This window comes from Coloeus monedula, assembly GCF_965178545.1.
Source record: "Coloeus monedula genome assembly, chromosome: 4".
Taxonomy (NCBI): Eukaryota; Metazoa; Chordata; class Aves; order Passeriformes; family Corvidae; genus Coloeus; species Coloeus monedula.
This window is the reverse complement of record NC_138784.1, coordinates 9,249,783-9,393,961: the sequence shown is the minus strand read 5'-3', so window position 1 is coordinate 9,393,961 and position 144,179 is coordinate 9,249,783. Positions and strand designations below refer to the sequence as shown.

Here is a 144,179-nt window from a genome sequence, read left to right as displayed (position 1 = left end):
GAAAATTACTCCCAGATTATTTGCATCTACTCAGACAATTGCATTCAGTATGTAAAAATCTTGATTGGCATTAAGAAAAGCAGATCACTTTGGCGAAGACCTCCCTCTTGCCAGAAGTGACAGCTCAGTTTCTCTCAGCTCCAAGCCTCTCTCTCAGCTCCAAGCCTCGCTCTCAGCTCTGCAGCTCAGTGACAACTCTCTCGGTGTCTCTCAGCTCCAAGCCTCACTCTCAGCTCTCCAGCCCCTCGTAGTGCCATAGGTTTAGCTGTGACTGAGGTAAATTGTGTTGGCAACCACCAGCCCGTATAATCGTAATTCCTGTGCAGCTGCTCAGAACTCTAGGCCTCTCCACAGCACTGAGCCTTCAACCAAAACAAATTGTTTGTTTCTTTCTGACCACAAGAAGAAGTCTGGTTTCATCATTTTCTTTGGCTACGTTGCCTGACTAAAAACATGCTATAATGCTAGGAACTCCATGCAGCCCCCTCTGGAGCTAAAGCCATACAGTTGCAGTTTACAGTTCTGACTGACAAAGCAGAATAATTCGAAACTGCTTTTGTGGCCATGGCACTCACCAAGCAAGCCTTCTTTGTACCCCTCAGTTATACACTGAACTCCCCCGTGGGCGTGAAGGTGCTCAATGAAGGATTTTTAAAGATGGCATGAGAAAGGGTTTCCAGGGACCTGTAGTGCACAACATAGGAATATTGAGCCAGTATGGGAATGGAATGCCACCCAGCTGGCACAGCATGTGGCTCCTCAGGTGTCAGTTCAGCCTGTCCACAGCACCCAAGCCTCCTTGGCTCACCCTAGGCTGCACTGCAGTTTAGGCTTTCCCAGGGTGAAGTGATCTGCTTCACTCCTCTGACAGCAGCTTGGGAACAGAAAGAGAAATTATAACGTTTGGAAACATTATTTTCCAAGTTCATGCTCCTCCTGGTTGCTGGAAGAGCTACACTGAATCCTCCTTGTTCTTCATATTCTGCTCACTAATGCTGCTGCCTTTGCCTCCACAGTCCCCAGCTCCCTGGCACATCCCCTGCTGTAAAACACAGCCACCAGCAGAAACTTGTGATAAGCCTCAGTGTGGGTCCAATCCAGTGGTTAATAGAGACAGAAAAAACTATACTGAACTGGGACAAATCTGTAAATTTAACTCCCCATCTTTTGTATCATCTAACAGTATGTCAGAAGACCATAACACAGTCTAAAAGAGTGAAAGACAATGTGGTTTCCTGAGACTGGGAGGGACTGGAGCCAGTGGCCCAGGAGGTCCCATCCCTTCCCATGCTCTTCTTTTCTTTCCATGCTCCCTACTTGCTGCTACACATCTAAATTTAGGCTGTAAACTAATTTTAACTGTAAGGGGCATGGGGTTGCCTCTTTTGAGTGTCTGACACACTGTAAGAGCAGGGTAACTAAAACACAAATGCTTGTGTAAATCCATCTTTGATTTTGTAATCAATTTAGTTCACTAACTTGTTGCAGGGATTGGCTGAAGTAACATGCCAGAATTTTTACAGCCTCTCTGCCATAAAACTGACAAGCATAGGTTTTCTGGTTTTGTTTTTACTTCCTTTCAAGTGTAATAACTTCCCTTTTCATAAAATGCCAACATATTCTTTTAAAACTGTCAGGCTGCCATCAACCTGGTCATGATCCAGTGCCAGGGCATAGCCAGACAAGATGAGTTACAAGGTAATCTTTCCTCTGCCAAACAATACAAAGATACTGGCACCTTTTCTCACGGCTGCAAATCAGCTCAAAGGGCCACAGAAATCAAAAACCCAAGAATTACTTCTTCCTCTTTTTGGGGTTTGCCTTGCAAGGAAAGTGGTGTTCTGCAAGGAATTGAATGTTTTCACTAACAGCACGCTGGCTTCTTCCCTTTCTCCAAGCCTTTTCCTCCACAGAAGTCCTGGATATAATTTTAATGAAATTGAGGATGCCCTCCCCCTCTCCAAGTTGTACACTGGATTCCTGAAGACTGGTTTCAAGGAAACGCTACTCCCAAGATGAAATGCAAAGCAGCTGCACAACTTTGGCAGGGGAGACTGCACAGATGCCACCAAAAAGTGAATCACTGCCTCAGCCTAACTGGAAGTGTATCAATATTCCTAGTCAGGAAGGTCATGTGGTAGTGGAGACCATCCTTCACATCATGTAGAAAAAATAGTACAAAAGGCCACAGAACCAGAGGATGAACCTCATTTTTTCATTTGGCTGACATGGAAAATGAGGCTTTTCAAAGCTTCCCAGCTGGAAAATGAATACATCATCATGGTCAGAGTTTTAAGAGAGATCTTTAAAGCAGTGGTAGTTTCACGTGACTTCAAGACTGCACCTACATTCTTTCCTGCTATAATCCCACAAAACTTGCTTTTAAAGGATTTGAAATGTATGTGGATGGTACCAAACTTTCACCTCCTTCCTCCATCTCTCACTTGGGTATTCAAAGGAGGGCATGCCAGCCTCTTATTTAATAGCTCTGGAAGGACATCAAGAATTGTGATGAAAACAAGTGTCTCCATGCAGGACTTGCTGGGATAAATGCAGAACCACCAGGTTTGCACATGAAGAGAGCAGGTAGGGATTGTAAGAAGATCCAGTTAGTGCTTCTGGGAGAATATTCTTTTTTCTAAAAAACAGTTTTAATTTTATGACCACAAAGTATACTGTCAACCTAGAGATATTAGTGCATCAACCCTTCCTCATTCCAATTTGTTGCGCAACACAGTACTTATGTTTTGCCAAGCTGAGAAAAGTTCACCTGGACACTGACTGGAGTCTAGCTGGTTTTCATTTTGTCTACATGGCACCACTGGGAACAGAAATTCCATGAGCCAAACCCTGCCTTCAACTCAATGTGGACAACTCCCTGTTTCCAATAAGGCAGAACAATGCTAAGTTAAAGGCAGGATTTGCATCCACAGTAGCAACATAGTTAAAAATGCCAAGACATACTCGAAAACTGAAACAGCCAGACCCTCTGGCAATACTTGCAGCAATAAAAGTATAAATATTAATTTCTTTCACAACAGCAAGCATATAGGGTATTATCAGGTAGTTGCTGGTAATGGTGTGTTACGGAGTGATAATGGTATGGAGGAAAGGTGAAAGGACTTCTCGAAGTAGAAATGTCCTCTACAAAGCACTGAATTAACTAATATATTAATGATACTCATTGCTATAATTACTTGGTATTAGAACAAATATCCACATATGGTACTTGCAAAAAAGCCCATACAAGTATAGTATCCATCATACACATCCTTTTTGAAAACTGGGACTATCACTGGAATTTAGTCAGCTTTGGGCTCTACACAAACAATTTAGCAACACACAATAGCCATTTATCAGAGAATTCCAGCAAGGTATTATCTTTGGGAAATGTGAATAAGAATTTCCAGAAGTAGGTTACAGGTCCCCAGACTGGTAAGGGCACATAACTCCAGTATTCACAATTCCAGTGTTTGCACCTTTTAATCCAACATAATGTATCATTGGAAAGGTAACGTTTGCAGTCATGTTAGAAATCCCAACCCCCCAAGCACGCAATATTAGAGAGACGGCAGCTGAATATCAAACACACCGAATTTTAACATATGAAGTTTGAGACACGAATACAGAAAATGATAGGAAAACTTTCACAATATTCAGCTCAATTGTTCCAGAAACATGAAAAGAATGATTAAAGAAAATAAAAAAGAAAGGTGACACAGCTCACTGAAAGCATGAAGTGATTTAGGAGTTTGTCTAGTTCTGCTTAGGAAGCCAAATGAACCACTCACCAAAGGAAAATGATATCCAGTAAGGAAAGCAAATCAGATGAATACACAATTTACACACCGTCTAGATAAGAGATATTTACCTTCAGATAACTTTAAATTCAACTACTGAAATCAAGTATTTCCGGTCTCCAAAACTCTTGTGACTTATACCAACATCTTTATAGCTCTAATCCATGTAGTTGGAGATGAAAAAAAAAGAAAAAGAAAATTAAACAGAGCTTGAGGTACCTACACTCCAACTCAATCTGTTACTGCATACACAGCAAGATAAGGTACAGTCAATAAGGAAGTCCTCAGGCAATCTTCTGCCTATAGAACACCCCAAACAAAGTAGTCCTCTTTTTTCTTGCTCAGTATTTTCATTTGAAATGTTTAACTAGAAAATGGGGTTAGATTAAAAACAGATTTCCAGGGAGAGCTGCACTTCAGCTGCACGCCAAAGCTCAGTGCAAAATATTAGACATGCAAGCCATGATGATGGAGAAACCAAGTTTCCACTCTTAAATTTATATAGCATAATTAGAAAAAAATCTACTCAGAAAAATATTTTAAATATATTTTGGTGGTTAAGCAGCACTTTCCTGTCTGATGACATAATCATATTCTTTACATCAAATCCAACTTCACCCAAGAGCAGCTTTTTACTTAAGTCTAGTAGTATAAAAGTATATTAAAAACTGATGTGAAGTTGAATTTTACATGTGCTTCAAGACATCTTGAAAAAAGTGGTAAAGGTTGTGTTGGTGCTATTGGAACCCAGTTTCTTTGCTACTACATGAAAAGCCTTTCAAGGTTTCACTGAAGAGAACAATTTAGGTTGGAAAAAACCCTTATGACCCTTGAGTCCAACCACTTCTTCCAGTCCTCTTCTCCTTCCTCCTGTTTTCTGGAAAGCAACAACATACCAGAATAATACTTGTCAGTGGATCATGTAAATCAAATGAAAATGTACCTGCTGGATCTCAGTGGGTCAGGAATCAGCACCAGAATCATTCTCCTCTCAATCGCCACAACATGGCCTATCATAATACCACAGAACTCAGGAGAACAAGCCCCCAACAACCCCATTTTGCACATCGTGCAACAGTCTTGAGGTTTTTGGACAAAGGCATGTGGACAGCTGTAAGACAAAGGGGAGAGCCTGCAGGTGTGTCCCACCAATGAGCTCAATGCCCCTTCTAGGTGAAAACTCATGTAAAGGGAGCACTGGTTCGATGCCAAAGCTCTAATAACATACCAAATCAATAACTAAGCTAAAAGACTAACCTCATAAAAGACCAACCTAACTCCCCTCTTAAGGAAAGGGCTCACTCTTCGTAGGAAAAAACATGTGCTGTTGGATGTCTAGAGAGTGAGCATTATTACAGACAAGGATCTAGGTGCTGTATGAACCTAGAAAGTAAAATTGGCTCTTGCCTCAGAGAACTCCCAAATAAAGAGGTCAAGGGAGAAGATGCAGATTCAGGCAGACAGTCAAAAGACAAAAGGGACACACGGACACAGAACAGCCTTGTAAAAGTACCTGCAACAAGCTGTAGACAAAACTGTATCTGCAGGCATTCTTGAGGTGCAGGTTCAAGGAAGATTTTGAAATAAAAGAACATAACGTGATTTTGTATAACTATAGAAGAATCCTCTAATATATAAGCAGCAGTAGAAGGGAAGCTTGACATACTCAGCATATGGCAGTGCATCATTTTAAAATGAAAAATAATAAAATAGCTCATGAAATGTCACCAACATACCTTGAGCACAGGGTGATATTTTTAAATTATCTATATCTGTTTTGACATTTCAGTATTTACTATTTACCTGCTGTTTTACATTAACGTTGAACTGACTTTATTTTAGCAGGCAGCACTTTATTAACACTCTAAAACGTCAAGTTTCCTCAAAAATGACTTCAACAAGCAATTTGGATGACAGCCAGGTGTGAAAAGCCACCTCTAACCGTAAAGGACTAAGAAATGGAATGAACTTTGGCATGGAGAATATGTCAAGTTCAGTAAGTATAAAAATACAGCAAACATGAGAAATAGATGATGTGCCACAGGGAAAAGTCTTACACAGGTTGGTTGCCTAATCCACATTTCTTTCATGGACTCCTAATCATAACATACTGGTGAGTAAAGCAGTGCCAGTGCTGCAAGTTACATTCACACAAACTTTACATACAAACTTTAGCTGTATTTAACATGTTTGCCTCAAAGAAGAAACAGTCCCATGGTAATCTCATAGTCTACCTCAATCCCCCTACCCCAGCCATCCCACAGCTAGCAGGGGATCACTTTTTGCAACACAGACCGGAGTGGGAAAAGACTAAGTACACTTTGAAACATTTAGCTAGTAACTTTTAAAAAAATAGTTTACCCTGAATGTGCATCCCTTTTCCCCTCAATGCTGGACCAGCCTGGCTGAGCTCACATCCACTCCAAGGGTAGTTGCAAACCTTCACAACCATGTTTTGCCCTGGGTCATTTGCTTCAAAGAGAAATTAAAAAAAAAAAAAAGAAGAAAATAGAAAAACAGGGCATGGCATTAACACCGTCCTTTTCCCTCCTGTGGCTAAGCAGGACCAAGGATTAGCTTCTCTGCAGAAATCGTCTAGAGGAGAAATAATAAAATTTTGCTCTTCACAGGGGTTTAAAACATGGCCATATTTTAGGAATTGTACCAACAGGAGAGGAAAACTGTTCTCATAACTAAGTGCCTTCCTTGCAACCTTTCCCAGCATTCATGGGACAGAAAAAACCCAAAGAAAAATAACTATCCTGCCTCACCTGGTCATTATTAATTACAGGGTTAATCAAACTAGAAAGACCACACAACCTAATTTAATTAGAAATTTAGAGAGAAATCACTCTTTTTTTTTTTTTTTTCCTGTTGCTCTTCCATTGCTTTTTAGGCAGGGGGAGAGTAATCAGAAATTGTCATCTTCTGACTGCATGGACAGGCAAAAGCCAGAACTGACTTATATAACATGGGAGGAAGAAAGGTGAGATTTCTGGTGAATGACAGGAAAAAACTAAACACCTGTCATGTTAACTAGAAAGAAACCTGCTATCTACTGAAACTCTACTGAGCAGCGTATGACCCCACACAAAGCTTGAATTACAGGATATTTGTTGTAACAAACAGAAAAATCCCAGGGAACCCAAGCCAGGGGTCAGGCTGGGCAGTCAGGCAGGGCAGTATGTCACAGCTCTCTCCCCAAGACGACAACCTTTCCCTGGCAAAGACCAGCCCTGCCAAGGAAACATGTGCCATTTGCCGGGCCAGTCTCCTTTTTTTCCCTTGGCCATAAGGCTAATAGGAAGGCACTTGTCCTGCTGCTTGTTCCATAGAAAGCTTCAGACAGGGGAAAGGGCAGGCCTTTTGATGGGAAGAAACTCTGTAATACACATAAAGAGTGAGTGGATAGTGGCAGAGGGACATAAGGAATGTCCATGCTCCTTTGCTGTCCTTCACCTGCAAGACAAGGAAATTACAAAAATGTTGTTACCACTGTGCAAGGTGAAAAATCCTTTCTTACCATCCTGAGTCTCTAAATGATCATCTGGAGAAAGCTTCCCAATGATCAGACCTCAGGTCCTTAGAAGAAGCAGCTGGGGAACCTATTACCTCATGCACACACAGGACAGTTCAGGGCTCCTCAGGACAGGAAAGACCTGGAGCTCCTGGAGCAGGTCCAGTGGAAGGTAACAGAGGTGATGAGGGGACTGGAGCATCTCCCTTATGAGGAAAGGCTGAGGGAGCTGGGGCTGTCCAGCCTCGAGAAGAGCCCCAGCTGAGAGGGGTCCTCAGCCCTGTGTGTCCATGTGTGCAGGGAGGGCTCTGAGCAGGGCCCAGGCTCTGCTCCGGGGGGCCCAGCCATGGCACCAGAGGAACGGGCAGGGACCGATGCCCAGGAAATTCCACCTGGACAGGAGGCAGAACTTCTTCCCTGGGCAGTGCCCGAGCCCTGAACAGATTGTCCCGAGAGGGTGTGGAGTCTTCCTCACTGGAGATATTCCAGAACTGTCTGGACACAATCCTGTGCTGTGTGCTCTGGGATGGCCCCGCTGGAGCAGGGAGGTGGGATCAGATGAGCAACTGTGGTGCCTTCCAGCCTGACTCAGTCTGTGACTTGGTGACAGGTCTAATGTGGCAACAAGCAGGATTGTCCCAAGGAGTGAAGGGCATGCACCCACTCCTTGGAATCCAGCCTTTCGCCTGTCATATTTCATGGCTACTTGATGAGAAAGTAAGGCCACAAATCCCTTACAAACCAGAAACAAAGCTCACAGCACCAGGAGTATTACAGCAGGGCAATAGTGGTAGGAAAAGGGAACACGCTCGGTAATTCCTTAACATAACATCCCAGCTTAGGAAAGTACTTCCTAAGTGCCTGCAGGTCAAAACAAGTGGCTAACACAATATCCTGCCTCTAATGGTATCCAATAACAGATGCCTGAGTAGATGTGTATGAGAAACACAGAAAGAATAAAACAATTCTCCCTGAGATGTTCCTTCTCAGCTTCTAGCAATCCCAAGTATTATGGGGAGATAGAGAAAAAGAAGATCATATTCCTGGTGATGTCTCCATGGACCTATGCAAATCACCATCCTTGGGTGCCTCTTTTGCCTTACACTTTCTTCCACCTTTCTCCTGCTCTTTACACTGGAGCACACCTGAGCAAAGGGCTGCCTTGCAGTGCTTATGAATGACGTTCAGGGCCATCTCAACAAGGTTTGCAGAAGAAATTGTAGGAAAACCCCCATCCTCATGTTCTGCTTCTGCATGCAAAACCAAAGGGATGATAGATAAAAGCCCTCAATATGCAGCCCCTCCTCACTTTTTCTGCTGCCAGAAAAACAGAGGAACTGAAAACAAATTCTTTTTGTGACTTTGTTCCTTTCCATACAACATCAATAGCATAGAACAAATTCAGAAAGTAGGCAGGAATACAGCAGGTGCCACCTAAGAGCTACTGCTGCTGCCTTCACAAGGACTTGGGATGACCCACTGGAGACCTAAGATAGCACAGAAGATGGAAAGGCCAGGCACTGCTTTCCACAAAGAAACTGCATATGCTATAATTAAACTAATCTTCTTACAAATGAATTGAAAATTCTTTTGAAGGCCTAGTTAGTCTTAGGAAGCAATGGCGTATATAAGCTGTCCAGCCTCGAGAGGAGCCCCAGCTGAGAGGGGCCCTCAGCCCTGTGTGTCCCTGTGTGCAGGGAGGGCTCCGAGCAGGGCCCAGTGTAAACTACTTCCTTTCCAATGTATTTGCATACCATTATCAAAAGTGGATGCATACAGCTGAATGACAGAACAACTATAATTGAGGGGAAAATTTGGCCTGGTCTCAAAAATCAAGCTAGAATTATAGTTACATCCATATTAAGTAGAAAAAAACCCCCAACCATTAGTTTCCTAGCTTAAATCTCTTGCTGAAAACACACTTTAAAATCTGATACTAAACAGTCCAGTCATAGTCCTGATACAAAATACAGTACAATAGATGACACACTAGGAAAAATAAAACAAAATTAGCATACCAATGTTTGTGGCTGGACCACTGTACCATTACTGGCATTTTGCTTATGTAGTGATTCCATTGGTGTTTTGCATTACATGGCAAAACCATAGGTTCCCCTTCTAAGAAAAGAATTGCTTAATGTGCCAAATGGTACATCTGGAGAGAAGTACTGCCAGACTGCAACGATAACAACAAAAATACATTAATCCAATGCTTGCTGGCTAGGTTTCTAAATGATGATGCTCCTCACAACATTCCTATTAGGAATCATATTTTAGTAATGTATTACCTAAAGCTTTCAGGCTGGAAAGCATGTTCAATCCACTATTCTATGGCTTTTTATTTTTCTGGAAAATCTGACAGCTTCAGGGGAGATGACTGTGGGTTTGGTGAGATATCATGTATTATTAGTGCTTTGCTTTAGCTTTTAATCAAATTATTCTATCACCTTTCACTGTCAGAGACACTCTCAGGCACAAAAATTGTTTGATCTTCAAATGAGTAATTTAAAATGAAGCCTTCTGCCTGATAGTGTGGATTAAGTGTCATGTGGTATTTAAAGTTCAGCACAAGGGAAAACAGGCGGAAATGACCTACTAGATCACACATGATCCATTATAATACATATTTCCAAAGTCTATTACACTATTACCGTATAAAGTCTAGCAGGCCCTTACGAGCAGTGACTTTGCTGCTTCTTTGGGAGGCCTCCTGCACAAATCAAGCTTCTCCTGGCAATGGGATTCCTCCAGGAGAGGCCTCAGTGCCCCTTGTCTAACTTGTTGTGAGGCTCTGTGTGGCTGAAAGTCTACAGCTGTGCAACTCCATGTGAAAACCTGCAGCAGACCTCAGCTGAAGCCTTAAATTATGCCTCCTTTTTAACAGTGTTTTCTTCCTGACAATTTCACTGAAAGAAAGAAAAGATATCCCAAGCATTTTAGACTCCAAAGACTCAAGTTTACACAGAATAATACAAACCATAGCCAGATCTGCTGATTTAACCCCAGTAACACAAAATACAACCAGCAGAAGGAATACAGCAGATGTTGGAAGATGCTAGTGCAGTAAGGAACATGACTAATTCAGGGTAGGTTCATCACGAGCCCCATCTGTCCCAGCAGAGGATATGGAGATGCCTCAGAGAAAGGCTCTGCTTTGTGACAGCTGTGCCAAACCATCCACGAGCACAACCAGGTAGAGGTGCAGCTGTGTCAGAAGCCGGAGGAGCTCTCTGGTTTTGAGGTTTGTAACAGTCGCTGCACTACAAAAGGCCATCCAAAGAATATGGGGGATTTTTTTCCCACTAAAGGTGAAAGGTTTTCCAACTGAATAACTCCCTGATTCGGAGGCTCCAGGCACACTTTTGGGAACTTCTGGAAAGTGACCTACCTTATAGATCTTGGAGCAAAAGTTGTTCAAAACATCGTTCTGGAGTTGTTCACAACCAGTCTGAAACAGTCTGTGGATCATTTTAAATACTCAGTAGAAAAAAAAGGGGTGATTCCTTTTTCTAATGAATATTTCATCCCCAAAAAAATCTAGAGGGCAAATTGAGATAGCTGAGACAAGATACTTAACAGGGCAGCAGAAATGTTTCAGGGATGACACGCCAGTGTATGTGACAACATAGACACAACACAGGTGAAATATTTGAAATTCTGTAAAAACGCATGGGTCATTATTACACTCTGCTTAAGGCTGGAGGGGTGAGAAAAGATGTGGCTCTCAGGGTTATATCCTTTAGAAGCTGCCTTTATGCTGTAAAATTTCTTGTCAGCTAGAACAAAGACACTGCAGGGTGGGACTGGGGGAACTGCTGGTTTTGGAACAGCATGTGGATGGCCCCATGTTGCCATCCAAATCCCTGCCAGCTTGGGTGTATGGGACAGTGCTGTAGATGCCTACTGGGGAGGGAGGTACACTACTCCAGACTTCAACTGGGTAATTACCACCTCCCATAGTATCAACGAATACTGAAAAATACAATTAAGCCCAAACTGAACTTCTCAAAAGTCTCCATTCATCCTCGCCCCCACATGGACAAATTGCCAATTGCTTCCTTGTTCCATCATGTGAAGAATGTAAATAGTTTTGACATTTACCAGTGCTTCCTAAAACTGAAAGCAGCTCCTCATAAACTGACCACACACTTTCAAAGACAGACTTGAAGGTTGCAAAGGAATCAAGTTTAGCAAACAAACTCACCTGTCCTCCAAATATATTGACATTTTTCATCTCACACAGCAGTTCCTTTATTTTCCCGAAGATTAGAATTTTTCCACTCCAGTAGGTATTTTTCAGGATTGCTCTTTAGTTCCTTCCTGAAGAAACATGTTTGCAAATTGATCTTATCTAAGTTGTTTCCTTCTCTGACACAGAATATTAACGGAAGTTCGAACAATGAATTCAGAGCAGCATGCCTGTCACCAAGGGTATGAGGAGTGCTTATAGTTAGACAGAAGCTATGGAACTTTCCAAACAGCTTTGGAAGGCTGATCCCTATAAAGTCTTATATTATTTGTTTACTTTCAATGCCCAGACTTGTGCTTCATTATACTGAACAATCAGCCCTGAAGCCTTCCTAGTGGCATTCAACATGTGTCTCTTATTTTAGTGTCAGACATCAAATCTACAAGTCTAGCTCGTACAACACACATAATGAATTTCTGCCTAACTTTTATGCAGTGAAAACATTGTTTTTCCTGAAAAACAGTGTTATAGCAAAAGTACAAAGTTCACATTGAAAATGGTGTGGCATGGTTTTATCCTACGATAGCACAACAGTTCTTTAATATTTAACTTTTATAATAACAGCTGAATTAGATACATGCTTTCAGAGACACAAACTGTTCCAAGCCTGGCTGCTTCACAGTGACTGCCTGAAAGTAACACAGGAAGTCTGTGACAAAGTCAAAATCTGATCCAAGAACTCCCAATTCCTCTCCGTTGTGTGCACCACAGGGCTATTTTGCCTTCTGACTAGCGCTATTATTTTGTACCTGTATATAGTGTTTGCCCTCACCTGGCTTTGTTACAATTGCTCTCAATACCATTAGAAAACACCAGCTCTCTCCTCCAACAACCCCCATGTTCAGCCTCACAAGTCCTAACCCCCCTTAAAGCTGGGGGAAGGTCCAGGAACATCTCCCAGCACAGCTCCCAGACACACAGCACTGGCATCCCATCTCTCTCCCGTCCTACAAACACAACCCCACAGACCCCTCACCTCCTCACAGCCTCCTGAACAATCTGCCTCACAATCTATTTGCTGAAACTGCAAATCTGGCAGCATGGTGTGAAAAGTCTCAGCCGTCCATTACTTTCTAGAAGGAAGCTGTGGCTCAGGAACCCTTTTCCTATTCAGTCTGGGAGGTCCATGCTCACCTGGTGGCCAGCAGCTCCAGCTATAGGAATGAGCTGCTGCTCTTTGCAAGTATATTTTTGCAGAACTTCAGTTCCAGTGAAGATAACCCCAAAGCCTTCACCTTTTATTTGGGATAACTGAGAACAAGGAAACTGAAAGACTGTATGGGAGGGATTCAGAAAAATACAAGCGGCTGTTAACCACTCATGTTACTGTGTGTTAGTGGGAAATAAACACCAGACATGTGCCCTCAAAAATCTCCCAGATGTGATTTGTCCAGAACTGCAATACAATAAGAAATACAATCCAGGAATTGCACAGCAGTGTATCTTGGCACTGATCATCACAAAACAGCCACTGCACCTCATGGCCACACGGGACTGCCTCACTCAGGGTCTTTCCTAAGTGAAGAGAAATCATGGTGTGCCAGAAGCCATCAAATCCAGCTTCCATAAATCTGCTAAAAATGATAAAGGAAAAAATAAAACATGAAAAATATTTGCAAGGAGCAGTAAATTAATATGGAAGTCTACAGTACATCTAAAATCTAAAATTAATCACTACTTTAAAAACAGTGATTATTTCCCTTTTTAAAACTCCTTAGTTTTCACAAACACACATGCCTGTGTTTATTGTTGCATAAACCAGCTCATCCAGATGTGTTCCTATTAGCCAGATTCCATAATTTACAGTAGATGAAAAACAAAAATCTGGATCCTGTCAAAGGATGCCAGATAACTTGTGATTAAAAAAATTTCAGGGATGAAGTTTCCCGAGTAACCACGGAAAAGCCACATATTGATCACTTGAGCTCAGAGTTCTCCCTTTCCCAAGGGAAAGGACATGAAAACATACATCTGTTTATATCAGTTTGAGAGGAAGTGGTAGAAAGAATGACTGTAACAGTCCCCTGTCCAGCATTATTTTCTGTCTCTCTCAGCATCTGCTGATGTTTGAAGTGCATCTGCACGAAGTGTACCTTTGCTAAACTTCTCAAAATATATAAAATCTCAACTATTTCAGAACAACAAAATCAAAATTAGGTGATAATGGATATGTAAAACCAATGCCACCTTCTTCCTCTCTCTCAGTCTTCCTGCAGGAGCCAGCAAAGCCTGTGCAAATTTGTGTTTGAACCCCATCTGCACCAGTGCAAACATGTCATTCAGAAATCTCAGAATAACAGAATTTACTTCATTAATTTCTAATCCCTGTCTCCAGTTGGAATAGTTCCCATAGAAAACTCCAGAAGCTGTGGAATGGCAGTGACAGCAGAGAAGGGAAAGAGGATTACCATCAAAGAGACTTACCCTACAATGATCACTTGCCAATATTAGCATATGCATATTATTGTTAATATAGACATAGAAATGCCAAGGAAATATTCCTTTCAAACTATTAGGTTATCCCAAGGGTGATGGTTTTGAAAAAGTAGAATACCTTATACTATTCATGAATTTAATCACACAGCATGGAAAACAGCATTGTGCTTTTCCCAACAGGCATTAAGTGGAGACAAATAGGCCTCGCATGGAGACTCACGCTACTCATTTGATCAGTAATCCCTGGAAGACACTCTGTCATTGACATGCTATCCTCCTGTTCCACAGCACACTTCACTGACAATTTCTTTCTCTGAAAACCTGCTGTCACTTCAGGGTGTGCTGGGCAGCCTCCAGCACGTAACAGACTCCAGAAGATGGTCCCAAACTCCCAGTGCCTTGTAGGCTTTGGCAACAATCAAAACGAGAAGAGACAAAATACTGAGCATTTTCTGTGAGGGTTCTGCATTTTAGCAACTCAAAAACTGGATTTGTAATCCCATTCATTTACCTCACCAATAACACAGGATATCTTTTCTTTTAGGTTTATTTTCGTGGAGTGATAGGGGATAGCAGGATGTCAGTGAGTGAAATAGAAGGCATCTGCTTGGCATTCAGTGCCTGATGGTTTCTAATGCCATGGGTTGGAAAAGTTTAATCTAGAATTTGCCTTAAAATAAAGAGGGGGAAAAACAGTAAATAAATAAAAATAGATATGTGGCTGTGGTGCAGGGACCCATCAGATCCAGCATTTGGAGAACCGTCAGTGGATTTGGCACACAAGGAGAAACAGCAGCACTACTCTTGCCTCCATATCAGCTTTCACCAAATCCTTCCTCCCATATCCAGCACAACCTTCACAGTAACAAGTTGTCCTTGGTATGACCCATGTTTCCAGCTAGTAAAGTCCTCCTCTCTTCCCCCCATTCCCTCAGAAGGCATCAGTTTTCTATTTTAAAAATATCAAGTCACCCTATCTCAGCTGCATTATAAACAAAGACAAACAAAACAACCCAAAACAGTTTCGTGTGTGTGGAACAAGAAAAAAACACTTCAAACCCAAAGAAGTTTCCAATAAGTCACTCATTGAAATTCAGGAAGAAAAAACCCCAAAGGGTAAAAATACCCCCATGTATCCAAGTTCTCTGAGGCCATTTCTTTCCCTCATCTGTGTTCCATCATCTTCTTCCTTATCCAAAAAAGTTGTGGTGTCCGTGGGAGTATGAAAAAACATTGGTGTGACCACGGAAAGGAACTCTCTGTCTGGCGGCAGAAAGCCATGCGTTATCCCGTCTCCAGGAACTCAGCCTTCCTTCGATGGTCATAAATATTCTCTGATGACAAAGCAGAGGGTAGTCATTCAACCAGACTCAATAATACTGTACAACCCTGAAAAACACACTGGGATCTGTGCTCTGTCCCCAGCCACAACAAAGATCCACGGGAAACAACCTGATTGGCCTCATGTGTAGGACACCCTGCACTGCCATATCCACCTTCAGGGTGATTCAGACAGGGGTGTTGGACTTCTCTCTTTCAGAGGCCCCAACACACCGAGTGGCCATAAAATTTATCTGAGGACAGTGTCATCCAGAGCAGCCCTTGGCAAAGGACTTGGGGGTGCTGGTGGGTGAGAGTTGGACACGTCCCAGCTGTGTGTGCTGGGACCCCTAACTCCCCGTGTGCTGGGCTGAGAGTGATCAGCCTCAACCCCACATCACTGAACAATATACAAAGGCTGAAGAAAGCACCAATGCATAGGCTATCTCATTAATGATTATGCTGTTAAAGAGTACACAAAAAGCTATGTCACCTTTTTAGTTACACCCTGTCCTTGGGAGTTTTCAAAGCTTCACAAAACATTTAGACACAAGTTTTTAAAAGGGAGGGAAAAAGAAAAAGACTCATTACACCATTAACTTTACACTACACTGTGTAATCAAAGATCTCCTAATTTTCAGGAGAGCATTACTTAACATCTTGTTGCCTAAATATTCTGTTTGTGCAAGCAGATCTGGGAATGATCAGTACTGTATGTCATAGTCTTGCCAAAGCTATTGATGAGAAAATTATCTTCATGACCAACCTTTCCCTAGCCAGAAGAGAAAAAATAAGATCTAAATGTAAGTCACTCTCTTCTTCTGGCCTCTCTTTTCGCTCCCCAAACCCCAAATTAATATCTTTACAGCAAATATACAAACAATCACTTTATGCTTACCCATATGCCTTCTCCTTTTATGGTAGCATTATAAATTAAATTTAATCTTGCCCTTTAAGGTAGAAACAAGTAATAAAACTAACCTGTTTATTAGTCAGTGTAGTTTGAGAATTATACTCGCATTTCTGCCTTTGAGAGCGTGAGGGATTGTTGACACAATGGAGGCCAAGCATGCATTTATGGTGCATGATATCACCATGGGGCTCACAGAGGCAGTTTACTTATTCTACAGATGACTGCCACAAGAGAATGTAATTGCTCAATAATGTGTCAATGTACCCATGGGAAGCATTTAAGTCATCTGAGACCTGTATTGGGAACTTGCCAAGGACCCTAGCACTACCTATAATTTGCACGAAATGGAGGAATTTTGGCCATCTTCCGCAGTAAGGATAAACAGAACAAGGGAAAAAGTCAGGACAAGTCAAAAAGGCACCCCTTTCTCAGAAAACCAAACACAACTGGAAGGGGAAAAACTGTTCCCCAGATTCGGGAAATAAAAGCTGAAAGACTAACAAACTTCCAAGCAGGCAAGTCAACAGCAGTGTGGGACACTCCAGCACATGAGATGATCTGCATCAGGGAGAAATTACTTCACCAAGAATTAAAGCCTCAGAAATAGATGTAACACCTGACTGAAAAGCTATTTATGGACAATGAAATCCTCATACCATCTGCACCAGGGCTTTATTTTTTTAGTCATAAATCAAGTTAAAGTGAAACATCCAAGTGATTGAATACTAGTGTGCGGTAAATAACAATCAAAGCTTGCTGAACACTGCAAATCAAGTAGCACCATGTAGGATCAGCTTAATAAATCAGTCTTTTCCATACTTCTTAAGAATTAAAGTGTCATAGGATGAGATCCAACTTCATGGATGCCTACTTTTAAGCATGTAACTACTTCCATTGATTTTGAGAACATTACCCAAATGGTTTAGCTCAGGTACATGAAAATAATCTGAGTGAGTGAAAGCCTTGGTAAGGAAGTCATCACTGGAAGCTTTGGGAAGCTTTTCAAGCCAATGGAAATTGTAACTCCCTCCAGTAAGACCCACAATAATGTAAAGAGGCCCTGCAGCTAAAGTGAGAATGACCAGAGTCCCCAGTGGTTCAAGCAAAACAGGAATTTACAGCCTTTCCCAGCATCCTATTGGAGAATCTTTCATGAATTTTCCAAATGGTATACAGGATATTTTCTGTTCACCTTTCCTCAAGACACAGCTCAGAAGAATCTGTCCCCTTTTAGCACAAATGGGTTCAGTCCCCAACCCCACAATGAGTCAAAGGATCTGACTGAAGGACGTCCATCGTGCCATGCCATGATGCTCAGCTCAGGGCCCACATGTGACCTACTCCATGAAAAAAAAGTAAAAATCCTAGTTCTTCTAATTTCAGGTTAGTCTTTCAACCTAGTTTTTTCCCCCAGCCCTCCCTCTACTTCTCCCTCCCACCCTGATCTGACTTTTCACATTTCAAATGAGATTTAGAAGTCTGCCCAATGGCAGGTGGGTGGAGGCTCTCCAGATACTATGTTGGTAGCCCAGCAGTTATTTGTGGTTGACTTTTTTGGTTGCCCACAGGAATTTCGAGGGTGGTGTAAACAGACAGATGTGGGTTCTTTTCTGCTATATAGATCACACCATAGAGAGATATCAAAGGAAAAAACCAAGTCCATGAATAATGCACTAGTGGGAGCATTTGAAGCTCTGAACTTTAAAGACTGGCCTCTGAATTTATTGGTCTAATTGTTGGGTATGAACACTTAGGCCGCCAGATAGCTTTTGAAATCAAAACATCATTGAAAGGCTTCCCGAATATTTAGAAGTTTATACAAAGTGTAAGTGGGCTCAAGCACTGGCAGACTCCAGGCTGGTCCCGCCCTTACAGCACTGCCCTAATCTTACATGCTAAAATTGTTCTTTCCTTCTTTCCCTCAGTAGCACAGTGGTTTCATTTTTATGTCAGTGAGGCATCTCAGCAACTATTCCATGGCTCATTGCTGCTGTAACACTGGGAAGCTGAAGGGGAGGATTTCAAGGGTATGGATTAGTAAAGCTCCTCTGATTTCAGGCTAACTCATACTAGACAGGAAATTCTGCCCCTTGTTCTCTTTTTTTTTTTGTTTGTTTCTACTGTTACCATTATGCAATGCTCCTTTTGCAGTGTGATTTCTATGTGCCTTGTGCTCACACAAGAGACACATCATGGCATTTTTAGCCTTGAGATGAACAACTAGCCCATGATTAAAAACACATTAAGTCAACGGTGCAACTTGCTAATTGTTCTTATTCTGGAGTTGCCAGCTAAAGCTTTTCTCATCATTTATTTTTCCAGAAGGACTTATATATGTTTCTGTCAGTCTATTTGGGAGCATGGCAGGTTACAGAGGCACATTGATTCATGGCTGGACATGGATTATTTTAAGTAGAAAGAAAAAGGAATCTTGGTTTTAACAGCCTTGCACTGTCATCTTGCAGTTGGAGTACTCAGTTCCTCACCCTTATTTGGAAATGCCTTGAACAAGAATTCAATTTGAGCAGGAAGAAATGGTGATAGCCTCACTCCCAGGGCTTCAGTTTGTTTGGAGGCCTCCTTCCTGACATTCTTGAGACAACAAGACAGAGTGACTTTGCTAACTGTTTCCACTTCAGTTTTTTCCATGTCCTTCCTTCATGAGAGGAAAGCATCACCTCCTCCATAAAACCATCATTATTTAGAAGACTTCATCTCCTCCAGACTTACAGCACTCCCACTATGGACACGTGCTCCAAGACAAGTTTTCAGGGCGCTGTTATGCACAGTCCTCCTTCCTGCCTGAGCTTTAAAGAGGGAACACTCTGCCACCGTCAGCTCCTGGAGAGGGACACATCTGTTTCACAACTGGGGCAAATCACTTCCAACATCTTCTTGGCTTTACCCACTAATCTCAACTTCCAAACAGCAATCATTTTTGCCTCTTTTCTGGACTGCTCAAGATACCAAGCATGGGATTATCCTTGTAGACCCTTTCAAGAGTTAATTTCCTGAGCTTGTCCAAAAGACAAGAGAAAGTCCTGACCCAGGCTTCCCTTCATCTCCAGCAGTGCTGTTCCCAGCCAGAAAGCTGCTCTCCTGCCTTCTTCTTATATCCTCCTGCTGGATAAAAAGAAACCATATTCTGCAAAGATAGCCCAAATCCATCCCCTCCCAGTGAAGCCTGGCCAAATCATCACTAGGTGATCAGTAATGAGGAAATCAACCTAACTAGTTACTTGGATGTGCACAGTAGGATGTTACCTCACATTCCAAAAGTTGCATCCCTGTCCTCCTTAACAGGCAATACTTAGATCTCCTATTATACAAAATCCTCCTTATTGTTTCACCAATATCAGGAATCAAAAGCTTAAAAATCTACATTGTTTCTATTTGTGCTATTCACTTCAGTCATTTGTCTCAAATTAGAGGAAAAAAATCCTCATAATATCACTCTTGTTACATTCAGTTTCAGCATCTCTATTTTGGCTGCCAATACCTTGAGGAAATGTTTATTTTTACAGAAACCACAGTTAGCATTAAGAGTTAGGGGCCAAAAAAAAAAAAAAAAAGGATTACTAACGGACTTAGTTTAGTACTTGGGGAAAACCCACTGTATTTTGATGAGAATTGTGTACTGTTGTTCCCCTGAATGAAATTTAGAGTGCAAAAAGTGAATTCCCCATTTCGGAAAGAACTGTCTTACAGCTTAAAATGTTGTAAACCATATTTACTTCAACTTTTCTTCTCCATGTGAGAATTGTCATGATCTTGCAAATGGATTGCCACAGATAAGATTTGTGCATCAACCCAAAATCTCACTGCCAGCAGAGGGATCCTCTGTGGGTTTTGGAATCCATTAAAGCACCATTCAGAGTCTCTATGAGGGTTATACTCTAAAACTCCCAAAATACAAGGTATTTATGCAAGATGCTTTCAACTATAAGGGATTTTAAAAGGTTAGAATTATCTATTTTATTCTCACACTTTCAAAATGACTACAATTTAGTTTAGCTTCAGAAAAAAAAAAAAAAATTCAGCGATTAAATGTAAAACCGCTTCAGAAAGAGGATTACAAAATAATGGGGTGGTATGAAAACTTTGGGAGCTGAGAGTTACCACCAGTGTGACTACCGTTATCAAACAAATGGACTGAAATCACAGAATCACAGAACCATTCAGGTTGGAAAAGACCTCCAAGGTCATTGAGTCCAGCCTGTGACTGATCCCCACGTTGCCACCCAGACCAGAGCACTGAGTGCCATGTCCACTTGTTCCTTGGACACCTCCAGGGATGGGGACTCCACCACCTCCCTGGGCAGCCCCTGCCAATGCCTGACCACCCTTTTGGTGAAGAAATTCCTCCTGATGTCCAACCTGAACATCCCCTGGCACAATTTGGGGCCATTTCCTTTTGTCCTGTCCCTTGTTCCTGGGAGCAGAGACTGACCACCTCCTTCCCCCCCCCCCCCCCCCCCCCCCCCCGTCTGCCCCCTCCTGTCAGGGGAGCTGTGCAGAGCCGGAAGGTCCCTTTGAACCTCCTTTTCTCCAGGCTGAGCCCCCCCAGCTGTTTCTGGTCCTGCAGGCCCTTTCCCCAGTTCCGTTCCTTTCTCTGGACTCACAAATGTGAAGAATCTTATTTTTGGCATGCTTAGCAGAGATGCCAGGAGACAAATCCAACTGACAAAGGGTGTGTGGGAAAGTCCAGTCGCCATGCATAGAGATGCCCTTGAACCCAGGGACTGATAACCTGCAGGGGGCAAAGCAAAACCAAATCCACACGGGGACCCGGCTCAGCACCTGGGAGCAGGACAAGCTGCCATCTCCCCAGAGTGCAGGAACGCACATCCCACAGGGCCGACAGCACCAAACCCAGCTGCTGCTGCTGCAGGGCTCCGAGAGCAGCAGGGACCACCTCTGACAGCAGGAGCAGCACATGCTAATTCCGTTCTTCCTCTCGCTGCCGGCACTGCCAGCCCGGCTGATAATTGGCACTAACTGCGGCCGTGGTTGCTGTGATGTGGCAGCTGTTTGCCAAGAGCTGGACTGAGACCACCAACTCACTTCAGACAGGCCACTAAACACCCATCTGAGGGTAACCACGAGGTCGCTCTCAACTTCAGTTCGATTCAAACTGGGGACTTCGAGGTGAAAAGGCTCCGCATTCAATTACCAGTCCCCTGAGTCATCCCATCCACCCTCTATAGTTATTTCAAAGTGCTCTGGTAAGCAATATCTGAGAACATTACATGTGTTCAAAATGCTAAAAATACACGTCTAAGAAGGTAGGGAAAAGTACATTTTCCTTTCTCTTAAAAAAAAAAAAATTACTTTCAAGTTGCTTTTTCTTTTTTTTTCCAATTTTTTCCACACTCTGCTTTGCCATTCCAATTAATTTCTTGCAAATATCTTTAGAATACAAAAGAGAGACTGTTCTTGGGAAAAAAAATGTTCCTTTTACCTTTGTATTTTCTAAATAGATAAATCAGTACTAGAAAAAAGGTGAAAGTACTTGGGGGGGGAGGAAGTGTGAGAAGGGTAGCAGTAACAAAACAAAATGCTAAAAGATGGATTAAAAAGGCCCCACACTGAAAACAACAAGTCCCAGGGATTCCACCCAGGGTTTCTCAAACGTGCGGATTTGTTTTCAGAGCAACGCTGCCCTCTGGTACCCCAGGATATGGTATTTTCAATGCAGCTCCAGAGGGTCACCAATCTATTTGTGTCACCTATCCTGGGATCTGACAACTCTCCCCAGGGGCTCAGTTAAACAAGCCTTCAGTTTTGAAACAAAGTGGATTTTAATTGAGAAGCACCTGTGGCGAGAGTCTACTGGCATTATGAAAAAGCAAATTTATCACAGTGAATCATAGAAGCAGGAGGTGGGGGAGCCAGCAGGGAGGGGGAGTCCACACGTACGTCATACCTGCAACACAGAACCAGTCCTTTCATAAAAAACCCTTGGAAAAACGTGTAGGATCTGACTGCACCCCACAAAGAGTGTTTTTCTCAACAAGCTGTTCCCAGGGTGCTGAAAAGCTATCATTCATAAAAAATTATTGAGGGGGAAGGAGGTAGCAAAAGGAAGTTCAGGAGGCCAGGGATACCAGTGGGAGCTGCAGAATGAGACCCTCTGTAAAGCATGCACCTGTTTGTTACCACCATAAAAGCTTAAATAGAAAGCCTAAAGTTCCAAAATGGGGGGGGGGGGGGGGGTGGGAGAAAGAGGGAAAGAGGAAAAACATAATGAAAGCTTGTCCTAATATCAAAATACACTTTAACCCATGGAGTGCAGACTCACAACAGATGGCTGCAATTTAGAATAAAGCCCTGGTAATGAGAAAAACACAGAACTGAGGAGGAAACTCTTCCAGACACATCTTGGTATCATCAAACAGACACGGGCTTGTGGCAACAACTGCTATTGCACCAGTTTATAAAATACGTGGCTAAAAAACCTGCTTCTTAAACAAAATTTAATGTTGGCCTAGAGAGCAGTTGGAGGTGCCAACGTCTGTCTAAACGTAGTAATAAAAAACTCCACTAAGGATGAGTTTACAAGGCAAGGAGAAGAGAGTGAAGCCAACACTTGAATGACACAAACGTTTACAGTGACAAGGGATGTGCTATAGTTTTAATGACACTATTAGCAAGATCCCCTGGTGATTTGTTGCAGTGTTATGTACTCACTTTACCCTTGGTGAAGGGGAGAAATGGTGTGCTCAAGTCTGTCAGCCCAGTTAAAAGACTTGACATTAAGGAGGAGGCTCCTTGTAGGTATCAGTCACTAAGGATGCTTTTTACTCTCAGGAAATAGCTGGGCATTTTCATCCATTATTTCCTTATCAATGTTTTCCCATTTATTGCACATGTAACATTCCTTTCCCCCCCGCCCTTCTTTATCTAAATCAGCCTCACTTCTAATCAAAAGTAGGCACAGCCTGTGATGTGCATAAGAAAAGAAATGCATGGTGAAGAATAAAGAGGGTAAGGAACAGAAATACCACCCACTCTACATCTCATGTCTGGGAAAATGTGGTTTTGTAAGTGGTTCATCAGCAATTTCAGAATTTGCTTTTTTCTCTTTTGAAATCACGGCTGAAGTAATAATCTACTTCTCCCCTGCCACAGTGCCTTGATTAGCAAGGCTTGCTTCAACTTTTTTTGTTAAGACACTGACACCTTGGATTTGGATGGAGAGAGACTATTTACAAAAACATGGTGCGACATGACAAGGGGGAATGGCATAAACCTGAAAGAGAATAGGCCTAGATTAGATATTAGGAGGAAATTCATCCCTGTGGAGGCCCTGGCACAGGCTGCCCAGAGAAACTGTGGCTGCCCCATCCCTGGAAGTGTCCAAGGCCAAGCTGGACAGAGCTTGGAGCAATCCGGTCTAGTGGAAGGTGTCCCTGCCCATGGCATGGGGGTGGAATGAGATGAGCTTTAATGTCCCTTCCAAACCAAACCATTCTGTGATTCTGTAACTGTTTAGATCTCTTTTTCTAGGGATTATCTTTTTTACTCAGCTATTTTACATATTCTTCCAGCATGCTTTTCCCTTCCTGCACTTTAATTCTCACATTTAACATTAACAGCTGAATAGTTCTGTAGAAAATGTAGATAACCTCCTCCACAGTTAATACAGAAGTAATCTGAAGCAGCAAACTGATTCTTCTTCCCCAACTCCCCCCCTCAAAAAAGCTCAAGTACACTATTTCCATGATCTGCTCTGTGAGAAAAGTGTCAACGCAGAACATGCAAATGCTCAGTGTTAAACTGATTCCTAGTCAAAATTGTTTAAATACAATTTACATAGGATTTATCATGAAAGCCAAATGCTTTTATAAGCAGTCATTAAACAGCTCACTGTGCTGGCACTGCTGAGGCACTGTGAATCTGGGAGTCTGTTCCGGGCCCCTCACTGCAAGAAAGACATTGAGGGGCTGGAGCATGTCCAGAGAAGGGAAGGGAGCTGGGGAAGGGGCTGGAGCATCAGGAGCAGCTGAGGGAGCTGGGGAGGCTCAGCCTGGAGAAAAGGAGGTGCAGGGGGAACCTTCTCACTCTCTACAACTCGCTGACGGGAGGGTGCAGCCAGATTGGGATTGGTCTGTTCTCCCAAATAACAAGAGACAGGACATGGGGAAATGGCCTCAAGCTGTGCCAGGGGAGGTTTAAGGCAGCTATTTAGGAAAATTCCTCCAGGAAAGGGCCATCCAGCCCTGGCACAGGCTGCGCAGGGCAGTGGTGGAATCCCCATCTGTTCTGATCCGCTTAAGGTGAGGAGAGGTGAGTTTTGCCCCATCTAAAATTGCAGAAAGGAATTAGGTTCTCAGCATACTGGAAAACAAGATTAAAACCCAAATGAGCTTAAATGTTGGAATCCAAAGCGATCATTCAGCTTAATTTTTTTCATAAAGAAGGAAAGAAAGAGATAAAATAGCAAAGCAGGAAAACACCAAGAACAATTATGAGAAGCATAGGAAAGGATTTATCACCTCTATAGGTCCAGCACTGGCTCACAGAGTGCAGTGGGGAAGATCATTCCCAGTGATGTCCCTCCAAGAGCTGCCAGAGCCAACAGCAGAGCAGAGCCACAGCAGCAGGACCAGCAGGGTGGGACACAAGAAGCCTCATAGGAGCATCCAGGACAGTGAAGAACAGCACAGACAGCAAAGACTCTGACACTTTGCAGATTTTGCAGCCCCTGAGGCAGGTTGGGCACTTGCTTATAGAATGGCAATGCCACGTCTACTTCAGAGCATCAGCATGTCTGTGGAGAACTCTGTCTTTGCTCCCTTAAAGTTAATTGGCTGCTCATTGGTATCCACACAAAGTTCCCTTTTTTGATACAAAGATGTATCAAAAAGCTTATTGCTTGCTTTTCTCATCTATCAAACTTTCATTGCTGTTCCCTGCTCTTTTAACAGCCTTACAACAGGGTGCCTTATTTTCTAAAATAAAGCAGTTTCTAAAATTTTTGTTAGAGGCTTCAAAACTAACTTTCAAACTTTAATATTCAGAGAGGCAATGGAGAAACATTCCTTACTTTTTTCTTGTTCACTACACCACCCCGGCAGGGATTTAACAACTATGTGGATACGGCACTTGCAGACGGGTTACTGGTGGCCTTGGCAGTGCTGGGTGAATGGTTGGACTCAGTGGTTTTAAGAGATCTTTTCCATAAGAGATCTTTTCCAATCCAAACCATTCTATGATTATAATAACTTCCAGTAAATACAATTTCAAAACCAAAACTGGCCAGCACAATAGCTGAAAATCTCCTCTCCACCCAGATTGAGGACTTGGTATGGATTATCTAATTTATCTTAAATATTTTTTCCTTATTACTGTGCTATGAATACTACATAAACATGTATTTCTGAAAACGAGTTCTGCAGAAGAGTGATCATTTGTTCTGCTTATGTCTTAGAGTTAACACTACTATGGAGAGGTACCTCTCAATAACTAATGCACTACCATTTCAGAGCTTTATTGAGACTATTTCCCTTAGGCAACACAGCTTTTCTGCTTACTTTGATCACATTTTCAAAATGCCAGGAGAAGAAAATGTTTTAAGAACAACCCCACAAAAAAACCACATTACAGACTGGACTGTTTGTCTTATAACAAATATTGACTATGATCCTATGTTAAAGCATGAACATTTTCAGAACTCTCAAATTATTACAGAACTAAAGGCACTGCGTAACAATTCTGCAAGTGGACAAACAGGTTGAAATACTTCCTGAATGACAAAATGAAAAAATCAAACACAAATCCCTTTTGCACAATTATATTTCTGCATTAATACTTACTGGTACTCAAAAATGAAAGGAAAATTTATAGTTTAGCACAAATGTGTTATGGAAGCCATCTTAAATTTAAACAAGACCAAGTGCAGCTTATAGTGTGCCTTGCTCAAGAACTTCTGTGACATCTCCACGTCATCCCTGGAGCAGCATCAGCTGCACTTTTGAACTGAGATGAGATGCCATGCAGCAAAAACCAGGAGGTTAATTTTAAATGCTCTGGCTTGCCTTGGTCTTTACCTCCAGCTGTGTTTTCCTTTCCCATGAAAATGCATGTAAAACTAGAATTCTCTGATTTGTTTGAATATTTTCTCTTTACTATTTAAATATTTAAGCTATTTAGGTATTCTCTGAAGTCTATAGTACTTTTGGAGTAAACTGTAAGGTTGCAGAAAATGCTGAGCAAAATTGCAGAGTATCCTTGATTCCAGCATAGACTTGATAATCTTGCAGCTCTTTTCCAACCTTAATGATTTCATGATTCTGTAAGGTAATTAAAAGCAATACAGTGCCAAGCCTGTCCCAATGAAATTTGGGGTGAAAGTAAACAACTTTTTAATCTTAGTCTGGAGAGGGGAGGCTCTTCCTAAAAAGATACTTTTTGTACAGCAAACTTCTGCGAATGTCCAGACAGCAGGAGGGAAGATGCAAACTAACGATACTCTCTCATTTGACTGACAACATGTTTTCTATCTCCCAGGAGTTTTCTCTGGGACCTGAACTGCTCCCTCTTTCACCCCATGATCCACTTTTCTTTGTTTCTGCCTTCTCCAGTCTAGGCAGTTCCTAATTCCATGTTAGATGGACACCACCAGGCAGGTCTGACAGAAGCGCAGAAAGTCTCTCAGTTCTTGCCTTCTTTTGCCAGCACCACCCTGGTGAGAGGTAACAGCTGTGGGAAACGTCCAGTACAGACACTGCATCCATTACTGGAACAACAATTCAGTAAATTTAGTAGCTCAGCTCCCATGTTCCAGTGTATAAATTAAAGTTTTTCAGAGCTTACAACGTGGCCAAGTTCAGGCTGGATTATGCTGGAGGAAATTCACCACACTCATTTATATCGGGAATAGCTAAAGCCTCAAAAGTTATTTTAGGGATACTAAAGACCTATACAAAAACCTATCAGTTTCTCATCCTCATAAATTTCTGGATGTTATCAGAAACTACTGGAAGAGAAAGTTCCCTTAGAGAAAGCAATTAAGCCTAAAGCAGCACGAAATCCCCTCCCCCCTCCTCCCCCCTCGCTGGAATGGTTATGCCTTGGCCAAGCTGCAAGAGACTGGAACTGGCTCTCGACATGGAAAGGCTTGTTGGCAGAGCGGGGGCAGCTCGTCAGGACCCTGGACAGCACCGCAGGGAGCCGGCGGTGCACACTGCCAGGAGTAGAAAGTCCAGGGAATCATAGAATCACATAATGGTTTGCGTTGGAAAGGACCTTAAAGATCACCCAGTTCCAAGCCCCCTCTGCCACAGGCAGGGACACCTTCCACTATCCCAGGTTGCTCTGAGCCCTGTCCAACCTGGCCTTGGACACTTCCAGGGATGGGGCAGCCACAGCTTCTCTGGGCAACCTGTGCCAGGGCCTCATCACCCTCACAGGGAAAATTTCTTCCTAAAATGCATTCTTCTGCATTGCTTCATAAATTCCCCCCATTTAATACAAAGAAGTCTACGCTATGAAGACAGGGATTTCTAAGTCAATACAACCCAACAGCACTGCTCAGGCTTGGTACAAAAACTGAGGGTAATTTTGGGTAGAGCCTCACATTTTTAGTACTTTCTCATTTGCAAATAAAGTGGACTTTTCTTTGAGTCTCGCTACACAAACACCCGCACCAACCTCAAAATATAAAATTGACTGTTAAATAAAGGTTGTGACAATGGCATAAACTGCCTGGGGTTTTTTTGGTTGGTTTGGGGGTTTTTTGGTTGTATTTAAAAACATATTTTACAAGCACTTTTGGGCAAAAATAACTTAAATTATTAGAAGCATATTCAGAGCTTTGCAAACATTTCAGGTTATTTCTCACAATTTGCCATAAAGCTCTCCCAGAATCTCTCCAGTTACGATGAAAAACCAGCTCCCTAATCTCTTTTAATAACAAATGGACCTTAAAAAAAAAGAAAAAAAAAGATCTGATCACTATTGTTTGAAAGCACTCGAAAGCAATAAGATGGTCACAAGACTTGATCTGCCTGTTCTACCCCTTTACAAACTCACTAAAGCTTGCTTTTTATGACTGATTGCTGTGCTGTATTAATCCCCAAGCATATAAAACGAGTCTATTGGAGACTGGGACTCCACTGGGGGAGGACAGGGAAGCTGTTGTCTTCTGAGAATTAATCCATCCTGGAAAATCAAAAGCCAGCCACTCACAATACAGTAATCAGCATGTTCTCCACTATGAAAGCCCTACGTTTCCCTTTTAGAAAACACAGCTATTACTCCGTTATGTACTGAAACACACAAAACTATTTTAATTTTTTTGTGTTTGTTATTATTTGGCTTGTATTTATGGGTACGTGCATATTCCATTGGTGGGTATACAACCATCAAGTTAAAAAAACCCCACCCTGTCTATTCCCCATTGCTTAAAAAGAAAAAGGGACTCCCACTGCTTTTTCCACAACCAAAGTTCTCTCTGGATTTGCTTTGTGAACAGGATTTTAACTCTTTATTACCCTAAATAAAAGGAAATTCTTTGCATTTTTTTGCCTTACACAGAAAGCACAGAAAGTTCATTTTTTGTTCAGAATAATTTTTTTCTCACTTTGTTAATTATCTGACATGAGTGTCCTAAGTAGTGGCACTAAAATAAAAATGTTTGAATTTTTCTAATTACCAAATTAAGAACAACTTCACTTTATTTCAGATGGTGTTATACTTGATGATCCTTTGTTAGCAAAAGTTTAATTCTTTCCTTTTAAAGTTGAATGGTGCAGCCTTCCAAATAACCCTTTTTATTTTTCTTTTTTGTAAGAGTAGAATTCTTTCTTTTTTTCCATTTAGGTGCTAGAAGTATGAATCTTCCATTGTGTTATAGAGATAAAGATCAAAACCCCCTACAAACCCAGCTGTAAATCTCATGTGACAGTAATGAAAACACTAAATGAATTCTGGCCTAAACACTATAATTAAGGCTTAAGGAAATCATTGAGAAACCATGTGCTCAAGAACCACAATCACATTTCCATTCAGCCAGCAAAAGGCACCTACCTGTATATGACAGCATTTCAACACCATTTTTAATACCCAACAAAATCTTCCTGTCATGTTATTTTTTAAAAAGCAAACAAAACAATTTGCTTATATTCACAATTACTCTTTGCTAAAGCAAAGAACACTTTTCTCCCCTATCTATTTTTCAAGTAAAAAGTTACTAAAAGCAACAAGAGTTAGAGTCTTTGTTCCTATTATCCCTTTTAGACATCATTTACATAATAAACAGCTGAAGACAGCAGTTTTTTGTCCTTGCCTTTAAAACCGACAGGTGTCTAAAATCCCACCAGGTCAATTCCATAGTCCCACCAGGCTGGCATGGCAGACATCAAGATCTTTCTGTTAACTTGAAATTAACTTAGCAGTCCAGCTCTACTCACCAGCAGTTTTAAGCAGTACTATGTGTTTCTCAGAGTTCAAAGCAATGTGTACTTTTTCCCATTTTTAAATCAAAAGCTCAATTGAAGGAGCAAAACCTTATGCACATGGATGAAGGTCTGTTACACGTAATGTGGAGTTTAAGGACATAAACTTGCCTTTCTATTTAAGAACAGGATTAAATGTCAACAAGAACATGAACACGGTAATTTTTCTGAGACCTCTGAGTTAGACATGACTGAAGATAATCTGACAACAGTAACCATACACAAGTGCCACCAATATTAAGCTGTAATTCCTGTTTTGCTTGTGCAGGGAGGATTACATTTTTTGGCTTCCAGGGCAAAGCTATGGCACACACAGAGTTAACTGTGCCCTCCTCCCCCTGCTCCCCAGCTTCACCCCCCTTCTCCCCCATCTCATTCATGCCACATTCCACAGTGGCAGGGTCCAACAACAATATAGGAGGGTACCCAAAATGAAGAGGCAGGGCCTTCCATTATTCTGCCTCTCTTGAATTAATTAACTGGAAATGAGTTTTGTCAATGTTTTGGAAAGGCAGAGGGGTGAAAAGAAACTGCTAGAATTAATCACAGTGAGAAACTACCTCTTCAGCAGTCTGCCAAAGTTCAGAAAACCCCTGAGAAGTGCAAAATAAAAGGAAAGTGGGCTGACTTACCCTCCAAAGGAACAAATAAAATTCAAACAAACACCCAAGTCTCCAAAACAGAGACATGCCCCAGTGCAAAGGAATGCAGCATCTGTTGCCACAACAGCTTCAGCTTTGGTTTTAATATACTTGTCATGAAGACTGAAAGGTATCAAGGTAGAAAAGACAGTTTACTAATAATTTAAATAGACAAAAGACACGTTGTGTTTAATTCACTAAATATTTAAGTACATCCAACATTCCCTTGATCCTTATATAAATAGAGGTATTTAGGTCCCATGATTGAAAATGAGTAACTTTGCTTGTTTAGCCCTGACTCTGCACAGATCTTTTATATGGAGAAGGCAGCCTGCAAAGGAGCTCTTTCTTTGTACAGTTTTTTAACGATAGTTATCTCCAGGTTCAGCAAAGGAAATTATAACAAGTCGATACTGCATGTATGATATTCTTCTACTGATGAAAAAAGAAGTAATGAAATTCCAACCAACTGACAAGAAGGACCTTTTTTCACAAGCTGATTTACCCAGGTATACAGAAAACACACAGGTGTCCTTCTGTTTACAGCAAAGGAAGGCAGAAGCATCATCCGGCAGTTTTTCTGAAACGAACACAACATTTCCAACAGACTGGCACTAAAACTGAAAGAATTGATTGCTGAGCAAGGGAAAACATTTTATGAGAGAAATACCCTTTTATTGATTTGACTATTGTTAATATTTTTGCTCAGGAGGGCTTTTTCCTGACTGACCGCAGGATTAACTTGTCATCTCGTTGCTGTATCTCCAAGCCCATCCTCTCGAGGGCAGAGCTGTCTGCCAGCCCCTTCTGCTCCATATGCGCAATCAGCGCCTGGTTCTGTTCGTTCTGTTCAGTGAGATTCCGGATTGCATAAACTGCCCACTGGCTCACAACTGTTGGGCAGAGTTAAGGATCATTTATTTATTTAAAGATGAAGCATTGTTTATTTTGATGTATTACTGCATTCACCTCCCCCAGCCCTCCCCCAATCCCTTAAACCCAGAAAACTAGCAGAAATCAAGGGTTTGAAAAATTTACAAGTGCTGACACTGAACCTACAAATACTTGCATATGAAGCAATTTAATTTTAAAAGAGGTATGTCCTTAAACTTCAGGCTAATTTACTAGGGTTTATATTGAGTTAAAAAAAACCCAAGCAAATAAAAAACTCCAACCAAATGAACTGCAGGAATTAAAAAGACATACTGTTTTAAACCAAAATTACAGTCAATTGAAATGTTCCAGTGATCTTCCCAGTAAGTTTAAATAAAAAAATAAGTCAGTTGTTTATGATCTGAACACTTCAACACTACACTTCCAAGCACTGGCAAACAAAATAAGTTGTACATCATGTACAGGAAAGATGACTATTATTTTCACTGCAAAAGTTGAAGAGATGTAGAAAAAGACAACTTATCCAGGTTAACATCTGAAAATAGCACAAATAATGTCAGAGACAGTTAAAATTCTTTGACTTCTAATATAACCTAAACTCAGTCCTTCATGCCTGGGTGCTTCTACACACTTGCCAGGAGACCAGACACTACCATCACTGGCAGGGAGCTCCCGCTGATGTTTAAACGGGCACAAGCTGCAACTCATTCACCTTCCAAGGTGGTCCCTTGAGGCCAGGATTGAGGCACATGTCAGGGCTGTAGACAAAGGATTTAAATTCCCAGGATTATCAGCCAGGCATCTTCCAAGCGAACTACAGTGTTCATTTTATGAAGTGTCAGAGATGTTGGTCCCAATTCTGCAGCTGAAAAGTTGTTATGATATAATCTTTCCCAAGTTACCCATATGGGAGCCAAGCCTTTCTGAATCAGGAGTGGTTTGCCTGCAGGGCACCAATTATTTACTACATGTAGCTTCACATCCAGTAGAAGAAGATGCATAATTTACTCATCTCCTTGACGTCTTTTGGGTTGGGGAGCATCTAAGCACAGAGATAAATGTTCTTATGGGCATTTGCCAGGGGGTGACAGGAGGGGAAAACTCAGCTGGGGAAAATGGGAACTTCAGACAAAACAACAGAAGAGAGGTACTGGACTTGAACAATCTTACACACCCTTAACAGACAGGGAAGGGTTTAGATGAAGAGCAGCTTGGACACAAATGGAAGGGAACAGCCCCGCATTGGCATGTGTCAGTGAAACAGCCTTTTAGTAGCAGTTTATAATTATTTTCACATTTGAGAAGTCCAGAATTGAAAATAAAAAATAATAAAGCATTAACTACTATGGAGCTATTTTTTTCCTGATAGACCTCTTTAGACTTTGTCAGGAAGCATGCTGCACATCTTCTTCATTCAAAAAACTTCCAGTGTAAGGTAATGATAAAGGAGAGATGTTAAGACCAAAATGAATTATGCATCACATCAAAGCCTTAACAGGTGAACACAACAAAGAATATCAATATATTCTCTTCTATCAGTGCATCACTACTAGAATTAAGTGAAAAGACAAGTACCAAGCTATATTTAAATTACATAAACTTGGTATTTGCACTGAAGATTACATTTGAGTATATAAAACAACAGTAAGATGCCAAAGAAATAAAATCATGTATGTGCAGACTCTCAGTCATTAGCACCAATGGTGAGAATAGATTTCAGAGCAGCAAGCATGCAAGTTGATGAATGCAGATAAACCAAGGCTAACATGCAGCAGGTCTTTTCCAGGTCTGATTTAGGGCATGTAACGAGTGCCAAAAAGTAACACGAAGTTCTCCCAGTGGAGAGAAACATGCTACCACCCTCCCTGGCTTGGCTCCCAGGATGAGGAGCAGATTTTTCTTGTGTTCCTAAAATACGGCTTCTGCATAAAATACAGCACTTACGTCAACACATATTTACTATAATGGTAACAGCAATTTTCAGAGAGTGACACTTCTCAATCTCACAAAGTGCCACACAGACAAAAAAAGTACTCGCAAAACTTTTGTGTGTATTAGCCTTGGGAATGATCCTGCTACTATCGTCTTTATGTCCTTCAACACAAACCCACTGCTAAGCTCTATGGAAAATGCTCTTTTCCTATTGCCAGATCCATTCATGCTTACATAATATCTAAGACATCTCCATTATCTTATGAACTCTATCACCATTATGGCATTTATCATTACTGACTACTGTAGCTGAAGCTGCAAAATGGTTTCAATAACATTTTCACTCCTTCAGAAACCCCTTTCTGTGTGTAGGTTTTCCATTGTGACCACAACCATGAATATTCATGACCCCCTTGTTTGCATGCTGGGGGAGGATGAGGCCTTTGGACAGCTTGGAGCAGACCCTGGCAGACTTGAGTGTCTATGGAGATTAAAGCCAGTCCCCAGCTAATACTCACATTACCCTCTTGCACCTCTCCAAAGACAGAGACACAGAGAGAAAATTAAACATATTCGAGAATCTCTAATCCTACCTACACTTTAAGCACTTTATTGTATGCACAGCTTTAGAAAGAGAGCTTCTGAGGTTGCCATAGTTACTACAAATACGAGCGTGAGCCTGTTTGTTGTGAAGCTGCACCAAAGAGAAGCAACACAGCAACCACAGTAGAGTTGACTGCACAGACTTGTCAAGATTTTCTCAAATGGGTGTATTACACTCTCAGGTAAGTTAATATTATAGCCAAGTGAAGATTATGATATTCTGTCACAGGGAAGAGGGCATACAAAAGGAAGAAAACAATTCATTTTATTTTGCAGAAGCCTCATCACTAGACTATCTGTGTTTAGGGACTGAAAACAAACATTTCTGTGCATTTATAGCAACGCTTTTCCAAAATCCTTCAGTACTGTGTATTAGCATTTCTATGCTATTTTGACATATACAAATAACAAAACTGAATCAACTTGCCCTGTCTTCCATGCTTAAGTAACATATTCATTCCAGAATTTAAAATTTACAATCATCCTTTGGGTCATAACTTCAATGCTCAGTGAGAGGGGAACACAAAGAGAAAGGAAGAAAGGTGGAGAAAACTGTCCCTTCAGGATGAAATATGTTACAATCTGGAAGCCATGAAAATCAGTGCCACTAAATCCTGCATAAGTTTTGCCACTGACTGCAAAGGGAACTTTTCACAATTCTCCCGGTTCTTTTCACTTGGATTCTGCTACAAGAGGTTGCTGGAGTCAATGCAAGAACACAGTGACTGGTTTGTAAGTTTAATGGGGTGTGAAAATACAACAGTGTCCTGCCAGGAACCGCTAACCAATACTGCTGGAGAGGACCAATACAGACCATTTCTCAGGGAGAGCATTCCACCTTCTCATTCTTAGTTCAATTGGAACTAAACATTATTGACAAGCCCACTGCGGCCACGAGGACCCCTATGAATTGTTCTATAAAGCAATTTGGATTCTATGGATGATGGAAACAGAAAAAATTATTAACGAGGTTGGTACCTGATGAGGTAGATAAAAGGCAATGCACAAGTAATCTTGGAAGTCTATTGTATGTTGCTTGAGAAAGGCAAGTTTTAGAAGTTAATTATTATTACTAACTAATACACAATACTGAAGGGATGACAAGGAGAATGAAATACGTACATCTGTTTTCCTAAGTCCCCTTCATAGTTATTAATACTGAAGGATCTCTAAATATAACATTCTTGGTGGAGAGTTTGATTTATTACATAGTGTAGGGACTTTTTTTTTTTAAATTAATATGTTTCCTGCACTACAGTCAGTTTTACATAGCTAAATTATTACTTAGGAACTTTCTTCCTTATGAGTAATTAGGTCTCATGCGAAAAAGAGGGTCTTCTTTGCCCAATCCAATTACCTCATTTAAATCAAATTTTTTATTATTTAAACAGCAACTACATTTTAATCAAATACAAGAAGAGATACAAAACCTTACTAAGAAAGCCAGCACTCACAGGTTGGAACCCTCGTCAAATGGGCTGTCTATGTAATCTATTGCTTAAAGCCACCCGACTTTTCTAAGAGCTATTCTGGAACAGGTCTGTAGGACTAAAAAGCAGAGGTAATGAAAATACAATTTTTGTATTGTACAATAATTATATTTCTTTCTGGCCTTCAAGAAGTAATCCAATTATCATTAAAACTTCTGCAGACTGGAATGAAATACTGAAGCATCACTTAGAGTCACTTCCACTTGCAGACCTGACAGGACCACACAGAAAAGATATAAACCAGTCTTTCAGTCCTTTCAAGCACTTTTGTTTCACAGCACCTTGAAGATAATTCCTCTCACCACTAAAAGAGGTCTCTAGACCACTACCACAGCTGTTCATCACAGTTCAGAGCTGTGATGGAGCACACATAGCAAGACAGTAAGGATTTTGGCCCCTCACCATCAGCCAAATTGCTTACAAAGCTCTACAAGTTTCTTTCTGTCTGGAGTTTTAGTAGTTTAATTAAGTTCTAGAAGCTGTATAAGATCAAAGCAATTCCTTACAACTCCTCTACATCTTTATGTGACTTCTACTTGTGATTAAGACATTACCAAAAAAGTAATTAACAGAAAATGTAAGGCATTAAAGGTTTTATGTTAATTTATTTACTTATTTTCAAGAAGCTAATTTATATTTTTAGAATTAATCCTTTGGACTATATTTATACTTGGCATTGAATTACCAGCATCAGAAAACATCAGGAATTCATCCTACACAAATTAAAATATTTTGCCTAGAAGGTAGGAAAAAGTCTAGAATACTCCAGTTGCGTGTATTTTCATTTATTGCACAGCTGTTCTTGTCACCTGTGATTGCAGTCACCACATTCTGGGTTTAAAAGCTAGAAATGGGAAGTACTCTATAAACTGGGAATGTCCCTTCTTCCCTCCCTGCTTGACTTTGCTCTTGCAGAGCTGACATAGCACAACCCATCTAGTCTAGAAGCCTCCAAAATACAGAGACACCACTGGATTGTGGCAGAGGCATTTATCCCTGATGACACTTTTTAGGGATAAGATTTGTAACACTGGGGAAGTGAAAGCAGATGTTCCTGCTACAGGCAACTCTCACCTGGTCCAAGGGATCGGTCAGAGCGATGGACCAGCCAGTACAAAACAAGGTTCCATCTCCACCACAGCGTGGCAGCAAAGCTTCACTGGACAGCACGCCTGGCATGAGGAGCTTGCAGCCAGCCCTTCCCACTCCTCACCTGCAGCCCTCCCCAAAGGAAGCTGCTTCAACAAAATATTCCAGTGAAGACAGAAAGCCTATCCCCAAAAACCTGACCTGCTGTTTGCAGCTCAAATCCCACCCTGCAGAACGTGGCTTTGACAGAGATTTTAAATTACACCATCTCAGAACAGACAAATGGACAAAACCATTTGGTTTAAAGTCACCAAAACAGTTTCAATACTAGGGCAACATTCTCTGTTAATTCACAGCCTACAGAAAACAGGAAACATCCACAGCACAAAATAACTCTACATTAAATACCTTTTCCAGTTCTGAAGCCCTCACTAACCTCCCACGCCAGTAGTGTTCCTCTTGCAGACAAACACCGCCTTTCTGGCTACTTTCACTTATCTCACTCTCTGAGCCGTCTACCCATGATCTGCAATGATTAATCCATTTCTTAAAGTGTGCCTTGTGTGACACAGGCTTCCTTAAAATGGGACTTAAACCTTCTGTATAACCAGCACACAGGCATGGTAAACCTCATATATGACTTTCAGTGACAATTCATCCATTTAAGTATCTATGGACAACAAATACACTTTGAAGACCAGAATGGGACTATTAAACCTCTTTTGCCCAACACTTCTGCACAAACACAGATGACCAAAGGTCAGCTCCTCCTGAAATTAAGCCTGTCAATTCTGTTTCATGCACAAGATGCTTTAATGCCTTTTCTCTGAAAGACTTTCAGTGCTGAACTGGAAGATTTCACTGTGTCCCCAGATAAACTGTCCTAGTGGTAAATATCTTGCTCATTACAGCCTGTGATTTATTTCTGGCTTAGATTTGTTTAGAATTGTTTCCAAACACAGCTTTTCAGCATAGATTAAAAAAAGAAAATAATTCCCAGATCATAACCAGCATATGGTAAAGCATTTTTTGCATGAACTAAAGAAAGAAATCAAGGGAGATATTCCAAGGTTTGCATAATTTTTGTGTCCCTTCCCCCAATTTCTGTTTTTCAGCATCCTTTTTGAAGGACAGGCACCAGAACTAGGTAACAAAATCAGCCAAAATTTGCTATCTGGCCGATTACAGGTACAGCACAGTTTCCTGGCCCTTTGGTTGTGAGTAGTTCAGAAAGAGTGAAAAACAACAGCTCACAATATCCAGTTGCTGTATATCTAATACATAATTATGAATATGTATGTATATGTAATATCTACTATGCTCCCACAAGCAGAGTCCAAGCTTTCCAGCCTTTCACATTGTCACACCTTTTCAGTACAGTCCAATGCTGACAGCCAGGGCAGATCATGAGGCTCATTCGAGTTCCAAGGCTTGACTGTTTTTAACTACATCCTCACATCAGTGATGTGCAGCTAAATGGCATCCTATGTTCATTAAATGGGGTTTACTACTTCAGAAATTAGTCATTTACTGGGACATTTCTTACCTAGAGTCATATGGGAATTTTTCTCCCTAGATCACTGGTATTTCTGGGTTAACAGTTCTGAGCACTATTATGCACCCAGATTGCTATTAGCCTTTAATGCCTGCCAACTAAACATTTAATCTATATTCTGTGTGCTGCCTTTCATGTTCTGAGGGACTTAAAGCCCAGTGCCAGAACATCTTAGCATACTATGAATTTAAACACAAAATTTGGGTCTAGCACTCCAGAGCTACAAAAGCCATAGGACATGTTTAGCTCTGTCAGGCTATCTTTATTATAATGTCTCCTATGCCAAAGCTTACAGAACTTTCAAAAAAAATTAAGCCATAACCTCCAGCTTGTTTTCCTTTTCCCTATGCTCAGACTTGTAATACCAGCTTACAACCAAGTATATGACACATTCGTTTTTTGCTGTTAGGCTGCCAATTTTTTGTAAATTATGACTTACATTTTTAATAGAAACCCATAATTTATGAGCAACTACGGTCATCTGATTTTAAAACAGAAAGAATCACACTCTTGATCGATCTTAAGCTAGTACTTCAGTTAGAATATTCAGTTCTTTCAGTCCCTTCTTTTACAATAATTTCATATTAAAAGTTCATAACAACTAAATCTGTTAGCTATCTGTAAGAGGTACCAGAGTCAGCAGGCTGGTATGTTAAAATTAAAAAGCTTCAACTGCTGTTACCTTACTGTTAAAAAATTCTCTTCCCAAGTACAAAAAAAAATTGCAAAATTCCATTAAGTTTAAACTCATGTATCAAATTACTATTCAAACCTACCACAAACATTGAGATATGAAGCAATGAAGCACAGGAGGATGGTAACTGTGTTTACAAACTGATTATACATCAGGGAGGCTGTAGTCCTTTTAAATTTCCTGGGACACAGAAATAAAAAGGCTCCACCTTTGCACAGACATTTACTAATGTGCATTTATATGCATACATATAGAAATAAACAGCTTTTCTAAAAAGCTTTAAAATGGCAATTACAGGAGTCAAAACTTTCAGAAATTTGGCACTACACTTCAAAACCCAATCTAATTCATGCCTGAGATGTGGTCAAGCTAGTTAAAATTCACCACTCTAAGGCAGATGATGAGTTGAGCTGACACAATTTGGACTGAAGCTCTTTCTCTGTTTAGAAATGTGAACGATTCATCCATTTTTACAGATCCAACAAGGATTTGCATGTCACCTTATCTTTCAGCACAGTACATGTGTATTTTATTGATTCAGGGTCTCTGAGTAACTTATATGGCATAACTTCCCCCCTGCTGCTTATGGTAATTTCTAATGTCACTTTATGACAAATAATCAAAACAATGAAGGTAAATGAAACTCCAGTTCCATGGTCACAGACACCAAATGATGCCCAGTGTGCATCCAAAAATAACAGCCATTAAATAAAAGGGTGTTTTGAAAGATGCAACTAAATTATAACCAACTATTTGTTTAGCAAAACAGCCATTAGCCACAATTCTGTCTACAATTTCAGGGAATGGCTGCATCTCCTTGAGGAAATCTCCACACTCCAGAAGAAAGGAACAAATCCACAAGGCCAGTGGAAAGGACTGCAAATATATTCCGATTGAGGAAGGAAAGGTTAGGTTTTGAAAAACATTTTCAAATTGAAAGAAAAAAGATCTGAAAAAGTGAGGGCAAACAATTTAAGGCTCAGGAAGGAGCTACACAGGAGAACACGTTTGCCAGCTGAAGATAAAACTGTTTTAATTACAGTGATCAAAAATGGGACAACAGAAAAATGTCAGAATAAAGATATTATTCAAAGCATTGGTCAGATGACATCCAAATATTCTTTGGAGGCATGCACGAATAAAAATGTCAAGAAGACAGACTGAAATATGATAAGGTGGTTATAGTAGGCATTCCATTCTCAACAATATTTCTGAACCACTCCTAGCTTTACTTAAAAAACCCAAAAATCTTTGGCTCTCACATTTCTAGTGCTCTGTCTCAGCCCAGAGGGGAATTTTTCAAAAGTAAGTCTACAGAGAAATCAAGGAAGCTGTTTAAGCTTGTCTTGGGGTGACTTTATGATGTGCATCCCATATCACAGCCCCATGCCCAGAAATTAATTCTGTGTCTTTCTGTGCCTTTAAACTGAGCCTGAGAGGGGGGAGAGAAAAAAACTGAGCAAACTCTTCAAAGCAGTTTACAGTTTGTTTTCAAGGACACAGATAAAACTCTCTCTGCATTCTGCTGCGGCGAGCAGAGCAAGAGCAGAGGGAAGCACCCTGCTTGCTTGCTTTCCAGCCAGCTTTCAGCTTTATTTTTCTCTGGAGGGAGATGGAGAGTTGAACTTTTGTTTTCCTGGGACTTCGTTTTTTTTCCCTTCTTCTTTTTTGGTCTGTTTCAACATCACAACACATCGGGACTTTTTCCACCGAGGTGGAGGCCCTGGAGAAGGGAGCCCCGCCCCGTCCCAGCTCCGAGGAGGAGGAGGGAGGTTTCCTATGGAAGGACTCTGAAATTTTCCCAGGTTTCTCTCAGCAGAGCGAGATGTTTTATCATTTAACATCATTATCCTTTTCCTGTGTATTTGTTAAATAAATAGTTTTTATGTCTTTCACCTTCCTTCGAGGAAAATTTTTTTTCCCGAACCTGGTGGGGGAGGGGTGGTTGTAACCTGCCTTCTCTCAGAGGATATATTTCCAAATTTGCCCAAACCAGCACAGAGCTATAAAAGCAGTGAATTTTTTTTTTTTTTTTTTTTTTAAGAGGGTGCTCCTGATAACTAAAGATCAGCCTTCTTTCAAGAATTCAAGCCTGTCATGGATTTAAATCCACCAAGAGGATTAGAGAAGGGGACAAATACGACAATATTTGGTTTAGGAATAGAGTTATTAACTTTAATTCCTCATTTTTACGTGCATGAGTTGGTGCCTACAGAGATTACTTCTCAAAAAGGATTAGAAATATTAGAATGTAACATTTGAAAGAACCTTCTCGCATTCTGTATAGCTCTGTTACATTTCCTCCAGCTTTAAGAGGGACCCTGTACATCACATATTTCTTAATGGTGATAGATGGGTAGAAATGAGATACTGAAGAATAGATTCATATTCACGTTTCTGCAAATCTGCGTTAGTATTTTATAAACTCTCAAGGAAATTACTAACACCACCACCACTCCCTCCCAAACTCTAAATTTCAATATTTTTAAACTATTTTAAGTATTTTAATCATCCTGCAGGTGCTCTAAACAAAAGAATTCTAGGAACGATACAATCTACAACCTGAAATATATCATTAGAAATTTTAACTTTGTTAAATGATAAAACACAAAGTGTGATCTGTGGTCATTTCTGGAAGACAAAAATGGTTAAGCGCTTTAATTTCTCAGAGTATCTATTTCTGTACTGCACACTGCATTCTTTCTGTGGTCTCAAGTATTTTTCATATAAGGAGAATGTTGCATTTGACAGGAGAAAAGTTTTCCTGGGGAACAGTGTGGAAGACAGAATTAGTAGATGTAGAACATCTCACAAGAAAACTTCGTATTTTTTTTTCATTCTGTTTTTCATTCAAACATTTTCTGGCAATAAATACTTAAGAAGTGCAGTCTTTGTGTCAGAATTTAGACCTACCAAATATGCTTAATGTGGAATGTTTTTTCCTTGGTTCTCCACCTTTAACTGAGTTTTGCCCTGAAGAGTTTGCAGCATCCAGAAAAGATAAACAATGAGTTAACACATGAAAGTTGTGTTATCTGAACTCTTCGGATATGCAATGTTAAGTGAGATTTAAAGCAAGATTAGGTTACATGAGCACCTCCTGTGACCTTCCCAACAGGGAGAAGCATTTGGCTCCTCCCCCTTTGGAGCTTTATAATAATCCCATTCAGAACACTTTAGGCAAAACACTGAAAAATCTACTTGGAGTGGAATCGGGATCTCTTTGGTCCATTAACACTGATGTAAGAAACGACTGGATAACTTGGCAATGCTTCTTTCAAGAGTGTAAAAAACACCCTTGATAGATAGTGACAGCAGTAGGCACTGGTAGGCAGGTGACCTTCCCAACTACAACCAAAAGTGGTGTTTGGAAATAGCTGTTTGGCTGAAGCCTCTAGTGAATCACTTCAGAAACTAGCCTACTAAAGCCCCACCCTGATACAACATTGAGGGATTCCCTTCTAAAGCCATACAGGCCCCTGGTATCCCTTAGTCGCTAACAAAGTACAGGTAAAAACAATTCACAGCAACTTGCAGAACAGGGCAGGATTTTGTCTGCTGAATCAGGTGAAAGAAATAAGCCCCTCTCAGACTGTTCTTGCTCAATGAATAACCACAACTGTACCTGTTCCAGCTTCTCGTCTGACCAGTTCTTCTCTGTACCTTACAATTACACTCAGAGTTCAGGTTTGTGCATATGTCACAAAGCAGGAATCCTCCACTCTCTCCACTCTCTTTAAAGGCAATTCTCAGCATGTAGGAATTGAACTGGAGCATGGCAATACAGCGACTTCTCGCTTTCCTAGTTTCATCTATGGTGGAATCATAGAATAGAATCACAGACTGGTTTGGGTTGGAAGGGACCTTAAAGCTCATCTAATTCCAAACTAGTTCCAACTCTAGTTCCAAACTCATCTAGTTCCATGGGCAGGGATACCGTCCACTAGACCAGGCTGCTCCAAGCCTCGTACAACCTGGCCTTGAACACTTCCAGGGATGGGGCAGCCACGGTTTCTCTGGGCAACCTGTGCCAGTGAGAACAGGTAGAGCTGGCTTCCACTTAGCTGTGATTTTATTTTGCCTTTGGCTCTATGAATGAGGGGTTCAGACCAAGCGATTTATGTTCTTAACCTGTGCTGACAAGTCCCATTCTTCCACTGCTGACCTCAACCACTGCTTGTTAAAGTCACAGTGACACATTCAGTACTGGTTGATAGAAAGTAACATGACATCCAGGAATGACACAGAGCGACCAACAATAATACAAAATTGAGACCCTCTACCAAAGAATACACTCCCCCTTAACCCAGGGGAGTGCATTCACCCAGCCTTCAAACTTACTTGTGCAGCAAAGCAAGTGTCAGTGTGAGGAGGAAAAGGGTAATTCCACAGAATCACAGCATGGCCTGGGTTGGGAGGGCCAAGTTCTGTCCAAGTGAGTAGAACTTGACTGGGCATGAGGAGATCATTACAGTTCTCAGCAGTAGTGTAGGTCTTTCCCAGTGACCATATAATAATGTGATTTTGTGTATGCTTATGAAAACACAGAATCAAATAGGTCACATCAAACTACTTAATGCACTGTCAGTGCCTGAAATGAGTTTTCCAAAAAAAAAGGCAACCATTGCTGAACTGACATTGTGCTGTATTTTCTTGGCAACACACATGGGATAGCCACGTGTATATGAAAATGCTCAGCTCTGTGATGGCTCACTCTAAAAAGTAAACTCACTCTGATTTTGCTTTCTACTGGCTCCCATTCAGTGGTGAAGCTATTTTACAGCATGTGGCCTGTTTTAGGTTGCACTCTGTAACTTAGATAAAAATGTCTGTCAGCTCCCCCAAAAGTCCTTACTGGCATCTTGCAAAAACAAACTGCCATTGTTGTAGACCATAGCAACTTGATTTCCTCCAGCTTTAGCCAGTTTCATGAACCACAATTATACTTGCTGCTGCCATGAAGTCAAAAGTATTTTCAGTCTACCTCTCAGATGACTGAACATAACAGAAGCAGCTTTGGATAGAGTATCTGAAAATTAACTTACTCTTTCTACATTTTCATCCATTATTCAAACTAAAGGATCTGTGTATGGATATTCATATCAACCACAGTTTTCCTTTCACAAATGCTGAAAATTCTTACTCCTAAAACATAGCTTGCTAGGTGTTTACTCACATATGCATGTATATTTCATCATGTATATATGCACATGTATATATAAACATATATCCTCACAGCAGGGTATCTTTTCTTCAAGTTGGACTGGTTTCTTGGCTAACACAAAAGTGTGTTAATTAACAGTTTAATATAAAATAGATAATTAGATAAGGTCATTCTGATTAAATCCAGACATTGACAAAATCAATTTATTGAGACACCTTCTGTAAGAATCTCAAAAGGGTAAGATTGGCAAGCAGCCTGAAAAAACAGGAATATTCCATCTTCGAAACTGCAGTTCACTTCTGACTTTCAAGTTTTACCACTAACAGCTATTACACTGCAGTACTCTAGATAATATCTTTTTTTCCCCAAAATAGTAATAAATATTTCTATGGACAGCCACTGGAAAGCAAAAAAAGACACATCTGTGTGCGCTACTCATGAGCACAAATATCAGGAAGCAGTGAAAAACCAAAGAGTTTAGTTAACGTAAACTGAAAAGTCTTCAATAATAAACAGGTCCGTTTATTTAAAGCCTCTCATAAGCACCTTTTTTGAGTGATTGGGGTCAAAAGTATTTTGATCGGAATGGGCTGACCTCCCTCCTCATGTTTACCTTAAGGAAATGGAATCTGTGAAAGGGCAGAAATGAAGCTGGAAGGAGCAGGAAGAGCTTAGGATGAGGTAAAAGGCAAGAACAAAAGGAAGGGCTCTTGTCTGATGACAGAGCCAGTCAGAGATGACGAAGATGATGACTCAAGAGAGCAAAATATAAGATATTTGAATTTAGAACACCTTTTCAACACGAGTAAGCTGAAAAGCAGGATTTGGAGTAAATTTTTTACTGGTATTACCCAGATAGGCATCTCCAACCCACTCTGCTATCCTTTAGTGGATTGAATACATTTGTTTTTAAGCACAGGTTACAAAGGTAAAGCACAATGTTCCCACTTTTCAGAAGCAGAACAAGAAACTGAATTTTCAAAACTAAAAGATTAGCTCATACAGGAATCTCTCCTTAATCTAAAGGCAAGTAACTCTGCTTGCATTTTGAAACATCCTGTTTTCCTTTGAAAGAAGAAGGACAGTTATGGACAGCCAATCCATGGAAGATTTAATGGGTATAGAAAAAGTGGTATTAAACCTTCTCTGGTAAAGGGCACTGCTGGATGTGGTGGGATGGCCAGGGAAAGTTACCTTTCCCTAAATGGAAAAGCAGCCCTGAGCAAACCTAGTAAGGAGTTTTGGTCCCAAGTGACTCACCTTTGCTGAAAAGCACAGCTGTGCAACCACTTCTCTGAATTAACTCTTAATGAATCTGCATCTCCCCAGACTCACTCTGTTTACCTTTTGTCCTGTACTGAAAGCCTAATAGCCACAAGTGGAAAATCTGGCATCCTACAGCATCTCTCTGTTGAATTTACATGCAAAGTTGTAGTAACTGGAAAATTAAAATACCGATTCAAATAATGAGAGATGTACAGTAAATTGGTTTTTAACTGTCCATAATCATTTTCATGCCTGTAACTAACGAGAGTGGTGGTTTGTTTGCTTTTACTCATGAAATATCCTGAGGGAAAAAAACCTCTTTGCTAGTATAAATGTAGAAGTTACAAGTCTGAGATGCAATTTGACAAGACAACAGTTCTCCCAAACTGGGGACTGAAGGATGAATTTAAACAATTAATTAAAGCAATGCAAACATGTCAGTTGAATTTCGTAAGCCACAAACTCGCAGGTAGTTCTATGCATATTACAGAACTGTTCAGGATCTCAAAGGATGCAATTTTAAGGTAATGACAGGTTTATAAAGGAATTTATTTTAGGATAAGAGAAGACCCATTTCCTCTTTCAGTATGCTTCCATATGCTACAAATAAAAAGATTTATCAAAGAATTTTTTCCTCTCAAAGGTAATAAAGAGCTCCTTTAACATCTAACATGGCAGTCTAGATTCTCCTGATAAATTGCACACTTCAGGGAAATTATTTTTTTTTCCATCCAGAAAAAAATCCTATCGCTTTTACCACAAAAGTTACACTTTTTTGTGAGAAATTTTGTATGTGTAATTTGGAGGCAGAACTTTTCTAGTAAAATGGAGAAAACACAATGACATCTTAACTGTAGAGCTGAGGTGACTCCAAAACAAAATGTGCATCTACCAAGACTTACTAAGAAATCTAAGAAGGATTTGAAAGGATTCTGGGTGAAACTTTTTCTGGTCAGTTTTGTCCAAGGAGAAATCCAAGTAACACAGCCTGAAACCACAAAAACAGGCACTAGGAATAAAAATGTAAAGTGAACTTTCTGGACATGACTTCTGAAGGAGCCGTGTCTGAAGAGCTATGCTGAGCTTTTTCTTGCAGCTTTCCACCCCACCTTGGCAAACTGCAGATGAGCCACTGTGGTCCCTTCCAGCCTTACCCATTCAGTGATTCTGGGATTTGTGCAAGGAAGGACTGGGGTGCACAGAGAGAGCAAAGAAACAGTCAAATCTCTTCAAAGAAATATTATGCAATGGATTCAGGCCCCTACATACTACTAAGGACCTGCTTTGTGGTGTCCAGAAGTAGCAAAACATGCTGCAAAGCAGATGAAAGTAGAGGCGGATCCACTTCCCTGTGTACAACCTGCTGGGAAGGCAGCAGATGAGGAATGTTAGAGGCAGGAAAGAAGCAGGGGAGTATTAACTTCATGTAGCACAAGAGCACGTGGAATAGCAAGGGGTCAAAACAATAAACAGCAATAGCCAGGAGCTGCACTCCAGAAGCTGATGCAGCAAACTTTGCCACAGCAGGCAAATCCTCCTTGTGCCCATGTGCTACTCACTTTTCCATATCCCCCAATAGTGTATGCTATGGATCACTGGTGAAAACTTCCATTAAAAGGTGTTATTATGGCTTTAAAAACCAAGTAAACAAAGTTTTATCCTCTAGTAAGAAGGTTATGGTACAGTCATAAAATGTCAGCCTGTATCAAAAGGTGCAAGAGGTTCTACTTTGCTCAAAGCACAGTAAAGAGTCTCATGGTATTTTATTTTCCTTTCATTCAGGATCATAAACTACAATTCTACCCTTTGAGCATCTCAAACGTTATCCTCTTTTACTACAGCTAAAATGAAGGATTAATCCTAGAAGTGGTTGCACAGCTGTGCTTTTCAGCAAAGGTGAGTCACTTGGGACCAAACTCCTTACTAGGTTTTCTCAGGGCTGCTTTTCCATTTAGGGAAAGGTAACTTTCCCTGGCCATCCCACCACATCCAGCAGTGCCCTTTACCAGATGTGGACCATGGAAATACAATTCTGCCACTCAGTGCACTGTCAAGAGGCACTGCCAGGTCTCAAACTACAGGAATACTGAGGATGTAAAACTCATGGATATAAACCATCAAACTGAATAACTCAGAGGATACTTACACCTCTTGTTCCTCCACCCAGCTTGTTAACATTGTGCTATCATCTACATTATTTCATCATTTTAAGATATATTTATATGTAGATTATGTTCTGCAGGACACAACTGAGAGAATATGAAACATTTTCACTACTCTTTTGTTTGTTTGTTGATACTTGTTTAAAAAAGTATGCTTTTTCTTACATAATAATTTGAAAACCTGTTTCATGTGTTCAGTATAAAAAACCTGACATGACTCTCTATAGGAAAGATATTTGAATTCCAGATGCACTTACCAGAAACTTACAAAGAGCTAATGATTACATTACAGAAAATCACAGCTCACTGAACACACTTGTATTACTTGTAGAGTTGGATAACTCTGCTTAAGAACTGCTTATCTTCAATATCAGATTATTTCCCTCTAATAGCAATTTATTTTTGGAAGTTTCTGCTCTTAAATTCCAGAAAAAGAAATTAGATGAAGCACAATGCTTCATTTAACATATATTTAATAATATTAAAATCTCCCCAACATTTCAGTAATCTCCATCACTGATTCTCTCAGTTATACATATTTTCATAACAGCTTGCTAGCCTTGTCTCTGCTTAGAACAAGCTCCCCAATCTGATTTAATAAGCGTAGAGAATCTATGGCGTACCTGTTTCAGTTTCCTGAACAGATTTCAGTGGAAGCAAAAGCTCTACAATCTGATACAATGACCAGAGTCTGAATTCAGATTTCAGTCACAGCTCTTTGAATAGGCACTTGCAAACCAGAAATAGTTATTATTTTAGGAAACAGAATATAACCACAGTTAACTTACTTAGAATCCAGTTCATGGAAGCCTATTTCTGCCCTCACTCACTTCTGAACTATTTAAATATAACCAGGAAGCTCATGAGGCCAGTTACATTTAGATACCCAGTGAATGCAATGCTGGCATAAATCTGTGAAACCCCCACACCTTTTCTCATGAGTCATATTCAATAAACAGAATTCTTTTGTAAAGGATACAAGGATTGTTGTCATCAATGCTGCAACTGTCCAGAATCAAGGAGATGCCATCCAAGTCATACACCTAAATAAAAACAAAAGTTTAATTTAACAGATGTCTCAACAATACTAACAATGTTTCATGCAAGAAATACGTAAAAATGTAACAAGGATGTTTGTTTCATCAAAAATATTAAACATGCTAACATGAACTGCAGAGTAAACCTGGTACTCATGTTTTCAGCATGAGTATCAGAAAACAGTAACACAAGCAGGCACTAATTTCACATCCTCCCTTCGTTTAGCAAGTGTTTGACTGAGGTATTTTCTGCTTCTGACACCGAGCCAGATAAGCTATGCTCACTGACAACTCATGCTTGCTTCCAGAAGGAAGAACCATGAAAAACTGGAGCAAAAAACAGAGAAAAAGAAGTTGAAAAATACACCTACACACACACACAAGTTTGCATGAGGCCACATCTCCTGTACCTTCAGTAGCAATGTGTTACTTGTATGTGCCCAGCACAAATTCTTTATATCAAGTAAGAGCCATTGATGTTTTTCCTTTGAGAAAATGTTCCTTGTGTTACTAGCAAATGAGCAGTGGTGAGATCTGGCGACTTTAGTTCCTTGTGCATACATATACATGGAAGTTCACAAATTGCACTACTACATTTGTGTGTGTGTATGAGATAACAACACATAATCCTAACAGACTCATACACATACACTTTACCAAGTACTTGGGACAAACTGATCTTAACAATAAAGACGGAGCATGATTATCTTATGGAAAGTATGTTCCATAAGAAATTTATGTAGACTCCTAAGGTACACTGTAACTTCACACATGTATATTTATAGCTTTACATGTCTCTTCCAACCTCAACCATTCAGTGATAGCCAAGCTATACTTTTCCACATCTTAAGTTCTTTAATTTCTTAGAATTTAATTTCAAACCAAGAAGTGCCAGTCAAAGGAATTTAACCTAGTGCCAATTTAGGCTGTGGCTTGATGATGGCGTTCTCTCTTCCATCTTTTTTGCCCCAAACAAGATGCATTTTTAATTTATTGAGGAAAACAATAAATCCCAAAGTTTACACTGCAGGATCATCAGCTTTCTGAAACACAAGTTTTGTTATAAGAGAGGCATGTCGAGTAGGAGATTTAGATGTGAAATCCCAAACAAACTATGGATCAATAAAACTGAATTCAAGAGACAAAGATGAGCACGTGCCTCTTACAAGCTCCTTTTCAGATAATCTTATTGCAGAGTCTCAAGATAGAACATGAGAAAGCAGCGGTGACAGACACACAGACAGGCAATGCTTACATGTAGGAGAAGCAAAGAGCACTGCTAGGTCTTAAAACCCACTTTCTGCATCTGTGCTAACACACCTAACTTTACCTACATGAAGTACCAGTTAGTAATACAAGTTTAAAAATACCCATTCTTTCCACGAAATGTTCGTATTTTCTCCAAGGCCATGCACCATGTATAGTATCATACTTCAAAGCTTGAACAAGCAGTGACCTTCAGGTAACACAGCACTTGCACATGCTTGGGAAATGCTGGTCCTTTGATGTTCAGGCTGTAGCCAAACTCTGATGTGCCTACAATGCTACCTCTTATTTCCCACCAGTGAAATGCTGAACAGTAGAAATTAATCGGGATTAATTTCTGCTGTCAACAGAAACAAACATGCAATAATCTGCTCCAGTTCAATTCAAGCAAGATGCCTGGTTAACAAAATAAGCATTCTGGGAAAGTTCAAGTTTAGTTAAGATCCACTGATGCTTCAAAGAGTTACTGTGAGAATATGATGAGATTCTTTCAAAGTTATGTGGGAACAGCAGCAGCAAACACAGCCTTAGCGATACCTTCATGAAAAATCAAGTTGCTAACTACCATTGCCTTGCACCTCCCCCCTTGGAGGTTCTCGAACATTGTACAATTGAACTGCACATACAATTTGCATGAGTTGGGCACAGCTTTTGTCACCACAATGCCAGCTTTAGAATGTCACCTGTGACCTACTACACAGGGAAATGGAGCAAGAAGAAGAACCTTACAATGTACCTACCCAAGACAAATCTATATACTCCAAATGACTTGTGAGATGAAGAGGTCGAATCTGAGCAACCACTATTAGAAAAGCTCCAGTCCATGCCAGCTGTTCCTGAACCACCACTGGTCCACTGAAAAAGCATTTTATGGCAACCTACTATTTGTGCTCTGTAATGTGAGCAAGTTCAGCAACTGCTCTGCACATAGCAGAGCCACCTCTGCAACAAGAGTGCCACAGGCAGTCAGAGGGAAGAATCACTGTCCCACCCAGTGTCCTGCTTGCATTGCTGAGAGTCTCTCAAATCCTGTTGCTCTCGTCTCCGTCTCCCTGTAACCTCCCAAACCAGCACATTTTGCAAACATTGAGAAATCATCCTACATCTCAACCTCTTACACAGATCCATTGGAACTACACTGCCCAACAGAAAGTACTTTGGGAACTTTTCCAACTAATTATTGGTCTCAAGAGTTTTTGCTTTGAAGAAAACAGTCTGTGAAATGCCCAGTGTAGAGCAAGGGAATAGAGCTTTTGCAGCAATCTTCTGCAGGGCTTGGGGAAGGAGTCAGTATTGCACAAAACCCAAATCTTACTTTAAATATGGTGTGAAAGTACCTTGTGAAGAGAACATCTGTGGCTGGTATGAAACTGGCTGTAATCCGTCTAGATTTTGGAAGAAATTATAGACAGAAACTAAAGAATAGGAAGTTGTGGTGTCTGTCTGGTGAACAGAACTGCTCACATTGGCCTGTTACAAAAGATCACTAAATCTATTCTCCATTTACATTACTGACAACATAGTTGGCCAAAACCAGGGAACTGCACCGGACTGTAACAAAGCCACAAGGTTATTTCATTATCAAGAACAGTGCTGTTCAGAATAATACTGTATTCTGAACTACACTGGAACAGAAAATGAAGCTGCCCGGTTACTTAAGACAATTTTAGAATGTAACAGTCCAGCTCTGTGCTAATGATCTCCAGTGCTTCAGTCATATCAGTAATGAGTATCTTGCCCTAATGTTATGATGTCAGTTTCTGAAATAGCTTTCTAAAAAAGCAGAAACATAGAATACCCAGCATTCCAAGGCAGGTATCCATCCCTGCCAGTTAAAAAGCTTACTTTCACAACACAGCTTTATATTGCTGTCCTATTTGTTTACTGCACTTGCTTTTGAAACATAATGAAGATGTGAATCATGCCAGTGAGAGAAATTTAAATGTATTACACTGAAGAGAAAATACCTTTCCCAGTGACAGTGACTGCTAGTATTTTCTCTTTCTCTGTACCTGAAATTTAAAAATCTATCTTAATTATTTAAATCAGGCTCTAAAAAGAAGCTCATGTGCTTCTTTTGGTGCTATACAAATATAAAACAAAGTTTATGGGAAGAACTAGCCCAGACTGTATATGCCTAGTGCTTCCATGGCCAAGTCTTTAATTCAGATGATTTGGGACATGTCAGCCCTGAGGAAAAAGCTGTATTTTTTCTCTTCATAACCAATGAAAAAATATGAACAGAAGTTGACATCTTTCTGTTATCTTACAGAAATCACATTTATTGACCAGGATATAAACAAGGTCAGTAGCATAGTGAAGGATACGTGCCTGAACAGAACTGCTCCCGACAATCTCCCAGTACTTTCTTATGAAGTACACAGAAGTAATTACCATTAACATAATCACTCACAGCAGAGCCCAGGAAAAGTATAAATTAATTGAGACTACTTATTGAATCTTTCCTTCTAGCAGCAATGGAGCCAAGCTCAGGGGTAAGAAAGCAAATTCTCTGAGCATGACAGTGCTTGTTGTTGAATCTGCTTGCATCTAGAAAAATGCAACTACAATCTCCAGGTCCAGCAACCGTACAGACAAAAATAGAAAAAATAAAAAATACTCCAGGAAAAATAATCTCTTCAAAGAATCATAAACATTTTGGGCATTAGAAACATCATCTAATCAAGTAAGAGTACCATTATGCAGAAAAGAACATTCATACCTTTAGATAACAACAAGTGAACATAAACTACTCTTCCACCAGAATGTGACCAATTTTCAGCCTTCAATCAATGCAAAATGAGAAAGGTGTTTGTTTCTGTCACAGAAAAACTTGTATTTCTTAGATGTTGTGTTTGGCCAAACTACAGGTGAGCAAAAAGAATATTTTCTCTCAAGCAGAAGTGGACTAGTAACAGTACGAGTAATCCATGCTGACACTTACTCTTCTTTTTACATGTTATTGAGAAGCACACTGAAAAACAGAAAGACGAATTTCTAGGTTAAAAAGTGGTTGGGAGTGGGAAACATATTCTAGAAATGAGTCAAAAAACAGGAACAAGCAGGAACCACTTATAGGGAAAACCTCTAGAGACAACATTCATTACAGATCACCAGTTTCCTACCAGACAAAAAGTCTGTCTCCATTCATGTTTAGCTCCAGAGTATTAAATTTTAACTCCCCTTATGGAACTTAAAAGGTTTCTGGGAGCATCAAACTGGCAAACTTCACATTTTTATGAACTTGGCTCCTTCCCTTGACTCTTTGTAATGCTTCCAGTTCTGTCACACAGCTCTAAGCACCCAAACCCACTCAAATAGCAGTGCCTGGTGCCTAGGTAAGGATGTGCTGGTTGGCTGCCAAACACCAGCCCTGGTCTGCACCGCCATCAGGGCTTCAGCTGCCACTACCCAACTTCCCCTCTCTAGAGCACTTCTTTGGGTTTCTCATCCACCCTATCTGCTGATTCCCACATGGTTAAAAGTAGGAGCATAACAGTAAATGTGATTCCCCTATTTCTCTGACAAATTAGACTGGCTAATGGAATTAAAACCTGGAGGAGGTGAAGTCAGAGAGAAAAGGAAGATTAACACAGCTGAGCTGGCATCACCACAGGAAACCTAACGAATGTATTAAGGTAGCAGAACACACTTGTTGACTGTATTTTATGACTTCTCTTAGTGCCCTGGATTGCTGAAATGACTAAATTGCAACATTCTTCTCAAGTGCTGAATCATCAAGATATTAACATCCATCTCACATGCATCAACAGCATCCTAAGACACATCTGTGGGACTGAAGCCAATAGATCCAGGGAAGCAATTCCACTCCCTGACACTCGTGAGACAGCCTACTTGAGAGGCTGAAGCTATGCCTTGCAGAGAGGCTGAGGGAACTGGGGGTTTGAGCCTGGAGAGGAGGAGGCTTCAGGAGAACCTGCTGGCAGCCTTCCCTTACCCCTATAAACCTGTCTGCAAGACAGAGCTGCTCTCCTGACTCAGGTTCAAAACAGTTTAAATAGAGAAAATATGGACATAAAAGTGCAACTGAGAAGGTTCTGGCTGGATACAAGGAAAAATTTTTTTCTATGAGGATATGGAGCAGCCACTGTGGACTCTCCATCTTGGAGGACTTCAAGACTTGTCTAGAAAATCCCTGAGTAACCTACTTTGAATTCAACTTTAAGCAGGAGATCCCTTTCTGAATGGCTGTGTGAGTGTAAGACATTTTCATCTCACTCCAGCAAAACCATGGAAAGAAGCACAAGTCAATTATTTTCCTCACATTTAGTTGAAGATCAGATTCCTTCTACTCTAATATGACCTTTTCTTGGTTATAAAGTTGGAAATAGTTGACAGAAATTTACCTATGTAAAATTCAGAAGCAGTTCTAGAAAAAACATGATACTTAACCATTAGTGGAATAATCCTGCATATTCACTGACTTCACATGACAGAGAAATCTTAAAATAATTTGCATTTTGGATGCAAGACCATTCATATGAATTTATTCTTATAAACTCATATAACTTTGAATAAATGCCTTAGAGCAAATAAAAAGGATTCCCCAACTGTACAAATGGAAACAACTTCATGTTTTCTAGAGTAGAAAGTAAGAATTTTGTACAATTCAATATACTAAAGAAATATCTGAACTGGCTGTGAACAAAATAAAAAAGGAATACAAGTAAGACCTAAACCCCACAACTGATGAAAATTTCAAAAAAGAGCATAAGCAACATGGTTAAGCTACAGCAGAAGCTTGTTGGTGAACACAGCAACGTTTCATTAGGAAAACAGTACATTCTATTATCCACATCTAGGAGGACAAGAAGGAGTGAGCCTAAAACACAGATCATTCACATTACACACCCATGAAATATTTTTAATAGTAATAGTTAATGAAGCACTGCAATACACTGACACACAAGCTTCAGACTCCTGGAGCAGACTCCAGTATTGCAAGTCTCTGCAAATGACCTAAACAACTTTAGCCATGAACACCCTACCCAGTCCTGTTCTGGACAGGTGAATGGTTCCAACCATCTCAATCCCTTCTAAGTCTGCATGACTTCCTTTGATAGAAAATCACACTAGAATACTAAATTATGCCAAAGAAAATGAATCCAACAATACATACATTGGGGATTTGTTGCCAGTCTTTGGTCACCATCAAAGATATTTTTAAGCTTTAGTCCTTCTGAATGTACCACATGAGGACTACATAATGACTGAGAAATGACTACATAATGTAGTGAGAAATATGTCCTTCAGACCCTGATACCAACCAGGCTGACTAACAGAGTCAATTTTCCTCCAAGACGTCTTCAACAAGTAGCTTATTAGTGATTAGGCATCTGGGCAGAATCCAGCATACAATGTGGGCAACAGAAGAGCTTAAAAAGAGTAGGAACATAGCAAATGTTAGGTTCCCAAACAGGCTCCTCTGCACCAACGATGATACTGAAAAATGTTACTTAATTTTTTTTCATTTCTGGTTTTGGGCTTTTCCATTTGTTTTTCCAAGCAGCAGAAGTGACAGGAGGTGAACAGGAGATTCTACTTCAAAAGACAAAAGAATACTTTAGGCTTTCAGTGCTACTGGATTCCAAGGCCTACTGCAGACTACAGGCACTTTGGCTTAGCATACAGGCAGCTGTGGCTTGTGGCCATCAAGTCTACTACAGGAGTTCACCACATTCTGCAGATCTACTGAAATACTTGTGGACAGAGGCTCCCTTCTCCAGGACATCACAGCAGCCTTCCTTAGCTGGTCTGAGAGCCCCGAGCACCAGCCTGAATGACTTGCTTATGTCCACTTCAACCAAGGCAATGTCCCCAGAACACTCTTCCACCTCTACACCACCTTACTAAGTAAGCATGTATTTAACATTTCAATGTCTGAAATTCATAAATCTTGGCAACAAAACCTGTTGCTCCTGCTATGTTAATTTCAAAGATATTCTCCCTCTTTCAGCATTATTTCCCAGCGAGACATGAGGTTTATTTCAATTCTCCCAAAAGCGGAGATCTTTTCCTCTTTCTTGGAGGTTAAAAAGATTATAATAAAAAAAAATCTTAGAATCTAAATCTGAGGTAACTTTGTGATGTCCTAAACCTCTCCTCAAAGAACTAGTTTAGAAAATGAGGGTTTTGGCCTTATGGAAGAGGAAGGGAAGATGAAGGTACCAAACACACCACCAGGCCTGAGCCAAAATAAGCAGATGCAGAGTGTCCAGCTATGAGGAGAGGGTAACAAGCTAACTCAGCTGCTGAATCTTTTTTTCAACTAGTCTTTCCAAGAGCAAAACACAGGAGTTTCTATCCACTGAGATAATAACACAAACGTTTGATAATTCAGAACAGGTTCCCACAAGAACACCAACTGGAACATTTGCTTTTTAAACAATGCAACTTTCCTCATTCTCTTACATAGAGTTCCTGGACCACAAATCACAACAAACAGATGCTGCCATGAGAAGCAGACTGTTTGCTCTGGTTAGGTTTAGGTCTGTGACTTGACATGGATAAAGTGAGGTCCAACACAAGACTCATTTTGCTTGAAACACGCAATACTTGCTAGTATAGCCTTTGCCTATCCTGGCAGCAGCAGTAAGAGAGAACAGTGGTGCTAAACATCATCCAGTATTCAACACTGCCCTTCAAATCAGTTGAATTTGTACAAATTTGCATCAACACCACAGTATACATTTATGTACTTCTAGTCACACACTCCTATTCTCAGTCCATGAAACCCAGTAATCAGATGATCCTAGTTTGCTGATTTCCAATCACTGCTATAAAAGAGGTTCTCTTAATTGTCTTCTTTCATCAGAACAAAAGGAAACTTATAGGAAATTAAGTGTAAGAATGTGTGACTAGAGACAACTCGTACAAGTTGTCAACAAGATGGTCAAAACTTCAAAATTTTATTTAGTTCTAAAGCAAAGTGAAAACTGAAGACTTCACACTTTGAAGTTCTGAAAAAATACAGGGATAGAGGTTGAACAAGCTACATGATTCCTTTCAGCCTTTTTGATCACCATTGTAATAGGAAGTTTCAAGTCATTCTGGCAAGCTGCCACTGTTTTGGTGGCTACAGTATGTTTTGTCTTCCATGTCAAGCTTTAGACAGCATTTTATGAATATCTCAATTAAAATGAGGGATGTTGCTTTGTGGGTTGTGTGTACTGACTTGTTATTTTTGGGGAGTATTTTTGTTGGGTTTTTGTTTGTTTGAGGTTTTGTTCTCTCCAGTCTCACATTTTATATTACATCAGAATAACTTTTCTTCTGGAACAGAATTCCAGGCCATCCATAAAATATCCTGATTTTGAAAATCATTGAAATTGACAGAAAAATAGATTACCACTGAACGCTCCTCATTGAAGATTTCCTCATTGGTGTTCTACACTAGTGATGACACTCTTCCAGACAAAAATGGGCACCACAGCCTTGTGACTCTGTTACTTTGCTCTACTACTCACGGCAGCCTTGGTACTTACTTAATTTCTCCCCAACAGCTGGCACACCTGCCTTGCTGCTTGTTTCCTTCTCTCAACATTTCAGCTGCTCCCTGACACACAGTCCAGCTGAAATCCTTGAAAACTGCTGGCTGCTTTCAACTTAAGAAGTAAGTGGGAATGGGAAAGGAGGAAAAACAATCCAAAATCAAAACCTGTTTTGATGAATGCAACACCCTCACAGAGACCACATATGTCATTGCTCTCACACATCACAACTATATTCTGAAATTGCTTCCATTCCCAACATTCAGAATTACAACTCTTACTTGGAAATTTCTGAATTCAGCAAGCAAAAATAAATGCCAATCGGATGTTCCATGCTCTAATGATGACTTTTGCTGTGTCCAGCATTACTTTACATTCTCAGTTCATTTCACTTTGAAAAAAGGATTTTTTAAAAAATTTAAAAATAAATGTCAGACATGTAATTCCATCTGCAGCAAATGCTCAAATGATGAAAATAATGTGTGTGAAAAATGTAGGATGATTTAAAAACACTCAGTGATTGAAGCCAGTGATTTCTATGTTTCATGGTTAAATTTGCAGCTAAATTCAGCACACTGAATCACAGCACCGAGTGTGTGAGTGCACTGAGCTTCCAAGATTTTACTGACAGGTCAAAGAAGAAACCATTAATTTTCTAGTACATGTGTTAAGGATGTGTACTCTGTTACATATTAAGTACAAAACTATCCTTGATGATAATTAAATTTTTCACGAGGCTAAAGCATAGTAAAACAAAGTGTTTCTGGAAAGGACTGTAAAATGCCTTTCTAGAACTCTACAGAAATAGTAAATGGGAGACTGCAGGACCCAGCTGGCTACTACAGCGAGCAGACAGTTTAATGGTGTTTGCTGCTTGTGTTTTAAATCAGACCAGTCAAGGAAGCCCTCAGAAGCCTGAGCCAGCCATAGAACCCCATTGCTGAATACTGCAGTAAATAATATGTCACACTGAGCAACGGCAACCTCACGCTCTATTTTATATGAAATGTGATGTTTTCCAAGAAACAGGTAAATAATGGAAGTATGGTCCTTTGGAAAGGAAAAAAAAACCCAACAAAAAACTTATGCCCCCAAATCTCACAATTTCAATAATTGTTTTCTTTCAGGACGAAAAGATGTTGTCTCACTTTACTGGAGACACTACTGGGGATGGTTTCAAAGGAGGCCAATGCAAGTGCAAATCGATTCTCGAGCTGGAAGAAGCTTTACATGTACACTATTCTGCTGAGACCAATTCATGTCTTTTTCCCAGTATTTTATGATACCTTCAAGTCACAAAGTATTCTTCATCCAAAACAGAACTGATGGCATGGCCTCTCAAATACAAAAGCAAAGCAACTACACTTTCTTTCATTTTTCAAAAGTAACTCATTGGCTATCTTTTTTATATTATAAACCCATACAAAACATCAATCCTGGTGTAAATACTTCCTGTAAAGCCCTTTCACTTCTTCCTCCACATCACTGTATAAGCAAATTAAATACAATTTTTATTTGTTCAATGCATTAATAAATCCCAACAGCTTCACTGGGACACTTAGGAATGGTAAGAGAAGGTTGAAGTATTCAGCTTAACTCCCTAATGAGGAACAGGTCCTCTTTTAAATATGATTCAACAGCAAGCTCCTTTCATTCCTCCCTCCCAAGCTCTGCACACTCAGCTACCAGTTCCTGCCCATATTTCCTGAAGAGTGACTCCAACCTACCACGTTAACTTCAGAGGCAGCAATAACAGACCTACTGAGGGTGCTGGGATTTCTTACACTTCCTTTTGGTATTGTGCTTTTGTGGAAAGCATCTACTGCAAAGTAAAACAAATTGTAAACACTGTCAAAAATAAGAAATTACTGTGAATTAAGTGACTATAAAATGAACAGAGTAAATTTTTGGTTCAGTTTTGCGTTGTTTACAAGTCAGATCCAGAAGCTGAACTTGATGATCCTTGTGGCTCCCTTCTAACTCAGTATTCTTCTACAATTCAGATGGAATTATTTCTGCATAATTGAAATAATGTCACAAACTATTTCAGCAACAATTTTACTGTGACAACAGTTACACATTTTATGAATAAAATGCCCTCATGATTAAGAACTTTGACTGACAAAGATACACTCTTGAAATCAGAGTATCCCAGACAGACTAAATTATTTCTCATATGCTGAAAGCAAACAAAGAAAACAGAAGACTTTCAGTGATGTATTTAAAAGTCTGGTAGTATTAAACAAGGGAAGCTGTGGCATGAGAGAAATACTTTTCAATAGAAAAAGTGTTTTAAATACACTGAGAATCCTTATTCAAGTTAAAATTCATTAATATGATGAATCTGTTCTCACTTGATGGCGGCCTGGGAAAAAATGGTGACTATTTCCACAAGTGATTTTCCACATTTGATTTCTTTAAAATTTTTACTTGATTTCTCATCAGCTGTGTGTTCTATAAACTCTTTCTTTAATGAGAAGTAGAGATACACTAACAAAGGTGCTCTGGATTGTCAGCCTGTTACGGAGTGGCTAGCAGCACTGTATGCAAATATAAAACCTGAAAAATATCACTGTATATGGGTATTACAAAGAAGTTTTCTCTGTTTTTTAAAGAGAAAAATATTAACCTAAGGTTTGTAAACTGGTAAGCTGAATTCAAGTGTTACTCTTTAACAAGGCCAGGTTGGACAGCGCTTGGAGAAACCTGGTCTAGTGGAAGGTGTCCCTGCCCATGACAGAGGGGATGAGAGAAGCTTTAAGGTCCCTTCCAACCCAAACCATTTTGGGATTCTATGACTCTGATCAGCTTAACTAAAGAAGTGGGGGAAATCCCTGTACACACATATTATTCAAACATTTCATGTTTCTCACACTGCAGAGCAGAAAGGGGTTTACTTTGGTTTGGGGTCTTTTTCACACCTTTTATACATTCAGGATTAATTCCTCAATGATTCCAGGATTTTTGTCAGTAACAGCGTTTCATTTTTAACTGCAAAAGAAATCTGAATGATGATCTTTTTATGATGGCTCATCATTTTTGATATTTGCAACCCCTTTTGCTGATGTAACTGCAGTTAAAAGTAACTGATAGAGAGTTTTCCCACTGACAATTTTTATGAAGTGTGATTCTGGCAGCATAAAGTTTTCCTAACTTTTCCATTATAGTTTTGTAAAGTCCCAAGCTGCCAAACCACAAAAGAATTCAGAAAACAAATGATACTCTAGATTACAGTGGTGTAACAGTTTAGTATTTGCCCCCTTCCAGCAGTTATATACAACCATAGCAATATATAAGAGCAGAATAAATCCTTGTACCTTACACTGCACCCCCATGACCACTGAAGACATCAGTTATCAAATGACATGGTCCACTTGCATCATAACCCGGCTCAAATCCACAGAATCACTAACGTTGAAAAAGACCTCCAAGATCACCAAGTCCAATCTGTGACTGATCTCCACTTTGTCACCCAGACCAGAGCACTGCCATGTCACTGAACACCTCCAGCGGTGATGACTCCACCATCTCCCTGGGCAGCCCCTTCCAATGCCTGCCCAGCCTTTCCATGAAGAAATTACTCCCGATGTCCGACCTGAACCTCCCCTTGAGGCCATTTCCTCTCATCCTGTCCCTTGTTCCCTGGGAGCAGAGCCCAACCCCTACCTGGCTGCACCCTCCTGTTGTGCAGAGCCAGAAGGTCCCCCCGAGCCTCCTTTTCTCCAGGCTGAGCCCCCCCCATATCCCTCAGCTACTCCTCATAGGACTTACAGAATGTCCAACTGCATTCTAAAACACCACTGCTGATTCGAAATGCCTGGCACCCCAGACAAGCAGATAAATGCAGTACTTAACAAACCTCTTGTGTGGGTTGGGAGCTGTTTGTATTTCAAAAACTATTTTCAAGGAAAACAAACTACTGAAAATGTTAGGAACCAGAGAATGTTATGATGTTAATACAGTAGCAGGGCACATTGCAGCTTCAAAACCATGTGTGGTGATCCAAGAGGTGAGCAAATGAACTAGCAGTGAGCTGCCAAAGGTTTACCCACATAGAACGTTTTGAGGTGCAGGCCTCTGTGGCCCAAGCCAACGGGACCCAAGGTCTAATCCCTCTCAGTGTGATCAAAATAAATACAAGAACCATTACAGAAGATGTAGAACGTAGGGTGGAAGGAAGGACAAGATTAATCAATCTCATCTGAAGTGAACAATACACTAGTGAATTCTGAAGGCTGCAATAAACTTGGGTTGATACAGCTCATTTCAGCAGAGGCTGAGGGCATGAGCAGACACAGAGCTGGGATGCTGGGATTTGGCACGGCCTTGTGGGCGCTGCTCCTTGCTGCATTTTTGAGATGGTCCCTGGGGCTGCTGGCTCCTGACAACCTCCACTCCTCTGGGCAACATTCAGGGACTGCTGAGTACACAGTGCAGGCCATAGACTCTTCCCAAGGAAAGGTAAGGCAGTTCTGTGATTTGACTTTGGTGGGGGAAGATTAGGGAAGGAAGAGAAGGAGAATGATGGGATGTGTATGTGAGCCATGCCAAACTCTGCAATTTGCCCTCAAGGCTAGAAATGGTCCCTCACACATTTGCTTGCTGTACCCACCAGGGACTGGCCCAGCCCTTATGTGACATTGACAGTGTTTCTTTGCTGACAGTCCAGACTTGCAGAAAGTTGAGCAATTATTCTCTGCATTTACCTGAAATTCTAAGAATACCCATTTCCTTTTAATGATTCACCAAGTCTAACCTTTGCACAGGATCAGATTCTCTTATTAAGATGAATTTAGTCACCTTGTTGAGATTAAGATCAGATTTACATTTAGAAAACAAGACTCCTGATGTTGTGATTTATATGCCTATAAAAGCCATATATATGGTACGCATGATATACAATAACTCAGGAATGCATACTCTAGCACTAAATTTCATGCTGAAAGCTTGCTAATGCCTCAGGCTACTGAGCGAGATGATACATGAGCTGTACACAAGGAGATTGCATAGTAGTTTCTTAATTTACCTCTAAATTACAACTACCAGAGGATTTTCTGAGTATTTGTGTGTCTAAATGTCTTGTAGTCTGGTAAAAACCACTGCAGGTACTATGAAAGTAAGATTCCCAATTTCTAGCTCAACTCTTATACCCATGACAAACAAAATTCTAAGTTTTTAAATTTGCAAAGGTGTTCAAATTGTTTAAAAACTCCATAATAAATGTATCCTTTCATAGGGTTAATTTACATGAAAATATTATTGTGCAAAACAAGGCATTTGTATATATATACTCAAGCACTAAGCCAACTGTTTATACAATTTTGAATGTTCTGTTTTGCTTTATTTATATTATTATTTCTTTTCTTGCAACAGATCATTAATTTGATTACAGCCTATAAAGTCAAGAGTGCAGGTTCTAACTGAAAAATAGAAAGAGTTCTTGTTTCAAGACCGTTTCATTACTCTACACTAAGTATATATATACAGCATGTTATTAAAAATTATTTAAAGGAAACCTACCCAAGCACAGCCAACTCTTCCTAGCAAGTCCATTAACAAGAAACAAAATTTGATATGAACAGAGCTGGAGGGTAATTTCCATAGATGAAATTTGTACCATAATTAATGCAACCATAAAAATTAGAAACATTTAAGAAAAATTTTGAATTCTGTAAGTCACTATTTTTTACTATTTTTTAAAAAGAAAACTTCTATAGGAGTTTAATAATAAACACTTACATTTGAAGTTGATTTTCAAAGGAGCAGGTCAACACTTTTATAGAAATGCCTGCAGGAACAGGATGACAGTAATGGTGGGTCAGAAAGTGAGAGGAGAAAAAGCCTTGAATCAGAACCTCAATCAGCTGCCACCAGGTTGATCTACTGTAGGGGAACTACAAGCATTTTTTTTCCTCACCAGCTACAAATTCTAAAAGCACTTTAAAAAAGTGCATTGGATGGTGAGGTGCTCATGAATATGTACAATTCAAGAGCTGGAACTAAGAGGTGACAGTCCCAACCACCAAATACTCCATTTGGAGTGTAGGCTCCAGAGGAACTGGCAGTCGTAAGTGTCCTCTCAAATTGCCTCTGTTTCTTATGCCTGGAGCTGTGGGGAACAGGCAGAGCAGAGACAACTGAACAGACCTGGCTGGAAAATACTGAGAGAGTGACATTCAAGTAGCAGGGAACAAAACTTAGATGCAAATTAAAGGGAACTTACCAATTTATTACTAATTACACTGAATTGTTTGCATTTTTGTTTGCAGGCAAAACACTGCTTTATTATTTTTTTATTAATTTTAGCTACAATACTGAAAAATTGCCTGAAATAAAGGCCTTCAATATTTCTAAATAAAGCCCTTCAATATTTCCAAAGCCAAATGCACAATCACACATTTGCTGGACTCAAGGACGAAGAGATTTTTAGGGAAGTTGGAAACTCTCCTATGAGAAATTTCAAGCCCTGAATAGCTCCATGAGTAGCACCCCTCATTTTCTAAAAAGACAGGAAAAAATTGATTTGAAGGTAAATGTTATCATTTCCCCTTATTAAAATTCAGCATTTGTTGCCAGCTTCAATATGAATTCTCTGAGCTCCGTAATTGTGCTTTAGAACAGTAATTGCTAGACCAAAACCTAAATCCTTCTTATTTTGTCGTAGGTAAGATTAATGTCAAACCAAAGCTGACTGTAATGCTAAAACATGCAGAAAAACAGAGAGAAGAAACACTTAAATTCAATACTTACTCTCATTTATGAAGAACACAAAAAATTTTATCTTTACAAAATGAAGCTAATCCTCATCACTGAATCATGGAATGGTTTGGGTTGGAAGGGACTTGAACGCTCATCTCATGCCACTCCCTGCCATGAACGTTGCTCCAAGTCCTGTCCAACCTGGCCAGTTTCAATATTTCACTTCAAATATCAGTCAGATTGTAATAATGTAAAAATATTAAAGCAACCTGAAATATTGCACATATAACCTCAAAAATTACTTGACTGAAATGAAGCACACTGGCTATTTTTACTTTAGAGGCAGTAAACAATATAAATTTTTTGTTATACTTAAAAGCAACAAAATTATATTTTTTAAGTTAGACAAGCAGAATGCATAATGAAACTGAAACCAGAATACTGCACCAGCCTTGGTTATACCCATTCATACTGCACACAGATCGCCTGGGCTGCAGGTGCTGTTCCACAGGAAACCGTCATCAGGGGATTGTCATTCCCAGGGTTTGTATTGTTACCTAAATCACATCCTGGGGTACACACACCATTTGAGACTTGTACATTCTTTTACTTGTACTCTTCAAAGTACTGCTGGCTTGAAAAGGAAGAGTTTTCAACCTCTAAATTCATACAATGTATGTTCATACAATTTTGTCCTATTTTCGAGTATCAGTGTTTTTTCCTTTCCTCCTGTTCACATCAGTAAGACTGTGCCAGAACTCATTTTTAAACAAAGCTCATTAAGAGATGCCAAAAGACATCATCTAGCCAGTAGTGAAAAAATGACCCAACAAGGTACATAGAAAATATTTATGGGGGTTTTTTTTTAATCCAGTAGTGCAACTTTTCTCCCAGGAATGGAACAAGAGTTATGATTCTTAATCAAAATAGTAATTAGGCTCATATTTGAGAATCTCTTTCACAGTATATTTGCGTAATACAATTTGAACACTGCTTCTGGGAAGATCATAAATCAAAGATGTATAATACAATTAGTTCTCAATTTTATCCAGAGAAACCCTCCTGGAGGGTACATTGAGGCACCTGATAAGTTCGTGTGTGTCTATGCACTTATATATGTATGTATGTACATTGAATCACAGATTGGTATGGTGTGGAAGGGACCTTTAAAGATCATCTTGTCCACACCCCCTGACACCTTCCACTACACCAGGTTGCTCCAAGCCCCATCCAACCTTGCCTTGGACACTTCCAGGGAAGGGGCAGCCACAGCTTCTCTGGGCAGCCTGTGCCGGGGTCTCACCACCCTCACAGTGAAAAGCTTCTTCCCAATATCCCATCTAATCCTGCCCTCTGTCAGTGTGAAGCCATTCCCCCTTGTCCTGTCACTCCAGGCCCTGGTAAATAGTCTCCCTCCATTCTTCTTGTCAGCTCCCTTCAGGTACTGGAAGGCCATGCTATAGCTGGGGGTCTCACCAGAGCAGAGTAGAGGGGAAGAACAAACTCTTTTAACCTGCTGGCTACACTTCTCTTTCAAGTATATATTATATATTTGTATTCATGTATATATTTTTATATTACATATCTACACAGATGCACGTATCTACACATATAAATTATACACACATGCCTATGTATACATATATATGAAATCATACAGCAAGTAGATCCCAAAATATCTAACTTCTATTAATTATCAATTTACCTATTCTTCAGTTACGGGAAATACTCCATTTCATAAATGAGAACAGTAAGACAAGAACACAATTTTGACAGAAAAGCAAGTGCAAATAAAATCAGACAGAGCTTTCTTCTGTCCCTCCTCAGATCACTATTTTCCTCCTCAGAGGACATTTGTGATAACCAACCAGAATGACTCCGCATTAATTATTATATTGAAATTTAATCCTGCTTTACCTTGTGAAGAATGACTTTGGTCAAAACCATTCCTTATCAATATATCACAACTGCCAAGAGTTCTACACCCATTTGGAACTAGCACACTGTAGTGGGTTGACCTTGGCTCAGTGTCAGGTGCCCACTAAGTCACTCTATCAGTGTCACTTTCCCAATGGGACAAGGGAGAGAATAAGATGGAGAACAACCAGCAGGGTGAGATAAGGCAGTGTTATTACAGTGAAAGAAAGAAAGAAGCACAATTCTGTGCACACATAAGCTAAAGAAAAAAAAAAGTCAGTCTCTACTTCCCATTAGCAGCGATGTCTGGACACTTCCCAGCAAGCAAACGCTGAGGAATCATGAATGCCCCCCCCCCCCCCCCCCCCTCCTCTCTCCCTTAGCTTTATATATCTGAGCTGAATTCATATGGTATTGGATATCCCTTTGGCTAATTTGGGTCAGCTGGCCTGGTTGTGTCCCCTCCCAGGATCTTGCCCACTCCCATCCCTTTGATGGGGGAAGGAGTGTCAGAGGGACAGCGCTGCTCTGCAGTAGCCAAAACACTGCTCTGTTATCAACACCCATCCAGCTACTAATGCAAAGCACAGCACTGTGAGGGCTGTGAAATTTTCCTCAGTCAGACCCAATACACACACAGACATTTGTTTTCACTCGATCCTCAATCAGTAATGACAAAGGGCATTTTGGAATTCCAGACTGTGAGGATGTATCTGAACATTTAGGGAATCAGTCTTGTAGACAGGGATTGTTTGGGCATACAATGTATTATCACTTTCTTTTTCCAAGCGAAGTCCATGGGAGCCTCTATCAGTCCTGAAAGGTGGATAAACACGTGCCAAACCGTTGTCTGCTCCCTTAGTCTCCCTCAGGCTAAGCCTGTGGGAACCTGAATATACAGTGGTTATCACTAAGTGTGTCCCCTTGCCCCACTGAGTGACACCCTTATGAGCAAGAAGGAAAATCACACTGGTGGCACAGGTTTCTCTTTCCTTAGAGAAGAGTTTAGTGTCAGCATATGTGATGGAAGCAATCAGTCTTGTGGTGTTATCCACTGGAAATGCTTCAGGGCAAGATGGAAGGAATCTTGCTAGCAGGCTTTAATTAACTAAATCTTAATACATACAATCAAGCCATCATCTTGGCTTTTGCTGATCTAGCTCATTCTGCATTTCACAAACAGCAGAGGATTAATTCTGTATCTTCTTGGTGCTCTGATTTTCAGCATAGAGATGACTTGACATACTTCGATCTTGCTCCCACTGCTACAATATCAAAATATAGGCCATACTCCATTCAAGGAACTAAAACATTGTTTTTCCAATGTCTTTATGAGATCTTTGGTCAATGTCCCTTTGAAATCCTTCCAGCGAACCACTTCTGCCATAACAATCTGAACAAGTCTGACTGACTGCAATTATGAGGCAAACTTGGAGACTCACAGCTTTAAACATTTAAATGCTCATGAATGAGGCACTTCTTTGTCACTTCTTGATGGAAATACTGAGCTTTTTTGGTTAAAGAATAGAAAGTTTTCAAAGAGCACAGTTAATGTGAGTTAGCACACTAAAGATATCAATAGACTGTAAAAGGAATATTAAGTCTGTCTCTCTCACAACACAGGCAGAAGATCTTGAATATTTATGAAGTCCTTAAACAATGCAAGAACTGAAGATATTTTTCTAAAATCTCCTTAAAGACTACAAGTTCTTCTCTTGTCATCTGTTCTACCACTGCTTACATAAAAAGCTAAGTAGGTTTCTTCCAATCACTGGCTGAGGATAGCAGGCAGATTAAATAAGTTTATAAAAGCATGCAAAAGTGATCACCACTTATTTTTATATTATTGCAATCCTCTTATAACATCGGGGCTCTTTGCAGAGCCCACATTTCAAGCAGAAAAGATAACTGAATGGAGTTCTGCAAATAAGAGCTGAATGGGCAGGTGCAACCTCATCCCCTGCCTCTTTAAAAATGAGACCAGTCCTTTGGTTCCTTTGGGCACAGGCATGACCAAGCTTGGCTCAAGCATTGCCATGCTGAAGAGCAAGAAGCAGAATCCTGCCGGGCTACAATTTAGAACAAACAGCATCACCCAACGGCAGAAATTCAAATCTGCAGATGACTGTCACTATACTTTCTGGCTCCTCACAAAGACATGAAAGAAAACAGGAGAAATGGAAAAAAAATCCTAATAAAATCAAATGCTTGGTCTTTCTCCAAAGACTAGGTGCTCTGATATGGCCTCACCTCCTTCAACAGGAGTTTTAGAAAACAATTAATGGCTGGAGCTGTGTCAGAGGAGGTTTAGGTTGGATATTAGTAAAATATTTTTCCCCCAGAGGGTGGTGGGGCACTGAACAGGCTCCCCAGGGCAGCATTCACAGCCCCAAGGCTGCCAGAGCTCCAGGAGTTTTTGGACAACGCTCTCAGGCACAGGGTGGGGTTGCTGGGGTGTCTGCGCAGGGCCAGGAGTTGGTCTGGATGATACTTGTGGGTCCCTTCTACCTCAGGAGATTCTATTCTATGATTCTAATTTTCAGGGGTGGTAAGAGAATTCAGACTGGTTCAGGGGCACACAGGCAGAGAGAACTGAAGGTTGACAGCTGGTTTTTGATAAGGCAAAGCTGGGCTGAAGCCTGCACAACATCACACCTCTACTGAACCTGATAATGGCTGTCATAGGGGAGGGAGTCAATAACTGAACCCCACTGTGGTGAAACTGAAACTGGTAGCATATTGTGAGGTTCTGTCTCGCTCAGTGCTTCTCTGATTTTGGTGGGAAAGTTAGTATCAGGATTCAGTGGCATGTGCTCAGCATCCAGCTTGCTGATCACTGGGAAGGGCTCTTCCACCACCCCCTTGCACAAGCCTTCACTCAAAGTCTCCTTGGTGTCCTCCTCGACCTGAATGCAGCACAGTGTGCCACTAAAACCAAGTTACTGCAGTAAATTCACCGCAAAATGTAGTCTTTCACACGTCCTGCTTCATTATTTCCTCCATGAAACTATTTTATTCCAAACTGTGAACTGAGCAACATTAGAAGCAGTGATGGCCAAATCTCAACACTTCAAAGAAAATCATCTTTTTTTTTGTTTGTTTCTGCTGGTTCCTATAAACTCCAGGATTGTCATAAAAATACAAGCTGAGAAACTTTAGTATCTCACAGTAACCAAAACTGAGTCACTTCTCAGGAAACAGAAGAAACGATGAATGATTCCTGTGCCTCTCAAGATAATTAACAGCAAACACAACCTCTTTTAAGTGGAAGAGGAGAAAGTTGTAAATCAAAAGAGTTGCATTCAACACTCACAGCATTATAACATCAGCCCATTGTGAAGTCTGGTGCAGCTTTAAAAAACCCCCAAAACCCAATAAACAAAACACCCTGAAGAGATTGTATGCAGGATGGCAATTCAGAGAAGATGGGGAAACTCAGTTCATGTTGAAGTTAGAACAATGAAAAACAACATAGAAAACTGATGACACTTCTTGTTGTAGTACTGGAAAATATGTCACTTGCAACTGACACCAGCAAAAGTGGGAAGAATTTGGATTAACAGCTCAGATCTGAGCCAGAGAAAGAATATTCAGAAAGGGAGATATTCTTCCACACATGGGGATCCTGCTTCCAGCAATCTATACCACTGGCAAACCCCAGGAACCTCAGATAACTCCCTTCCTGCAATACAGGGTACATTAGATCTTCTGAACCTCTTTCAAAAAAATATTACCTTAACCACATCAGAAGGTGTTATTTTAGTAAGTTTTTCTAACATTGTGTACTCCAAACAAATTCAGTTCTTCACCACCTAGTAAACTAGCAAGAAATGTTTTTAGTTGATACGGAGCTGTTCACTTATCTGAGTTATGATACAGGGAACAGCAAAAAAATCTGCGAATATCTCAGAATATTTCTCAAGCTACTAGAATTTTAATAACCCACGCCCTACAGACTCATTTGAAACCAAGCTGAGGAAAGGAAAGAGCAACAGTATAAAACCCTTTCATAAATACCAAGCTTAATTCATGTTTGAAGTAGTTACCACAAGTAAGGTAACTACTACTCAGCCCACTGGACCAGGAAAGGAGTTGCAGAAACCTCTTGAGAACTCTTCCATATAAAGGTCAATTACCTTATTTTTAGATTTTTGTCTAGGAAAATGAATATTTTACATCTTCAACAGTCACATTAAATAGCAATGCTACAGATGCAGTTTCAACACTTAGGTAAGTGCTGAAAAGGGTCTGGAAATGGCTTTTTGACACTGGTGTGCCAAATTTTCCTTTATAAAGAGCCAGAGTCCTGTACTGTACCACTATGACGATAAGATTCAACACCAAAGAGGGTTCAAAAAAACCCACCAACACTCAGAGTCAAAAGGAAGCCAAGAAGCCTACAAGTTGGTACTGACTGGAAATGCATACAGAGCCAGCTTGTTTTAATTTGGAACGTGCTAGTCATCTTACTCTTTTCTATCTTCCCCTCCACTATAAATCAAAGCAATTAATTTCATTTCTAGAGCAATCCAATATCTTAATGTAAAATACTATCAACTTCACAACAATAACCTTTCCCCCAGAATCTCTAACACCAAAATACCCAAGTTCTGTTCTTCCTATTGGCAAATGTATGTTGCAATGAAATCATTCTTTACAGACATATTCACATTGTCAGAAGCCAACAGAGTTTACATTTATGTTTATTCAAGGTTTGGTCAAAGTTTCAGCCTGTGATTCATGAGAACACATTAACATACAGATTGATCCTTATGCCCCTTTACCTGTTTGATGGTAATTTTGGCAACCCTCTGCATGAAGCAGGCCAATAATAGACTAAAGAGAAGTATGTCAGACTTCTCCTAATCACTGAGGACATCCAGACAGCTGATATGTGAAGGTGTGTCTATGTAGTGTGACATATAAATAGCAAATGGAAGCTGTTTAGACAAAACAAAAAAATAGTTTACGCACTATTAAAATTACGAGGAAACTTTGTCCATACCTAAGTGCATCTCAGTTCCTTGCAAGAGAAAACTTTCCATACTTTGTACAATCAAGGTTTCAAGTGAAATTGGCCAAACCGAGCAAGTTACAATGGATCAGCTGTATCAGCTGTCAACAGCTGGAGGAGCAGAAGAGGGAATAGGAGCAGGGCAAGAGGGAACATTAACTTGTTGCTGCTAAAGGGGCAGCAAAACAGAATAAAGTTTTGTATTATTCCCTAAGGACAAATGAGTCACATTGTTACAAAAATAATCCATCGCTTTACAAACAATACTGCACTATGCATTCATCTCTGACCTCAAGGCAAAAACCTCACACCAACCCTTTATTACTCATATTGTCCTGCCCCTTAGAGAGTGCCTGATTCTCTTTTGTTTACCAGTCTCTATGCTTTGATGGAAATCTTAGCACTTCATTAAGGATTCATGATTTCAACAGAGCGGAAGGCTAACATAAAAACAACATGGGACCAGGACTTGAGACAGTTCCCTTATATGTCCCAACAGATACTCTGAAACACTCCTGAGCCACAGACACTCTGCTACTTGGTGTATTTCTGTATTAGTTAGGTAGAGCCCCCATCTCCACAGCAAAACCCCAGCTTTTAAAAGGACTTCTGTCAGAAGGTCCACTTTCAGCTTTCCTGCTGACTTTCACAAGTGCTATACCCAGACAAAACTTACCAGTTACAGAGCTCAGTCCTGCAACACCCTGAATGTTTTGTCCTTATCTAGCAAAGCATTAAAACATACAGAGAGCTACATGAGAAGAGCCCCACCCAACCAGCAGAACCATGCAGAATTTTGCATAGGTGTGCAGGAGCTCCACTTCAGAGCATCCAGGTCCAAAAGGCTCCCTCTTTTGTTCAACTGTAAACCAAGAATCCTTCTTCAATTTCAGGCTTCTTTTTAACATTAGGAAAATATAATAATCACAATGACGTAGGTTTCTAATTAAGAAATCCAAGAGCTTTACTTCTGCCCCCACCGCCTCTCAACAGCATATGCAGTTAAATGTGGGATGATCTTCATTGCAAGTAATTTCAAATCCTCCTATGCCAGGAAGAATGTAATTATTTTCAAAAAGTTACACTAATCCCGAAGAAGAATAACAGATAAGCTCCTGGAGTTTTTCTAAAAACCTTAGGAGAGGAAGAGCCATTTGCTAAATAATTTAGTGTAGTGAAAGGTTAAGGGGAATGGCTTCAAACCAGAAGAGGGTAAGTTTAGATTAGGTATTGTGAAGGCATTCTTCCCTGTGAGGGTGGTGAGGCCCTGGCACAGGTTGCCCAGAGAAGCTGTGGCTGCCCCATCCCTGGAAGTGTTCCAAGCCAGGTTGGACAGGGCTTGGAGCAACCTGGGATAGTGGAAGGTGTCCCTGCCCATGGCAGGGGTGAAACAAGATGGTCTTTGAGGTGCCTTCCACCCCAAACCAATCCGTGATTCTGCAAAAACAAAGCATGTGTCTTTAATTTGAGTTTTTCTATTTTAAAATCACCACAGCAAGATGATTAAGTTGAGGAGCTGGGTGGTCACAGTTTGATCTATGGATGTTAGCACCTTTTGCTAAGTGGATTCATTGCACACCTTGCCCCGTGAAAAAAAGGAATGGAAAACTGAATTCCAAACAATCTTGTTCGTATTTTCAGGCAGAACAGTCTTCAAATTAGGAAGCCAGTCTCATATAAAATAATTTGGCTTAGATATAAATATATATAGATATATATAAAATCTAAGTTAAACACAATAAACAGTATCCAAATGTTTTACTTGCTGCTTTTATTAAGATCAATTTTAACAGTAGAAGCTTTTTTCTTTACCCTTTTCTCCCAGAAGACTTCCTTTTCTCACCTCTGCATTCATAAAACCCAGTATTACAGCATTAGAGAAAGCACTACTGCCACCTCAAATAAATACAGGCACATGAAAAAAATTATCCCTCATAAATTGTTCATCTCTTTAGAGTGACTCTACCTAGGTAAGAAGGTGCCAGTACCAAAGGCAACTACATATTTAATTTTTTCCCCCTATATGAACAACAGAACAGCTTTACCAAAGAAACACAGATTCCAAGATTAGGACGTTGGGTTCATTGGCATCTATAGTACCTAAAATATCCTTGGCAGCTTTAGGGACAGGAAATAGGGTTGTGCAGAGCAGCGCTAGGTGTCACAATAAGGCAGAGATCAGTCATCTCCCCTTCCATGTATATGATTCTTGTAAAGGAATACAGAAATAAGAGTGCAAATTAACTGCTGTGACCTATTTTGTATTCATTTCATTTCTACAAGAATTTTATCCTCTATAATTCATTCATTAGGTTTCTTTTGTAAGTTTTACTCTTTATTAAACAGTTCTACTATACTAAAGCAGCAGAATGAGCTAAATGAATTCATCATTTCATAGCTCTGAAAGTGAGACTGGAAAAGAAGTATCTAAAGCCTCCTCCCAAGAAACCAGTATCAATACTATCTGGATGATAAAAGTGAGGTGTTTAGAAGGCAAGTCTAACAAGATGACATGAATATGGAGGAATTTTCACTTTTTCCTTCTGCTGGCTTCATTCATCACCTACCGGCCAAAACCTCCACTCCTTGCTCAGCCTGAGAACCCGCCTCATTCCTTCCAGTGTATTTAATAAAAACATACAATACATCTTTGTGAAGGAGACATAACACAACACAAGACAGAGGACTGCCCCACATGTATGACAGTAACTCTTGACAGCTCTTCCTCCTACACAGAAGGAAAAAAGAAAGGAACTGCACATCTGTCACCTTGGCAGGTCTAACACAGAGCGAGCTCACCCCTTGGCATCCCAAGTACAGCACTTTTACTTGTTCTCTCCTCTTCAAGAGCGAATGCAACTCAGGATATGAAGGGACCCAATGCTGGTCAGTCCAAAGGGAATGTTTTATCTTAAAAATACCAACCCATCCAGCCCTGCAAAACACACAAAGGGGGAGCAAGCCCGGCAAGACCCATGCTAGTAACTGCTTACAGGTCTGCCCACTCCCTTGAATCTTAAGAACCTATCACAACAGCGGAAGAAAAGATGTAAAGAATGCATTCCTAATGCTAACAGAGTACAAGCTAAAGAGTGCATTCTAAAAGCAAAAACTGATTTTAAAGTGAAGAAGCAATAAAGTGCTAGTAGGATATCTCTCTGTTCCAAAGCATTACAAGATTTTTCCCCACTGCCAACAAACCAGTGCACTAATCCCCTGCAATTATTGTTCCTCTAGCAGGTGGAGACCATGAACAGAGATGGAAAAGCAGCCTTTGCAGAGCAATTATCATCCTTCTCCAGATAGTCTGTGGCTTTAGCTCTGTTACCAAGACCCTGTGCAGTTGACCTGCCCCACTGAACTTGGAGACACACACTGCAGGAGACACAGGCTGGCTCAGGACCCACACCCAAGAGGACAAGTAGCCTGGGTGTCACTTGACTCAGGAAAGAGCTCCTGGAGGCTGTCATCCAACTCTGTTCCATGCTGAGCTTGGCCCAAGTCACCATTCAAGCCCCAGGTCTTTGGGGACTGCTTTTGTTTCCAGAACAAGTCAGGCAAACCAACATCAAGCACTAAGGTTATATTACAGATTCGTAGAATAAAATCACAGAATTACCTGGGTTGGAATAGACCTTAGAGATGATGATGATGTTCCAAGGCCCCTGCCATGGGCAGGGACATCTTCCACTATACCAGGTTGCTCCAAGCCCTGTCCAGTCTGGCCTTGGCCACTTCCAGGGATGGAGCATTCACAACTTCTCTGGGCAACCTGTGCCAGGGCCTCACTATCCTCACAGCCAAGAATTTCTTCCTAATTTCTCACCTAAACCTACTCGCTGTCAGTTTGAAGCCATTCCCCCTTGACCTGTCCCTGTCACCATGGTTCCTGATAAAGAGTTCCTCCCTGACTTCCCTGTAGGCCTCCTTGAGATGATGGAAGGCTGCTATGAAGTCTCCACACAACCTTCTCATCCAATTATATATTCTTCCCTATGTATATAGTCCCTATTACAAAAATAGGGGCTATATTTTTCTATTATTTATTATCAGCAGTGTGCTATTACTCCATTTACCAATGCATTAGCATTGTTACTGGGGAAAGAGCTCTACTGGGACTGGAAATTATGGAAAAATATTAGAGAAAAGAAGTATGAAAACCTCTGTTCATTCAAGAGCCTGAATTCTAGGAGTGCTGTTGGAGAGCCCTTGGTAAGGCTGTTTCCAGGCTTTTCCTGCTGAGCTTCCTTCTCCTGCAAGGCATCCAGGAGCTGTCCATCCAGGACATCAGCCCATTCTGGCTGTCCCAAGAGAAAGCCGCTCCTCCAGCCCATGCCTACAGTTCCCACTGTAAGCCACACGAGAGCAGCAGCCACTGGCAAAGCCCAAGGTCTCTCACACACACTGGTCACCTGGCTTGTTACATAAACCCCACAGTCTACCCTTTTTACATTGCTTTTGATTGAATACAGACAGCAAACTCTGTGCAAACCCAATAACGGATGTAAAATCAGACCTATACTGTGAGATACAAGTCTGAAGAGAGGTGGGAACCCAGTCCTAAATCTGAGCCATGCACCACTTTGAACAACTAACTCTTATCTCAAAACTCTTCTATCTGTGCAATCATAGCAGCTGCTAGTCCCATCCTCACAAGAATGTTTTTATGTATGAAAACTGCCTTACAAATGGCAAGTGCATGTATTTGAACCAATTTAAATACATGAAATAAACTAGAGATGCAAACAGGATATGACACAATTGGCATTTCTGAAGTTTCAATGGCACTTAAATAATGTTCCATGACATCACACACAAGAATCTAAATAATTTTCAAGACTGCATAAGGCAATAATATTTTTGGGCAGTTTATAGCAAATTAATACCCAACTTCCATTTAAAACATTAAGCCTGCATGCTTAATTGCTCCAGGGGTCTTCGAAAATCCCAGCAAGAAAGACAATAAGCTCTAAATCAACCCTTTCAAAATGATAGCAACCCCCTCCCCTCCACTATCATTAGGTATTCCACAAAAATGTATTTCACTTCCACAAACATATATTACATCATAATGGGTCAGAGACACAGCTAAGCAAGAGTGATTAATAGTATTCATAATACTTTTCAGACATACTAAAAACTTTGATTACAAACTCTTAATATGAATGGGGAAGTGGAAGATCATTCCCATACTACTAAAATTTGTCAAAGAAACTTTTGGAAGTGTTTTTCTTGCTGAAACTAAGTTAGTCTAACAAATCCTGCAGGAAAGCCACATCTTTTATCACGCAAAGAAAAAAATTTTAATAGTTAAAGCTTGCTGTTATTTCCTCTTTTTTCCCACTGTGGAACCAAAACTTATTCTCTATATAAGAATTATAAGACAAGAGGTTTCAAGTGATTTGATAAAGGCAGACCTGCATTTTTAAAGTTATATGAAAAAGGGAGAAAAAGCATTAGAGACTAATTCAAAGATTTAAAATTAAGTTCATGCAACAATTCACATCCATTTCCCTTCAAAGTGAAATTGAAATTTAGTTTGAGAATTTTCTTTTACAAAGAAAGTGCAAAAGTGAAAACCACAAAGGAATTAGGCACTGGCTTGCATTCTACAGGGCTGAAACAAAAGGTAGGCAAACATTACATTGTTATTAGAAAGTCAGCATAATTCTGATAGTAATTCAAAGACACCAAAAAAAATTGCTTCCTTTACACAATCAATTTTACAATTTACAAATCAATTTCTAGACCAACAATATATTCCATCAGTTACCTTACAGTCAGGCATCTGTTTACACATCAGAGTTCTGACAGAAAAATGTATAAGCTCACCTTGTCTTGGTTTTCCTTATTCTTGTAACACAGATTTCCAATCAAACGAATGAGATGAGATTTGAAACCCACGGCTGGATGTGAAATTTCTTCCTGCCCTGCCACAGCATGTGTGGCAGTGAAAATATTTACAGCCTGTTTCCCAGCAAGGTGAGTTAATCTCAGGGTATCTAGAGAAAACATTTCAATGTATTACTGTGAGAAAATTAGTCTCACTTGGCACAGAACTTTACTATTAATTTTTGAGTTCAAAGCTAAGCAGTATGATTTCAGATATTCAGCATCATGTCAAAGAACTTTGAAAGTTTACTCCATTGTGTGATTTGTGCTAATATAACCAACCACAAAAGACCAGCCCAATGTCAGAAGGCATTTTTGTGTACTTTTTACACCCTTACATAGTTCAGACATGAAAGCTGAAGGCTGCTGCTATCGATCTCCACCTAAAGAGTCAAAATTTGTAGGCTGTTGAGAATTCTGGCACCATAAATATATTACTAAAACCAAGATTTTTAGAAAACTTCCTGTAGTTTGAATTTGTCACAGCAATGCGTACTAACCACAGAATCACTTTTTCCTGTCTTCTTCGGCCTGTTCCTGGCACTGTAGCATGACAAGAAATTTCAAGTACATAGAATTACAGAATAGTTTGGGTTAGAAAGGACTTTAAAGATCATCTGGTCTTGACCCCTCTGCCACAGGCAGGGATACCTTCCACTATCTCAGGTTGCTCCAAGCCCTGTCCAACCTGATCTTGAACACTTCCAGGGATGGGGCAGCCACAGCTTTTCTAGGCAACCTGCGCCAGGGCCTCACCACCCTCACAATCTAACCCTACTCTCTAGCAGTTTGAAGCCATTCCTCTTGTCCTGTCACAGCAGGCCCTTGTCAATAGCCTCCCTCCATCTTTCCCATAGGCTCCCTTCAGTACTGGAAGGCCACAATTTGTTCTCCCTGAAGCTTTTCTTCTCCTGGCTCAACAATCCCAATTGTCTCAGCCTTTCCTCACAGCAGAGCTGCTCCATCCCTCTGATCAACTTTAAGTTTCCTTAACACACACACATGCACAAAATAAATCCTGTTGTTAGTCATCTTACTGTAAGTCATAAATCTAAGAACCCATCACCAAAAATAGAGGGTTTGTTGCCTTTTAAGTTATTCTTTTGTTGTTGCTGGAGGTATTTTCTTTATTTGGTTATTTGCTTGTTTGGGCTTTTTTACAGGAAAGACGCTCCAAACATCTCAAAAGAGTCACCACAAACAGCTGTTTCAGCCTTTTTATTTTTTAATTTTTACCTATTTTTCTTAAAAATACACAAACTTTTATAGTTTTTTCACAATATGGTGGCATACCTCAGTTTCAAATTTCTAAGATTTAAAAAAGCACAGGTCATGGTATGTACCCCCCTCCTTCCTCCCTGAGCACCTCTGGAACATCTTGGCATAATTTTCTTTGTGTACAGTCCCTTCCCTTGCTGTTTCTTAGCTTCTTTAAAGCTGACCTTTAAAAGTCACTGAATTTGGTTAATAACATTCAAACTGCATTTACATTTCAGAAATTTGGGAAACAGAAGGGAATAGGCATGGAGGAAAAGTCCTTTTTCTACTTCTTGAAAAAATTCTTCCACGCATTCAGCCAATGGAAGAACATAGGAAGCAGCTGACCCTTGCACCACTCTTTCCGGAAGAAAAGAGCATTGCTGGTACTTGAACCGAGGCTCTGTTGGGCAACACAGGCCAACAGAAAAAGTGGAGAAGCAGAAAATTTCCAGGAACAAATCAAATATTTGAAAATGCAGATTAACTCCATCTCCTATTTATTTATCTTATTCAAAGGTCAGAATTATAATTACCACCAGTTTTGAAAAACATGTTTTCATTCACAGAGTTAAGCCTTGTGGTTGATCACTCACCTATAGCTGTTTCAAGCAAACCAGGGAATGCCTGCAGATGTTCCAGCTGGCCATTGTTTGAGGTCATTTCACAAAGAACATCGAGAAGACGAATTGTCACCAGTGCTTCCTGGAATGAAAACTGTATTTCTGAAAATGGCTTATGAAGGATATCAAAAAAATATAAACCCTGAAGTGTAAACAGGGAACAGGAACTCTCAGCTCCTCAGGTTTTGTGCAGGTCTTCCAAACTGCCAAGAATAAATTTATATAAAATTAGGGCAACTTTCTAAAATAACAATGATGTATTAGATTGCAATAATTTCTTTTCTACAGTTAGTGTTATAGCTGCCCGAAAAATCATGGGGAAACCAAAACAGAGCCATAAGGGATAAAATTTTAACAAAAACACAGTAGCTTCCAAAAGCAGAAATACAGAAAATTACTAGCTGAGAAAATTATTTCTGTATAAATGTTTTCTTTGAGTTTATTCAGTCGGAGTGTTCCACTTTAAAGACACAAACACCGCCTGCAAGACACCAATTTGTTATCCGCAGGAATTCTGTAAAGTTCTGTGGTCAAACGAACTCTGGCTGTGAGAATTTACATTATTCTTGGGTAAATAGGACAGCGATCAGAGATGCAGCATTTTGGTTAGGTAAAAGGCACACAATTCATTTGCATACTATTTATTCAGCCAAAGAACTATTTTTTTCTCACAGAATGTGTTGGTCCTGCTTATAATGACAATCAGGCACCTACAGAAAATACCTTAAGAGCACATGACAAAATCTGGAACACCACATATTGCTCAAGAGCCAGGCTGTGACTGCAAGATGATCCCACTCACGGTGTGGTACATAAACTGCAAGTAGCCATGAAAAGGCTCAGACTTTGGTCACAGTAACTATTCCTGCCCTGTCTGGTTCAGGAAAAAAAAAGGTTTACTTACCAACAGTGTAATATTTTGGATCCATATAATCAACACAATGTAATTCAAATAATCAAATATAGTGTTCAGTAATTAAGTAGTACAATTATATACATTTGTTGCTCCTTGAAAACATCAAATTGCTACAGGGTCCAGGTACTAAAGCTGTATTTTCATTTTTTGACCCGTACAGGTGTAGGAAAGAGCAAGTCTTGCCCTGAATTATTCAATAAGCTGCTTTCATCAGCACACAGGCAGACTCTAAATACATCGGCCATTATCCTGTTATAAAGTAAGAATACCCCAACTGTATTTCAGAGACAGTAAACAGCTTTTTACAATTTTTAAGAGGAACAGATTATTTAAAAACCATAAAAGAACTCCCAAATTCTCATGTATTTTGAACTTCCTAAGTTCAAAAAATTCCTCCTTCCCTGCTGCTAACTTTCCAACTTGGGTTTTTTTTTTCCCTCTACCTGTACAAAAGAAAGGCAGTAAATGAAAATGCTTCCTTTTGAAGTTCAAAACCCAAAACAGTTTGAACTCTGACAGACAACTTGATATGGATATAAGAAAAGTAAATAAGGAAATAACTGAAGACTTTTTAAATAAACATATTTTGAGTGAGATGCAGAAAAGATGTTCCTTATAAAGAGATGCACTAAGTCCAGGGAATGGTTTTATTTTTCAAGTATGGTTGAAAGTTAGTGCAAACAAAGTGATGCTCAAGTCAGGCTTCGAATGGAAATGCTATTTTAAACATTGGTTTAAGCACTGCAAAAGCATATGATTAGCTTCTCATGGGTTTAAGATGCAAGCTACAAGACCTGATGTTCCTTACAGAAACAAAGCAGTGTCTACGAATAACAAATTAAACAGTGGATGGGACACCCATACAACATCCTGGAAGTCAGGCCAGTCCAAGGACTGTTCTCAAAAGTTTTCAAATGTGGCCTCAGAGTTCTGGAGTCTAAGGCAGCTTACTACTACTGACATGACCTGAGCAAGGCACTTGGCTCGTGGGCCACAGAAAAGGCCAGGCAAAACCTAGCTGAGTATCACAGATCTTGCCTAAAGCATTTTTAATGACAGACTCCACATGCACAACTGCATTTTTTGCAGCTAAGTAAAACTGCTACACAAAACCTAAAATATTTATATAATTGCAGAGAAATTGGTGCAATTCTTTATAATTACTTGTAAGAAAATAAATAGTTTTATGAATTTAGGCTGGCATTTCTCTTTTCCCGTGGCAAGCATATGTTGTGAACAAACGTATACAGAGACGTGCATGTACACATATTGCCCTCCATTTATTCACCTATTACGACTTAAATTTTTTGTTCATTCAATGAGCCCCATTTTCCCACCAGTGATACTCAACTTATCATACATCTTATTTATGTCAGAGAAGAATAAGAAGTCAGTGTCAAGCAGGGCAAGTTATGCAGTAATACTCAGAATACTGCTGTCCCAGCACCTTCTGGTTGGACAGAGATCTCCTTCTGGTGGGTGCAAACAAAAGGGTTTTTTTTCCATGAACTGAAACCACAGAAAGTGGTTTGGAAAGTAACCACAAAGCATAAAAAAACAAAAAAGGAGGTCAGGGGAAAAAAAGTAAAGATGGAATTGTTTCAATGTATGTCCTCTCACTTCCAAGTTAGTACCTTTTCCAGAAGGAGTCAATTAAGTTATCTGACATAACTTAGACTGAACAGTTGGGGCAGTGGGGGGAGGCTGTGTTTCTTGGACAGGTAAGAAGAGATTGTGTGCTTGTTGATTTGTGTTTTGGTTTTATTAACACATCCAACTACCACCACCCCTTAAAGTGATTTACAGTAATTTTTCATAACACCTCTCAACATACTTTTAAAATTCTCATGTCTATTTAAACAGAAAAAAAAACAAAACAGCAAGTACAACACTTTTTAAGACTATCAAATAAAAGCATTTAAGATACATGGTTTTTTACTTTGATAATAAATTATTTATGACACTTCTTCTCTAGAGTTTCTAGAAATTAAACTATTGCACATTAATTTTGTATTAATAATAAAATTATTCTGACTACATGCATATTACTGCTTCCCATCTATGAACAGAATAAATGTTTTTATTTTGATTTATATTTGAATCATAGGATCATCATAGAATCACAAAATATCCTGAGCTGAAAGGTAGCCGCAACGATGTGGCTTTCACCACATCCAGCTCACCAAGTCCAACTCTTAAGTGAACGGCCCATATGGGGGGGTCAAACCCACAACCTTGGTGTTATCAGCACCATGCTCTGCCCAACTGAGCTCATCTCAGGGTCATGGTCTGAGTTGGAAGGGACCTTAAAGCCCATCCAGGGCCTTGGGCAGGGACACCTCCCACTATCACAGGTTGCTCCATGCCCTGTCCAGTCTGGCCTTGGACACTTTCAGGGATGGAGCATCCACAGCTTCTCTGGACAACCTGTGCCAGAGCCTCACCACCTCACAGGGAAGAATTTCTTCCTAACATATAATCTATCTTTACTCTCTGTCAGTGTGAAGCCACCTTGTCCTGTCACTACATGTCCTTCTAAATTTGAATAAATTACAGTTCACAATTCAAATAAATTATAGAAGTGATCCTCAGTAAGATAATAAAATATCCAAATATGTGACGAGTTTAACATTTTTAAAATTTTGAAATATTTAACAATGCAGCAGACTTATTTCAAAGTACCATATCCTTTGCCATCCTCAAATTAAAAGCAAAAGTTGGCTGCTGTCCTACAGACTCTACAGTGTGCTCTGCCACTGATTTCCTGACATAAACTGGAAAGATACTGTTATGTATGCCCCCTTGGGCAACAGTGGCAGTGAGGATTCATCACTTCAAATTCTAGTACTTAAATGGTTATCAGTCATACCTCATCTTCTGCATCTGCTGCAGCAGTTAACTTGAGCACAGCTCCACAGTTCTCTTGAAAACAGACCGCAAGGAATTCAGCATGTCTAACAAACACATTCATTTCTTCACTGATAACTGAATTCTTGTCACTTACTTTCACCATCATCAGCTCCAACAAAGTAACTCTGGAGACAGAAAACAACTTGTTAGTCAGATTCCCTGAGCCACATAGAATTATCACTAGAATAAGCAGTAGTTTAAAATTATACAAAAAATTATCATGCTAGTAACAGAGGATTTTTAAAAATTAACAAGTCTCATGAATACTGGCAATCAGTTTCTGTCTGCTGGTTTTTTTCTGTACAGAATTAATTTAATTCGTCATTCAGTTAATACAATCTGGCCAGACAGTCATTTTTCTCAATATTTTTCTCAAGTCTACTTCAATTTATAATTTCTTATGTCATGACAAAACATTACTGAGATTGCATATTCCCTATGTCTAAAATTTCCAGTAAACCAGCTCTTAAAAGCTGTTGTTAAGCATAGCAAAATAAGCACAGACTATTTGACAGCTTCTGTTTGAAAAACACAGGTTTTCACAGCCCTGGACTTGCTCACAGCCCTTACACTAACTCTCCCCCACAACCCCAAAGCAATTCTGAGCACAAAGAAGGAAAATAAACATTGATGTGCATACTCTGTTCTTTACAGTCATTTTATAATTGTTACTAGACAGACTAAGCAAATCCAAGTTAATCACTCATGTACCCAGTCAGAGATATTGGATGTATTAAGCTGGCAAGTAAGTAGATACATAATGAAGCTGCTGTATGAAATCTACTTGGGTTCGGGTTTTTAACAGCTTTAATTTAATTTTATTTCCAATGTCCTTTTATGTTGTCAGGGCAAACTGGAAGTATTTTGTGGAAGTAGGACTTGGATATGGCAGAGGCCCTCCTACAGCTCCCTGCTCCAGTCCAGCGCACAGGAACTGGTGAAGTCTCACCGTCATTCTCTCAACTTGAAAGGACACTGTTTATTGAATGAATTCAAAAGCTGGCTCAGGCTTTTCTTTCACTGAAATATTTGAAATTCAAATGGAAGGACGGACATTTAAACACGTGGAATTGTTCAAATGCTTTTTCTTTTACATTTACCAAGCAGCTTGTCAGAAGAGGAAGAGAAATATCCTTTTCTATGGAAAAAGCTCGGTCACTGCTTTTTTAACCTCCAAGAACCCACCTCTATTAATCACAAAACAGCTACTTAGTCCTTGCTAAACGCAATTCTCAATGTCATTAATACAGCTGCATTAAACTATTATCTGAAGGAGGACAAAAAGCTTTTTCAACATGGCAGCACATGCTGCCGGCACATTCGGCTAAGGGCAGACTCTGGACAGGAGGCTGGAGCAGCCTCTCTCAGGCTCTGCTCGCATTCTTTTTGTTCTGCAGGTTACAGCTGGGTGCACCCTGCCCATCTCCAAATGAGCAGAGTCCAGCTCCCCAACACCCTGCACTGACCAAAGGCTTTCCCATTTGGCATCCCACATAAAACCTAAGCCCACAGATCTGTCATTCACCCCCAACACAGAGCTAGACTTGACATGTCAGTTTTCACCAAGTTTAGAGTCTTTCAAGCATCTGCTCAGCTAAGAATACAGGCTGGTCACAGACTTGATGAACACAGAATTATTCCAATACTGCAATGGGATGACCCTGGCCAGATGCTAGGCACCCACCAAAGCCACTCTCTCACATCACTCCCCTGCCCCATTAGCTGGACAGGGGAGAGAAAACTTCACAAAGGGTTCATGGGTTTAGATAAAGGCCATGAGAGATCACTCATCAAATACTCTCATGGGCAAAACAGGCTCGAAATTAGATATATAACTTAAATTTATTACTAACAAAATCAGAGCAGAATAATGAGAAGTAAAATAAAACCTTAAAAACACCTTCCTCCCACTCCTCCATCCGTCCCAGCTTTACCTCCTACTCCAGCAGCACAAGGAGACAGGGAATGGGAGTTAAGGTCAGTTCATCACCCACTGTTTCTCCTGCTACTCAGGGAAAGGAGTCATCCCCTGCTGCACCGTGGGGTCCCTCCCACAGGAGACAGTTCTCCATGAACTTCTCCAGCGTGAGTCCATCTCACAAGAAACAGATCCCTGCAAGCTGCTGCAATGCGAGTTCATCCTGTGGATGAAAGTCCCCTTCAAACTGCTGCAGTGTGGCTCACCCTACAGACTGCTCCAGAAGGGGCCCCTCTCTCCTCAGGCCTCCCACGGGGTCACAGCCCCCTCTCAGGCATCCCCCTGCTCTGGCATGGGTCTCCTCCACAGGCTGCATCCCTATGGATCTCCATGGGCTGCAGGGGCACAGCTGCCTCACCATGGGCTGCACTATAGGCTGCAGAGGAATCCCAGTTTTGGTGCCTGGAACACCTCCTCCTTCTTCACTGACCTTGGTGCCTGCAGAGTTGTTTCCCTCACATTCTCACCCCACTCTTCTCTGGCCACAATTACAACTGCACAATGACCTTTAGTTTTCCTTTCTTGTTAAATATGCTATCACAGAGTCGTTACCACCAATTCTAATTGGCCCAGCCTTGACCAGTGGCACGTCCATCTTTGGAGCTGCCAGGGATTGGCTCTGCCGGACATGGAGGAAGCTTCCAGCAGCTTCTCACAGAAGCCATCCCTGTAACCCCCCCGCTACCAAAGCCTGGCCATGCAAACCCAAAACAAATACTATCTTCTGCTTGACAGGATTCTAGTCAGCGCTTCTTGCACCAAAAATCCAAACAATAAATGTTCAAAACTGACAAGCAATCCTTTTGTAAACAAACTGGAGAGTCACCACACTTCCATAAATCCTATTAAATAGATTAAATGGCTGCCAATGGGGAAATCTTCTGGAACTACTCTTCCCCTTGCAATATGAATGAATGTCTTTTTCAACAACTGTATTCCTTCCAGAGAAACAGGAGTGACATTAAAACACCACCTGAATGTAATTTCTTTTGAAGTTTTCTGGTCTCTTTAGGCATTCAAGTCAAATTGTCTTCCTGAGTTTTCTTCCAGGAACAGTCATTCAGGACATGCCTATCTTCCCCTGAATTTCAAGCAAGTCTTGCCATTCAGCTAATAGTTTCCTGAGAGCAATGTGCTTTGTTCTGGTGCAAGTTCCCTTACATTCCTTTCTTCTATTGTTTCTCTCAGTTTTCTTCCAAAACTCACCCTAATTTTTCCAAGTTAGTTCTCCCAGACAATGCAATTTGCCCATTTCTTTTAAATGATCTCACAATTGTTCAGCCATTCAAATGACAGCGTTTCTTCCTACTTGTTTGCCCTGCAGCTAAATACAACAAATATGACAACTGCTAGTACCAGTTGAATTTTTGTAACACTCAGTTCAATATCTCAAATCTGGGTATTATATTTACAATTACACTTCTGTTTGGAAATAATCATGCCATGTCATCTTTCTTTTCTTTAGGCACCACTGAGGAAGACCTTTTGTGAATCTCTTCCAGTTTTTTTATCCCCAGCCAAATTTAAACCAGCTCTTCCTGAAGCTGACTAAATTGGCATAAACTTTGAACAACCACTATAAGGTATTTGCAGTCATCAGTAAAACAAACTTCTGTCTCCTACAGCCTGCAAATAAACCACAGAACTCAAGTGCAATTTAAATCTGAAAGCTCATTATTACACAATAAAATGCTGCCTCACTAAGCCTAAAACTAGTAGTGTAAAATTCTATTGATTTTCTTAGCATCGAACAAGTGTTTTCATCAGGTGTGCTTTGTTTATAACCTCTTAGCAAGTGCCAGACACTTGGGACATTCTTCCTCTGTGACTTAGGTTTCTGCTTCCTGAAACACTACCCTGATAGCAATGGTTCCATGAGACAAATTAGGCCCTTCCTCAAAACTTTGACTTCTTTCATCTTCAAACAATACTTGCAAGAATCATATTAAATGAAAACTGGCAAATTTGTGAGCAACTGTAGTTCAGTGCTACCTTCAGTTACTCTGTGTCTGTGAGCACTGCCAGGAACAAAACTGTCCCAAGTGCTGACACTGGCAGCCCTGTAGTTGAGCATTAGTGAGAAGTGGTGCTGCTTACAGGACTTGAGTGCCCATTTCCTGGCAGGCAATTCCATCAATGGCTGCATCCTTCACCAAGGACACTCCACCTGACAACACTAAAATCAAACCTAGAGATGCAAGTACTTGAGCATCTTAAAAATACGTGAAGCTCTTCAGCTGCACTTTTTCATGCTGTGAATTAAAGCAAAACCCCTTCTTAGAAGGGACAACCACAGATGTACTCACTTTTGAAGATTTTTGAAGATTATAATGTAATAAATACAATCAAGGCATGAACTTTCAGTGTCCATGTTCAAGGCGAACTTGGATGAACGCAAACCAGGCTTTTTCTAATTACTTCTGCCAAATACCTGCACACATGTGCAGGGACATCTCAGATCTGGCAAAGAATTCAAGAACCTACACTCTTTTAGCTCAATGGTCATATCCTTCTGCAATAATCCCTTCAAGAGAACCAGCAGGCAAGCAGGCATTGTCACAACACCATGCACTTCTCCAGGCCAGAATACCACTAAAAATCTGATCACATTAACACAGGATTTATTTCAGGCCATTTGCACACTCAGACACACAACACATTATATTTGTTTGGAAATGAAAGAGAAAGTTGTCCAGAAGTCAGGAATTTCATTTTAATTGAAAATTCAAATTCCTGGTCAATTTGTACAAGAACTGCTTCAAGGCAGGCACCATGGCCACTGTAACACAAATGCACTGGATTTCAACTACAGGAAATACTTTGAATAGTGCAAATAGTGTGAATAACTGTGGTTACAGAGCCACGTACACTCTGGGCATCCCAGGCAACTGCCAGCTTTGGGAGTCACCACTAACGGGTATATTTGCAAACCTCCTCAGCACAGCTCATTTCATTTCAGCAAATACATTTAAACTACCTGTATTTAATGTGCATGATAGAGAATACTGTAACTGAGGGCTACGAAATATTCATGAGCTCCAGTTGCCTTCCCCAGAAGCCTCAATACCACATCTATCCATTCTTCATTTATAGGACTTGGTCAGCCTCACTGGACACCCAACACAGCAATGTTTGCAGTGAAGACTCCTCATCTCATTTTGAAACAATGAATTCCCTGTGCTTTGGGGTTTATGGTTACCTTTTTCTCCAGCTCATGACAGTCAAAATGTTTTTATCTGAATTGGATTTGTCTCTTCATGTATCTCATAAGAATGCATTCTTAAATACACTAACACTGCCTAGGAAGATGCCAAGGCAGGGTTTTCTTCCATAGCTCAGATGGAAAAAGATTATTTCTACAGCACTTCCATATGTTTGTCAGTAAATTAAGCAGTGTCAAATTCATAACACACTGTACTGTGATTATGTCTCTGAAAAACTTAATGGAGCTTACTTGACTGGCAGAACTCGTGGGATTGATAATAAATTCAGCAGATATGCTCTAACTAGTGATCCCACCTGTAATCATCTGTATCATGCCTACACCAAAAGCCTTCGAGGTGAGGAATCCGATCACCATCTATAGTATGCTGCGACCTTTCTAAAACTGATTACACCTACTGCTTTAAGTACAACTGAACATCCTAACCCAGCCCTGGCTATCCTCAAAGGCATTATGAAAACATGCAAACTGCCATTATGATATTCCCCAAAATAATTCAGTCTAGCTCATTCACTTAAAACAGTTATGCAGCACCTACCTCCTGGTACATTAAGCACATAGCTCAGATTTGCTCCCATTTGGTCATCCTGAATTATGGAGGAAAACAGTATTTCCCTCCTTACCATTCCATTCCCATCCCATCTCATTCCTATATAATAATGATATTTTATTTACAGTGCAAACCCAATGCATATTCTTTCATTGTCTGACATCCCTTTAGTTTTTTTATAATCTCTGATCAGTGTCTGATCCCTCGCCTGTGGTAACACTGGAAACAACACAAAACACAGAAAAAAACACATTAAGGCATTGTTTTGTTTAGTGCTTTGCCTTTCACCTGCAAAAACTACAGAAGAACTTGCACCTGCCCTGGGGGGATGCGGAACAAAGTAGGCATGTTAAACACATAAATGAGACCATAAAATCTTCAAGCAGTTGGAGGAGCTGTAGAATTCTAACAGTGTTTCCCCAAATTTGATTGTCTTAACAAAATATCTTTTTTATTCTTCTTCAATTCTCTATTCAAGCAATGAGCATTTTTCCATTAAAGCAGTGGCCATTTGCCATCAATTCAGTACACATTTACTCAAACACTTGAAGGAAAACTATCAATACTTCTTCAAGGTGAAGGTTTGTTGAAGCTTTTCAACAGTGGAAATATTAAATATTAAGTAGTCATGGGCATCTGCTCATCTATGGTTTGTAGGTTCTGCTAACCAGTACGAGACACACTTCGGTCTTTCATAAAGGCTTCCCCTTAATTTCTTGAAATAACAGAAGTATGAAGAGCTGAGGATATTTCTAATTGAGCTGTAAAACTCTGCAGGGTGTGGTGCTCTTATGAAATCAAGACCCAGGCATGAAATCCTGTCCTTTTTTTGTGTGAAGTATTTCTTTACTGAGTAATGGCGCCAACCTGGATTCTGCAACCCTACATAAATCACTGCCAGTTGTGGCTAAGCTGTAATGTTAACCAACCAATTTAAAACCATTACTGACATAGAAACATGTATTTAGAGATTTTGTGCCAACTATGAAACCACGCGGTTTTTCAATCATGTGAACAGGATACTCTATATGGAATGCTAAATACTAAAAGCCACATTGGTTTTGGGGTTACCTTTCTTGATTGCTCAGTTTGGCATAGAGGGCTTTTACCAGCTCTGGACATTTCAGCAAATGCTCTGTAAAAATCAGGAACCTGAAGGAAAAGAAAAAGAAAGTCTTACTGGTGCTGTAAAAGCAGTATCCACAACTAACTCCAAAGTTAGTTCTACTTGTAGATGAACATGTGTTGCGGTTTTGGTCCTACTTGCTAATAGATACAAATCGTCACAAAGTAATTGCACACTGTCCTGCAGTTTTTTTCCTAACATAGCGATGACCATTACTCATCAATTCAGCACACTTTTACTCACATGTCTGAAGGAAAGCTGGCTGGAGTATTAGGCCAGTTAGATACACCACAATTCAAACAATAAAATGCTCATCCAATGTTTACACATCTAAGCAAAAAGTCAAAATTTAAGATTGAAAATTATTATTCTATTCATCACAACACCATTAGTTAGCCCAAACAGTCAAAAAAGTACCCAAATAATATATTGATTTTTCTTTAAAAAAGGCAACCTAACAAAGCATCAAAGCAAATGGGAAGTTCTTTGTCAGATGCAAGGCAGCAAAGTACTTTTCTCAGCTTCAAAAACATACCCTCCTTGTGTAATAAGAGACCTAAGCTGAGAACCAGTTCTAAGTCCTTGTTTTACAAGGCAGGTAGATATGGAATCATAGTGTCTCATGGGCTGGAAGGGACCCACAAAGATCATCCAGTTCAACTCCCAGCCCTGCACAAGATACCCCCAACTTTAACACAAGGATCTTGCCAGTTGAAATACAGTGAAGTATATTTTGTAATAAATTATCAAGCTTTCTTCTTCCTTTCACCACCTTCCCTTTCTCACACCATATTCGGAGTTTCTGTCTGGAATACAAAAAGACCAACAAATGACCAGAAGTCGACAAACCGGCCACTGGTTCCCTCTTTCTCTTCACTAAAGTGTTGTGAGGTATCTATGATACCAACCTTCCTCAAAAAAGAGTCTCTTTCAAAAACAATCTATCCAAAACTGGCAACGGCTTGTTCTTTCTTCTTAATACTTCTCTGGAAAATATGGTTAGCCTGGTCTTGTGCTAATGCTAGTATTTACACCGTTTGCTTTCCCAAGCACCATCCACAGCAGTCCACAGCAGGTGACAGTCATTTAATTTCAACCCAAAGTCATACTCCCAGCATTATGGGAAAAAAACAAAGTAGGTAAAAGTATTTAGCTCTTGAAATCACATCCCTAGGAGCACTAGCAGTGATATTTATGCTGCACAGGTACACACAAATGAAACAATGCATTTTGAAAGTAGCTTATCTAGGCTACAATAATTACAAGTCAAGTCTCAGAGTATCCTCTGAGCTGATGAAGCTACAGAGGAAGAGCAGCTAAAATAATATTAAAACCAAGCAATTTCAATATTTCCTCCACCTCCTCCCTAGTTTTCCCTTTGCTGACAGTCTTTATTTTGCATAGCTGTAATCCATTATCTAGCTAATAAGAAGATCACAATGAAGCCTTCCAGCTGTAACAAAGTGTTTTTTGGACAACTACTCAATGCCGATTGGGCAAACAGGAGAATAAGAGGTCCAAAAGATTAATAGCCATTATATTTCTAATGGTAACTGTGTACTTAGCCAGCATCTGGCTCAGTTACTGAAAACTCAACATTTTTAAGAGGGGGAGGAAGAAAAACTATTTTCTGTTGCACTTCTTTTTACTGATATTTGTACACTCATTCACAAAAAAAGTCTGCAGAGGTATAAGGAACCATCAACTTAAAACTGGCATGCTAAGGAGTGTAGAATTGATCCAAGAGTTTTTCAACAAATTTCAAAAAACACAAAGACTTGCCCAAAGTCAGCTACACAAATGTATCCAACTGAGCTGCCCAGACTCAGACGTAACACCCAAGTCGAGCCGTCAGCAGGGCAGGCAAGCGCAAATCTTCCACAGTTCCTGAACTAACAACTCACAGCCATCCACAGTTAAACCTTCAGAATCGTCACAATCAACTTCATTTTTCACGGACTTAAGTAGAACCACAGACTTTTGTGTGGAGCTGCAGAAGAAAACAGCACAGATCAGTGCTGCCCAAAACACAGAACTTGGCCTAAGAATGTACAAATTTCAGCTGACAATGCAGTGGAGTAAAAAAGTGCATTTGAGGAGACAGCCTGAAGCCTGATTTTTCCATTTTGCAATTTGGGCTATGAATTTAAAGCTTAATTTTTATGTTTAAGACTACATTGAAGAAACCTTCTTGACTATTTGCCTTGTAATTTAAAAGTGATCAATAATTATCACAGAAGAAGATCTGCAGCTACTAGGTTCACGTTCCCGATCACTACTGCAAAGCAGAAGGCCTGTAGTTCAGCTGTTACTTGGGTCTGTGCTCCTGTACTTCCTCACACACATGGACCTCTACTAGACCTCTACTGCTCGAGGAGCTTGGAGTATTTTAGACTAAAATTTCTGATTCTTACCTTCTGGTTTCATGATGTGATGCAACACCTCAGAAAAAAAAACAAAAAAAAAGCTGTGGCTTCCCCATCCCTGGAAGTGTCCAAGATCAGGCTGGACGGGGCTAGGAGCAACCTGGTCTAGTGGAAAGTGTCCCTGCCCATGGCAGGGGGTGGAAGGAGATGGGCTTTAAGGTCCTTTCCAACCCAAACCAGTCTGTGATTCTATGAAGTATCTGCTTCTGTATTTAAGTGTATCTTTTACCTTATCCACTGTCTGCACCGTGTCATGCAGAACAGAGCACAAGCATCATCACCAAGAGACAACAGAAGAATCGGTAGTGGAGTAAAGCACTTCCAGCTCCTTCATTATGCCCAGAAATTTTGGAGGTAGCTAAGCAAGGATGCAGCAAATTCAATTTACTATCTTTAGTCCTCTCAGCTCTCCTGTTTTTCATTTGTGGCATGGAAAAAGAAGAGGAAAAGTAAGACAATCCACAATTCTGAAATCAAAAAAGATACTCAGTTTTGGGTTACTGACTGAACATGGCATTTCAAATGCACACAAAAGGCTTTGGGAGGAGACTTAAGCTCTCTCTGGGGGCCAACAGCAGAACCACTGGAATAAACTGAAGCCCACTGTAATTTAGTGAAGGAAATGGCGAAAATTAAAGCTGTTATGCAAGCGTAACACAGTAACAAATGAACAGTGTTAAATATGCCAATTTTCTCGACTCTTGAAAAATTCTTTGGCTAAAATCCTAAAAAAACAAGCGCTTCCATAGTAGATAAATACAGCAGGAGATGTTCAAAGACTTTATGACAGCACAAGGCCTGCATTGTACCAAAGTGATGCTCAGAAGCAGCCAAGACAAAGTGGTATGAGATACATTTGCACTCAGTATATTACAAACGGCCACTAAGCTTGTTCCAATCAAAGCTGGGTGTAAGCAATCAACTTTATCATCAAATGTCATGCTACATGCTACAGTTGATTTTATCCCATTAGCAAATTTAGGGAACAGTTTCCTCAGTCTCAGAAAAAGAGGGAGACAACCCCACATATGCTTTCCAAGTACGAAGAACAAGACATGGCAATTCTCTACTTGATCAGCAACCTTCTTTTTCAATCTCAAAACCAAAAGCATTTTTCATCACCCTAATGCCGCTCTATCCAAAATATTTAGTAAGAACTAAATAGCTATATTTTTACTGTAATTTAACAAACAAATGTAATAAATCATCCACGTTTTGAAGAAAAGTAAAGAAGAAAATTCAGCTACTTTGAGCCAACTTTTGAACTCTTATCACCAGCCTTTTTAGATGCTAAAAAAGCAATATGCCTAATGAGGAATTATTTGGAATCAGAATATATTTTAGAAGTAGAAGTAAATTTCATCCTTGCACAAGAATAGAAGAACCCTACCAAAACAGTTTAAATAAACAATTACAAGTATAAAGCTATTTAATAACAAATGGAACATGTGCTGTCATAAAACCTCTAGAAATGAGATAATTCACCCCACTCCCACACCAGCACTTCTCGCTCAGAAGGAGAATAAAGAAACACATTTTCATATTTAAGGCTTGGTCCTAAGTATCAAACATCACAATACTCCTCTCCTGTGCTGAACCAAGCACAACAGTGAACGTCCTTCCATCTTCCAAAGGCATTCCCATAATGAAAGCATCCTCCCTACTGGCCCCCACCAGGTAAACTCTGAGGTCTAGAAGACTAAATTCAGATTATGTGCAGTATTTCTCTGATTCAGAAGATACTCCCACTCAATTTGACAGCTACATCTGAAAGGCACTAAAGAGAGATTAAATCTAACTTATATGTAAAATTGAAATAATTTTTTTCTGAAGAGCTACCAAGAAAAAAATGGAAGATGATTAGCAATGGATAACAGCACTTCCTGCTCCCCCCTCTCCACAATATACACAAGAAGAAAGAGGTGACAAGATAATTAAACGTATGAGGCTGGGCTTTGAAAGATTGAGGAAATCTGTACCAATTCACTGCTACTGCAAATAGAAAGCAGAAGCTACTCAGATCTCTAAAATTAAGGAAACTTTTCCAAGTGTCGGTACTATTTAAAACCACAGCTGAACTTGGAACCTGCAATGCAACTGCAACTTTCCTGGAATTAAAAAAATAATTACTTTCTGGAGAGAAGAAGAAGGGGGTGGAGGACATCCTAAACTGTCCAACAGAAAAACACAGTTGCCAGCCCAATGAAAAAAAAAGTTTCTCTACCACACACACACACCAACTAAGCAAAAAAGAGCAGTACTGAAGAGTTCTATCCTTGCCTTTAAATCTGTGCCCACAGGCGAGACTCCTTGCTACAGAAGTACCAGTTTCTCTGTACACATCTTTCCACAAGCCAGGACAAAATAACCAAAGGCAAAAAAATGGGGAGGGGTAGCTCCACATCCTAATCTTTATAGTCATCATTGAGCTGTGGTTTCAAAAAGAAAGTGGATGTTCAGCAAAACTGACTTCAATGCCAAACAGCTGACCACACTCCTAATATCATTTTTCTGAAAGCCAAAAGGCATATTATGTCTCTTATTTTAAAATGGAGGATTTTTGTTCTTTGCTCTTCAGGAATCAGAAATACAACCTGTTTTTCCTGTTCGTATGAGCTGAACTGCCCCATGCACACACTTGGAAAAACTGAAGATACAAGCTATATTCTCATCTCTAACGGAGCCACCAAAGTATTTCTAAAATAAACAGCTTTTAGAACACAGGTTACAATAAATTATAATGTAATTTTTTTGTACTACTTTTTCCTAATTATTTTACAAAACAAATATTTTTCCAGGTTCAATATTCTAAAATAGATCTCATGTAGGATTGTCTGTTGGTTTCTCTTCTAAATACTGTACCTTCTACACTGTGTGACATACTTTGCTACTGATTAATACAAAACCAGGAGGGAGTGGATGTGGATGTACGTGGAAACACAGAGATACAACTTTTGAAAGGCTCCACAATTTTCCAGAGCCAAAGGCTCTCTGCTTGTGTTAAGGAAAAACTATTACTGAAAAAATAAAACAGAGTGTTTCTTTGGAATGGCGTGGTAGTTTGTAACAGAGGGCTCTTCAGACCTTGGTAGCAATCACACAGAAAAAAAGTAGAAAATACATTTCAGTTATTGAACAGTTATACTCAGTTATATTTCAGCTTTGTTTCCTAAAGGATGGATATGTCCAATTTTCTGACAGCATCCTTTGGTAGGAAGTGGCTGTTGAAACCAAGCAGCACCAGAACAAGAATCAGCTTATGGAACAAGTTTGCTGATGTGTTTAAGATATTTAAACATTAACATATTTAAAGTATTGGAGCAAGTCCAGAGGAGGCCACAAAGTTGGTAATGGGACTGGAGCACTTCCCTTATTGAGACAGAATGACAGAGCTGGGGCTGTTCAGCCTGGAGAAGGTTGTGTGGAAACCTCACAGCACTTTCCAGTATCTGAAAGGGTTACAGGGAAGCTGGAAAGGGACTTTTCATCAGGAACTGTAGTGATAAGACAAGGGGGAATGGATACAAACTGACAGAGAGTAGGATTAGATTAGATACAGGGAAGAAATTCCTCCTGGTGAGGGTGGTAAGGCCCTGGCACAGGTTGCCCAGAGAAGCTGTGGCTTCCCCATCCCTGGAAGTGTCCAAGGCCAGGCTGGACAGAGCTTGGAGTAACCCGGGATAGTGGAAGGTGTTCCTGCTCATGGCAGTAATATTGAAATTGGCCAGATGGAAACTTTCTAACACAGTTTGAGTATTAGAAAGCAGGCTTTCTTTATGGCAGCATCGAGCACCCAAGGGGATCCTTCCTCCAACTGAGTGCCCCGAGCATCAGGTGAACAGAATTTTTATCACACACACTGATTACATATTCACGAGCAACTTCCTTGACTTTATTTTACACAGTTGCACCCCTTATTGGAAGTCCTTATATGGTTCTTTGGGGTCTGTCTTCAACATCCAGTGTCCTTTTCAGGTGGCTACTGCTCAACCCCCACTTCTGAGTAAGCACAATATCATTGTTTTGTATAACTTCTGTTTGTCAGCCTTGCAGAGCTGAGATGGCATCCTGCCTGCGTTTTGTATGACTTCTGTTTTGTCTGCTTCTCCAAGGCTACAATGCTCCCTTTATTTGATAAGAGTACAATGTTATTCTGTTCTGCTATCCTTATCAAGTGAGTAAAATGCTGTTCTGTTCTACTGTTCTTATCACCAGGGAGCTGGAACTGGATGAGCTTTAAGGCCCCTTCCAACCCAAACCATCCTATGATTCATGTTCAACTCAATACATCAACAGTTCAGAATTAAATTTGTGTATCATTAGAGATACTTTGGAAAGATGGAAGATACACAGAAAATAAATTACTGTCACACAAGGCCTTGAAAACCATGATCACCTCTTTGAATAGAAACATAAGACGGAAGAGAGGGATGGAGGAAGCAGACCCAAAAGATGCAGAAAAACCAGTAACAGTTTAGGAGACAGACCTGCTGCTGTTTAGGAACAGATCAAAAAGAACTAAGTAACACTAAAAGAAAAGGGAAATAAAAGATCACAAGAAGGTGGAAACAACTGAACTGAACTGAGAGGTTTAAAGACTTTCTATGTGCAAAGAAGCATTTTAGAGGCAATGCTAACCCACAACCATGATCATGAGCAGAGCAAATTAGAAGAAACCTGTTCCTGAAAGGGGAAGCCCACATTAAAGAGCAAAATTTCAGGACTAAAGCTAGGACAGGAATGGTCCCTGATGAACCAGGCCAGAGTAGCACATTTTCCACCACAGTTAGGCGGTGTTAATTCCTGAGCTAAAAGATCAGGCAGTAGCTCACTCTGCAAAGAACAGCATGTTTTCTAGAAGACAACTGCACAGCAAAGAACTGTTGAGGAGATAGGATCAGTTAATTAGGGTATGCCAGAAATCAGATAGATCCAAGAAAGGAAGGAAGCTTGTTTCTGCAGAGTTAGTGTCTTTACAAAGACTTACTCTTTGAAGTACATTTTGTAACATCATACACCTTGCAACTTTGCAAAGCAGCAAGCTCGGGGCACTCTCCACAAGCCCAGCTACAAAGGGCTACCAGCCAGTCAGACAAATATTTTTAAGAACCTCAGTTGGAGATATATACCATCTGCCTCCTCATATCATTGCTCTTGAGAGTCAGACCAGCAGCAGCAACCTCAGATTCGCTCCCTGTATTCAAGATTACAGGACTGCTAGCCTGAAACAAGTTCAGGAGCTTGAATATAAGTACTGAATATAAGTTTAGAGGCAATGTAAAAATACATTGTCTAATATATGTTAATTAATATTATTTCAATATGCCATTCAGCATCTAACATTAAAAATGGCAAAGATAACAATATGTAAATAATCTTGGAGCTGTTGAGAAGATCAGCCTTCTAAAAGAGAAAGAGAAGGATGCATCAGTTCTTAAATCATTAGAATATTTATTGAATGTGTATATTACTTTCTCCAGCTTCACAGATTTCAGAGATAGAAGCATTTCTGAGGCTGACAAGTAACCACAAGCTTAATGAAATGAGCCTTCAGACCATCTGATCCAGAGAAACACGATCACAGAAAAACTGAACACAAAATTTGACCAGGGCATTCCTTATATAATTGACTTCCTCCTTTATTAACTATTTCTTAGCTCAAAGCATGCCACAAAAATACTTAATAGAATGTGTATCACCCATGAAACACACTTAAATGTGCATCACAGCACTCTCTTTCTTTCAAGTTCTAAGGCAACTTTTTGTTACGTTGTCAATCTACAAACACACTTTAAAACTGCATCAGTGCTTAGTCTCAAAATTCCACTATGCTGATCTGCAAAACAGATCTTCTCTGTTTCAATAACTGCTTAGGAAGTGAATGACTTGGCTTTCCATCACTGATTAGAATCAGAAGTTGCTGAACTTATTTCCCATGACCCACCCTGTTGCAGTGGGGATACTGCAACATGCATATACCAAACCAGGAGTCCCATGGAAAGGAAATATATGTGGACAGACAGATTCTTGATAGCTGTTTCAGAGAGATGTTTATTTCCCCAGCCGCATGGCCGGGGCTCTGCCCAGGAACTGTTCCAGTCACCGGACCGAGGGTCCTTCTGCCCGCGCAGGGAACACAAACCAACCAATGGGAACGAGGCTGAGCAGGGGCAGGGAAACCCCGTGTCTCCCCTCAGGGCCCCTCCCCCAGGGCTACACAGCAGGGGGAAGGGACCCCAACACCACCCCTTTCAGGAATCAGAGCCAACACCTCAGATATTCCCTCTTTCCTGACCCAAAATCTTAGTCTTCTACCCAACGTCTTGTGACTTGAGAAGTAGGCAAAAATGACAGGAAAATTCCAGAAAGCTACATCCTGCCTTTGAAGACCCTTCCACTGCTCTAACTGGGAGAGGAGTTTATGGCAGACAGAAGAAGAACTGCGAAAGTTCTGCTACCAACTGCTGCCTCTAAAAAAGAAGCTCTGAGGAACTGCTCAGAACAATCTCAGATTTCCTTGGATAGAAACTGTCTAACAGAACTGCTGTGAAGAGGCAAAAGACTTGTCCCTTCACACTTGGAAGAGGCACCTGGAAAGAGGTTCCTCCTGAAATTTTCCTAAGGACTTTTCCAACTTGAAGATGGAAAACTGGACTCTAAACATGAATATAGGATTATTAACAGAGAAAGAGCTGTCAACTCACCAAAATAAAGACTTCAAAGGTGTGCTTGCATTCCAGTGATGGGTGAGGAATAGAGAACCCAACATGTGCTAGCTAAATGGAGTAGTGAGGACTCCATGGGAGCGGCTACACTTCAGCCAATGGCCTTAAATCCAAATATTTATTCTGGATGTCCTCTCTCTGTCCTAACAATTCATGGCAGCAACTGCAAAAATAGTTTGAGCACCATAGTTGTTTACTTGCAGAATGCATTGGATACTGTCTTAGAGGAACATTAATTTCATAAATTTCAGTGCACAACAGAAGGGAATAAAATAATGAATAGAAGTCTGCCTATGAGCTGAGCTTACGTAGTTATTCAAAGAAAAGAGTTCCAATACCTAAAAGCAGCAACTGACAGCAAGAAAGACCTGCCAAGGGGAAGAAAAAACACACACGTGGCAGCCACCTCGTACTTGTAACATGAAAGCAGATGCTCCAGCTCAGAGACAAGAAGGTAGACAGGAATTAAGTGGTACTTTTAACTTTAAGGTAAAAACATCTTAATTCCAGTCACTTGTGAGTCAGCAGTGAGCATAACCTCCAAGAATAGTCTGTATTTCAGTCCAGCCATATAATACCATAAAATGGTTGCTGAGGACTTTTGCCAACTGTGGCACAAGAGACCCAAACCTTTCCAACAGGACATTAGCTCTCTACAAATGCCACAGCTGTGTAAATTCCTTTCAGCAATCCTACTGGGATGTACTTCAGTGAGACCTGAAGTACAGCTGCAAATTTTCAGTGTTAGAGTTTGACCCTTTGTCATAGGTTAGCAAGCATAGTCCCGGAAGGGATGTCCTTGCTAAGGGGTGCTTACAGTTTCCTCTGGGAACTGATAGAGCCTATCAGCTGGCCAGTTTGAATATGGACAATTCTCTAAGCCACTTAAAGTTGTGAACACCTCTGTGATCCACATTTAAGAATAGGCAAACTCCCCCTCCAAGCTCTCTCTCGTTTCCGGCGCTGGGACAGGCGTCTGCGGGCCCCGTGTCGGGGCCAGCGGGCCTGGCCAGGCCCTGCTCGGGCCAGGCCGGGCCGGGCCACGGCCATCCTGAAGCCATGGACCTGTTCCAGCCATGGAACCCCCCCCCCACTGCCTTGCCGTGGGCAGCCGGAGCGCTCGGCTCTCCCCCCTCTCCACTGCCATAAGAAGAATTCAACATTCCAGCTGCAAAGCTGCAAGGCCGAGGTGAGATTAACCCTTTTTATTGCTGTGAAGAGCTGAAACCCTAGGGAAGAGAGAGAGGAGATGCTTAAAGCTGAAATTCTGTTGTGAAGCTATGATATATCAGAGTATCCTGTTGTAATTTCATGAAGATATGGGGGGTGGAGTGTTCAACTCGTAAGCAAAAGCACCTGCACTGAGATAGGCAGATGCTGACGCAGCTGTAATTTCATGAGAAGTTTGGACAGGGAGAGATGAACCAGATGAGGACTTTTGCTCCAAACGGGAAAGGAGAAAACCTCAGTCCCTAGAGATGCTCCCAGAGATAGTCCTAAAGATGAAGATGATGAAGACCCTTTGCTCCCAGGGAAGGAGAAGGGCCTCTGTTTTTGTTTCTGAACGGCTCAACCTTAAAATTATACCCCAAAAAACTTCAAGAGTGGACCCTCGAAAGCAGGGAAAAGCTGCAAGTTGGGGGAAGGGACTCACACGCAGGCAGAGGGACTCCTCTTCCTAAATGGACTGAACAATATTTGGAAGTGGGTGGCTGTCTCATTGTGATACTGTTTTCATTCATAGCATGAGCAAGAAGAGACTTCTCTTTCTAAATGGACTGAACAAGGTTATTATGGAAGTGGTAAACAGACTGAACATCTTAAGGGTTGTCTTTTTACATTGTCATTGGGAGAAGGGAGGAAGGTGGGGGGAGGAGGAGAGTTCTGAAGGTGGTATAATTTTTTTTTCCTCTTTTAGGTCTGTTAATAAACTTTATATTCTTTCAAGTTTGGTGCCTGCTTTGCATTTCTCCTAATTCTTATCTCACAGCAGATAAACAGTAATGAGTATTTTGGACCAAACCACTACACTAAATTGGTGTTTCCGCCTGGTTACAAACCGAACCCGCGACACCCTTTTTCATTTCAAGACTACCCTGGAAAGAGACCATTTCCCACCCACATCAAACATCCATGGCGGAGGTAAGACATTTTCATCATAACATCAACAGAATCCACTTCACACTAGAGAGATCAGGGAAATGGATCCCTCAGCATGTATTTTGATGCTACATTTATTATGCATTTATCTTCAAAACATAAATTTACCATGACGACTTTGGTATCTCAGTCAAAACAAATTTCAACATATCTTCAATACATTAAGAAAATTAAGGATGATCAGGATAATGATCTGAAAAGCAACATTTTACACATGTTATTGACAGATATCAAAACTAAAGACTCAGTTTGTAATTTCTGAAACAGAAGTCTCTTTGCATGGCCCTAAACTTACAGTTTGCTTTTTGAAAACTACTTACGTCCTAAGCAAATTGCCCTTGTCATTAAAAAAGCCCAGCCACAAATAAATTTCAGATCTTTTTTTTCACTACAAAAGCAAACTATAAAGTGACACTTACTTTTCATTCAATCATCCTAAGTCTGTGTGTTAAGACTTTCCAAATAGCTTCTAAAACCCCAACAATTCTTCCTAATTAAATTTTGAATTTAAACATGATCTTAAAAAGAATACTACAAAAACATACAAACAATTTTTTTCCCCTTGGAATAGAGAATAACCATTAGCTGAATGTGCATCCTTGATATGCAGGGCAGCACATTCATCAAAGGCATAACTGACAACAATACTTAGAAGAATAGCCATTAGTAAAAAATATAAAAGCTCAGAGGGATAAAGCCACTGATTAGGTGCTCTTAAAGTATTAAATGAAGATTCACAAACAAAGTCTTCCCTGTTTCGGTATAAAAATAACTGCATGTTGCAGTAGAAAATGGATGCGTTAAAAAAACAAAAAAGGAAAAACCCCAGATTTTATGTCGCACTCACAAACATTAGACATAGAAGACTTCCTAGCATGACCTGTCTGTAAGACTATTCTGTGCTAATTTTAATAAATCTCCACAAACCAGCACACAAGTATAAATTAGTCTGCATTCTAGAACCCTGTTTCATTAAAAAAAGAAAAAGAGACCATGATTTGAAAATTCTTATGTCTTCAACAAAAAAAGCAGTCTTATTTCATCAACAATCAAAAGAGTCATTGAAACTATCATGAAAATTATCTCTATACTAAATTACTAATTTCTAATTAGATCTTCATTTACTACTTTGCAGTGTCATAAGTTTAGACATTTTAATACAGTGATTTACACCAGAAAAACACCTAATTAAGAGATGAGGAAAAAGAAAATTTAAAGATACATACGACCACTCAGACTCCAACTGCTCTTTGTAGACTCTCAGGACATGAAGAGTCACAGCCAAGTTCCCAGGATCCAGCAGTTCTCTCACTCGCTCTGAATTCAGGCAGGTGAACAGGACCATGCAGCAATAGGTGACAATTTTTTCATCGCTGTATGTCAGGCATGTCCTTCAAGAGAAAATAAGGAGTTAAGGGCAAGTTAAAACTGGCCGTGGAAAAACACGCTAGTGGCACTGAGCTTGCTGAGTTGTCCTTTGCTGTCTTTCAGAGAACCACGAGTTTCTCACTGCCTAAGATGGATAAAAGTCACCTGCATGGAAAAATATCCAACTCATAAATGAAGGTCAAACTTCACAAGAAGTTTACAAAATTAATGCTAAATTGGAACTGCTTTTCTTATCGTAAGGTCTTCCTACATCGGGTGCTAACAAGTGGGCTCCAAAAACCCACTGAGAATGATTATCAAATTGAATGAAAGTGCCTTTGTCACCAGCTCACTATGAAGAATCTGGCTGAACACATCAACAATATTGTCACGTGTCTGCACAAAATAGTCTATGTAATACTTCCTTACACGTATGTCATCAAATCCCCAGGAAGATATTCTGGTGAGGCTAGGAGGGGGACAGAAGGATTAAAAGAGATGAAGATTAAGAAACTTTTGTAGGTTACATTTGATCCACCAGTACTGACAGATCTGCACAGCAGCAACATGAGAAAAGAAAATGCTGTGTTCTCGGAAATGAGTGTAACTACTTGAAAACATGTCTGAAATAAAGCTTATGTTTGAAGCTCGTCATTCAAAATAGTTTTCTTCCAGTTTCTGTTAAATTAAATCAATTTACTGTTAGTTTAGAACAAGCAGGTTTTTAAAGGTTCTGACTCCTGCGGTTGACTAACAAAAAACATGTACAGGATATGGTCTCAACCAGCCCATTCTCACCAAAGTTATTTTTCAGAGCTTCATGGTGCTAGCAAAGGCACAACCAGTATGTACAAAAGATTTGAATACAACCACGGAAATGACACTAGAAAAAAAACCCGCATCCATGCTTACAAGAAGAGATCTGGGAAAGCACACTTCCAAATGCTATTCTGGGAATCTCCATTTCCTGCTGCAATGTTTCCAAGAAACTGGAGACTACAACGAAGAGCTGAAAGAAATCCAGAAAATATATTAACAAGAATTCAAAGCAACACTAATGAATTTCACAAAAACTACATACTTCAATATTCCAGATACACACTGCAGAATCCATCTCCAGGAAGCTTTAGGTTATGTAACTTCACTGCTACTGTACACAAATATTTGCATTTTCTCTTCTAATGCAAATAATTTTACTAAGTCTTTTAGAATTACACCCAAGACTTGTCTGAGTATTACACACTGGCTACTAGTGATTACAAGAACTAATTGACAGGTCCTTGCTCCTCACATTATATTCTAGTTAGCTAGACAAATCATTATAGAATTTTATGATGTGCTCAATATCTTCTACTTTCTATCCCAGAAAAATGAAAGCCAGCTCTCCAAATAGCTCTGCCTCCATTTTTGACAATTTAATATAGCTGATTTCTGCTCTTACTCCAAAGGATTTATTTCAGCCTCCTCTCAACACAGATTTAAAATACAAGAAGATGATATTTCACCACACAAGTTAATATCCTAGAGCAGCCAAAAGGTGTAAATTAATAAAAAACAATAGCATGAACCCGAAGACTTCACAAAATTAAAACACTTTTTTGTCCTTATCAACAGCTCTGAATAGCCTGGCCCTTATTAATAAGTTGGCAAAGAAACCTGAAATTGAATGTTAAAATTCAGTGCAACAGATAGTACAAACAACAGCCTAATACACATGGAGGCAGCCGGTACTGCCAGGTTCTGCAAATCTAAAATTAGGTCTCTTGCAAAGGTGCTGTGCTGCTGTGCCAGCTGGCAGCCAGATTTCCTACAGAGAAAATGTATAGGGAACAACAAGAAAGCAAGTCTAAAAGGTGGTCACCTGGGCTTAGGGAAAAGTAACTTTTTTTTTGCCATATATATCCCTATATCTATATCTATATATCTATATATATCTATTTAAGCCCAAAATATGTATGTATTTTCCATAATGCATCTTGAATCATATTCTCCTCTAGTTCTTAAGATCTCTGTTCTCTCCCCCTGCACATCTGCACTGGTTTATTATTTTCTGCTCATCACCGTGCTTCCGCTTTTCCCACCCATCTGGTTCCCATCCTGCTGACTCAGGAGTTTCTGAAGGACAGCAAGCATGGGCATGCCAGCAGACATTTTATGGAAATACTTCCCCGCTAGAAAAAAATCACAAGGCTGTAAATGCTAGGAACAGGTATTATCTCCCTTGGTGAATTGCTTACCTGTACAGCAGTAAGAAGGGTCTCCCAAAGAGACATCAGGTTGGTTGACTATATTCTAATCTTTCCCTGAAATTTGCTTGACTTTGTTCAGCTATCAATTACACCTTGGTTGTTAAAAATTAGCCTGTCCAAAAAGTTCTACAGACCAAGGAAAAAAGTTCAAGATCTTGTAAAGTTACCATTCTTACTGTAACAAAGAGGAAATGCCATGAACACGTTTACAGTACAGTAATAAATAGCTACGAATTCTCCATTAATCACACAGTAGACTCAATATTTGTGAGAGCAACCAACGCTGCCCTTGTCCAATAGCGATGTCCTGAACAAGCAAGGAAGATACAGGAAAAGGTGACAATTCTATGGATGCACCCATGGAAAAAAACCGGTTTCATCACTAAGTGCTTGTTCTTAACCAGTAAGAGTTAACATTTTCTTTCAATTAGAGGCCACAAATCAATATATGGGCAAGTGGATATCTCTAAGACAAAAGCTATTGCATCTATTCCCAACTAAGGAGAGAAAGAGGATGTCTTGATAATGCAACATTTTGCCATACAAGTAATCTCACATGATGAGTCTCAGCAATTCATTTCTGTTCATAGAATCACATCTCCTGAGCACCTGAGGCAGCTGAGCAAAGCCCAGTGTCCAGGTCACACACCATATCCAGCCATCACCGATAGAAAGGCATAGATGAAGAGGCACGAACGGTGTGAAAAGCCATCGCACCATACCTAGAGTAGATCATCACAGCATGTTCTCTGAATGACAGCACAGCAGCACCTGTATGGTTGTGTTTAAAAAACCCAAACATCTCCCCCAGAACTCCACAGGGGGTGGCTGTGGAATACACAAATGTCTCGTGCAGTGCTTCTCTCCAAAAATGACTCCAGGTAAAATGTACTAGCCTAGCACCAAGCTACCAAGGGAATTTTGATACAAGCACTGCAAATCTATACTAAGGTATTTGTACTTTAAAAAAGAAACTCCCCAAAAATCCAACTAGAGCCGTTAATTCACAGCGAGGTATGTGTATGTTAAAAAGTGCAGACACTACAATAGAAGGGAAGTATTGCATTTTGAACTATGGAAGTCTTCACTTAGCATTCAATTTCCACATTTTTCTTTTTTGTTTTACCTCTATTGGACTTGAATGATGCCACTTATGATTGAAGTATGCTTGGAAATCTGTACAATACAGATACTGCTTTTCTCATCTCTAAGAATTTCTTCATCATAAAATCACAGAACCCTACAATTACTAAGTCTGGAAAAGATCTGCAAGATTCATAAAGTCCAACCGTCAACCCAGCACCATCATGTTTACCACTAAACCATGTTCTCAAGTACCACATCCACACCTTTTGTGAACACTTCCAGGAATGGTGACTCCACTGCATCCCTGAGCAGCCTGTTCCAATGTTTGCCCACCCTTTCCATGAAGACATTTTCCCTGATATCTAATCTGAATTTCCCCGGCACAATTTGAGGCAATTTCCGTCCACGGCCTTTCCATGTCCTTACAACTAAAGCAAGAAAATGTAGAAGCTGATGAGGACAGACTTCCATTTTGCAATCCAATCATAAGCCATGTGCTTTCTGAAAAGGGGGCGGGGAAAAGGAAAACAAAAAAGAGGGGAAAATAAAACACAAGACAATTTCACTTTGTAAATGTACAAACCTTCACAAAGCTAAAAATAATTGTCTTAAACAATTCTGTAGCTATCAGCATGCCTAAATTCTACTTCAAAAAAAGGTTACTCAGTATGTGGTCAAGAGGACTATTTTTAACCTGATGGTCAACCACCGTGAAACTGCATGTACTAAGATGTAACTTCTGATACACAGATTAACCCTGGAGCTGAAGAGATTTCCCCTCACCAAGATTTCAATAGTTCCTGAAAAAGCTGGTATTCTATAGCAAATACACAGACTACATGCTGCTTTCACAACCAGTCTGCAACGTCTTAAGGAGACTTCTCTAGGTTCTACAAAATAACTTCTTTATACAACAGTGCAAAGGGTACAAGCAGAAACACCAACTCTTTACCTAATGAATTCTGGTACCAAAATGTTTGTCTACATGTAAACTGAACATTTCGTTGCTCATGACCACCCATGACAAAGGTGAGGCAGACGATACTTGATGGCCCTGTATGAGGATGCTTTAAATTCACTCACGGCTCCCTTTGTTCCTTTCAGGGCTTTATTTTCACAGAACGACTGAGCCAGGCTCTAGTGCATGCTTTTCACTTAATTATTATATTGACATTGTCTCATTTAACAATTACATTGTATGGTCTAAAGGACCACAGTGGCTCATCTGATCCCACCTCCCTGCTCCAGCAAGGCCATCCCAGAGCACACAGCATAAGACTGCATCCAGATGGGTCTGGAATATCTCCAGTGAGGAGACTTCACACCCTCTCTGGACAATCTGTTCAGGGCTCGGGCACTGCCCAGGGAAGAAGTTCTGCCTCATGTCCAGGTGGAACTTCCTGGGCATCAGTTCCTGCCCCTTCCTCTTGTGCCATGGCTGGGCCCCATGGAGCAGAGCCTGATCCCTGCTCTGAGCCCTCCCTGCAGACAGGAACAGACAGGGATGAGGGCCCCTCTTGTGGGGAGAGATAAGATAGAATTTGGTTGCGGGCTATGGGATGTGCCTGCAGAGGCACATGGCAGCACAAAGGAGCACATGGCGGCACAGAAAAGCTTGTCTCCACCAGACCGTGGGAGGAGGAGGTGGCACACGGCAGACCCCTATGGAGAGGAGCCTGCTGGCAGCTGACAGACGGGTGAACAGCGCATGATCACCCCATGGAAGGACATTTAGAAAGTGTGTTGCTGATGTGGCAACATGGGATAGGTCACATAGTGAGGATTGCCATAAGGAAACACTGTGCCTTAGAAAAGTGTATAAAACCAGCTCATTCCTTTGAATAAACCATTCAGATTCCCTGCTGCTCTGGGTCCGTGACTCAATCGCTACACCCTCTCAGCTTTGTCTCCTCCTGAGGCTGGACAGGCCCAGCTTCCTCAGCCTTTCCTTGTAAGAGATGCTCCAGTCCCCGCAAAGACTTCATGTCACACAGTGCCATTTGCAGAATGAGACTGTGAATGAGATGAAAATTAAAATCCCTGAAGTTCTGAGGACAAGACTTTACGCATTAGGATTTAAAATTCAATAACTTGTTTCCTTCTGTTCCGCATGGTTAGAACAGGAGCCCACAAACGTGCTCAACAATCTCTTCAAAAAACCTTGACAGCACATGTAGAGGCTTCAAACAGTCCTAAGAGATGTCCATTCTTTTTATTTGGGTCAGACAACACAGTGACAGTTTTGAGTACAAGCCTCTGCCTTTATTGGAGTTATAAAATAGAGATATAAAATAGATCCAACCAAAGCACACACAAAACTGTACATCTCTTGTCAGACTGCAAACATAAAGCTTACAAACTTGTATCTCTCTTAACGGTCTAACCAGTAATATGCAGGAAAAACAGAGCTGGAGTGCCCCCTCTGCACTGGAGCAGACACAAAGCCTAACAAGTCCTGGGACCACGTCCCAGGCTCCTGAGAGCCTGCACACTTTCAGAGTTGCCTGCAAGCTTTGCAAATCTAAACTGTGGGCTGTGAGCCATCAGGGAGAGCAGCTCTGGCTGTTTGTAAACAACGGCAGAATGCTTTGTGATAGACTGCCAGTCCTGGAAAAATAAAACCTCCAACTCAGCATAAGGTGTAGACCTCTATTAGTATAAAAACTGAGTTTCCACCACTACCGTCCGGTCATTGACTTGTTTCCTTGTGGCTGCAAGTTAAAGCAACTTCCAGTCATAGTTATTTGCCTCTTCACCACCATGAATCATACCACAAATACTGATGAAAATGTATTTTCCTTGGAAAACAGTCTGTCTAGACTACTGAAATTGAATGTACAATACATATATGGGTTGTGTCATTTAACGTTATTAAAATAGTACTTAGTATTTTATTGCTGTAAATAAAATTAATGTCTAGCTACCTATTATATTTCCACCTTGGTCTTACTGCACTTGCTGCAGTGCAGACTAGTAACCCATTTTTACCATCTGTGGAATACCAAGAATGTTGTGTTTAGTAAGTTTCTGCTCCCCCTCCCCTCTATCTCCTCCACCTCAGAAACAAAGTCGTGCTCTTAATTTTTTTTTTCTTTCCCTTCAGAAGTGCCAACTCTAATTTTAACAGAACATTACGTGCACTGATTGGACAACCCTTGTGTTCTTGGAAGATAAATGTCTAGGCAAAATACTTAAAAGGAGAATTTGACTTAAAGGCAAGTAAAATTCTTGCCATGCTATTAAAAATGTGGAGTTACAAATAAATTAGAAGGGAGATGGAAGAAACCATCAGACCACACATCAAACTAGCCTCTGATGCAAATTAAGTTCCAATGAGGTCTCGTAACGGGAGATTCAAGAAAAACTTACTTGTGCACTTACTAGGAAAAGACTCAGTTTGACAGACCTTTGACGAGATCAGGTTCAAGCCAACTCTGATTCATACAGTGCTAATAAGGCTTATCAAATATAGTATTAGAACCATTTTCTTTATCTCCTGTTATTTTAATTGCATCATTTAATTTTTACAAAGTAAACATAAATGAGGCTTGTGCTCATTTCTTTAACAAATTACTATTAAAATCTAAAGGCATGTGAAACGGGCCTCCTGTTACATCCCCACAAGTAACAAAAACACATGCCTGAGATTTCTCTCCTATGTGAAGTAAAACACTTTTAAGTGCTTGCAGACCTGGGAACTGCCTTTATTAGCTTCCTGCACACATTAGGATGTAAAATCTTGTCCTTGAATCAGCCCAAAAGCTGAGCCTAAATCTAATGCAATGTCTCTTTAAAGATCCTGCTGCAGTGAAATGAGCAAGTTTGAAGTACTGGGGAGTCTCAAACTGGGCTTAAACCATGCCAGGAAACCAAGAAAAATGAGGACTTGACCACCCACTATGCATTATTACTGGTGTCTGACTGCGAGACACACTCCTCCTACATGATACCTTGTACAGGTCTGAAAAAAAAAAAAGAAGAAAATTATTAACACGTAAAGTACTAACCAAGACTATGAACAAATTTCTCCAATTACTTTTGATAGCATGCTGTTTGATTTAACCCAAAATTTCCACTGAAGAGCTTTTATTTTCCCTCAAAAAAGCTGAATCATCTTTTTCTGTAAGTCTGTGGAAAGAGTACCAGACTTCCCCCCACTTCCTTGTACCATTTATATTCTGTATCTGGCTAATAAATGGACCACAGTCCTTTTGGAACACAGAATTACAAGAAACTTACACTTTACTTGCATATCCACATTAATGTACAGCAACAGTTTTATCATCAACCTTTTTTTGGGCATTACCATTTTACCATTTAGCTTTATACTTGTAAAGGCAGCTTACCTCTTCTCATTGCCATGTCCTTTTGTACCACACGTGGTGTATAAGCAGAGGATGGAAGAAAGGGGAAGAACTTGATGTCTCTCACAAACTTACCTCCACAAATCCCACGTAACTTGGCAATATTCCCTAAAACTCTCAACAAAAGCAAAGGAGAGACACATTTCTCTCCAAGCCCAAAGCTGCTAGCAAAAAAGGATGCTGCAGGATAGGAAATACAAGTCTTGTAGCTTTTTGTCTGGAAAGCCATGGTTAGACAACTCCCGCTTTTCCACCCGAGGACAGTCTGGAAGCTGTGCCACAGCAGTGATAATCAAATGGTTGAGAGCATGACATGATGAACTCCTACATAATTATAACCACTTGGATTTTTATCCCAATAGGCAACAGATGCCTCTCATTGTTCCCTCTGCCCAGATCTTCCTCTAGCTTCTTTCCATCCCCCTGCCATCTTCACTTTCCCTGGAAGAAAAACTGTAGACCCCTTGGGCCTCTGTGAGAGGCTCTTTAGAAGGGATTCTTCCTCTCAGCACATGTGAAAAAAGTTAAGCTTCTTCTCCCTGCATTAAATTTTTGATGCTCTGTCTTTAGGAAGCTCTCTGCAGTTAAAAGGTTTGTTTGCCCCATTCTTCCCACCTTTATCTTGAGATCCTAATGTCCCTGCTGCAAAAAACATGGCAACCATCTTAAATCTAGAGATGTTTCTGCAAGGTTTGATTCACATATATTTGTGTAGAATGGAAACCTGCCTCATTATGAATCTTGCTGACATTATTCACTGGGGTAGTGTAGGGGACACTAAAGAGCAAGCAAGGAAGGAAAGGACTTACAGAACACTGTATTTAGAGATCCACAGAAATACAGGCATTACTGTTCATTTCAAGCCTCAACCAAAGTAACCAGAAACCATTCTAATTAAACAGACATCAGCAAACTCCTATTTCCTTTGTGCTCCAAGTGGATATCAGTCCACATTATAAAACCACTATGCATGTGGCATAAATCAGCAACATCTTGGCAGGCTATGCTAGAAAGCCTCCCAATTGCAGGAGCAGGACAAAAACAAACCAGCTCTACACACTGTCTAAAAGCTGTACCAGCAACAAGACCAGGGGAGCCCACAGGGCAGCCCACTGACCTACTAATTGTTCTGACTTAGGGATATTTCCACAGGTTACTCTCTCTCCTAGAAGGAGCAAAATTATTTAAACTGACACTGAGACAGTCACTGCCTCTGCCTCCCAGTACAGCAATCAAAACATCTTTCCATGAGTGCCATGAGAAGGACAGTTTTGATCATCAATACAAGAAGTATCAAACTGCTGGAAAGCACCAGCTTTTTAATCACTATTTCAAAGTCTGCTTCCAATGCCGCCTATGCCATCAGTACCTGACAGGCAAACCTCATTCGGCAGGATCTGGTCTGTAGTTCAAATTGTACCTCCACAACTTGCTGCAATAAAACACTTTTATACTCATATATGCACAGGCCATAAAATAATTCAGCACAGCTTAAACAGAGAGAGAGACTATTTACAAGGGCCTGGCCTGACAGGACGAGGGGGAATGGCTTCCCACTGCCAGAAGGCAGGGTTAGATGAGATATTAGGGAGAAATTGTTCCCTGCAAAGGTGGTGAAGCCCTGGCACAGGTTGCCCAGAGAAGCTGTGGCTGCCTCAGCCCTGGAAGTGTCCAAGGCAAGGCTGGATGGAGCTTGGAGCAACCTGGTATAGTGGAACCATGGCAAGGGGTTGAAGAAGATGATCCTTAATGTCCCTTCCAACCCAGGCCATTCTGTGATTCTAAATCAGACCTTTACTGCAGAAGCAACAAGACTCAAGGAGAGAATCAAGCCCACAGTAGGAAAAAAACCCCCACTACCACAAATCACTGCATTCCAACAGTAGAACATTTAGACCGGAGTCAGGAAAAGATTTTAAAATGAGAGGAGAGTCTTCCATGGGACTAGTAAGGGATAAAGACAGCAAACTGGAGCTTACTATATGTGGACACAAGAGCCTACAACTACAGTTGCCTGTAATACTGAAGATCCAAGCCCTGCTGGAAGTTGGAAGCCCCACCCCCTCTTCCATTTTTTTTTTGCCATTATGATAAGAAAGTGTTGCATTTAAGTAGAATCCCTGGTCCTACAATGGATCCTACAATGCCCTTCTTCAGTGGATTTAAACTCTCTCAAATCCCACTCCACTCCAAGTGTTATAAAATGACAAAAGAAATTAAGGCCTGTGTCAAGTTCCCATATTTATACCAGAAGTCATAGCCAACACTACACAGACACATCAGGTTGAAAACACTGGTAAACTGGCATTTACTCAAAATCTCAGTTCCTGCTGTTTCACACAAATATACACAAATACCCCACACCTGCAGGGCACAGGGAACTGTGGCTGTACGCACTGCACAAGATCCAAAGTGTGGGACTCCCAGGGAATGGGGAGCTAATCACTGCAGGCAGGGCCAGTACTACATGCACAAGAGCTAAAGAGAATTCTGTATTTGCTAACTCGGGACAAGTCATCAGTCTGAGTGCTCTTGGTCCAGATTTGGCTCTTTTCCTTCTGTAGACAGCTGGAAGCAGTGTAAAGGTTGGCTCCCTATTTTGGAGTTTCTGCAAAAAGGCCAAATCACAAAGCCTTGGAACAATGACCCGAACCAAGACCCAAGCAAATCAGAGTCTTTCCACAGCCTTCAATGAATTTTGGACCAAACTACGAGAACCAAGAGAATGTTCTTGCCCACAGCAGGTTGCATCAGGTTGACAGCCTTTGGGAACATGAAGTTGCACAGCTGGAACCCTTGCTGTAGGTGTTCTGAAGACAGTTCATTAAAAATCTGTGGCAATATTCACCAAAACACAGCAGAGACAGAACAGTTGTACAGCTACTGTTAAACTGCAGCATAGGGCAGGACTGGAGAATCTGTGCATCTGGTAACTTCCCACTGCACAGCAGCAAGTTCTGCCTGTACCTTTAACCTTTAGCCAACGGACAACTGCCTATTGCTAGAAAACCTCACAATTGCTTCTTACCATAGATATTCTGGGAGATGCTCACACTCACTTTTAAGAGGAACTCAGATTCATTAAAAAAAAAAAAAAAAAAAAAAAAGCTAAACACAAAGGAAGAACAACAAAAAAAAAACCCACCAAATGGTACAAAAGAACAAACCAATTACTTAAAACTTTCCTGTTTGGTAAAGCAGTAAAATGCTCTGAGCTACAATAATTAGGGGATAGCAAAACTCAAAAAAACAGAGGACTTTCTTAAGCTATGGAAACATGAAACCAAAATCCCAATACAAGTGCAACTAGCAGTTTACTCCTACCAGATAGTGTATCAACTGATTGTTAGGGCACACACTCTGCAAATGCTAGAGACCATGAAAATCCCACTATTATTTTTACAGATTGGAAAAACACAAAGGCCAAAAACAACACCAATAACTCAAATAAAAAACTCAAGCTTATGTTTACATAAAAGTTTGATGAGTATAATATATTCGTCACACTCCCACAATTATTCCCCGAAAATACTATAAATATTATTTTGACAATGTAATTATAGTTTTTATTTTAACAGTGGCAGCAAAGTATTGCCACCAATCCCCCATACAAAAATCCCAACAGACAAAGCAAAGATCACACATGGAAACTGGCAACTCTTAAGGTCAGGGCTGTCCTTTATTCCTATGTCTAAAAAAAGTCTGTTTAAGTTAGCAGCTGGTTTATTTAAGCTGTAATACATATGTAGCTTTAATTATGCTAGCTGCAAGCAAAAGGAAACCCCAAATACAAAAATAAATGGGAGTGCAGATTTTTAAATTCTCTTTTTTTCTAAGCAACTGAGGCATGTTCCTTTCATGCTGCTTTTTGGGAATTAACCCCATGGACTGTAGGTCCACTCTCTCTGTGGGAACTGCTTTCTCCCTCTTCCTCTCCCTCAAAAGAAAAGCTAATGTGAACCTAAATTGAGAATGTCACCTAGTAAGAGTTCATGATGACTGTATGACAGGTAAAATGATTCATGTTTTATAGCCACTCACTCATTCCACATAGATCAGCAAGTAACATGACTTGTACAAAAAAATCTGCAGCACAGTAATTTACTGTATTTGGTCACAAAACCCCCAAGATCCCCAGCAAAACAGTATGCCTTCTCCTTCACAGATAAATATATGGGGCACTGATGTGGGAAGAGAGGAAAGATTAACTTTTCTTCCTTAATCCTGTTCGTTTAAATTTAGTAGCCATTGTGTATGAGAGTCTCCAGGACACAATTTAGAAATTACACCTTTTCCAAATCCATATAAACAAGCCTTAGAAGACACTTGTTCAGGCAGTTACAGACCTCTGCTTATACACAATAAAACTTGGCAATGGTTTCCCAAATGCACTGGGTGAGCTCTGCTATGATGTCTGTCTAGCAAAAAGTTACTGTGTGTGTTCCATCACACTTCCCAAGCATGCTTTAAAATATTTATTTTTTATATAGAAAACATTAGCAGTAATTTGGAAATGAAACTATTCAGGGCAACATTATTAAAGCCTACAAAAAAGTGAAAGCAAAATGCAATTTTTAAAAGAATAAAACAGAAGAATGAAAAATACTGGACAAGAGATAAAAGGGAAGCACAAAAGATGAGAGTGATTCCTTTGGTCAATATTGGCATTCATTAAAGAACATTTAGGTTCCATAACTGACCACTCTGTTTCTCCTTCCTGTTGATTTAAAAGACCTTGCTGAATGACCAGGCATTTCAAATAATTTCAAGAATAGGTGAAAAGTAGTTAACCTGTAATGCCAGTACATAAGCCTCTAATGCTCAGATTTTCAAACTAAGCCTTAAATGCCCAGATTTTTCTACTCACTGGTTCTAAAAATGGATTCCAAAAAGTCCAAGTATTTACTCCTAGCTCATTTTCCTACTGTCAAAACAGTCTTTCTAAGGGGACTGCTGCCTTCTAGGGAAAGAAAAGAAATAAGGAGATAAATAAATATTGACAAGAAACAGTAAACAGTTAAGGACACATGGCTGCTCATTTAAGAAGGAATACAGGAAAACCAACTCAGTGTGCTAAGCAGGTAGCGTCACCTTCCCCTGCTCTTCTGTACCTTCAAAATTAGCCAGTCTTGTTTTTCCACTGTAATTCCAAACTGCCAATCTTTGAGTGCAGAAATGGAGAAGGTCAGCGCAAAGAAACATCTCCTGGTTTTTTTTCACTGAGCAAGGATGGAACTGAAAGTTTTGTTTCCCCTACACCCTCTTGAAAAGGTAGAAATCACTTCACTGGTATTTAACCATTTTGCAAAACTCAGGAAGACTTTTGCAAACACAACAATTTAACCCTGTTTTAGTCATGCTGTTCTTCAGAAAAACAAAAACATTTGATTACATATCTCCTTTTCTGTAAACCTTTGAAAATTACTTTAAATTAACGACTTTTTAGAAGGGAGAAGGTACCCAAGGTAGCTGGTGGAAATTTATTTCCTCTTGCCATTTAATTTCAGGGATCTCTCCTAAAAAAATGTCAACATGATTTTCTAGTACTACATGAGCTCCTACAGCTTATATTCAGTGACTTTTGAAACCCAGCATGTCTTCACCTTCAAAAGCTTACAAAGAAATCAAGTATCCTTCTTGGCTCAGCTGTGTGATGTTCTTCAGACCTCAGGGGAGCTTTTGTCTTCTTACTTAATCAAAGATGAAATGCTTCCATCCCATTTGGCTTTTGCAAGAAACAATCTCTGGAAGCTATAGATAGGCCTAGGTCCCTTACATCTCATTTTCGAAGCAGGTGCACACCCCTATTTTTAAAATCTATTTTTAGTGTCTATGAAGGAGTGATATTTTTACTTATACAGCATTCTGAATTCAAAGGGTACTAATTGCTATATCTTCTGCAGAGTGTGTCTCTTCCACACTGATGAATTAAAACACACTTCACAAGGCACTTTCTTCCCAGACCATGAGCAACCGATAAAGCACCAATGGGTCAAAAGCAACTGGCTTTTCATTAGCTAAAAGAAAAATATGCATGAGAACTGATCAAGTCCAAAACAGCTGGAGTAGTTCAACAACATCGACTGAGGCTGAACCCATGGTACGATAAATGATCCTGGTGGACAGAAGAGAGAGAAAATAAAAGTGGCAGAAAAGGAGAGAGAAAAAAGGAGGATAAAGGAAAATAGGAAGAGAGAGGAGAAAAAGGAGGAGAAAAATAGGACAGAGAAAAAAGGAGGACAGAGGAAAGAAAGAAGACAGAATAAAAAGGGGACAGAGGAAGAAAGGGAGAGAAAAAAGAAGAGACAAAAATGAAGAGAAAAAGGGAGAGAGGGAAAAGGAAGACAGAAAAATGGAAAGAGGGAAGAGGAGAGGGAAACAGAGAAAAAAGGGGCAGGGGGGACGAAAAGAAGCTCAAAGCAAGGAACATTTTTTATGGCTGCCTTGTAAGAACATGGCATTTGTAGTACTTGAAAAATGTTTAAAATAAGACATCACACGTTTTCCCACACATCCTCCCTCATGAAAGGAAGCATGAACAGGTGTTAGACATATGATATTCATGTTGCTGAACATCCTACCAGAAAATGCTCACATTACTATAATAAGCGCAGTATTAAAAATTTACATAGAGTCATCTTTCATCACTGATTTTAAAGGAATGCTTTAAGTTCTGTTCTGAAGAGAGTATCTGTAGCTGTTTAACTACACCTGAACATTTTGCAGAAAATTGGAAGCAAGGTCAAATTCCTGTTCAAGGATTCAAGGTTATCATCCACTACAATTTATCCAAAGTTTCTGGACTTTGTAGAATTATGAGCAGAGAATACCCCAAACCTTGCTTTAACAGGCAGCACACCTGGACATGGATTTTGGCTGAGATCCCCAGCAGTGCCTGTGACATGAACACAGGCTCTTAACATTTTGTACCAAAAAATTCTATAGCAGCTGAGGGAGCTGGGAGGGCTCAGGCTGGAGAAAAGGAGGCTCAGGGGAGACCTTCCGGCTCTCCACAACTCCCTGACAGGAGGGTACAGCCAGGGGGGCATAGGGCTCTGCTCATGGGGAACAAGGGACAGGACAAGAGGAAATGGCCTCAAGCTATGCCACGGGAGGGTCAGGTTGGACATCAGAAGGAACTTCTTCATGAAAAATGTGGTCAGACAATGCCAGGGATGGCCCAGGGAGGTGGTGAAGTTCCTGTCCCTGGAGGTGTCCAAGGAAGGACTGGATGTGGCACTCAGTGCTCTGGTCTGGGTGACAAGGTGGGGATCAGTCACAGGCTGGACTTGATGGTCTTGGAGGTCTTTTCCAATCTCAGTGACTCTGTGATCCTATGAACCCCCAACAGCAGTCATCCAACTGTTGGCTTCTTCATGCAACTCCTCAGAGCAGGTTCCCTTTTCCAAGCAGTACAAAATACATATTGCTCAAGACAGGTTAGCTGTAAGAAAGATTAGTTTTAGGAATGTCTTAAGATTACCACAGATGTACTATGTAAGCAATTATGGGAAATGAAACTAGGCCATGGAATTCAACTCAAAGTAATAGGGGAAGTAAGCAGGGAGGAAATGTGGGGACAAAACGCTAACTTTAGAAATACCGTAAAAGAAAGGACTAAAAATGTTAGTGTTTTTTTAATGCAAGTATTAAAAAGAAAGGAGACTATTATTACAGGGACAGCTGGCTTGTAGGTGGGATTGGACAATCTCTGAATGCCATATGTATGAATTAACTATTTTTCAACCTACCTGAAGTTTCAAAGAGCTATTTCAGGACAAACATTCTAACTCTCCTTCAAAGATTCTGGTCCATTGTCTGGATGCCATATCACATATTCAAAACAACAGCTTTTTCCACAGCTGGCTGGGACAAGTATTACAAGCATACAGGAATTTATCTCATTTTTAAAGCATTAACAAAAAGAAGAAGTGATATATGGTGAAAACATGCAGTAGAGTTGTTTCAGCAAATATACTGAACTGAACCCAATTAACCATGTATAAAACCCCTGGACAACTACTTTGAAGTATTACTCCTAGCAGAGAGGATACAAAGGAGTCTGAATTTATTTGAATAAATATTAGCAACAGTTTTCAGTCATACCACTTTGCACAACACCTCCTTTTTTGTTGCTTTGATCATGCCCTCTCCCTTAACCATCACACTGGTCACAGCAGTGGCCAAAAAATATATACTTTTATTTCATTTCTGGTTTTATCCATTTGAAATTGTACTACACTGAACTTTCTTACAAAAATTACCACAGCACTCACTTACTAGCCTTAACAGCTACCAATGGATAAAAGTGCAAACATGCCACAGCCAGGTTAAATGAATTTTTCAGTCTGCAGAAAGAATTTTCAATCTCGTCTTTGTAAATATGATAATGTTGGAACTTCAAGTTTATTCAGCCTACAATGATTTGCTTTGGGAATTTTTCACAGGAACATGATCTGAAACATTTAGTGCTGTTCACTCTGCAGTACAGCATTACCTCCTCTTCCTTGTGCTTTGTTGCTATGGAAGCAACATGAAGGTACTTTAAAAACCTTAAGAATATACACAGGCACCAAGAGGGATCATCCAATCCAAGCAGCCATTTGAGGGAGGAAATGATACATACTCAAATGAACAACTTGAAATACTCCACTTAACACCTAATTATCTGCAAGAACAAAATACACATGCTACTCTAGCCCTGTGACCTGATTTCCTGTATGAAACATGAGGAGAATCATGAAACAGTTACAGTTAATAAACACAGTACCATTTACTAATTTCATGGGTCTCTTTTTGTTTCAACAGTGCTATCCAAGTCCAATTTAGCAATTTGTTTTGGTACAACCAATAATCCAGTAAAATTTAACTGTTAAGTTCTGAGGTAAACCTTGCAGAAGGAACTGGTGCTCCAGGCACTACATTAATTTCCACTTAGAACAAAGTTCATCAGATCACTCAGCAAGGAATTAGCAACACTTGCTTGTCTACAATTTTTTTGTTGTTGTACTAACACAGGTGGAACACATAAGCCATGCTCATTGCAGAGGTTCCCCAAGGAGATCAACGCTACTTACAGCATCAAATGAACCACCTATCCTGGGCCAATACAGCAAATCTTGGTTGTAACTCAGATGTATTTACTGAATAGCTATGTAGAGTAACAGTCACAAAACAACTTTTACTGAAATCCTGAAAACTGTCTTGTCAATGCCACCCTTACGTTCAATGTTGATAAACAGAGATTTACACCATCCACTGGCTAGGGAAAATTGCCTGAAGCAGATTAATCAAATTACTGGGTTTTACCCCCTTTGCTTTTTGCCCAATAGCATTCCCTCTTCTTCTTCAAACCCATGAGCAGAGAACAGCACACACATGTGACAGCCCAGCAAGGATGGGCCAGCAGCCATGAAGCCAAAGCAGAGACCACAGGCCATGCCTGTATCCAACAACAGGCGCATCCTGCTCCCTCTGCTGCAGGCATGGGGCAGCACCTCTGGCAGGTGGCACTCTTAAACCACAATTCCTGATGCTTTGAGTGGGCTGAAGGTGGCAAGCCCATTTTCCCAGTACAGCTTTTTGAGCCCACTGCTGTCCAAGGCCCCAGCAGGGACAGTAACAGGCTGGAGAGAAGCAACATTTTGGCTCCCATCACTTTTCCTTTTATCTTGCTGGTCTGCAAAGACGTTCACAACCGTGGTGCAGGACACTCTTGCCCTCCATGACCTTTCCCAGTCCTTCCTGTAACATGGCTTGAAAGTCACCCCCTGTGTGCCATCACTTCCTCCTCTTTACGGCCACTGAGCAGGCCCTCTTTCTGCCACCCACAAAGCTTATAGTTTGGCTCCTCCCACACTGAAGGGCTGTGCTGGCATCACCAACCCTTCCCTGGCAGCAGGATTCCAGCAACAGGTCCAGGAGTCAACCTGGCTTAAGCACAATACCCTCACATGCCTGCAGAGCTTCATTTTGAGCCAAATGTAGCAGCAAAAGGAAACCAGTCTTCTGAACTTCATTGCTCCCTCACAGCTTCATAAAGGTGTTTGAGGGTAAGTTACTGTATGACAGTCATTCCACCTGCTTCCACAAAATGACAGAAAAGCAGCTGCAGAAACCCAATAAAAAACTTCATCTGAGGAACAGGAGTGAAAAGAAATAAAAGAAGCACAAGAAAACAAACATTCTTTACTGTCTGCAGCCACAGACAGTCACAACTGGAAGTCCACTGTGTAAAACCCCACACGTACACACTGGAAAACACAGATTGTGAGGAGAATTATTGAAAATGCCTTAATATCCAGTGAAATGAGTAACGATAACTACCACTAGGGAGGACAGGTAACAGTCACATTTTCTCTTCACTGCATCAAAAGAAAAACTCACCTGTTAAGGAAACATGAACACTACTCAAATCAGTACTTAATTCTTGGCAGATACCATCCTGGCTGGCCAGCAACCATGGTACACAAATGAAAACTAAAAATAATTTTTAAAAAGTCACAGCCAAAATTTTCTTCCTGAAATCAGATAAATTATTTTAAGAATCATCAAAATAAAAAAGAGGTTCATTTTATTATGCTTGCAGATCAAATAAAAAGAGTAAACAGCAGAACGTATTTTGAATGGAGGTACTACAGGAACTTTTCCTTTCATAAAACCACATATCCTGCTTATTAAAGCGTTTCCACATATCTTTCCTTTAGCAATCGACAAGGAAGAGTTCAGTGAAAATACAGCTGAACTAGACTTGAGGCTGAGACCTTTTCCTAGCAGTCTAAGAGAGGGCCAATTCTTAACTGCAATTCAAGAAAGAATTAAGTTTATTTATAAAACAAATGCATCAGTAAAGTGACATCATACTGCCCTCGTGTAAAAAAATACAGTGCAGGCTATACATTGAACAAAATCCCCAACCTTACCAGTCAGTAACAATTCTTCTTTGATTTGTATTCCATGAAGCAACTTTATCAAATGGACAGATGTAGAGATGAGACCCAAGTGCCTATTATTAAATTGGGAAAAAACCACAATAATTCACTTGATAAGAAATACACTCAAAAAAACTTAAAAGGCTTTTCAAAGTTAACAGGAAATCTTTAGCATCTTCAGGACCTCTGAAACAAAAATCAGTTTCTCCTATGTTACTGCCTGCCTATCAGTAGCCACATTATGACCATCAGAAGCAAATCAAAGGGGTTTATTGCATCATCCTGCATTTTACCAATTTTGGGCACAGAACCTTCAGAGCTAAGTACCCCTTCCTCCCTTTTTTTTCTTCCTATCAAACATTAAATATTAGCAAGCTATTCCTCTAATTTAAACAGCTGTATTTGTGTAAAAACTTTGCTTTGTCTGGAGGTCAAGCATCCAGAACAAGAGTCATATACTTTACTTCATAATAAACTTGGAGTAGTTTCAATGCCAACAAAGCAATTAGTGACAGTCACCAAAAAAACAATAGGGCCAGCTCAAAGGGAAACATACCCAGCTCTCAGAGAGAAGCAGAGAAGGCCAAGTAATCATTTATCCTTTCTCCAGTGAAGAGGAATCATAGGTAGACTCTCAGAATGATTTGCACTGCAATTTCTGTGGCATTAACAGAATTCTGCCCCAGCACAGAAACTAAGACTTGGTCCCATGTCAAAATTACATTTAGTTTAATAAATCAAATTTGACAAATCCCAAGAAGACAATTTTTAAGACTGTAGTCCCCAATAATTCTTTGCTATAACCACCTCGTGACAAGTCTTTGGGGGGTTTTTTTGTTGGTTGGCTGGTTGGTTTGGGGTTCTCGTGGGGCATCTGGGCAAGGAGAGTGTTTGTTGCTATTTTGTTGGGTTTTTTAAAAACATCAACCAGACTATCTGGTCATCACTAACTACAGCTAGATTGTATCACAAGTATCCCTTCAATGTTGCAACAGACACAACCAAACAACAGAGAGGCTAAATAACTTAAGGAGCCAGATTGATTTAATATCCTTTAAGCTCAACTTGCCTGTATATATGTATCAGGATTAACACGCACAGTTCTACATGCTGTGTGCTGCCAGGAAAGCCAGACAGATCTAAATAAACCTTTAAAGACATGCTAATCCTGTAACTGATTACTAAGACTATTTACTTATTCATAATGTTATAAAAAAATTAGAGAAAGAGGAAAAAAAAGGATAGTTATACAGTCAGGCTTCCAATAGGCTTATTTCATTTGTGTAATCAACTCATATTATGGACCCAAACACTTTGTTCTATTACTGAGCAGAGCCCCAAACTGACCTACAAATAGGTCAGCTATTTTTGTTTCTTGCATATTTGAATTCAAGTGATTGCATCAAGCAGGAAATGCCAGTAAATAAATCTACTAACACAGCAGTGTAAAATAAGAATCTCTTTTTTAAAACCACACAAACATCAGAAGGTGGTATTTTGGTATGGACTAAAAGGGATCATAACTGTACCTCATGACATGTTGATTCTTGGCACACTCAACACAGGCATTCCTCAGACATCTGAAGCACTCTGCTATGAGCAGCAGGCAGGTGTCGAGATCTGCTAGTCCACAGGAACCCTTACAGGCCTGCTCAATGGTACTTGAGGTGCTTGTCAGGATTTCCAGGACATCCCGAAATACACTTTCTTTTGCTGTTTCTCTGAAACACATAAATTTGTGGTGAAGAAAAAATAAAAAGGCACTGCTACCAAAAAGCCTATGACATTGACAATTCTTATTGTAAACCCAAAGATGTTTCTGCAGCAATCTTTAACTATTCAAAGTATTTAACTACTCATAGTCTTCCAGGTAGGAAGAACAAAATACATCACACAATCCTCACAGCCTTTGCAGGAAAGGGGCTGTAGGAGAGTTATGTTGCCTTAATATTCCTCATGACTTTTCAACAGCTCTCCAGAATTTTAATGAAAAGGAAGAAAACAATTTTCCCTAATGCATCTAGCTGGCAGGTTTATACATGACACTGCATACTGCTTTAAGAGGAATTGTTTTAGTTAATTAACACGGTTTAGATGTCCAGCATTAGATGTTTCAGAAGACTCAGAAGCTCCAGCCTGCTGCAGATTTCCTCAGAGGGACAAAGGTCATGGAGAAAGCTGGTGGCTGCACGAGCACCACTCTGAAGTGTGTGAGTCAAAGTCAAGGGAAAAAGCCAACTCTGTCCCACCTCAGCAGACAACTACCCAACAGAGAAGGTACCAGGCCACTTGCTGGAGCACCCAGACCAAGGAAAACAGCACCACCAAACGTAAGCATCTGCAGAAATCCGTATGACTGGATGACAGCTGGTGCTGCTGCTCCATGAAGATTCACCAGCCTCCCCAGGACTGACACACACATATCTACAGATGATCTGTCTCACAGAGATAAACAACATTTCCAAACTACAGCTATTGGTCTACAATCTGCCCTGATTTTATGTCCACAAAAGAGATGAGGGCAACACATGACAAATGTTGCTAACTCAGTTCTGATACCACATGCTGGTGGAGAGAAGCCACACCAGAGAGTGTTTATGGCATTGCTACAGGGAAGTTCAATAAATTTCCTCATCCAGTACTTCTGACCAGGGTCAGGAAAAGGAAATCCACATGCAGCCTCCTTGAACCTTAAAAAGACTTGTCATGTACTCAAGATCAAACAGAAAAAGTGAGATGAGAGGAAATGTAAAGTAGCATTAAATAAAATTTTCACACAGAAAACTCCTCCTAAAGGAAAATTAAAAAATCTCTTGATCAACCACTACTGGGTGATAGCATTACCTGCATTCTGCTGCTCACTCAAATGCCCACACATTTGCACAACTAGAAATTCTCTTTCGTAAGTGATCATGTCCATAAATCAAACCACAGAATCACTGAGGTTGGAAAAGACCCTTAAGATCATCAAGCCCAACATTAACCAAATGCTGCCAATCTACCCTGTCCCTAAGCACACCCTCAGATGTGTCTGGAGACATTATTTCCCACCTCTGCTCCTGCCATGTTTTCTTTCCTACACTAAACAAAACACTCGTAGTCTTTACTCACAGTTTACATTTTCTAAGTCCCTTATCAGATTTGTTGCTCCAATCGTGACACTTTTATGCTAGGCTACATCTTACTGACAGTACAGTGCCTCCAATATCGACATCTATTAGGGCGTAGAAGAGACTTACAAAGAAGGTAGAGTGCTGTAAGAGCTACAACAATGTACACTAACATCACTAAATTGCTGCAACATCAGGTTTCAGATCTCTAGGAAGTATTTTATTCTGCAACCTCACAATTGATCAAAACCAGTATATTTACACATTCTCCATCTACACTGAAACATGAAAAAACCCACCACTGCATCACTGAAAGCTATGGGGAAGAAGCTACATTTTACAGTGGTGCAATACTGAAGGGAAAATACCAAAGAGGCACAAAAAACAAAGACCAAAAGCAGAGCTGGCTCTCAGTTATAAAATAAAGAAAACAGTGGAGCTTACATAACCAGAAAGAAAGTTTGGAATTTGGTTTTGGTTTCAAGACCGAAGAAAATATATTCATGGAACTTGAACCTTCAACTTACAAGAAGCAGTACAGCTCCTGCCACTTCATGATGTGCCAAAAGAACACTCAGTGGCTGACATACCACAGTCCCCATGGGAAATGCACCAGAGACAAGTTTTTCTAAATGTCAGAAGAGCTACAGTCTGGTAAGGTACCCTCAGCCAGGGAGTGCTTTCTACATTGAGCAGAACCATTACCTGTTCTGAGTTCTTAAACGCTGATGTTACTCTAAAATACAACCACTGAGCCCACTGTAGTTTCCTTCGTATCAGCCTATGCCTTTTGTCAGATTACCCCATGAAACCAGTCATTTCCTGACCCAACTGCAAAATACAGAACCCAATGGTCAGGGCAAGACATACTACTGCTCAACATCCCCTTATTTAAATCGGTAAAAGAGAAATTAAAGAAGCCAGAACTTTTGTGCACATTTTTGTGACTCCATAGGTAAAAGGACACCTTACAGTTATTATTGTGCTGGAAAAGCTTCACTCTCCTGGCAGAGCTATGCAGCAGAACAGAACTTTTAGTCAGACACTGGATCAGAAGCATGCTGAGCTGCTGTGACAATTTTTCTTTTGAAATTAGATTGAAAGTAAGAAAAAAATAAGAGTGCAGACATTTCCAGTAAAATACAAAGATGAAAACCTTGTGTGTTCTAATGGAGCAAGTCTGGGGTACACAAGGAAATGTCTGTCCTCACTGTAAATGTGGAAGGAGATGTGGATTTTTTCACATCACTCAGGAGAGACCAAAACCAAATCTATCTCTTGAACACTATGAAAGAAAATCCAGAATGCTCAAGCCAGATCATTCCAGGCAGAAATCGAATCTCAAAGCCTAAGTGAGCAAGCAGAAGATATTCTAAATGAACAAAGACTGGCTTAAACATTGTTTGATAAAGCAGGATTCTGTTCCAAGAAAACTTACATGTGACTCTTGTACCTAAGCATTCCAATAGCACTGCAATTTGAGTGTGTACTGTAATGGAATTTTACTGAAAATTGTCTTTATGAATAAAATATCCTCAAATTAGCAAGAATGGCAGAAAAATATTTAGCTGATGTTAAGAAACCAGTCAAGACTGACTTCAGATAACTGTTCCACAGCAATGCTTACAAACAGTTTTCAAAAAATAATCTTTTTCCAGCAGTACAACAAAGATTCACATAAAGACAAAAGTAGCAGCTACAAATATTTAAAATGCATTTTTGAAATGGAAAACATTTTCCTTCCATAAAATTTTTAATTTACAAAACTACGTAAGAGCCTGCTAAGTCGATTTTAGATTAAAAGAATACCTTGCATTGTAACAGGCCTTGAAATCCATCCAGAACTGCTTTGTGGATATTCCACAAACTCCTGTTTCCTGTCTAGTTGCCTAACACAGCAGCTCCACAATTTGTTATTGTTACCTGTCCTTCATTTCCACATCAAGTTCTGCAGGAACACAAAAGGAAGCAGAGGCAAAGAGTACAGCAGCCCAGCTCTTGGACAAGAAAGACATGCACAATTTCTTATTAAGTCAAAACAAACAGTCAGAATTCCTGTACCCCTGCCAAAAGGAAGATTACCGTCACTCCTTGTAAGACCTGTTTAATTGTTAAAAACAGAAACTCTACAAGATACCACTGTAATGAACGCGAAGTTAAAAACAGTAATGAACTCCTGTTCAAAAGACCAGGGCTCCAAAAAAATCATGAAATTGCTCAGCAACTATGCAAACAATCCACAAATTTACAATTCTGTATTTCCACTCTAAGTCTTAGGTACTTGCACAACTCCAGTCCTGTAAGCAGAGTCCCTAAAAAAGCCTTTAAAGTACTTATCCTCACAACATTCCCAGGAACAGAATAAAACAATTTTCTTCTTTTTGTAGCTTAGAAAAGGAAGCATAAAGACATCAATTAAAAGCACTGGAAGCCTCAAGTTATATCACACATGCAAGTCTCCCAAATTCCACATCACGGTCTCATAGTAGAGGCATTGTTGCCTCACTTTATTTCTTCCTGAGTTACAGAACACCAGAACTCACATTTTTAATGTATTTTGTTTCCACAAACACTGAACATTCCTGTAATAACAAAAGAATTGTCACTAAATATCACAACTTCAAACTCAAAACATCCATTGGGTTGTGTTTTTGTGATTCAACAGCACCAACGACAGGATTTGCCAGAGCTAGCAAATTTTTTGCCAGAGCTGCTCCTAGACCCATTTTGCCACATCCTATGGGATGTAAGGTAATGCTACAGCTTTGTGCTTCTGAAAGGACAACTACAGTGTCTCTCTTTCAGCCCACCTGTACCCACAAAACTTGGCTGTTTTGGGGAATATCTACTCCTCTTTCAAACACAGTGGCAGAAGTTTCAGGTAGCAAGGCAGAGAAAGCAACAGCCTGTAAGCACAGAATTTGTACAGGTGCTCCCTTCTTTCCAGAGAAACCGAGATGAACACCAGAAGGTCTCCTGGGTCTCCTGCATCCACAGAGATCACAAAAAAATATTTGTAGGTACATCTTCCCTCCTCGCCCCCAACTTTTAAATGTGGATTTAAAAACAAAACCGCACTGTGAATTTACACAATCAAAACAAAACACCAACAGAATTTTACACCAAGCTTAAGTCTGATTTCTTCATTCTCAGGTCAAGACCTTCAAACAACTACTGTTAGGAGTAAGCACAAGCTTCCCACCAAGCTGTGCCTTCTCCCTCCTTCCAGGAAGGGCAAAACCCATTCCTCTAACCCCAGTCTCCCAGCTGAACCTCTGCAAGCCCAGCCTCTGCCAAAGCCAACAGTGCTGTGTGGTATTGCAGAGGTCTCCCTGATCTTACAGGCACTGCAATGCTCCATACCAGCCCCCTGTTTCTCCAGTAGCCCCATTCTGTCTTTACTTATCTTAAACCTACTGAGGGGCATCCAACCTTTCCTCCCAGTGAAGCCAGCGCAGCCCATCCTGCCACACAGTACATGCCCTGTGTCCCCAAGGCCCACAGCCACCACCCTCATCGCAAAGCTTTGGCCTCACATGGGAATGAGACTGCTGCCCAGCAGGGCCTCGCACAGGCACATCTTACCCACTTCTGCACGCCCTGCAGGGCTTCCATGGCTTTTTCTCCCTGAGCAGCTACTCCCACAGCTACATCCCACCTAATATGTCTGCCCAGAAAGGCACCACAAGCCCCAGAAGTGGCCCATGGGAAGCCCATGAGGTTCAAGACCAAGTGCTCGTGAGGCCACCTGGGTTGGGACAGCCCCTGGGATCAATCCAGGCTGGGGGTGAGCAGATGGAGCAGCCCTGGGAGAAGGACTTGGGGGTGCTGGTGGTGAGAGCTGGACATGCCCTGGCCGTGTGTGCTGGGACCCAGAACCCCCCCGTGCTGGGCTGAGCCCCCAGCATGGACAGCAGGGGAGGGGGGTTCTGCCCCTCTGCCCTGCTCTGCTGAGAGCCCACCTGCAGAGCTGCCTCCAGCCCGGGGAGCCCAGCACAGGAAGGACTAGAGCTGTTGGAGAGATTTCAGAGGAGGCACCAAGTTGATCAGATGGATGGAGCAGCTCTGCTACGGGGAAATGCTGAGACACTTGGGATTGCTCAGCCTAGAGAATAAGGCTGACCTAACTACTGCCTTCCAGTACCTGAAGGGAGCCTACAAGGAAGATGGAGATTATCTACGCAGGCCTGAAGTGACAAAACAAGGGAGAACGGCTTCAACCTGATAGAGTAGGTTTAGATTGGATGTTAGGAAAAAATTTTTCCCTGTGAGGGTGGGGAGGCCGTGGCACAGGTTGCCCAGAGAAGCTGTGGCTGCCCCATCCCTGGAAGTGTCCAAGGCCAGGCTGGACGGGGCTTGGAGCAGCCTGGTCTAGTGGAAGGTACTCTCGCTCACAGCAAGGGTGGGATGGGATGAGCTTTAATGTCCCTGCAACCCAAGCCATTCTGTATCTATAGGCTATTTAATGCCACCCACGACTAAGAGACGAACCTCTTTCCTCCGTGCTACAAGCACAGGGACTGAGCACACTGCAGCTCCTCATGGACCCCCTGGGGCGGGGCGGGGCGGGGCAGGACAGGAGAACGGACAGATCCCCCCTCACACACGCATAGCCCCAGGAGAAGGCTCGGGGTGCAGAAGCTCCCCAGCAAAGACTTCATCCATGTCCCTCTCGGGATACTGAGAGCCCCTTTCCCAGCCCGCAGCCGACTCCACGAAGGGCAGGACCGCGCTGGGAGCCGAAGCGAACCCTGCCCATCATCCGCCAGCACCGCCGCTCCCTCCTCCCCACTACCTCGGCTGCGCCTCCCGAAACAGACCCGACAGCACCCGCACGCTCTCCAGGCGGACCACGGCCAGCGCTTCCGCTCCCGGCGCCGCCATCGCCCGCCCCGGCCCCGCTCCGCCCCCGCCGCGCGGAAATGGCGGCGGGGCCGCCCCGCCGAACGGGAGGGGCTATGTCGGGCCGGCGGCAAAATGGCCGCTCCGGTTGAGAGATCTGATGGATTTCCCTAGCTTTTTCCTTGCCGGTCCCTTGCCTCTCCCTTCCCTCCATTTTCCCCTTTGGAAGCTCACCGCGGCGCCGGCTGCCCTCACGCAGCTGCTGCTGCCCACCCCACACCTCGCCCCGTGTGCTCTTCGAGATTCCCGCCTCTAAACATAACAAATACCAAAAAAATATAAAAATACATAAATTGCAGGAATAATTATTTCATGCTTAATATATATAAAGATCTCCCAGCCTGTGGCAGGGGTGTGAAACTAGATGATTGCTAAGGTCCCTCCCAGTCCAAACCCTTCTGTGATACAGTGAAGTAAATACTAAATCCCTTCAGGTTTTAAAATATTTGTAAATTAAATACTGCATTTTTAATTTAATATTTATTTTCTGAAAATGTCTTTCAGCATTTTCTGAACATGTATGAAAAGTTAACTTGCATGTGTGTGCGTGGGAAATTAGCTTCCAATGGATAAAAAGACTTAATTGTGGCCAAACACTATAGAAAGCTTTATTAGACAATCATCATTAAATCACAGACTGGTTTGGGTTGGAAGGGACCTTAAAGCCCATCCAGTCCCACCCCCCGCCATGGTAAGGGACGCCTTTCATTATCCCGTGTTGCTCCAAGCCCCGTCCAGCCTGGCCTTGGACACTTCCAGGGATGGGGCAGCCACAGCTTCTCTGGGCAACCTGTGCCAGGGCCTCACCAGCCTCACAGGGCAAGACACGCTTAGAGTTCAACTATCCAGCCAATTCTTATATAGATTATAAAACATGGTGTTTTTTTCCAGATTACTCACAGATGTTATATCTTAAACTCATTTGATCTGCCTAACAGGCAGATATGCAGCTTTTCCCCCAGAGAGCTTACAGTCTAACTACTTTTTATTTTTGTTAGCACAGTTTTAGGGAACTAAAAGAAGGGAAACAGTCCACCTAGAGCCAACTACATCTGAAAATAAAATTATGCAGAACTTATTTTTAAGAATTCTCCATCAAATTAAGAGGTAGACCGTACTCTTGAGGCAACAGTGTTTGAAGCTGGAAACAGAGAAGGATCTGTCTCAGCTAAGACACTGCAAGACAGTTGCCCCACTCCGACAAATGCTGGCTCTGCAGGAGGCAAAGTAGGTGAAAGACATGGAATCCCTCCTATCTCAAATGTTGTGAGAGGCCCACTTGTTCTAATCACAATACGTATAGTGACTATGCCCCTTTTTTATTGGGGGCAACTTCCATCAAAAGATAAAATTTGGGCTCTGGAAAAAGTTACTGTGCAGTAAAGAAGCAAATCCTGCAGCATGAATATTTGATATATTTCCAGCATAAATACTAGTTTTCTGACTCTTATTTTGGGCCTGCCTTTTATTAAGTATGACTTAGGCCACACAGCTTTGAAGCTGTAGACCAAAAGCTTTTATTTTTGTTCTATTATTTAATAGGATCTAGTGAAACTGATTTGTGTGCTTGGAAAAATGCTTTTTATTAGCCTCTGTTGCTAAATCTGGGGAGCACACCCTGCTGTCATGCCCTCAGTTTCCTGCTTACACTGGGCCAGTTACAGTGCCTTGCCAAGGGATTCTGAACACTTATATTAAGATGAGGAAGAGCAGATCTGAGAGGAGGTAGCACCATTTTTTAAACACCAAAGGTGAAACAGAATCCATAAGAAATGGATACTGGCAGACTACAGAGTTTATTTGGCTTCAGGTGAGATGTTACATGTGTCTGAAGGCCATAAAAAGAGCAGTTACATTTGATGTTGAGATTTATGTGTCACTCATTTGTTATGTAATATCATAAATAAAATACATTTAATTCTTCATAAGAAAGAAATCCCTCCATCTGGAAAAAAAAGCCCGCAAGGCCTCGGAGGAGATGTTCAAAGCCCTTGCATTTTGTCCTGGGAACAAACGATGTTTTCCAAGAAGCAGACACAGATGAAATGCTGTCGCTGCACAGTTGTCAGGCTCTGAGTCACTGCAGGGACTCTTGCCTCGTTTGTTAGATGCAGTCCAATTTCTAGAGGCAGTGAGGAATTTAGTGACTGTCATCTGCCCTTTACAAAGGTTTTATGCCACATTTGTATGGAGTGTTTTTGTTGGGATCAGCATTATTCTCATCCTGTTAGCCAACTGCATAAGCATATGGAAAGACACTGTCCTTGCCCTGTTCAGCTGGATCAAAGAGATGCTACTTAGGATATCTGGTACCCAAAATACAGTTCCCTGGTAGCCTGGGGAATTTCATGGTACATGAATTTCACCTCATTCACGTACCAGTTTATTTATAAAATGTAGAATTTAAAGTCAGGGTTTTGCCTGGTACAGAAGGAAATGCAGCTGAATTGTAATTTAAAGTCAGGGGTTTGCCTGGCACAGAAGGAAATGCAGCTGAATTGTAAGAAGGATGGTGCTAAATTCAAGGAGGTTTTGTGTACATTAATTTGCATCATCCTGCAGCTTTTCCCATGCTACGAGGCACCAAGGAGAGGCCCCCTTCTGTTTAGAAATTTATTCTCATGGATAGACAATCTCCCTGATATAGGGTTAACACAAATTTGGATAAAACTAAACCTTAAAAAAGTCACTGATTCTTCTTCTTCTTGAGTGTCAGGTGATGCCCCATCCTTGGAGGTGTTCAAGATCAGATTGGACAGGGCTTGGAGCAACCTGTTGCAGAGGAAGTTGCTCGTGCCCAAGGCAGGGTAGTGGAATGAGATGCTCTTTAAGGTCCCTTCCAAACCCAAACCTCTCCATGATTCTGTGACTGACAGTAATACATAGTGTGAGAAATGAGACAACTCTTAAAGAGATTAATTTATTGAAAACAGAAAAATTGAAAAATTACAGAAATCAGAAAAATATAAAAATTTGGGATCCTATGGCTCAGTAGATGGTATGCCCCAGGAGCGCAGGGATATGAGATCTTCTGGCTGAGACAGCACTAGACCTCAGGTAGAGAAAAAGAACTTGCAGTGCTGGGCTGACTTTTTAAAAAATTACTAAAAGCCCCTTAAAAGGGGTAAGGCTTTTAATGCCCAGCACCGATGTCTCCCACTGCTAGTCTGCAGAAAGCAAGAGGGGAAAAGAGAAGAGAACCTGCCTCTCGGCTTCGTCCTTTTTATAGTTTTTGCTCCGCCCCCCCCCCCAGTCCGCCCACAGCCCACCCCTTCAGTCCAAAGCGATTGGTGCTTTCTCTTTGATGGATCATCTCCGTCCACCAATGGCTCATCGTTGTCGGGGGGGGGGGAGGGGTGGTATTGGTCGAGATAAGGGAATACAATGCCTTCATTAAAATTCAGGTATTCAGGTTGCCACGGAACTTGCCTGCAGAGTAATGGCTCTGCAGCTAGAAATAGCTGCTGGCTATTAAGACTGGGTGGGGGTTTTGGCCTTGGAATCAAAATGCAAGTGAAACACCTACAAAAAGTATTAAAATACATCCAACACACCTCAAAACACCTGTAAAAGTATACAGTAAACACAGCGAAGGTAACTCTTATGGTGTAGCAGTGGTTTGAAGCTTGAAAAGGGCAAGTTTGTGATTTTTTTACTGGGAAAATTTTAACTGGGAAGGGTGCAACTCTATTAATAAACTACTTTAAACAAATGAAAACACTGATAATGGAACTGGATTTTTGTACCTGGGCTGATGGGTTAATTGTAAAATTCAATTTAAAAATAATTAACTCAAAATTAATTACTTAAAGCACTTAATATGCAAAGACCAAGCACAAATAGGGATTTCATGTATGACACATAGTTTAACACCGCCGCAGCGAAAAAATTGGTTACCACAGTTAAATCTCTGTAGGAAAGGATAGGGATGCTCAAGGCCCTACACAAAGCAGGGAAGGACATCTCTCTCCACAAGGCAGGCTGCCCTTGACACCAGTCATAAGACTGAAGGAAAAATGGTGGATGTGGGGAATATAGCAGTAAGCAATGTGCTTGTAGATAGGCTGCACAGAGACAACATATCTGAAATAAGTTCTAAGAATCTTGTTTAAGGTTTTGTGGTAAAGAAGGATTCTTGAGGAGGACTGTGAAGGTGAGAGCATGCAGTTACTAGTCTCCTCTTGTGATCTTTTCTACTATTCAGTGTTACTTTAAGTCCTAGAATCCAGTGTGAAAATGCTCCCACAAGCAGTGCTGGATTTGATAGTTGTGCCATTTAATGTAGATTTCCATACGAATACAATCAGATCTCATCTGTCATGTGAAAATCTTGGCTTTTCCTGGTTTCCATTGCAGCAACAGCTTTTCTCGACTTCAGCAGCCTAGACAACTGAGCATCCAAAAAGCTGCTATTAAGCCAGTACACATAAATCACCTCTGTGCTCTATGCTGAGCTCACCAGGCTTTTGTGCTTCTGTGGAGTCACTCTGTGGCACAGGACAGGGAGTTCAAGCAGACTCATTGCTTTTGCACAGTGTGGAGTTAGTCCCCACATGCACATTAAACCTGCTGGGATTGCTCTGTATTTGCAGAGCTCCACATGGGAAACTCACCTTTTGGGGACTGGTTAACATCTGTGAGCAAAGTCTTGCAAAATTGTGTGTACAGTCCTGAAAATGCTCTCTGCCTTGTGTTGCTTGGGAAATGTAATTAATCTGCTGAGCCTGGAGTGCAGCCTGGCTCCTTCAGATGTCTTACAAGGATGCTTTTGGAAAGATGGGAACACTCTCTGAAATTGTATCTCATTCCCAGAAAATAGAAATAAATATCCCTACTAAGGAGCAGAAATAACTGAAAAGCTCCCCACCACCTGGTCATGCTCAGAGAGTAAAGAGGCATGTGCTTGAATATTTTTGAGGAACTCACCAGTTATATAGTCGTCCTGAACAGATGTGTCAAGCCAATGAATGAAGGAACAAAGGGAAATGCCCACAGGGAATCCCACATTACTTGGCAGTGCTCCCATTTATCAGCATTAGTGTACCTTGTCAATGCTGAGAAATTTGCTGGAGGGAAAAAACAAGGCCTAAAAAAATGAAGAACAAGAAAAACCCATATAGTGACTCAGACTATCTCCTATTTTGGGTTACTGCTGGTGCTTGAAATTGGAGAATTGTAGCTGTGATCCTGACCATCCTTCATACTAAGAAATAGGGATTAAACCCCTCCAGCTCTGTCAAAATCCTGACATCTAGTGGAGGTAAAATAGTGGGCCGCAGAACTCAGCCTAAAACCATCCGACTGTGGAATTTGTATCATTCACTGCCGGTGTAGAGTCCATTTAATTTGTTAGTGGCATCTGTGAAATATGAGTTAGTCTACTCATCTTTATTGTACACTAAAATCACAGGATGTATATCCCTTCCAACTCAGGATAATTTAAGTTTCTAAATTGCAATAACCTGAGCCTTTAGAAGGTCTTCCATATGTACAAAGCAGATAAGCTTTGTGAGGTAAGAGCAACAGGCCAGAGATTGGTATCTTCACGTTAGGAGACAAATACCTATGAAGTTTGCTTTTGCAGAATTTATGAAAGCCAATCTCATGTCATCTTAAGAAATAATATTTGAGAAGATGCTGTTGGTAGCTCGAAGTTGCTACATATATTATCTATTTGTCTCTAAGGAGAAAATATATTCAGTTCCATAGAGAGAGTTTTTAGACTGATAGAACTGAGAAATAAAGGGTTAAACTTCTGTTCACCAGAATCTTTTTCTTTAGATCTTTGTCAATTTTTGAAATTATAAGAAAAACTTCAATACTTACAAGAAAAAGTTATTGAAAATTGTGAGCATTCATTTTCATATGGTACGATGAAGCTTGTGAAATTTGGGTTAAAAATCTCAGAGCTTATTTTCTTAGAATTTTCCTATGCCAGCTGAATATTCATTGAAAGAAACATGCAACCTAAACTTTAAAAAAGAGAACAAATATTGCTATTAAAATAACATCATCAGAAGATTTCAGAAGGTTCACGGATATAAGGATATTTTATTGCCTTGTAATTTCAAAACCTTAACCTATTGAAGAAATATCTGAGGAAACCTCCCTGTCATACCTGTGGATCTGGAGAAAAGAAAATAATAATTCTTTTAAACCAGTATGTAAAGGCTGTCCAAAACCATTTGTCTAATTATGTATGTGAAGAGAAGCTTTGATCCATTCCTTTTTTATATGTTTTTTTTCCACAAGATCATGTCAGTAGACTAAAGTGATATATTATTAATTTTTTTAAACTAACATCTTTCTTAAGCAGACACAATATAAGTTAAGTTTGATAATTTCCTTCTGCATCTGCTGATTATAAGATTTGGCCTCTGCAGAAGTCATTATTTGTATGTGTATGACAGGCTTCTAAATTCAAAAATCCCACACTCTTTAATTACTGGGAGTAATAATACTTCAGAGCTATAAATTTCCCAGTTCACATGGAGATAAAAGCAAATTTTGAAGGAGGTATTTGTCCATCTGTCCACCTGTGCGATGTACTCCTTAAGTCCAAAACTCATCCAAATAAAATCAGCCCCCCGTGTCTGCATCTGTCTGCCATATGTGTCCACTTGCTAGATTTAGGCTACATGGGCTTTGTTAGCCTCCCCTCCCATACTTTACCAGTCTCTGAGTGTGCTTCATACCTCAGTAACACAGCATGCCATTATTAAGTAATATAAATTAATAATTAAAATATTAACTATTAATTCCATGCAAACACAGACACATTCAAGACACTGTCAGGGATGGGTGAGCCTGCTTTTTGATCTGAGCAAGTGCTGATATTCACAGAATACAAATGTTGGTTTCACCAGAGGGGGAAACAAGGAGAAACCTTGCGATGAGTCAGAGGTGGAGCCTCAGTTGGCAGGAATCTGGGATCTGACTTCTCTCTTCCTTTTTCTCCTTGCCCATCATTTTTGTGACTGCAACTGTACAAAACCTTGATTCTTCCATTAGCTTTGGGAAAACATCTCTTTTTTTTTTGTCTCACTTTAAGAGTGGTCTGGTTTAAAGGCAGAACTAAAGGGAATAAAGCACAATATGGTATTTGTGTCTGCTAGACTTTATTTTTGTCTCTTACCCATGCTTGCCCCACACTGATGGAACAGCCATCCTTGGCTCATCCTGCCCCCAGGCTGTATCACAACTACCAGGCATCAGGAGTCACTTGCTCAGCACCTGGTGCTGGGAACATGCAGGGTGAGATACTTCTCGTATAATTAGTGCAACCCTGTGCACCACAACCTCTGCTCCTCTGCTTCTGTTTTATGCCAGCATCATCAAAAGCCAGAGACACATCATAGACAAAATCTGTTGCATTGTTTTCACAGCTAGAAACCTCATCCAGCTACATCTGACATAACTTCTCAAATTAATATACTCTTACCTCCTAAAATGTTATTTACACATGTGCATGCCTGACTTCTAAATATGAACGGTAGTTTGCCAGCACTGTCCATTCATGGACAGATGAGGAGTCACTTGATAAGTCAAAAGCAGGTAACAGTCAGTTTTTCCTGCACAAGACAAAGGTTAGTAAGATCATCATGTTAGATGAAGTCTGAGTACAGTGTGCACCTTCATGCCTGAAGCAAGGAGTGTCTCTGCTGAGGAATCTGTTATAAATCACATTTTTAGTGAGACTGGCAAAGCTGCATAACTCTAGCCTCAGGGAATCTGTCTAATTTGTCAGCTAAAATTCAGTCTCCTGATAGAAAACTAGTCCATTCATGCTTTGTGAAGGCTAATTGCCCATGGAAGGAATCTGCTCAAGGAACTGTCAGCAGTGATGTGGTGTGGCACCTTCATCTGGCTGGAGCTTCCCAGGGAAGGTCAGCAGAGCTCCTCTTCCTCTTGTGCTGACCTTTAACTGTGCAGCTGCTGTCCCCCAGAAAGGTATGTTTGGTCAGACCATTAGCAGAGTTGCAGGAGCCAGAGGAGTTCTTATTCACCCACATCCTTCTTCAGCCCTGCAACAGAAGCTGCTTGAACTCACCACCACTTGCAAAAGGACACAAGTAACATCCAGCGAATAGGAGCTTTCAGAAATAATCCTTGGAAGAAACACTACTTCAATTCTTAAGAACTTGTTTTTTATACTCATTCAAGTGCGCTGTGAACTGCAAAAACTCCAGCATTTAATAAATTGCGACAGATTTAACACTTCCTATTTCAGAGAAGAACTGAGTTTCTTTACTGGACTAATGAAAGTGGTTACAACGAATTTCTAACTGCAAGTCAGAGTTTAATTCCCTTCCATAACGTTAGGCATGCAGTATGTTTCTTCTTGTCTAGGATATTATTCTCTGTTGTTTGTCCCGAACTTCAATAAGCAAAGTAGCTCTATTTGTTCCAGCTTAGTGGCATTGTTAAATGACCACGTTTTATTCCAACTAACTATGTCGCCCAAACTTTGAGTATGTCCCTAGAATGTCCGTAGAATAGCAATGAGGATGGGAAGAAATGTTGGGAAGAATGGTTGGATCTTGGGGAAAAAAAGCAATCATTCACTGTTAGTAGTAACTGTTAACAAGTAGAGGTTCAGTACTCGCCAAGGCTGATTTAGGATCCTGTAAGAGATCTCTTCAACTGACTATTTAACTTACTTTTGCAGTTTTTTATCATGCAGCTATGAACAGGTCTCCTGGGCTGAATTACTTGTATTAAACAAGGAAAGTAGGTATGAGTAAGAAGATAATTGCTTGGAAAATGGTTACATCCAGCCCCAACCTATCTATAGCCACTCTTTTCATCTATTATAGAAAGCCTTAGTTCAAAAACAGTTACCAAAAAATGTTCCTTGTAATTAAAAAGTATATTGCAGATTGACTACGTAAGCTTGAATTCAGCAGGGGGCTGAATGCAAGTTTGCAAGAAACAGTAGTCTTGAGATGATTACCAACGTTAAAATCATGCCCATGTTTAAGTTTCTTGATGTACCAAGGCCCCTTTGTTCTGTTTGACTCCATCGAATTTGTGTGTTTGTTCTATTAGATGGCATCAATGACTAGTCTCTTTTCAGAGTGCTTTGTAGAAAAGGGGACATAATTGTCTGAAAAGAAGCCTATGAAGTGTTTGCTTTTAAATCAAAGAAGACTTTTGAAATATTAAATAAAGAAGGACTACAATATATAAATCACTCCAACCCATCTCAAAAATACTGATGCACATTAATGATTTACTTCAGGCTCATACATCTATTTGCTTTTGTATTCAAAACGTTACCCTGGTAACCCCAACATCTCACAGAATTTAACTTATTCTCCATCTAAAGTACACTCTCTTAAGGAAATTCATACAGATTCTCATGAGAGCACTTTTCCCTTTTTTCCCCTTTGTTTGTAAAGGAAGAAACAGTGACTGGTTTTGGCATGAATGGGTCGTTTTTGTCTTTTCTTCCTCCCTTCTCCCATCCCAATAATGACAGCTGAGATTTAAACACAACAGTACATTCAGCCTGCATTCACTGTTTAACAAAGATCCCAGTCTAAACAAGTTGGGTTGCTTTACTCCAGCATTAATTCATGTTAATATGCTGGAAAGAGCCTTTCTAAGGAATTCCTCTCCCTATTTCAGAGGAAACCTTCATTCTCAACAGGCTGTCCTCTCATATATTCCTTTAAACAAGAGCAATGTAGCTCTGTTCTGGCATACCGGTATTTCACTGGGGTGTCATTAACTGGGGTATATTTCAGCACTTGGTGCAGTGGCAAACATCAAGAAGAGCTTGCCAATGCATCTCATGGCCCTACTTCTACCCCATGGTATTCCCTGGCAGGTAGGCAAGGATGGGGGGAACAGCAGTGAATATCCTGTATGAGACTGTACTTTCAGAAGCCAAAGATGACTTAAGTAGTCTGCCTTGAAGTGGTCTGGCCTTCTCCTCCAGTGAGGATTGCTGATGATCTGACTCAGGGAGTTGAGCCAGGTGCACATGATGGCTGCAGACTGATGTTGGAGCTGACAACTCTTGGAAAGCAGCAGTCCTGCTTTGCCCTGGGGGCTACTTCCCATCCTTGCTCCATTGTTTGAGGTCTAGCAGTTAGTGACCCAGTAGAAGAACAAGCTGATTGAGAGGGCTGATCCAGCAGGAAGTTGACTCCAGGACTCTCTGCCATCCTTCCTCCTGCCTGCTCTTGGTTGCTGGTGTCCCATGCCTCGTGCTGCTGTGAGTGTTTCTGTGGCCACGTGCCCCTGTGAGTTGGTGACTGGATTTAACTGTTCCATTTTTGCATTATCATATTCTTGCTATTATTTTTATTACTTCCTGATGCCAATCCACCATGGGGCGGTTCAACACTTACCTTGACACAAGGCAGGAGATGGGGGCCTGCAGGAACAAGGGACAGGAAGTGTGAAAGGGCAGGATGTGATAACTGGCACTGCCACCTTCCCACAGAGCATGGTGGGGCAGGTGATTTTGGGAAGGCAAATCAGAGCTGGAAAGGAAGATAAACTTTGCAGTTTGTGCTGGGCAGATGGCACAGCACCTGTAGGGCTGTGATAGCTCAGAACTAGAACATATCCAAACTAGACCCCAAGGAAGCCACAGGCAGCTCATGAACAGAGAAATGACATCCGCATTGTTTTTGTCCCCTCCTGGCACAGGGCAGCACAGGGCTGTCCTCACCTATTTGAGCACAGGGCAGAAAGATGCCAGTCATGGATAGCTCTAGAGAATTACAGCCAAGGGACAACATTCCCAAGAATGGGTGGATGGACCAAACCCTACAGAGCCCATCCTCCAAGCAGGTACAGCACAGCCACAACCACACAATCACTCTGCTAAGGTCAGAAACAGCAAGAAGATTTGTTGAGCTCCATGGTCTACATGACAAATCGGTGTTTGTTCCAGATGTTGATTTTTTTAATTAAGAAGATTTTTTCAGACCAATGCAGAAGAAACAAAAGGAGTAAGCTCAAGCTTAAAGTTTCAGAAGAGTTTCAAACTCGTTATTCAACATTATTTGCTTGCTGTGTAATCTCTTCCTCATCATTCATTGACCCCTGGCAAACAAAGAGTTGAGCTGACAGCAACTTTTCTTCCTCAAGCCCAAATTCTTAAAAATACCTTCTATTTAAAGTTGTATTTCAACCCCTTCAGACATTCTGTCCAATAATCTCTCTTAAAACCACCATCCTACTTGTCTTTTGCATTTAAGAAAATTGCAAAGAGGGCTTCACAGTAAACCAGGTTGGGACATTATTTTTTCTTAATGAGTAAAGGGGAAAAAAATTCCGAAAGAAGTGAAGCCAGTCTGCTTATAGAAAGACAAAATCTCTTTTGTTGATTTTTCGCCTTTGATTTATAAAAACATCTTGTTAATCCCTGCAGGGTTTCTGAGAGAAAAGCTGTCTGAGATCCCTACACAGAGATAGAAGTTAGATACATATGAAGCAGAAAAGATTGACTGATTTAATGATTAAACAAAAAGAGGAGGCATAAATGACTGATGAATCTATCAGGGAAACATATTAACTGGAGTTTCCTGATTTATCTACCTTTGCATTCTTAATAATTTACTTAGAGGAGATGCTAAGGTGACTGTCTCTTAAACGTAAAGAAGTTTTATCCATTTCAATCACAGAAACCCCCCGTCAGACTTCATCCAGTTTGTTAGAGTTAATAAACCTGACTCAGTTCTGATGAAAGCTTTCCAAATTTTTGATGATGTCACCTTTGCACAGTTTTGAATTTAGATCAAATAAAGTGTTTTTCAAATTTTTTTACAAAAACAGTAACAATTTTTTTTCTTTCTTGGGTAGATTATTCTCTGAAATTGTCCCAGTTTTGAAGTGAGGATAAAAAATGTTCATGGGCATTTTAATTTGAAGGAGGAAAGAAAAGTTCATTAAAAGATTTGAAGCATTTGGATATAACAGGAGAAAATAGAGTATCCTAATCTGGGTAGGGATGACAACACACTTTTATAATATACTTTTATAATCACAGTGTAAGTACAGATTACTGCAAATACTAAGTGCTAGCATTACAGTCTCAAGGAATATTGTAAGAAGAATACACACCAAATTTGCTGATTTAGCAATAGAAATAATACAATTAATTACTCAGAGGAGTCTAATGAGCTCAAGTGACAATATTTTTTCCAGTCACACTGCAAATCAAGATACTTTGTAGGAGTTACCTCTAGGAGATGAGCAACATACTGCTGAGCACAGGTAGAAAGTAGGTGGCTTTGAAAACAGAAGTTACTAGGGCATCGAGAAGCTGCCATTGACTTCAAACAAGGACAAGCATCTCCATGACCCTTGTGCACAGTTGCCGTTCCCCACCTCTCAGTCCTATTGCTTCCTGCAGCAGCAAGCATCTCTGCCAGTGCACACAGACTGAACCTGGCACAGTTTGCTCTGTAGTGGTCCTTGAAAAGCCCTTACACTCTACAGGCATGATTCACATATACCCACACAAACTTCATGTCCTCTTACGTCAGTCGTCATTTACTGGAAAATAATGTCTGGGTTTGCCCCTAGAATGAGCACAGCCCAAATACCACCAGGACAGCATCCCAGGAGCTTTTCTCATAGAAAGGGACAGAAATAGCCTGCTCAACTGGTACTCAGTTTCCAGCACTGATGTCCCTCAGCAAAGGTAGAATCATAAGATGGTGCCTGTTGAAATGGGATCAGTTCTTGGCTCTGTTGGCACAGGACCAGCCTGTCTCAGGGAAGTTACCAAGCAGGGAGCTGTTGTTTGTACTGGACGTTGGAGTAGAGGTGAGAAAGCCACAATTCCCTGTGAAAGACACCCAAGAACAGGAGAGTCTGTTTAGGGGAGTTTGGCTGGTACCAGCTTGGGTGAGATCTGAACTGATGACTATTGTGTGAAAAGGTACCACAATTCATTCCCTGCTCCACATGCCAAACCACTCTTTTGTACATTTCAGATTAACCTTACTACAGAACATGTCTTTGTATAATGCCGTGGAGTTTTGCTGATCGCAGCATATAAGTTACTGCGGGCTAGGGCTAGGAGCAGGGCTACTCCAGGAGCACACCAGAGACAAAATTCAGATACAGAGTTATAACTGCCTCCTTGGAGAGGTGTCTCCACTATGTTCCATTTGGGAACATTCTCAATTACTGGCCATATTAGGGGCATATCGTCTTCTCTTCCATTAAAGTTTAGCTGCGTTGCCTTGCAAATTATTGGAAAAGAAAGACAAAGTGCCATCCATGTATGGCCACTTCTATCTTCCTCCCCTTGCACCCCTGCAAAAGCTGCCTCACAAAACTTGCTCGTGCAGGTATGACGGTTCCCAGCCCTTGGAAGGGGCCTCATGTGTACATGTCAAGGGAGGTGAGAGGAAGTTGTGGCCTTGGGTTGCAAAGGGGAAGCCTGAAAGGTGTTTTTCTCCTTGCCTTATTGGTTTGGAAGCAGAGGGAGAGGGGAAGAAGGTTTTTCCTCATTCTAGCACGTTTCCCTGGCTCAGCCTAGCTGAAGTACACATGCTTGCGGTACATCCTCACAAATGCCATGTCAGGCCCTGGGCCAATACAAACACCAAGTCTGTCTTCAATATATGCAGGGGAAAAAATACAGTTCCACCTCGCTCCAGATTAGAGTGTGTTTGCAGAGAAAGGGAGGAAGTGAGGAGGGCTCTGATAGTTGTAGCTGAGTAATGCTGATCTCTGCCCTTAATAGGTCCTGTTGTGGAGAATACAGCTATTTCCCTTGTTGGGCTTTCAAGTTGAGTATAATACAAATAAAAAGGTATTCAAACATACCAGGAAAAGATCTCAAAGGAACATATGTTAATTCAATAGGATAAGAGGTTTGGTAGGACTGCCAGCATGCCTGGTGAGCTGAGGGAGATACAGGTGCCTTAGGCCACATGCCAGTGGGAAATCTCCAGTGTTCATTCCTGACAAAGACATGGGAACAAGAAACATGAGAGTCTTTGATTTTGTCTTTAAAATATTCCCATGTTGTAAAAATCTGCAAAACCTCCTCCATTTTCAGGTGTTGATAAAAATGTTCAAACCCAACTTCAAAATAGATTGAAGCCTTGCAATCTTTTTAGGTTTCTTGAGCCTGGAGAGCCAGTGCTATTTCTGCATGAAGCAGAAATAGCATGAAAATATAAAAGTTGATCAAAACAAGAGCTTCGCAAGAAAGGCAGCAACTGTAATGGATCCTGTTTGAGCGCCGCTGAAGACTTGAGGGAGGAAAAAAAAAGAGAAAAGTTAACTTAGTTTGCAGGTGGTCAGTCACTAAAAATGAAATCAAAAACAAGAAGGATCATATAAATTAATAAATTATTCATGGCCATTAGTTTGCCAAGCATCAATCCTTGCAGTTTTCATAAAGAATAAAGATCCTAGCCCAGTTTCCTGGCTTGGTAATTACATTGTCCCTAATTAAATTTCCCCTTCAGTTCAGCATTATGTATGTGTCTTCCTCTCTTGAAAACTGTCTGACAAACCTAAAACCTGCCACTCACCTTTCAGTGCTGGGTAGTAGCTTCGGGTTTTGCTACAGAACTCATTATTCCTCTACCCAAAAAGGCTTCATATTTCTTAGTCTGAGAGTACTAAATGAAAGGAGCTCAAGCCACAGCATCGCTAAATCTAATATTTCTAAGGTTTTCATACAATTAAATATCTTACTGCCCTTGAGTGAAGAGTTTTAGCCATGTCAAACTCCACTCAAATCAGCCCAGAAAGGACACTGACTTTGCCCAGTCTTCAAAAGCTGCTGCAGAGGTTTTCATCATTCGTTGAATTTCAGCCAGGCTACCCTTTGCAGCTATGAACATTGCATCCTAATGCTTCCTGATGCTGGGCTGGGGACTATCCGTATGGCTCAACCTCAGGTTTTGGAGAAAGCTACAAACATTTCCAAAGCAGCTTAACACTGTTCCTGCAGCTCCACCTTTTGGGAGTTGGGCATCAACCAGGCTGCTTGAGATGGTGATTTCTTTAAAAAACGCGATGTAACCTTGTTGTATTTGTGGCTGACATTAATCTCTAAAATATGAAGAATGAAGCACCTCAGACATTTTAAAGATGCATTGATTCCTCACAGAAAGCTCTGTAATGTGTTAGGCTGGAGATATTTTTATTGTGAATAGTTTCTGAAGCCTGCTCAGTATCAGCAAAAAACCTGATTTATCCATGTGCTTGTAACAAGAATGTTTCCTTTCATCTTTTCTGCTTAAGATTCACTTGGATTCTTTGTGCTGGATTGAGAGGTGCTCAAAGTACACCATGTCAAATATGACAGAATCTGGTCCACATCAAATTCAATACTATTCTTGTATGTTTGAGAAGGATTTGGTTTCTAATCCTCCACTTGCGGCCTCAGAATACACTGCACCCCAAAGACTTCATGTCATGAGGTGTCAAGTACCCTCAGCACTGTTAAGTAATTTCTGTGCTCCAGCTCTGTCCCTTTTTGAGAGAGCCCAGCACACAGCATGAGGAGATGCTATCCTGTGTTGGTGGGCTGAAGACATTTGAAACATGCAGAAAGCATCCTGGATGCCATAAACTTCCAAAAGCCTTGAATCTGGACTATAGCACAAGTCTACCTCTGCTGGAAAAAGCAGGGATATGCTGGTGACTGACAAAGGGACTGATCCAGAGTCCGTTGAAAGTTATGTTATATATGGCTTCCACTGGGACTTGAACCAAGTCTGTGGTGGGTTTTAAGATGAAAAGATATTGTAGCAGCCAAAAG

General features: G+C 40.6%; 1 protein-coding gene across 2 annotated transcripts; it reads right to left on the bottom strand.

The window, feature by feature from the left end:
• Window positions 1–30,995: 30,995 nt before the first annotated feature.
• Window positions 30,996–128,422, bottom strand: ATXN10 (ataxin 10). Of its 2 annotated transcripts, XR_014226331.1 has the most exons (12): window positions 128,319–128,422; window positions 121,943–122,134; window positions 120,405–120,487; window positions 102,696–102,792; window positions 101,642–101,806; window positions 89,050–89,130; window positions 82,187–82,352; window positions 78,375–78,483; window positions 76,462–76,631; window positions 62,739–62,787; window positions 48,165–48,228; window positions 31,201–31,229 (listed from the first exon to the last, which is right to left on the bottom strand). XR_014226331.1 is itself a non-coding variant. In XM_082279760.1 (11 exons), the coding sequence occupies exons 1-11, from the start codon at window positions 128,405–128,407 to the stop codon at window positions 31,042–31,044; spliced, it is 1,404 nt and encodes a 467-aa protein (XP_082135886.1). In that variant the 5' UTR covers window positions 128,408–128,422; the 3' UTR covers window positions 30,996–31,041. The 2 variants fall into 2 exon arrangements, 1 of the variants encoding a protein (XP_082135886.1); XM_082279760.1 differs by lacking the exon at window positions 62,739–62,787 and having other exon boundaries at window positions 30,996–31,229.
• Window positions 128,423–144,179: the final 15,757 nt, after the last annotated feature.

Coding starts and splice junctions, on each gene's coding strand:
- ATXN10 (XM_082279760.1), bottom strand. CDS start 128,407: ATGGCGGCGCCGGGAGCGGAAGCGCTGGCCGTGGTCCGCCTGGAGAGC. Junction 122,135..128,318: donor TTTCGGGAGGCGCAGCCGAG/GTAGTGGGGAGG, acceptor TATGTGTTTCAG/AGAAACAGCAAAAGAAAGTG. Junction 78,484..82,186: donor CAGCAGATGCAGAAGATGAG/GTATGACTGATA, acceptor TTTTCATTCCAG/GAAGCACTGGTGACAATTCG.